Source organism: Protopterus annectens, chromosome 4.part0 (genome assembly GCF_019279795.1).
Source record: "Protopterus annectens isolate FY-2018-M chromosome 4.part0, PAN1.0, whole genome shotgun sequence".
In the NCBI taxonomy this organism is placed as follows: Eukaryota; Metazoa; Chordata; order Ceratodontiformes; family Protopteridae; genus Protopterus; species Protopterus annectens.
This window is the reverse complement of record NC_056733.1, coordinates 1,742,034,829-1,742,179,007: the sequence shown is the minus strand read 5'-3', so window position 1 is coordinate 1,742,179,007 and position 144,179 is coordinate 1,742,034,829.

The window sequence follows — 144,179 nt, the reverse complement described above, 5'->3', positions numbered from 1 at the left end:
AAAGGGCTATCTTCTGTGACCTACTATACAGAGGCACAGTCAACTAATCTAAAAGGGTGGCGAAAGCCAAACACACTCTGGCTAGGCTTATAAATGCCCTAGGGCCAATAGCCTAGTATCATTCCTATGAACCTATGAACCTATAGTCCAAATGATGGACTGGTTGGTGCTGACACGTGTTGTCAGGGATGTGTGTCTCTCCCTGTAGCACAGTCTTCAATGACTGCCTCAAGCTTTGTAGGGCTTGGGGACAACCATAGGGATGTGTACAGGTAGCCATAGACATCATATGTGCTGCCTCGTCTGGCCAGGACTAGCCCTGTCTTTGTCTGCAAACCAACAAGTGTGCAGGTTCATCATAGAAGATCAGGCTAGCAACACCTTAGTCTTTGCAGAGATGATCCATGTATTGCAGGGTATGAATAATGACCTACGGGAGTGCACATCCTGTATGTATGACATTCTTGACATGTTCCATCCTCTACTGGTACTATGTAAGCCCACCTTTGCTCACAGAATTCATGCATGATGTAGCTGATCCACCTCTGGCTCTAGTGCAGGTGGCTGTGAGAAGTCTAAGTCACAGTCATACAGTACCACTACTTCCACGGGAGCATCTACTTTGGAAGTATATAACTGCATACAAACAGGCGAGGGCATCCCTGATGGTGTGATGCTCTCATAGCAAATGTACTTTTAAGCCATGATCTTGTTACTACCTATGGGACTCCTGGGATAAGCAGTTCTAATAGACAGGGATGTGTATGGGATGCACATATATCTTCCATTGGTGCCTAGACAAGTTTGCAAGACAAAGCCCCAGTGCCACACCACCTGGTGAGGCTGTGTCCCAGTATTCCCCACACAAAAAAGCACTTCAGTCCCTAGTTTGCATACACACACACACACACACACACACACACACACACACACACACACACACACACACACATAGTGGCCTTTGCCAGAAGATTTTGTAGGAGTTCCTTCCAATCTGACATCACACCCACACTGCACAATGTTGTTTTCAGTTTCAAAAACAATGACACGTTTCCCTGTGGAACACACCACAGACTTATGTTTCCTTCCTCACCTATGCAAATTATTATAACTGTGCCATGATCTTTGCATTTTGTTACTTGGATTGTCTATTTCTGATGTGCAGTGTGGCCAGTCTATGCATGTCAAGCACAGTCTAATTATGGGTTTGCATGCATCATGCTTACTGTTGTGTATATAATTACATTTGGCCCAAAGCTATGTGCTACTTGCTGCCTCTTGGCCAGTTCCACAGTCTTCTGCGCTATCTCCATCTAGCATGGTCCACCTCTGCTCCTAGTTCCTCTACTGACTTCTCTTCTGGCTTACCCAGTACTGCTTGATGTGGTGGAAGACATTCCTACTGCATACAGCCTCCCTGCTGAATTGCATCTTTAATATTATGTTGTGTAACATTGCACATACTGACACCATGTTAGCACATGTGCTGGAGTCATACTGCAGGACACCACATGATACATTCAGGCAGTGAAATGTGCCTTTAGCAGCCCTAACACATTCCATGATAATATGGGTTTGTGATAGGGTATAGTTGTATCTACTGTCTGTCACAGTCTGTGAATTCTGATAGGAGTTATCAACCAGAGCTTCAGGGCATATACAACATTGCCAATAAGAAGGAAGAAGGCCAGCACAGTGGTGTAGAGGGATAAAGCCCTGACTACAGCCTGGTTGACCTGGGTTTGATTAGCAACCTGGGCATGTGAAACATTGGTAGGGTGGGATGAATGTGCCCATCCCAGGGAATTGGGCATTTGTCTAGATATTTCCTGTGGGGAGGCATGGTCTAGAGAGGGGAGTAATACTTGAATATAAACAAGGGAATGCAGGGGAGAAGAACCATGGAATAGGTCATAATGGGAAAAAAATCACCTAGTGGAAGCAGTCAATGGCATCACCCCCCCCCTGCAGAATGCCCTGGGTCCCATCTTTAGAATGAAGATTGTCCAGGAGCATAGGAGAGGCTGCTAGACCTAGTGATGGATGGGGGCACAAGGGTAAGTTAGAAAAAATGAAGTAGAAAGGGAGCAAAAAAAAAGGATACATCTGAGAAAAGTAACACTTTACAAACCGTTGGTATATGTCACCTGTGTGCCATATATGGGAAGCATGGTGGCTACCTATGTAGCAGCTGACTACCTGGCAGTTAATAGAGTGATAACCTTTACAGTTCACATGCCTTCTGGCCAGCTCACCTGATGGGGCCTTTGTTTCAATACAGGTATAGTCAATGGCACCTGGTACCTCAGGGAAAAAGGCTATATCATAAAATAATGTATGGTGTTGGCTCTCTTTTCTGTGGTATGATGAAACCACGTATGTTCCCTATATGATGTGATGTGATGTGCTGTCGCACTGAGGAACTGGTGGAGTATTTTTTGAGCCAGATGCCTGGGATACCCCTACTATGTCCTCTGTCGATCTCTGAAAGGTCCCTGTAGCCAATATTTTTAAAGCCTCACACATTTTAATATCCATTGGGATAGCCTGCAGATGAGGGTGAGGCATGTCTACCAGCTAGTGTATGATGTCTCTATCTACACAGTACTGCTTTATGATGTCAGTGTCATGAAATGTTAAGAGTGGCTGGGTGACAGTACCTCAAAAGGCAACAACATACACCACCATGACTACTAGCTGAGTGCAACCTGTAGCATATACACATTTGATAAAGATGCGCCAGCCTCTAATCTAGTTCTGGTTCTCCCCTGCATTATCACTGGGATTTTGCTGCAGTTAAACTCAATGGTGGAGGTGCTTTATGTCACACGCTTTATGTATCTGATGTCATATTGGTTTCTCTTAATAGTGTTTCATGTCACAGACTTTATGTTTCTGATGTCATATTGTTTTCTCTTAATAAAGTTGCTCATTTCCTTGTTATTATACTGCCATTAGCATATACCCTGAGCAATCTATTGATTGGCTTCACCTGCTCATGCTTATTGTGTCTTTGAATCACACATACTCTGAGTAGATCCGCTTGTTACTTGTTTTTGGAATTTGTTTGTTACTCACAATTGCTTGACACGATATGGCAAATATTTTTGAATAACATCATTTTTTATGTTAGCCTAGTAATTGTTTAAGTATAAATTTCTTGAATATCATGGAGACCATAGACAGGATTGTAATTGGCAAAAAGATTTGAAGAGTAAAGTTCTGACCCTCTTTATGGATAGGAATTATATAGTATTGATTTCAAATAGGTGGTATACAATTCTCATTTCTAAATCTGTTTGTTGATATTGTTAATGGATATGCTATGCAGCTTGTCTCTATTTAGAGGTACTCACATAGTATATTATGTGGGGCTGTGACTGTTGCTTTTAGCTTCCTGTTTTTTTAATTTGATGCATAGAGACTAGAGTCACAGTTATAATAACTTGATTGTTATCTGAGTTGCTTTATTAGGTTGAATTTTCTGGTTAGTTACCAGTATTTCTGTATGGAGTGTTGTATATTTCAGGGGCCATGTTTTGGGTCTATAATATAGAGGTAACTGTCTGGGTAAAGTGAAAGTTCATTTGACAAGCTATGCTAAATTTCATCTGTTTCAATAAGAGGCTTGATACTGAGTTTTCTTTGATTTATACATTTGTTAATATAGTTTATGTTTTTTTTCAAGCTGGTAGATTGCAGCTGATGATGGTAGTGTTTTCTTTTCTCTTTGTATTTGTGTTTTTTTTACTTTGTTTCTTTGTGTTCTGAAAGTTTGAAAGGATGATACAGTTTGTTGTTTTTTTTTCAAACCCCCCATGTTTTATCTCTTTAAAAACATCATGTATTCAGTTTCCATACTTATCCAGGGTGGGAGTGTGTTTTTGATTTTCCTTTTACATAGTAGTGAAACAGAACAGCTTTTAGAAGTTTGTTTTATGGGGCACCGATTGCATTTTTTTATGTAGAGAGTTAAAGGTAGTATCATCAAAGTGTGTTTTTGATCTAATCTAGTTTATAGGAGGTCATTTTAGTGATTTGCATTTTGTATATTAAATCTGTGGAGTGATGATCACTTAAAGAATCTGGAAAAGTACCTGCTTTACTTGTGAGTTTATTGTAAGAATGTCAGTAATCAGTCTAGGATCCTGCTACTGTTTTTTTTTTTTTTTTTTGTCATTTCCAGTTGGTTGTTATATTGCTTGTGTAAGACCAAATAGGTTAATGGATGATGCATTTGCCTTTGTTGGGTTATGGGGAGAAGTTACGGTCCAGTCTGTATTGACACCTCCAAGAATATGTCTTGCTTATTGCTGAATGTAATCCAAAATTGATGTCTTTTAAAGTGTCTGTATCACCTCAAATCATACTAGGATAGGATATGTGTGTGTGTGTGTGTGGTGGTTATGTGCAATACTTTGCATTTGTTAAGTTTTAAGGCAGTAGTTCAATCTTTTTTAACACCTTTATTGAATTATCACTTGTGACATAGGCAGACTTAAATTTATATAAAAGTAATCAAACCATATTAACAAGTTCACATTTACAAACTTTGTAATTCACACCTGTTGTTATATATTTTATAATTTAAGCAACAGTACATACATTATTCAATTCCTTCATTCTCTTAAACCACATTTCTCCTCCAAAACATTTTTCTGTATATATTATTCCCACAATTTCCATTTTTTCTGTATAATTTACTCCTACCCTTTTCTAAACATCCTGTTTCCTGTTCTTTTATCTCTGTTATAATATTCACTACTTCAAGTGTAGTTGGTTTAGATTTTGATTTTGATTTTCTAAAAATTGTTTTTTTTTTTTTGGCAGCAACGAGAATTATATTTAACAAGGCCTGACTATTTTACATGCCCTACTAATTATCCATTTTAAATAGAAGTTTCTGTTTTAGATTCAATTAAAAAGTCAACCAGTGCAGGTCTTTCATTTAGGATTCTGCTATTCCTTTCTCTGTCTATACTCTGATATCAATCCCTGATAGGGGAGCCAATCACCAGCCTGCAATACAAATTTCTTCTTGGCCTCTTCCCATCTAATTACCTTGCCCTCTCTAATTATTTGTTCCTAATACATTGATTGCTTTGTTAGCTTCCTTCAGTAAAGTCCAGCATCCTATTGCCTATTCTCTGTATCCCTAATTGCACTCATGCCTATCAACAGAATCTCCTTTCTCCATTATTGTGTTCATTTAGGTTCTTAGTATACTTTCTGCTACTTTATGAATATAATATTCTGTATGACTGTTGTTAGTCTCCTTAAGGATCTGTGTCCAAAATCCCATTCTTTCTTATTTCTTGAATTACCCCACCTTCATAATTATCCCTTTCCACTTTCAATTGTAGCTTTCTGCTTGTGCTATGTATAACAGCCTTAACTCTATAACTTTAAAATATCCATTCAAATCAGGTAATCCTAAACTTTCTTGTTCGATCTGTAGGATGAACCTATCCCAATTGATTCTTGCCCTAATCCCCTCCCAAGTAAAATCCTTCAACTGTTTACTAATTACTATCCACAACTTCTCCTCTAGTGGATAAAAATATACCTGACCTGTGTCAGGTATATCATGTGTTCAGTTTCCATACTTATCCAGGGTGGGAGTGTGTTTTTAATTTTCCTTTTACATAGTAGTGAAACAGAACAGCTTTTAGAAGTTCATAAGTTCATTTTGGGGTGGGGGGCACCGGCTGCATTTTTGATGTAGAGAGTTAAAGGTAGTATTATCAAAGCAGGTTTTTGATCTAATATAGTTTATAGTAAGTCATTTTAGTAATTTGCATTTTATATATTAAATCCAGGGACTGATGATCACTTAAAGAATCTGGAAGAGTTCCTGCTTTACTTGTGAGTTTATTGTAAGAATGTCAGCAGTCAGTCTAGGATGCTGCTATTGTTTTTTTTTTCTTTGTTTTTGTCATTTCTAGTTGGTGGTTATATTGGTTATGCAAGTCCAAATGGTTAATGGATTATGCTTTGACCTTTGTTGGGTTTTGGGGAGAAGTTACAGTCCAGTCTAGATTGACACCTCCAAGAATATGTCTTGCTTAATGCTGAATGTGATATAAACCTGATGTCTTTGAAAGTGTCTGTATCAGCTCACATACTAGGAGAAATATATGTGGTGGTTATGTACAGTACTTTGCATTTGTTAAGTTTTAAGGCAGTAGTTCAGTCTTTTTAACACTTTTATTGAATTATCACTTGTGACATAGGCAAACTTAAATTTATGTAAAAGTAATCAAACCATATTAACAAGTTCATATTTACAAACATTATAATTTACATCTACTGTTATATATCTTATAATTTAAGCACAGTACATGCATTATTCAGTTCCTTCATTATCTTAAACCTCATCCCTCCTCCAAAACATTTTATTGCATGTATTGTTGCCACAATTTCTGTTTTTTTTTTCTATATAATTTACTCCTACCCTTTTCTAAATATCCCATTTCCTGTTCTTTTATCCTTGTTATAATATTCACTACTTCAAGTACAGTCGGTTTAGATTTTTATTTTGATTTTCTAAAAATTGATTTTTTTAGTAGCCACCATAAGTAAACTTAACAAGGCCTTACTATGTTTGGACAATTCAGATCCTGCATCCCAGCTCAAAAAAATAATTTCCTTAGTTATACTCATTTGCTTGTTCAGTATTCCTGACAGAATATTCCATAGAGAATTTTTAAAGTCTGCAAACACATTACACTCACAAAAAGCATGTTCCCAGTTACCTCTTTCTTCACCATGACACTTCCAACATTTGCCATCTACCTGAGGAAAACCTCTTTGAGTCCGCTTATGGTATAAACGTATATATACAAATACTTCCAGGAATAAAATCCCATTCTTCTAGATTGTGTTGCATATTTGAGAGTCATAAATATGTTCTCCTTTTGTTTATTTGTGAATTACATATCAAATCTCTCTTCAAAACTCTTTGACCTCTTTTGATAAATTCTTATAGTTATTACCAATTATCTATTTTAACAGCAGTTTCTGTTCTAGATTCAATTAAAAACTCAACCAGTGCAGGTCCATCATTTAGTATTACCATATTCCTTTCTTTTTGACTATACTCTGATATCAGTCCCTGATAGGGAAGGCAATCACTAGCCTGCAATACAAATTTCTTCTTGGCCTCTTCCCATCTAATTATCTTTCCGTCATAATTATTTGTTCCAAATACATCAGCTCCTTTGTCAGCTTCCTTCAATAAATGCCAGTCCCCTCTGCCTATTCTCTGTACTCCTAATTGCACTCATGCCTAGCAACAGAATCTCCTTTCTCCATTACAGCGTTCACTTAGGTTCTTAGTATACTTTCTGCTACTTTATGAATATAATATTCTGTATGACTGTTGTTAGCCTCCTTAAGTATCTATGTCCAAAATCCCATTTTTTATTTCTTGAATTACCCCCCATCTTCATCATTATCCCTTTCCACTTTCAATTGTAGCTTATGTATAACAGCCTTAACTCTATAGCTTTAAAATATCCATTCAAATCAGGTAATCCTAAACCTCCTTGTTCTATCTGGAGGATCAACTTATCCCAATTGATTCTTGCCCTAATCCCTTCCCAAGTAAAATCCTTCAACTCTTTACCAATTACTAGCCACAACTTCTCCTCTGGTAGATAAAAATATACCTGACCTGTATATAAAACTATGGGCACTAAAAACATTTTACTGCTTATATCTTGCTATCTGTATCCATAGATAAGAGCTTCCTGTTTCTCAGTTGTTGCATTATGTTTAGTTTAGTCTTTTCCCATATATCCTTAGCTGCCATAACAAAATTCTTTTTAACCAGTACTCCTAAATACTTAATTTAATCATGTCCTCACAGATATGGGTATTGCATGAACAAGTCATACGTGGGTACATATTTTATAGCTATAGCCATTGTTTTATTTTCAATAATTTATTATCCCAAAAAATCAGGGAACAATCTCAGACTATTCCACAACACTGAGACGTCCTTTTCTGCTTCCATCAGGTGCAAAGTAATATCATCTGCAAAAACAGCCAAATTTCTTGAACACCATACCAATTATATCCTTACATTTCTGAGTCCTTTGTTTTCTGTGCCAATGATTCTAAATATAACACAAATAACAAAGGGGGAAAAGACACCCCTGCCTCATTCCTGTGTTCAGAAACAACTTATCAGTGAGATATCCTTCCACTATGTTTCTTGCCTCTGATTCATCATATATCCTTCTAATAAACATTATTATTGTATCAGGAACAACATATGCCTCCATTGCCAAACTCATAAAATCCCATCTTACTCTGTCAAATGTTTTCTCTGCATCAAGAACCAACAACAACGATGATATTTTTTTTACATTCTGTTTTTGTCTGGAATATCATCATTGTTCTGCTAATGTTATCAAATGCTTGCCTCCACTGCAAAAAAACAAATTGGTCCATATCTATCAATTTTGGCATCAACGTTGACATTCTTTTAGCCATTGTAGACATAAACACTTTATAATCACAGCTTAGGATTGAAATGGGCCTGTATGAAGCTGGATCTGATGGGTCTTGATCCTCATTAGGTATTACAGCCATCGCCGCTTTCTTCCAGGATGTTGGTGCTTCTCCTCTTTTTAAAATACTGTTAACAAAACTTTCCAGATCTTTATCATTTTTTACCCTTTTAGCTTCCAGACTTGCCCAGGAATATCATCTATTCCTGGGGACTTTCCTGTAGATTGACTATACATCACCATTTTTATCTTATCTCCTCCTAACCTGATTGTTAGTAATTGAGCCTCATCTACCTCTAACCTTGACATATTAAATTCTTTCATAAACATTTCCATTTGTACCTTTTTTATTTATATATGTCTCTGCTTTATACAGACTTTCATAACATTTCTGAAATATTTATTGTACCTCTACAGGATCTCGTTATCTTATTTGTTATAGGCTCCCTAAGCTTGTTGACAAGCCTTTGTACTTTCTGTTCCCTGAGAAGTTGTGCTAAAAGTTTTTGTTCTCTGGAATTATTATCAAAAAACATTTGCTAACAGCAATCTTTCTACATTCATGCACATTATTGAGGTAATCCCTTATTTCTGCAGTTGCTCCTCTTCTTGTTCTGTGGGATTCCCCCTATTTTGCAATACTTTAATATTTATCAGACCCTCTAAATAATTCTTGTTACTTCTAAACCATATCTCTCTTTCTTTTATTTCCACCCTATTTTTAAACTCCACTTTAATTTTATCCCACCCCATAGCTATATTTTCAGAAGATATATCTTTTTTAATAACTACCAAAAAAATTCCACTACCCATTACTTAAATTCCTCACTTTCCAACAGATAGATGGGAAAGCTAATGTTATCAAATGTTTGCCTCCCCTACACAAAACTACACTGGTCCACATTGGTCCATATCTATCAATTTTGGCATCACCGTTGGCATTCTTTTAGCCATTATAAACATAGACACTTATAATCATGTTTTAAAATGGAAATGGGCCTATATGAAGCTGGATCAGATAGGTCTTTACTCTAGTTAGGTATTACAACCACTCCAGCATTTTTCCAGGATGTTGCTGCATCTCCTCCTTTTAAAATACTGCTAAAGAAAACCTTGCAGATCTTTATAATTTATTCCCTCCTAGCTTCCATACTTCCACCAGAATATCATCTGTTCCTGGAGACTTTCCTGCACATTGCTTATACATCACCATTTTTATCTCATCTCCTCCTATCTTAACTGTTTGTTGTTGAGCCTCATTTACCTCTAACTTTGCCATACTTAACTCTTCCATAAATATTTCCATTTGTGCTTTTTCTTGATTTCCACGTGATTCTGTTTTATACAAACTTTCATAACATTTCTGAACTATCTCTAATACCTCTACATGGTCTCTGGTTATTTTTCTTGTTGTAGGTACCCTGTGTTAAGCAACAACCCTTTCTGCTTTCTGATGCGTAAGTTGTTGTGCTAAAAGTTTTTGTGCTGTGGAATTATTATCAAAAACAATTGCTTAACAGCAATCTTTTCTAAATTAATGCATATTACTGAGCCACTACCTTATTTTCTCTTTAGCAATAAGCATTTATGCCTCTTCTTGTTCTTTGAGATCCCACTTATTCTACAATACTTTAACCTTTGTGAGCCCCTCTAAATAATTCTTATTTCTTAATTATATCTCTTTTTCCTTTATTTCTACTCTGATTCTTAACTCTGCTTTCATTTTATTCCACTCACTAGCTATAACTTCATGAAGAAATTTCTATCTTCCCTAACAATTCTCAAATAATTTCCACTACCCATTCCTTAAATTCATATTTTTTAACAGGTAGGTGGGGAAGCAGCAGTATATCATTTGTACTTCATTACCCTGTATGTTTATCTTAGTTGTTACTGGCCTATGATCTGAAATAGTTTTTGGGTATGTGTCAAAACTTTTATTTAAATACACATGTTCCTGTGAAATATAATTTCTGTCTAGTCTAGCTCAGTTATTGCACCTTGGGGAATAATATGTAAATTCACTCAGAGTTACTACTGAATTTGTATCTTCCATATGAACTATTTAACACATTTCTTCAGAAGTCTACCCTCTTTTCTTATATTTTTCCTTCTAGGTCCCCCAGATGCATCCTCATTTTTGTAAATCAAGTTCCAGTCCCCACCCATAAGTAATATTCTCTGTTGAAAGCTGCTTATTTCTCCCAAGATTCTCTTAAGCTCCAATATAATGCTTTTTATGTGGAATAGAAATATATGCTACTGTAATCCTCCTCCCTTGTCAGTAGCCCCTTACTACCACAAATCTGCCATTACTATATTGTCCCCTCTTCTATCACTATTGAACTCCTCTAACAATTAGTAAAAGTAATCCCCTTTTCTTTTATCTCTGATATTCTGCTGAATATTCATTCTGAAATCCTTTATTTATCAAATCCACATGCTCATTTCTTTCCAAATGTGTCTCCTATAGCATTACTATATTCACTCTGCATTTTTTAATATAATTCAGTACTCTTACTTTTTTGTCTATACCTGTGAGACCATCCACATTCCAAAATAATATGTTTGGTGTAGTCATTATAATAAGAAGTTATTACTCTCACCTATTATATATGACAGCTTTTTCAAATGTTTATTTACAGGTTTTGTGTTGCATGCACCCACTAATGTTTGGCAGGTTGATCCTGTATGCAGTTATTTCTTGTCACTCCATTTGTACCTGTGTCACATTTTACAAGGTTTGTTTTAATGAAAACTCTCAAACAAAAAACGAACATCTCCTAGAACACATATAACCTACTAACTTAAAACAAATGGGTCTATGACATATTGTCGAATGGCTATTTAGTGAATACCCATTAGTCAAATACCTATTTATTAAAGCTGCTCTTAAGTGAACAGCAGATTTTAAGTAGAGCAAATCAGCAGTTGGCCACTGTATAGAATTTGCCCTTTTCCCCACTGTAGTACAATCTCAGAGTTGGTATATTTAGTTAGTGGGGGTGTGGGGGTATAGCCCCCCACATTGGCAGGTTTTAAATTTTTTGGGGGGTCACTCAGTTGGCCAACTATTTGTGTGCCTAGTTAAAATCCACCATTTACTGATGTGTGGCTTTGATAAATAGGTATTTGACAAACAGGTATTCTCTGAATAGCCATTTGGCAAAATGTCATAGACCCAAAACAAACATACAAAACTATGCACATCTTCAAGTAATGAAGTTTAAACCTCCTGATAGGAAAAATTGTCCTAAATTGACAGTTACACCCAAAGGTATTAATTAAGTGATAATTAAGGTTATTTAGTTAAGATGCATATTATAGTCTGTGTTCCTATTTACACTAATTGCTGTCTGTTCTTATCCTATCTTTATTCACTTTCCAGATGTGAAAAACAACCTATATGTTTTTACAGAACACATTAACTTTTAGCCTTAAGAAAAAATGCACTGGCCATCTTAAAAGCAAAACTAAAATATATACTGTTGTAGTAAACTAATTCAAGTATTTAGTTGCCAGAAAAGCAATCATCTCTTATTCACTTACAATAATTTGAAACTTTATTTCTTACTGAACTGCTTGCCCTTGTACTTCTTAATTATATATTTCACTCAGTAAGCAATGTCCAATCATCTCAGTTTATTGCCTTCAACTTTAGTCAGCTTGTTTCCATGGAAACTTAAGAACAAAATGTAGAGCTGCTGTAAGCTCCAGATTTCTCAACTGGCATGGAACATTTATTTGTTTAAAGAAAACTATTTATTATATTGTGGTCTCTCATTTTTTAAAACCCACATACATTCATAAAAAAACTGTCATTAAATTAAGCCATGGGCATTAATTGTAACATTCATCAATGCAAAAGTAAAAGAAAACATTTCAGTTCTATATGTATTATTAACCAGTGCACTTTTACACCCATTCCTCACCCCAACAGCCTAAGAATACAACCTTTTATTTATTTATTTATTTATTTTACATTTGTTAACCGGGCTAGTCTAGCTGGATACATATCCGTTTTCAGTAGAGGCCCGAGGAGAAAAGCTCCAAACAAACAAATTGATCAGTACATGTTCAAATTAGATACAAAATAATGTTACAAAAAAGGGAATACAAATAACATTTACAAAATGAAAAAGATTACATAGATGTTATATAGGACAAAGATCATGCTGGAGTTTGTACATAGGATTAATTTCACATAGCAATGGAAAGTAGACTGGATCAGGTATAATCCTCATTGTTATTAGGAATGAGAGACTTTAGAGATCTGGATAAGAGAAATGGGCTAGGAAGATGTGGGACTCGTGGGGTAGGAGATATGTAGTTAGTCAGGTGGACGACATGGGCATAACCATTGTGTTGTGAGATATTCTTTAAGGTTGTTTTTGAATTGAGTGCATGAGGTTGCAAGTCTTAAGTAGTTTGGCAGGGAGTTCCACGGCTTGCCGATGGAGTTAGCGTAGAGGGCATCCCCACCTGAGTTCTTAGCTTTAATGGTTAGGATCTGGGTACTGTTAGATGATCGAAGACTATTGAGGTTAGAGTACTGAGTCAGAATGCTGCACAGTGAGGGAGTTTTATCAGGATGGTTGATTATTTTGTAAGCTTCGGTGAGTTGGTTAAGTTTGAGGAGATTAGGCAGTTCCAGCCAGCCAAGGTTCCTCAAGTTAAGACAATGGTGGGTTCGATAAGGGGAACCTGTTATAAATCTAGCAATGTGGTTGTAGGCAAGAGAGAGCATGTTTAGTTCACGTTTATTGAGGAAAGAGGACCGGGGAAGCGTAGAGGAGGGAAGAGAGGAGATGGGTACGGGCAATAGTTAATTTGGTAGAAGGAGTTAAGAAATTTTTAATTCTATACATGGATCCTAGTTTTTTGTTAACAGACTTTATGGTTTGAGTAATGTGTATGCCGAATTTGAGCTTATGATCAATGGTAACTCCAAGTAATTTGGTACTGGTGACAGGGGTTATGAGGGTCCCATTATTGGATTTAACATGGAAGGTTATATTGTTAGTGTTTGGGAGTTCCTTACCAAGGGATGAGAAAGCGTTGGGGAAGAATAGTAATAATTTCATTTTAGTTGGGTTAAGTAGGAGTTTCAAGTCGGTGAACCATTTTTCAACTAGAGAAAAACATTGTTGAGTGATGGTTTGGAGATTCAAGATGGAGACGTCTGAGCAGATTAGGGTGGAGTCGTCGGCATATTGGATGCAGGTGGATTTAGGGATGACTGACTGAAGGTCATTTATGAAGATGGAAAACAGAAGTGGGCCCAGTATAGAGCCCTGAGGAACACCTATGGTATTTGGGAGTAGTCCTGATATACAGTTTTGCCACAGGACAGCTTGTTGCCTATTATCCTATTAACCTATTATCTATATGTGATTTTCTTGTTTTAGCATATGTAATCTTAATTTTAGGTTAACAATGCCTGTAGGTGCAGCCTCATTCCTGTCTGGAGAGTTAAACTTCAAGTTTTGTAGATGTACATAGTTTTGTGAGTTTGTTCCAAGTTAATAGGGGATGGGGTGTTTTGTTTGAGGGTTTTCTATAAACAAAAAGTCTTGAAAAATGTAACATAGGTTCAAATGGAGATGAGAAGAAGAAACTGTATAAAAGATCAGCCTGTCAAACATTAGTATATGCATGTAACACAAAAGCTGGAAATGCACATTCGAAAAAACTGTTATGTATAATAGATTGGAACAATAGCTTTTTATCATGATGGCTATGCTGCCATATTATCCTGGAACATGAACAGCCTTACAGGTACAGATAAAAAGAGATGAGAATTGAATTATATTAAGAAATGAAGAGTCCAAATACCAAGGCTGCAGAAGACACATTTAGAAATAAATAAGCATGTGGATTTGACAAAGAGAGGATTTCATAGTGGATATTCAGCAGAATATCAAGGACAGAGGAAAACAGGAGTAATTATACTAATTGCTAGAGGGGCTCCAATGGTGATAGATGAAGGAAAAAAAAAGATAGATTTGTGGTAGTAAGGGCCTGATGGCAAGGAAGGAGAATTACAATGGCTTGTATTTATATTGCACTGTAAACTGCTATTATGGAGCTTAAGAAAAATTTGAGAGAAATAATCAGGTTTCAGCAGGGAATATTATTCATAAGATTTTGATTTGCAATAGTGAGGATATATCAGGGGGCCTAGAAGGGATAATATAACAAAACAGGGTAGATTTCTAAAGAAATTTCTGAAAATACATGCTTAGTAAGATGTGAATTCAGTGGTGAGAACTTGGACATAATTTAGATATTATTCCCCCAAGATACAATAGCTGGGCTAGACTAGATAGAAAATATATTTCACATAAACATGTGCATTTAATTGAAAGCTTTGACACACATCCAATAACTATTTCTGATCATGCATAAATAAAAACTGAAATAAAATTGCAGAGTAATGAAGTAAAAATAAGGCACTCTTGTTTCCCACCTATCTATTAAAAAGAGTGGAATTTTAAGGAATGGGTAGTGGAAAGTACTTGAGAGTTATCAGCAAATATAGAAATATCTTCAGAAGTTATAGCTAGTGACTGGGATAAAATGAAAATTTAATTTAAAAATAAGGTTGAAATAAAAGAGATAGACATATGATTAAGAAGTAATTGAAATTACGTAGCGGGAGTGACAAAGGTTAAAGTATTGCAGAATAAAGAGAATCTCACAGAACAAGAGGAGGAACAAATGCAGAGTGCTAAAGACAAAATAAAGGAGTATCTAGATGATATGCATGATTTTAGACATATTGCAGTTAAGCAACTATTTTTTGATAACTCCAGAGCACAAAAACTTTTAACAGAATGAATTAGGCAAGAGAACATTGAAAGAGTTGTTGCCAGACGTAGGGAACCTATAACAAGAAAAATAACCAAAGATCATGTAGAGGTTTTAGAGAGCTGGAAATTTTATGAACATTTGTAGAAAGCAGAGAAATGTGGAAATCAAGAAATAGTACAAATGGAAATATTTATGGAAGACTAAATTATACCAAGGTTAGAGGTAGACAAGGTTCAACAACTAACAGTTAAGTTAGAAAGTGATCAGATAAAAACAATGACATATAATCAGTCTTCAGGAAATCTCCAGGAACAGATGGTATTCCTGGGGAAGTTTGGAAATTAAGATGTAAGAAAGTGATAAAGATCTGGAAGATTTTGTTTAACTGTCCATGTTGGTGTGAATAACGTACCTCCCTGGACTACATGAAAAGAGACATGGAGGACCTCTCTGGTCTTGTAGCCCAGGCAGGTATGACCGTAGCCCTGAGTAGCATCCTGCCATCACCCAGAATGATACCACAGTACAAGGACAAAATGATTGACTTCAACAATTGGCTAAGCTTCTGGTGTCATTCTAAGGGGATCCAGTATCTGTCTGCCTGGGATGACATGATCGACAGACCATGATGCTTTGCCAGAGATGGCCTGCACCTGTCACCCTTGGGATTCTGGATATTGGCTAAGGCTCTTACAACCCCTATAGTGCCTTTTTTAGGCAAGGTTCAAATGACAAATTCACTACCATAACAGGTACAAGTAAGCAAATTCTGAGGGTAATGCTGCTCAGTGCTAGACATCTAAACATCAAAATGCATTCACTCGAGGCACTCCTTAAAATGGAGAACACTGACAACTGTGCAGTGACAGAGACCTGGTTCAAGGCTCCAGAGAGCACCCCTGCATTACCAGGCTATAATTTATACCATACCTTTCGGCCACCTAACCTGGACTGAAACAGTGGAGGCGTGTCCATATTCATTAAGAATATCCACACCTTCAGGCTAGTTGCTCAGCATAATGCATCCGAGATTATCCAAGTGCAACTAACTCTGGGCAAGACTGCAATCCAAATTGTAACTTGCTACAGATCCCCCACCATGCCCCAGGATTCCCACCCCTGATTTCTTGATATACTGGAAAATATTAGGGTACAACCCAACACCCTAAAATGGGTGATTTCAACTACCCCACCATTAACTAGGAAAAGTACCAACTCTTGTGCTCAATGTTTTCTGGAATTCATAAATTCCAATGCCTTGGATCAACTTATCCACACCCCCACCAGGGGCAGCAATATCCTAGACCTGATCATTACCAACATGGGCGACCGTTGTTCCACACCAGAAGTCAATTCCTCGTTGGTCAGATCCGACCACAAGCTAATCAGCCCAGACATCCACATCCCGCCCCCACCCCCCATTAGGGAAACCACCGCAAAAAAATTTCTCCAAAGCCAACTTCACGCTTCTTAAGACAGAAGTGGAAAACTTCACGACACCCATGCAGATGGACAATACAGGTATGACTGCTGAATCCTACACAAATGCACTTTATAAGCACTTACACAAGTGCATGGATCGTGCTAGCCCTAATAGAATCAGGATGCTATCCTCCAAAAAAAGGAAGCCAATCGGTTGTTCCCCTGCCATAAACAAACTCTACAACAGAAGAAAGAAAGTGTTGCAAAAAAGAGTAAAATCCCATGACTGGAAAAACTCTCTGGTTAGCCTCAGTAAAAAGCTGAGATCCCTCCTAAAATCCTCGAAAGCTAGTTATGAAAACAAAATCTCCACTGATTCTAAAGGCAGCCACAAAGTATTCTATAGCCATGTCAAGAATCTCAATGACAACACTCAGATCTGCTCTGAGTTACAGCACAATGGCACTAAATATACAGAACCAACTGACATTGCCAACATCCTGGCGGATAGGTTCAGTGCTAACTTTACCCCCTCTCACCACCTAAAGGGCCCATCTCTATACCAGAAGAATGCAAAGTTCCTGTAATCACGGCTGCACAGGTAAAAAACACACTCTCCAAAGCCAAGAACACAGCATCCATGGGACCTGACAACATCCCAGGCTGCGTTCTACATGAACTACAGAAAGAACTGGCATCCCACCTAAGCACAATGTTCAATCATAGCCTCACCTCAGGCTTTGTGAACACTAAATGGCACACAGTGATGGTTATCCCACTCCACAAAGGGGGAGCCACCATGGACCCCAGGAACTACTGCCCCATTAGCCTAACGAGCCTGGTCTGCAAGGCCATGGAATGTATCATCATGGAACTTATAAACAAAGACATTGGTAATCTCCAAACTCTGGACCCCACCCAGTTCGGGTTTGTAAAAGGCAGATCATGTCTTCTAAACTTGATAGACTTCTTTGAAGAAGTCACCAAAGCCATAGACGAGGGTAAGGTGGTTCATACAACCTATCTAGATCTCGCCAAGGCTTTTGACACCATCCCTCACTCTGGAATTATAGATAAACTCACTAAACTATGTATAAATCCCTATGTCACAAGATGTGTTGCCAGCTGGCTCACTGACAGAACCCACAATGTGAAAGTAGCAGACTCCAAATATGACTTCAGACCAGTGACAAGTGGAGTACCACAGTATTCAGTCCTGGGTCCTCTCCTGTTTGGTATCTACTTTTCTGAAGTACAGGCTAACACAGAAGGTCTTTGGCTAATGAAGTTTGCAGATGACTGCAAACTAGGAGCCATAATTGAAACTCCTAACGATGTGGACATTCTACAAAAGGGCCTCACTGAGACAGATGCCTGGTGTCAAAGCCATGGCCTCAAGCTCAATGCCAAAAAGTGTATTGTCATCCCCTTTGGTAAAAACTCTGTACCCATGAGCTACCATATTTCTACGTGGCACACCTCATCACAAAAGGTTTTTCATCCAGGAAAAGAGAGGTCATTATTCCCCTCTACTCATCACTCATTAGACCCATTATAGAGTACAACACCCCTTTTGGTATGTACCTCACAAGACATCTACAACAACTGGAAAGGCCGCAGAAATACCTCACAAAGAGGATTACTGGCCTCAAACAGATGCCCTATGCAGACCATCTAAAAAAACACCAGCTTTACTCCATCACATATCGCCTACTCAGAGGCGATCTCTGCCTAACATACAAAGCTATGTCAAACCCAGAGCTGTTGGACATGCTCCACTTAAAAAAATCCCAATCCCTCCGAGATACATGCTCTAGGGACTTAAACCTTGTCACCACAATAAACAGAACATGCTGAAGGGATAGATTCCTATCCCAGAGACTTTCCATACTCTGGAACGAAGTACCTATCTATATCAAGCAAAGCTCCTTATTAGCACTCTTCAAGAAAAATCTTGATGATTGGATGGGAAATAGGAAATTCACCCTGGGGATCACCTATGTGGCTCTGCTTGACAGGGGAACAGGAATATAATTTTCTTGGGTGGCGAAAGCCAGGGTACCTTTTTGGCTAGGCTTGTATAGACCCTAGGCCGATATCCTAGTATCTACCTATGAACCTATGAACAGTATTTAAAAGCAGGAGAAGCACCAAAATCTTGGAAGAAAGCTGTGGTGGTTGTGTTACCCAAAGATGACCTTTCAGACACAGCTTCATATAGACCCATTTCAATTTTAAACCATGATTATAAAATGTTTAAAATGTGTATGTCTATACTAAGAAAAGAATGGCAATGATGTTGCCAAAATTGATAGATATGAGTCAGTGTAGTTTGTGGAAGGAAGGCAAACATTTGACAACATTAATAGAACAATGATGTTCCAGAGGGAAGCAAAATATAAGAAAATACCTCTCTTTTTCCTGAGTCTTGATGCAGAAAAAACATTTGACAGAGTAAGCTTGGATTTTATAACTAGGGCATTGGAAGCATTTGCATTCCCTGATACAATAATAAGGTTAATTAGAAAGATATATGAAGGGTCAGAGGTAGGATTTAAAGTGGAGAGCTCCTCTCAGATAAGATGTGTTTAAACAGAGGAACCAGGCAGAGTTATCCTCTTTCCCCTTTGTTATTTGCTTCATATTTACAGCTACTGGCAAAGAAAATAAAAGACTCGTAAATACAAGGATATAATTGGTATTAGTGAAGAAAAGTTGGCTTTATTTGGAGATGATATTATTTTGCACCTGATAAATCCAGAAAAGGACATCTCAGTGTTATGGAACATTTTGAGCCAGTTTCAAGTCTTTTTTGAGATATAAAATTTATGAAGGTAAAACAAAGACTATAGCCGTAAATTATGTACCCACATACAAACTGGTTCAGCAATACCTATATTCATGGGGACATGATAAGTTGAAGAATTTAGGTGTATGGATTAAAATTACTGCTGTTATGGCAGTTAATGATATGTGGGAATAGACTAAACAAAAGATAATACAAAAACTGAGAACCTGGAAACTCTTATTTATGTATATGGATAGTAAGATACAAGCAGAGAAAACATTTTTAGTGCCTTAAGTCTTGTATACAGATCAGGCATGCTTTATCAACCTGAAGAGAAGTTGTGGACAATAATTAATAAAGAATTGAAAACATTTATCTGGAAGGGAAAAGGGGCAAGAGTTAAGTGGGATAGGTTGATCCTTCTAACAGAACAAGGTGGTTTAGGTTTGCCTGATTTGAATGGATATTTTAGTTCTTAACAGTTAAGGCTACTATACATAACACAAGCAGAAGGTTATAATTTAAAGTTCAAAGGGATGATTATGAAGCAAGGAGGAAGTTCAAGAAATAGAGAGAGAGTGGGATTTTGAATGCATCCTTAAGAAAAATAACAACCATGTAGAATATTATATTCATAAAGTAGCAGAAAGTATTCTAAGAACTAAGCCAATGCGAGAATGGAGAAAGGAGATTTTGCCAGTAGGGATGACTGCAAATAGGGGTACAGAAAATTGGCAAGGGGGGGTTTACTGGAGAAACCTCGCAAAGGACCCCAGATATTGGGAGCAAATAACTCAATCAGGAAATGTAATAGAGTGGGATGAGGCCAAGAAGACATTTGGATTGCAGTCTAGAGACTGCCTTCTCTACCAGGGCTTAATCTCAGTGTATAGACAAAGAGAAAGGGATAGGAGAATGTTAAGTAAAAGACCTACTCTGGTAGAGTGTTTGGTTGAATCTAGAACAGACGCAGCTGTTAAAAAGGGATAATTAGTGTGAATATAAAGTTTTCCATGATAAATAAAAGAACTGAACAATCACAAGAAGTTAGAAAAGATTAGGAAGACAGACTGGAAAAGCAATTTATAACAAAACAATGGGAAGACATATGTGTAGCTCCCAAGTATGCAACCAAGTCCAGAAGGCTTAGTACCTTTGCTTAGAAGTGTTTGCATAGGTACTTTATACCCCAAGCAGACTTCAAAGAATTTTTCCTCAGATAGATAGCAAATGTTCGAGGTGTAATGGAGAAGAAAGAGGTACCTGGAAACATATATTTTGTGAGTATAATGAGGTGGCAGATTTTAAAAATTTCCTACACAGTGCTCTATCAGAAATATTGGGTAAGCAAATGGTTGTAAGTAAGGAAATGATTCTTCTGAGCTGGGATACAGGATCTGAATTTTCTAGACATAGTAAGGCCTTATTACAATCATAGGATCATAACAGTTTACTAGGCTATGACCAGGACATCATTTAAATCCTAGCCATTTCATTCCAATGTAATACCATACATATGCCAGTCAATACCCAAAATTGCATTTAGTAATAACTGCCCATGTTCAGGAAGGTGTGGGTGCTATCCCCATTAAGACGTTATGGTGCCCCATCCAGTCATCTAGGTGTTGAACAGTGTCATACAGGTGCTCTGTTTCACATGAATTGGTAGCTTATTGCAAAGATGGAGCAGTCACTGGGAGACAAATCTGTCCCTCCAGCATGTCCTATTTAAGTTGCAGGCCATATTTGGATCCCTGGAGCAGATAGCTCTATTCCTGTTTAATTTATGGATGTGCAGCAAGTTCATTAGGTTTGGGTCTGAGATTGCTCTGTAAGCCAGGCATAAGTCAACCTTAAGAAGTCTATATGATACAGAGTATAGTGACCAGGACTTTAGTCAGTCTGTATAAGGCACATGCTGGAGTCCCTTGATCTCCTTTGTTAGAAACCTGTGAGGGATTTCCAATTGTTGTAGGTGCTTTGTACAGTACATGCCAAATGGGGTGTTATATTCAATTATGGCCCTGATTAGTGCCAAGTATAGAGGGGTTATAACCTCCCTTCCTCTCAAGGAGATGCCTTTACTAATTAAGTGTGCTACATAGAAAGTCTTCCTCACTGCAGTAAACACATGGTGGTCAAAGTTAATGTCACAGTCAGCTTGTGATCCCAGATCCCTTACCACATCTTGGGTACTTAGGGTATTGTTGTTGATTTGATAGTGTGAAGGGACATTGTTTTTGCCAAAGGGAGTGATGATGCATTTCTTTGCATTCAGTTTGAGACTGTGACTAAGACACCAATTGTTGGTCTGCGTAAGACCCTCCTGGAGTATACTGACATCATTTGTGGATTAAATAATTGCACCTAGGTGGCAGTCATCTGCAAATTTGGTCAGCCACAACCCCTTAGTTTTGGCCAAAACTTCTAAGACATACATGCCACACAGTAGGGGGCCCAGCACTGAGCCTTGTGGCTCCTTCTGGTGACAGGCATGCTGGTTAATATGGAGTCACCCACTTCGATAGTGCGTGTCCAGTTTGTGAGCCAGTTGGCAACCCATCTTACAACAAAGGGGTTTACATTCAGTTTGCTAAGTTTATCGGTAATGCCCAAGTGCGGGATTGTGTCAAAAGCCTTTGCCAAGTTAAGGTATGTTGCGTGCACAGATTTGTCCTCACCAAAGGCCCTGGTCACATTTTTGAAGAAATCCATCAGATTTAACAGGCAGGATTTGCCCTTCATGAAGCTGAATTGGGTTGGTTCCAAGGTTTGCAGGTCACCTATGTGTTTATTTATGAGGTCCATAATGATTCATTCCATGGCCTTACAGATGAGGCTGGTCAGACTTATGGGTCTATTTTTACCTGGGTCTGTTGCTAGGCCACCTTTGTGGAGGGGAATAACTGTTGCTGTTTTCCATTCCATAAGAACAAAGCCTGTGGCTAGGCTGTGATTGAAAAGAGTACTTAATGGTGATGCTGGTTCATGTTTTAGCCTGTTTAGAAGACAGCCTGGGATGTCATCTGGTCTCACAGAGGCTGTGATTTTTGCCTTGGACTAGGCTTTAATGACCTGCTCTTCAGATATGTAGGGTGGGGGGAGGTTGGGGCAAGGTTTGTGATAAGTTTGGAGGGGATGAGGGAGTAAACTGTTTGCTAAACCTATCCACTAGTAGGTTTGCTATCTCAGTGGGGTTAGTGTGTGTGATACCATTAGTCACTAGTTCAGCAAATTCTTGGGTCCTGCCATTTAGGCTAAGTACATATCTGTAAAAGACCTTATGGTTATCTTTGGCTGTGCTTGCTAAGTTTTTCTCAAAGATGCCCTTAAAGGATTTGACATGTTGTCTTATTTGCTTGTTGAGGCTGAGGAGGGTGCTTTTCCATAGTTGAGGCCTTGATTTTGTTTCCTTGGACAGCAACATTTTGTGTTTGTTGTAAAGTTTGTTGATATTGTTGGCTGCTAAAAAGCAATTACTAGAAAATGGAAATCAAAGTCCATACCAACTGTATTTGAGGTATTGCGTGTTATAAAAGAAATAAAAGAACTGGAAGAGGGATCTTTAGAAAAGGGAAAGAGCAAATTACATAGAAGTAAATGGAAATTGTGGGAACAATGCATACATAATAATGTTCAGGAAGATGAGGAGCATGGTTTAAGGGAAGGCAGGAATTCAGCAATTTTTTGTAATGTTGGACTGATTATAGTAGCAAAAGAAATATATGATTTTTTTGTATTTAAATAGAAAAAAATGTTAAAATGGTTTATTTTCATTTCTGTTGATGTATGTTTGCCTATGTCTTAAGTGATAATTTTACAAAGGTGTTAAAAATAATTGTATTTTTCTCCAGTATTTCTTCTCTTTTTACATTGTAATGTCTGCATTTCTTAAAACTAAGAGAGAGAGAGAGAGATTGAGAAAAGCACCTGTTTGCTATAGTATCTTTATCACACACAACAATCACAAATAAATACTTTAGTATATAACATGCAATTTATATTATAAAATGTTTTATATAAATACTGTTAAGAACAAATATTGTTTTACTTGCAGCTATTTTTCTGCTTTTCTCCCTCTTTCTTTCCTTTTAGCCTCCCAAATATTAATGACATATGCCTGCATATGCTTTCACTCCCCCAAGTTTAATAATAATCCAATCTTTCTCAGCCACTTTTTCTTGTAAATCCATATTTCTCAAATGTGATTGATGCTTTATAGTCTCACATTTATTAACTTATTTTAGTGTTGCTGGTCTTCCTGTTCTACATCTCCCAACCCCAGACTCCTGTTGCAGTCCGAGGTACTCCTGATTCTTCTAGACAACTCCTGTGCTTTTTTCTGCCTCTCAAGCATTTTTCTGTGGAAGATTGGAAAAAGATTTCAGAAGCAAAGTCTCTATATGACCTTATCATCGTAAGAATGAGAAGCAGAGTCCCCTTCAGTTTGATGGCTCAACCTTTGGTGGACAAACTTTTGTATTTCCCCATTCCCCTATGTCAAAAAAATTATTTTGATCCTCCAGGAAAAATATTTTGAAGACAGTTGGATACAGTAGCTTGAATCTCACTCCTGCCTTTCAATATTCCTTGATTGCTGGGATAAAGTTGCTTTTCTTCTGTCTAGTGTACAGTGAATAATCATTTTCTGTAAACATTCTACCATCACCAGTTTTAATATTTTGCCCTTCTGCCACAGTTTTTTCAGATCATATTTCTTTTGGTATCATTGCATCTTTACCAATAGAGGTCTTGGCTGATTTCTTATGGCCAGGTTTGGAGCTAACACATGATATGCCCTATCAAGTAACAAATCCTGCTATCGAATACCAGTCCAGTTACTTATTTAGGTTTTCATAAAATTGATACCGTTTGTTCCTTCCAGTATCTCTAGTACAACAGAAAATCTCAGGTTTTCTCTGTATGCTGTGTCCTCTAACTCTACCATTTTTTGAAAGAGCTCTTCTTGAGCAGTCTCATAGTTAACCAGTTTTTTCTTCATTTCGATCTGTGATTTTTCCAGTTTTATCAGTTGATATGAATAGCTTCTTCCATTTTCTAGGCTTTTGTTATTTGAGTTGATATACTCCTTCAATGTTTCATTTATTTTAATCAACTCTGAGCACATTTGAATTTTTTCTCTAACTTACTGGAATCCATCTCTTGTACCAACACTGGAGCTTGAACTGCTTTTTGCTGAACAGCTGGAGAATTCTTCCCAGTCTGTTTTCTCTTCACATTTTCTACTTGATGTTCTTTCAGGCTCTCCAAGTTTCTTCTTTGCTGGCATCCAGGCAGTGTATATACTAGTCAGTAACTGAATTTTACTAAAATAGGCAGAATTACTGGTCCTTATCTAGTATTTTCTTTTTTCACACTGAGAGAGCTGAAATTAAGCAGTTGAGCAATATGCAGCCATCTTGGAAAGCTGTAGTGCATATTTTCTTAAAGCTAAAATGTAATTTTTACTAAAAGTGTGCAAGTTGTTTTTATGTCTGAGAAGGGAATATAGATAAGAATAGATAACATTCTGTATAAGTGGGAACACAATTTGTAACATGTGCAATAGCATAGTTAGCATTAACTTTAGAGCAGATAATGCCTATGGGTACATCCATCAATTTGGGACAACTGTTCCTGTTTAGACAGACTTCTTTTTCAGATAGTGTATATAGTTTTGATGTGAGCTAAAGTGGTATTATTATTATTATTATCATTATTATTATTTTGAAAATTTATTTATATTTTTGTTCCTTGAGTGCTTTTATTGACGCAAAATGTATGAGAAAGGGTGACATGAGTTCAAATAGACATGAGAAAAAACAGCTACATACAAGAGTAGCATGACAAACATTAATGTGCATGTAAGCTGCAAGACGGATATGTATTTAAAAGAACTGTTATGTATAATATGAGGGAATAATGGCACTTTTTAGGATGACTGTTTTGTTAATAATAATAACATGGAATGTGAATGGCCTTATGGGTATATACAAAACGCAAACAGTATTAAATTATATTAAGACGTTTAGTGTGTGAACCAAGTAAGGATGTCCTCCTTCCACTTTGTTATTAGTATTATATTTAGAGCCACTGGCAAAGAAAATAAGAGACTCAGAAATTCAAGGATATATTTGGCATGGTAGTCAGAATAGTTGGCTTTATTTCCAGATAATACTATTTTTGTACCTGATAAAACCAGAAAAGGACATCTCAGTGTTGAAGAACATTATAAGGCACTTTCAAGTCTTTTCAGGATATAAAACTAATGAAGATAAAACAAAGGCTATATCTATAACTATGTACCCACATACACATTGGATCAGCCATACCCATATTTATGAGGATAACATAAAATTAAGCTCTCAGAAGTATGGATTAGAAAGGATTCTACTAGGCTAGCTAAGGATATGTAGGAAGTGTCTAAACAAAAGATAAAAAAAACTGAGAAACTGGAAGTTCTTGTTTATGGATATGGCTAGTAAACTATAAGCAGGGAAAATACTTTTTTAGCCCATTTAGTTTTATATACAAGCCAGGCAAATGTTTATCAACCAGAAGAGAAATTGTGGGCAGTAATTAATAAAGAGTTGGAGAATTTTATCTGAGAAGGGAAGAGAGCAATGCTGAATTGAGGTAGGTTGATCCTTCTGCTAGAACAAGATAGCTTAGGTTTACCTAATTTGCAGGGATATTTTAGTTTTACACAGCTAATGCTCATATACATAATGCAAGCAAAAAGCTATAATTAAAAGTGGAAAAGGATGATGATGAAGCAGAAGGGAGTTCAAGAAATAAGGAGAGAGTAGGATTTTGGATGCAGATCCTTAAGAATAACAACAGCCATACGGAATAATATATTCATTAAATAGCTGAAAGTATTCTAAGACCTAAGCCAAGACAAGAATGAAGAAAGGAGATTTTGCCAATAGAGATGACTGCAATTAGGAGTACCGAGAATAGGTAAAAAGGGTCTGGAATTTACTAGAGAAAACTGACAAATGAATCAAGGTATTGGGAGCAAATAACTAGAGAGGGAAAGGTCATAGAATAGGAAGAGGCCAAGAAGAATTTGGACTGCAGGCGAGAGAGTGCCTTCCATATCAGAGTACAAACAAATAAAAAGGGATAGGGGAATCTGAATTGAAAGACTTGCTTTGGTAGAGTTTTTAGCTGAATCTAGAACAGAAGCTGCTGTTAAAAAGATAATTATTAGGGCATATAAATATTGCACTATAACTATAGGAATCCATCAGAAAAAGTTAGTAAAGACTGGGAAGAAAGATTGGATAAGCAATTCACAAAGAAACAATGAGAGGACATTTGTATGGTTCCCATATATTTAACAAAGTCTTGGAGGTTTAGGATTTTTGCTTGGAATTCTTTGTATAGATATTTTTATACTCTAAGTTGGCTGCAAAGGATATAACTGGGAAAATATATATTGGGAGTGTAATGAATTGGCCGACTTTAAAATTTCCCTGCAGAGTATTCTGTAAGAAATATCGGGTGAGCAAATTGGTGTAACTAAGGAAGTGATTTTTTTAAGCTGGGATATAGGATCTGAATTGCCTAAACATAGTAAAACCTTTTTAAATTTAATCTGGTGACTCCCAGAAAAAGCAATTACTAGAAAATGGAAATCAAAGTCTAAACCAGCTGTATACAAAGTATTAAATATTGTAACAGAGATAAAAGAACTGGCAGTGGGATCTTTAGAAAAGGGTAGGAGCAAATTGTATATAAAAACTGAAACTGTGGGAGCAATGCATGCATAATAATGTTTTGGAGGAGGAAGGATATTTGAGGGAAAGCAGGAAGTGACACTCCTTAAAACAGGTGTAATTCATACAATACCATTTACCAAGAGCCAAATAAAAAATTACATGGCCTCCAGCACACAGGCATTCCAGAACAAAGAATGTTTATTAAAAGTAACAAAAATTAATACAGTTAATCACTTTCATCCATCAACTTGGACTTCTTCAGAACTCAAATCAGTTAAAACAATCACTCTTTTTAAATCATTCATATGCTAATTAGCAAGCCAATTACAAGTATCCAACTCCATTTAAAGGAATATTTTTTAAAAAAAACAAATTTCCCTTGTAAAATACACAGTTCTTTAAAATAAGCATAACTCAAAATCAAAAAATCTATACATTCAAACCTCAAAGAACATTGTCTGTTATACTAGATCAGCAAAAAGGAACTGGCTGCTCTAAAAAATCTGAGCAGAGATAAGACTCGCAGGATCATGAAGGTGGATAAGAGGGGAGGCATCTTAGTTACAGATACAGCTGCTTATAACTTCAAGATTGAGGCCATGCTTGACAATAACGGGTTTTAGAGTAAGTGTGATTTTAACACTGTGAATGTTGCTTATAATAATTTAAGAGATCATCTAAGAATGCTACGTAAGGATAATTTACTAGATGCCAAACTTTTTGGTCATCCCCCACCCAGAAATACTAAGTTTCTTTAGGATCCCAAAACCCCATAAGAATATATATGATCCTCCCTACAGACCAGTAATGGCAAGTGGTGGTTCCATAACTGAGACAATATCCATCTACCTTGATGCCCTGATAAAACCAATGGCAGAGGCCAACAAATCTTTTATTTTAGAGACTCTGGATTTTTTTTTAACTTCTTTATTCAATTATCACTTGTGATATAGGCAAACTTACATTTATACAAAAAAAATCAAACCATATTAACAAGTTCATGTGTACAAATATTATACACTAAATATATCGTTATATATCATATAATCAAAGCAACATTATATAACATTTTCAATTTCTGGCTTCTCTTAAACTTTATTCTTCCTTCAAAACATTTATCTGCATATATTGTTCCCAGAATTTCCATTTTTAATGTAATGTATTCCTTCCCTTTTCTAAAGATCTGACTATCATACATTTATATAAATGAAAACAATGCATATTGACAATCTCAGCTGCAAGCTTTTTATGTCATAAACCATACTGACATGATCCTATTTGCAAGCATTTTACATCACAAACTATACTGACATAATCCTAGTTGCAAACATTATACATCACTTATATTCTATCCAGTCATTGTCAGTCAGATATTACATAGCTCATTCAAGTCTGGTCTTCTTTTAAACCTTATTCCTCCTCTCTGTGTATTGTTCCCACCATTCCCATTTTCCTATGTTATTTGCTCCTAAACTTTTTATAGACCCACTTACAGTTACCATATTCACTACTTCCAGTCCAGTTTCTTTAGTCTTTGATTTCCATTTGGGGAGGTTGGCATAATGGGTAAGGTAATTACCTTACAAACACAAGGTGCAGGGTTTGATTCTCACATGGGGTAATTGGCTAGGCTTAAAATGGCCTACAAGAGCAGTTAAACCTAGTACTAATCTATGAACCTATTTTTAGTAGTTGCTTTTTGGCAGCCACCATAATTAGACAAGGCAAGGCCTTACTGTGTCTAGGCAATTCCGATTTTGTATCATAGCTCAGAAAAATAATTTCCCTTATTACACCAATTTGCTCACTCAGTATCTCCAACAGAGTAGTGTGCAGGGAATCTTTAAAGTCTGACAACTCATTACACTCCCAGAAAATATGTTCCCAGTTATTTCTTTCTTCCCCTTCACACCTCCCAACATTTGCTGTCTACCTGAGGAAAAACTCTCTGGAGTCTACTTTATGTATAAAAATATCTATGTAAACATCTCCAAGCAAAAATCCTAAATCTATTAGATTTTGTTGCATATTTGAAAGTCATACATATATCCCCCCATTGTTTCTTTGTGAATTGCTTATCCAGTCTCTCTTCCCAATCCTTTCTAATCTCCTCTGATTGATTCTTATAGTTATCATGCAATATTTTATATGTTCTAATAATTATTCATTTTTTAACAGCAGCTTCTGTTCTAGATTCACTAAAAACTCTAACAGTGCTGGTCTTTCATTTAGGACCCCCTATTTCTTTCTATTTGCCAATACTCTGATAGCAATACTGGATAGGAAAGGCAATCTCTAAACTGCAGTCCAAATAAATTCTTGGTGTCTTCCCATTCTATTACCTTTCCCTCTTTAGTTATTTTCTCCCAATACCTTGGTTCTTTTGCCAGTTTTCTCCAATAAATTACAGCCCACTCTTTCCTATTGTCTGAATCCTTAATTGCAGTCATCTCCTTTCTCCATTCCCATGTTGATTTAGTTGTTAGAATACTTTATGAAGATAATATTCTGTATGATTATTGTTATTCTCCTTAAAGATTTGCATCCAAAATTCCAGTCTCTCCTTGTTTCTTGAGCCCCCGCCACATTTCATCATCATCCGTTTCCATTTTGAATCTTTGAATTATAGGCTTCTGCTGGTGCTTATGTATAGGAGCCTTAACTGTGTGGCTCTGAAATACCCTTTCAAATTGGGTAATTGCAATCTGCCTTGTCCTATTGGAATAATCAGCTTATCTCACTTGCCTCTTACTGTTTTCCCCTCTCAGATAAAATCCTTCAGCTCTTTATTAATTGCTATCCACAACTTCTCCTCTGGTTGATAAAAATATGCCTGACCAGTATATAAGACTAAAGAGACTAAAACATTTTAACTGCTTGTATCTTACTATCCATATCCATATAACAGAGCTTCCAATTTCTCAGTTTTTGTATTATCTTTTTAGTCTGTTCTCATATATCCTTAGCTGCCACACCAGAATCATTTTAATCCATACTCCTAAATACTTAATTTTATCAGGTCTATATTATGAGTGCAAAAATACTATTAAGCGAATACTAAAACCCCGACACCTATTGCGCGAACCACGGATATCTCAAATGCACTAAACCGCAAAATTTTAAATGTCGAACTGTCATACTCAGTCAACCCCACCACCCGCTACATACTACCTACCCAAACAAAATAAATAAAGCACATACATACACTAACCAAACCCTACTTCTAACCCTAAAGTAAAGCACAAACACCCTACTTCTAACCCAACACTAAATCCCACTTACACAACTATCTATGCACTATCCTTAACCCCTCCCTAACCCTAAGGTCCGTAACTACCGCACACTTCCCCTATGAAAATATACACAAACAAAATAAATAATCCACATACATACATTTAACAAAACCATACTTTTAACCCTACACTAATTCTAACATACATAACCTATCTATGTACTTACCTTAACCCGCACCCTAACCCTAAAGTCGATAACTATTCAACACTTACCTTATACAGCTATTCCATAGACAGGCCAACCATGGTAATTCAACATTTCTGAAATTGCGGTTTTGCACTTTCACTCTAAGTCCATTTTGCACAATACGTGTCGACGTTTACGTATTTGCGTAAACGGACTTTTGCTCAACTAATATAGACCCCATTTTATTATATTCCCATAAATATGGATGCTGCTGAACCAATTATGCATGGGTACATAATTTACTGCTATTGCCTTGTTTTAGCTTCATTAATTGTGTATCCTGAAAAGATGTGAAGCTGTCTCAAAATGTTCCACAACACTGTAATGTGCTTTTCTGGTTTTGTCAGGTATAAAATAATGTCATCTGCAAACAGAAACAGCTTTTTTTGACTACCATATCAATTATATCCTTGAATTTCTGAGTCCCTTATTTTCTTTGCCACTGGTTATAAATATAATGCAAATTACAAAGGGGAAAGAGGACATCCCTGCCTGGCTCATTTTTCAAGCAGAAGTTATCAGGGAGGACCCCCACCCACTTTAATTTTTGCCTCTGATCCCTCATATATCCTCCTAATCAACTTTATGATTTTATCAGGGAATGTAAATGCTTCGATCGCCCTGCTCATAAAGTCCCAGCTTACTCTGTCAAATGCTTTCTCTGCATCAAGACCTACAAACAACAGTGGTATTTTCTTACATTCTGCTTCCCTCTGGATCATCAATGTTCTGTTAATGTTGTCAAATGTTTGCCTCCCCTCCACAAAACCACACCGATCCACATCTATCAATTTTGGCATCACTTTTGCCATTATTTTTGCCATTATAAACATAAACATTTTGTAATCATGGTTTCATATTGAAATGGGCCTGTATGAAGCTGGAGCTGATGGAACTTTACCCTCTTTAGGTATTACAGCTACCACCGCTTTCTTCTACAATGTTGATACTTCTCCTCCTCTTAAAATACTGTTAAACAAAATCTTCCATATATTTATCAGTTCTTCCTCCTAGCTTACAAACTTCCACAGGAATACCATCTATTCCTAAGGACTTTTCTGTAGATTGGTTATACATCACCATTTTTATCTCATCTCCTCTTGACTGTTAGTAATTGAGCCTCATCTACCTCTAATCTTGGGATATTTAATTCTTCCATAAACATTTCCATTTGTACGGTTTCTTGATTTCTATATTTCTCTGCTTTATACAGACTTTCATAGAGTTTCTGGAATATTTCTAATACCTCTACCGGATCTCGTGTTACCTTCCTTGTTATAGGCTTTCTAAGCTTGGCGATAGCCCTTTCTATTTTCTGTTGCCTGGGTTGTTGTGCTAAAAGTTTTTTGAGTTATTATCAAAAAATAGTTGCCTAACAGAAATCTTTCTAAACTCATGCACATTATCAAGGTAATCCCTTATTTTCTGTTTAGCATTCTGCAGTTGCACCTCTTTCTTTTCTGTGAGATTCTACCTATTCTGCAACACTTTAACATTTGTCAGTCGCTCTAAATAATTCTTGTTACTTCTTAACCATATCTCCCTTTTTTATTTTCACTGTATTTTTAAACTCCAGTTTAATTTTATTCCACTCCCTAGCTATATTTTCACAAGACATTTATATCTTCTGTAATAGCTCCTGAATAATTTCCACTGCCCATTTCTTATATTCTTTTCTTTTTAAAAGATAGGTGGGAAAGCTCCAGTGTCTCATTTTTATTTCATTCCCCTGTATTTTTTAGTTATTATTGGTGCATGATCTGAAATAGTTATTGGGTGTGTATCAAGACCTTCAATTAAATGCACATATTCCTGTGAAATGTAAATTCTGTCTAGCCTAGCCCAGTTTTTGTATCTTGGGGAATAATATTTAAGTTCACTCTGAACTCCTAGTACTGAATTCACATCTTCCATGCCAAATATTTTCACTTTCCCTTCTGGGTCCCCCAGACACGTTTCACTGCTGCAAATCAAATTCTAGTCCCTACTTATAAGTAATATTCCTTGCTGGAGGTTGATTATCTCTCCCAGAATTTTCTTAAGCTGCATTATAGCAGTTAGGTGGAATATAAATACAGGCCAATGTAATCCTCCTCCCTTGCCAGTAGCCCCTTAGTACTACAAAGCAACCATTATTATATTTTATCCTCTTCTATCACTATTGGAGCTTCTCTTGGAATTAATATAAGTACTCCTCTTTTCCTTTGTCTAAGGTATTCCACTGAATAACCATCATGAAAGCCTTTCTTTATTAAATTCACATGTTCACTTCTTTCCAAGTGTGTCTCCTGTAGCATGGCTCTTTGCACTCTATATTTTTAATGTAGTTCATTGCTCTTTCTTTTTTTATTTTTCTGTGAGACCATTGACATTTAAAGACATTACAGAAAGCATAATTTTATTAAAGGTTAGTATTCCCACCTTTTATGTATAACAGCTTTTTGTTAAATATCTAGTTCCAGCTTTTATGTTACATGCATACACTGTTTGGCAAGTTGAACAGTTGTTTATTATCATATCCAGTTGAGCCTATGTCACATTTACAAAGCTTTTTGTTTTATTGAAAGCCCTCAGATGAAAAATAAATGCACCGCAATACCCCCTAAAACCTATTAACTTAATACTAACACACAAAATGATGTACCTCTTTAAATATTGAAGTTTTACCCTCGTAATAGGAACAAATGTCCCAAACTGACAGCTACACTTACAGACTTGAGTTAACCTAAAAGAAAGGTTATCCATGCTTAGACCCATAGTGCAGCCTGTGCTTCTACTAAGTCCTGCATGGTTTTTGTCTTATCTTTATAGTTCTCCTAGCTGGAAAAACACCTGAATGCTTTCACAGAACCTTATCCTAGCCAATTTAATTTTTTTATCCAATTTCTTTTTATCAGATTATCTCCATGGAGACATGAGGATCAGATACAGAACTGCTCCTAAGTACACATTTATTTGCTAGAAAAAAGCCTTATAAATTCAATATTCGTTTTCATTTACTTGCTTTCTTTTAAAAAGTGTTACTAGATCAATCTAAGGGCCTTAATCCAGTCATTCCCCCATGCAAGAATGAGACAAAGCACATTATTTATCTTTTTTTCTGCTCTTTAACCAGATTTTATTTTTTGCATTGCAGTGCCCACATTTCTTAAAACTGAATGAGGAAAAAGTGAGATGAAGGGAGAAAGAAAAAAAGAAAAAAGAAAAAAAAAACAGGAGCACCAATTTGCAGAAGTATCCCCATTACAATTAAAACAACTGAGAAAATTTTACTTTATAGCATGCAAAGAAAATCATACACTGTAAAAATAGTACTATTAAGAAACAAAATGTACTTACAGTTAACTTTCTCCCTCCTCTTCCCCACCCCTAAGTATTTTTGTGAACATTAATGACATGAAGTACGGCATATGCTTTAGAGTTCCACACAAGTCCAACAAAGTCCAAGAAAGACCAACATTTCTAGATTTTCTTGTTTTGTCATATTTTACAAATATAATTATTGCCCTGTAATCCCACATTTGTCAGTTTCCATTTTACTGTTTTATTCCTGTTCATTTCCATCTCTCAAATCCTGTCTCTGCTTCATTTCCAATGTACTCTCAATTCTTCTAGTCAATTCTCATGCTCCCCTTTTCTCTCCAGCATTTTGCATTGAAACACTGGAAAAGGTTTCACTGGCACAGTCTCTCTGTGGTCTTTATTACCAGAAGAACAAGAAGCAAAATCTCTTTCTGTTTCACAGTTCACTTTTTGCTGGACAAACTTTTGTATTTCTTCCTTAGCATGTACTTCATCAAAATATTATTTTGTCCTGCCAGGGAAGAATTTTTTTAAGATAGCTGTGTACAGCAGTTTGAATCTCATGGAAGCATCTCAACATTCCCTGAATAGTGGAATAAATGTATTCCTCTTCTGCCTGGTGTACAATAAGTAATAATTTTCCACAAACACTCTGCTGTCTCCTACATTTAGTATTGTCCTTCTGCCACAATTTTGTCAGAATCAACTCTTTCTACTGGTAGGATTACATCTTTACTATTAAAGGTCTAGGTTGATTTCTCATAGCCAGGTTTGGAGACTACATGTGATGTGCCCTTTCAGTTAGCAACTCCTGCTGTGGAATACCAGTCCAGTTGCTTATTTGTGCTTTCATAAAATTAATACAGTCCGTTCCTTCCAGCTTCTCTGGTACAGCTGGAAATCTCATGTTTCCCTACATGCTGTGCTCTGTAATTGTATTTTTTTAAACATCTCTTCTTGAGCAGGCTCATATTCATCCAGCCTTTTCTTCACTGCACCCTCTGATTTTTGCAGTTTTATCACCTCATCTGAATATCTGTTTAAAGCTTCTTCCAATTTTTCCAGCATTTTGTTGTTGGAGTCGATATTTTAACCAGGTCTGCGCGCAGTTGCCTTATGCTTTCCTCTAGGTTGCTGGAAGTCACGTCTGAAGCTTGCACTGCTTTTGCTTCAGTACTTTTGTTAGTCAGTGTTTTTCTTCTCATCTTTTGTAGCTGATTTTTCAGGTCCTCTGTATTTGTTTTTCCCTGGCATCCAAACAGTGCACTTACTAGCCAGTTACTCAAATTTACCTAGAATCACAAAAGTCTACTGGCCCTCTCTGCTGAGTTTCTGTTTTCACACTGGGAGAGCTAGAATTAAGTTGTTACTCAATGTGCAGCCATCTTGGAAGTTGGTCTCTGGATTTTCTTGGTAAAATTAGAGATATTTCAGTTAACAATTCCATTTCCCTAGTCACAGTAGATGTGGAAGCACTTTATACAGTGCTTCCACAAAGCTACTGTATTCAAGCTGTAACACAGGCATATAAAAAGGACAGAACCACAACTACTTCACGGAATAGCTATGGGGCAGCCATGGCCCCAAGCCTGGCTATTGTGCTTCTGGGAAAATGGGAGGAGAAGACAGTGTACCAAAGTCCCTGTTTTGCAAAGATGAAATGTTATCTCTGTTTCATTGATGACATATTTACATCTGGGAAGGGGATGAAGCCCAAAGGACTTTTACAGTTATATCCATAATTCCACTAGCTTTCTGAGATTCACAACTGGCCACAGCAAGATCTCCATCAACTTTTTAGACATAACCACATCCAAGGACACTAAAAACTAATGCCTCTCTAACAACCTGTTCAGAAAACCAACCAGAGTTACTATGCTGCTGTACAGTAAAAGCATGCATCCCCAGATCAAAAAGAAAAATGTTACAAAATCTCAGGGGATGAGAATTGCCTGTGTCTCCAAAGAGCTTAGAGATTTCATCACTAATATAATCAGCCTACACTAAGACTTCCTGGCTAGGGGGTACAGCAATAGACAACTAAATCCCATCCTTAACCCCATCAGAACTTTAAAAGAGGCAGAGGACCCCATTTTGAGGGACCTCACCAGGAGATTCCTAGGGCTCAACTGAAATCAACACCAGGATCTACAGGAAGACAAAAGAAAAATAAGGACTAATTTTTACAGTAGATTATAAAACAATCAGAAAGATCATGACTGACAACTGGTAATGATTACAGACAATAAACTGGAAAATCTTCTAGGACCTCATCCTTGTGTTGTTTTTTAAGAGAGCCAGGAATATTAGTTGACTGGGTAGAGTGCAAATTCAGATTGTAGGAGGACAAGAGAGGAACTTAACCCTGTGCCCCCCTCTATTTTGCACTTACTGCAAATACATGAGTAACAAGGAATACTTCTTTTGTCCAGTACTCAAGAGAAAAATCAACAGCACTTGTTCTGGTAATTGCAACACTGCTTTTGTGATATACCATGCAGTGTAATGGCCACAGTTGTTTCTACATAGGGAAAACCGTGAACAAATTCAAAATCAGGGTAGCACACCACCAGCCTGACATCAGACTACAGATCATCAAAAAACAACTAGTGAAACACTGCCATGATTTGCAAGACCACGGAGGTTTCCACTTCCATATCCTGGACAAGCTCACTATGGGTCCACTCAAAAGAAACAAAAATGCGATCCTTGATAAAATGGAGTTAAGCTGGCAGATCAGGCTGGATGCCCTGGTCCAAACTCAAGCATTTCCCTTAAAAGTGTACTAAACCATAAATTGTACATCTAAAACACCTAACCAAGGATTTGAACATAAACTATTAATTAACCCCAATTGCTGCTGTTAATATGAAAAAGTCAGTCAAGTAATTACATTTTCTAAATGCATTTACATTAGCATGGTTTATCTGGTGAATTAGTGACATGGAAAACAAGCCACATTTTTTATGATCTCTAAATGTGCACAAATCTAAAAAGTAACTGGCATGGGTTTGAAAGTGTTTTTACCTCATGATGTGCACAAACATAAACAGCAACTTTCAGTTAATTGAAATGTTTTTTTCCTACTAATTTGGGACTTAGTCTTTCCTTTTCATGCTAAGAGTGAGAAAAGGTGGCCAAACTCTAGCCTCCCAGTTTGATTGACAGCCCACTCCCATACTAATTACATCAGCCTCTTACATCATCTAACCCCACCCCAGACCCCATGGCACCACTGCCTTTCTCGGGAGATTGGTTAACTGCCCTTCCACCTGATCCTTCCCAGTTTCCAAACCTTTATCTAGACAGGCACAGAGCTATCCAGCACTCTTCTGGACTAACTTTACCACCTGGAACCTGAAGAGGGGAAGAATCTGAACAGAAAAGTCCTAAATTCACCACCTGAAACCTGGAAAGAGGAAGAATCTGAACCAAAGAGCACTCAGTAAATCCTAGAGTTAGAAAGAAGCTTGACAGCAAAGACCCCAGACTGAAGTATCATAAAACCATGGTCTGTGACCAAGAGCATTCCACCTCTCACTGCAGCTACCCCAGAGCAACTAGGAATAGATATTGTAGCCACTGGGCCTTCATTTAACAAAATGTCTTTAATCTGCAGGACAATGAAAATTGTTGCTCCAGGGCACCACTCCACACTGCTTTATTCTTTACATCATATGCACAATTTGCCTATGCTCAAAGAAGATCTGAGTTTCTTATGTTTATTAAAAGTTTTTGTATACTCTGCAGTTCACCATTTGGTGGATTCTTATTTCATTCAGAAAGCCTACACAAAAGGTTCTGAGATCTCACACTTTACTTACTTTTTTCCTTCTGCTTCTGCATATCCATGAGTTCTGTAAAAATGAGCACTGTTACTTGTTTTCCACTGTATGCTATTCCTCTGGATGTACGCATTGTTAAAAAAATGGGAATCACCCAGTGTAGCTTTAAGTGACTAACTCCCCCGCATATAAAAAAGGTCTGTCTTCATCAAGAGGAAGAAGAATGGGGACTGGTCATGTTAATCATGTATATGAGCCTCTTATAAGCAGCCACTGCAAACCTTTTTTGTTATACAAGAGAATAGCCTTCTGTATTATATGTCAGGAGATAATGAGCCCCATAAAAGTGGACACAGCCTCTCATATTACATGTCATAGACTGGAAAAGTTCTGTAATAAAGCTTTTGTACTTGGATCCAAAGAATATCAGCCCCACTGATGCAGACACAGCCTGTCATTTTACATGTGTTACAAAACAGACTAATAAAGTCTGGTGATAGCTTCATAAAGGCAGGCATTTTCAATGATCAAAGTGTAAACCAATCTATTAGATGGACCTGATGAAGCTCAGGCAAAAGAGTTAGTTAAATATAGTTCTGTTGTTATAGCTCATAGTGTGTTGTCATGTTTTGTTTGTTAGAAGTTAAACATAGGTCGTTCTCACTAAGAATGAGGTTCCACAGGTTGCTAGTAAATGGTGTATATTAGATCAACAAACATGTAAATGTTCGAATCTGTAAAGGTCGACCGTTATAGATCGAACATTTACGTGTTCAAAAATCTTTAAAAAAAAAACCTAAGTAATAAATACATAAACCAAAGACTGTAGGCAGGGGGGGCAAGCCCCCTACACCCCCACACCCCCTACTTTAATATACCAACTCCAAGATCGCGCTACAGTGTAGTGAAGGGAAATTTTCCAATTTCTGCACTGTAGTGCACTGATGTGTGATCTCGGAGTTGGTATATTTAAGTAGCGGGGGTGTGGGGGGTGAAGGGGGGCTTGCCCCCCTGCTAAAACCCTTTTCTTAATTTTTGTTTTCTGTATTTTGTTTTTATTACATTTTTGAACATTTAAATGTTCAATCTCTAATGGTCAACCTTTAGAGATTTGAATATTTAAATGTTCTTTGATGTAATATAGACCCGCTAGTAAACCCTCACTAGTCTTTCAGAAATATTTAAGTAAGGGACTAACCTCTAAGCTTTGAGGTTGACTCTTTATCCATCTCCCAGATTTTCCTCCAATCATCTCCCTTGGACCCTCTCACCATTGTCAGTAACTGCCTTTAAGTAACTGACCTGTTGAATGTAATGTATTAGAACAAGAACACTCATTTATATACCTCCTTAACTGAATAAACTACTGGAAACTTCCACAAGGTGTCTTTATTCCTCCCACAGGGAGGGTATTAGAGAGACAGTTTCCTAGATCGGCTAGCTAAAGTGATTTTATCTGAACTTATCCTTTATACTCTGTTTCTTGTTAGTTCTGTCACCCTCTGGGTAACAGGTGGGATACCAGACTTCACTCAAGCCCTCTGGATTACCTCTCTTTTTCCCTTTTTCCCAAAGACATACAGTATATGAATTGGCACCCTCCAACTTGCCCTTAGGTGTGATCATTCGGATCCCTATCACATGGTCGACAGGCCATATTATCGACTTTCATTTGGTCGACAGTTCATTTGGTCGACAAGCAGTTTTATGTGGGGGGCTTTGCCCCCCACACCCCCCTAACTATATATATCAACTCCAGGGTTACACAACATTGGGGAGGTAGGCAAATCTGCCTGTCGACCAAATGAATTGTCGAACAAATGAAAGTCGATCAAATGGCTTGTCGACCATCTCAGGTAGACCCGATCATTCATGTGTGTATGTGTGTATGCTTGAGGGAAAGAAAGTGAGAAAAAGTGTGCATGCATGTGTTTGTGTGCACATTCTGCAATAACCTGCTGCTCTGTCAGGAATGGTTTCAGTGTCTTGAACCCACTGACTGCAGGAACAGTCTCCTTTAAAAGTCTCCATGGCTCTGTAAATGATAATGTGGGTTATCAGAAAATGGTTGGTTAGATGTAATAATGAAGAAGCATCATTACTAGAGTTAAGAGATAAAATTGTAAATAGAATAAATGAGGAATGCCTAGTAAGGAGGTTATTATCAGAAAGCAACTTGACATTTGAAAACTTAAGCATTTCCTTAGCAGTGGAGGCAGGAAATATGAATGCACAAAATTTTCAAGCAGCACAAGGAAGGGAACACTATAGTAGGCAACATGGTTCAGAGTAGAAGATGCAGCAAAAATAAATAAATAATAAATAAACAAAATAAATAACTAATTAAAATAAATTAAAATAGTACAGGCTAAAGCAAAACAAGTGGAATCTCTTTCAATATGAGTAAACAGTACAGTTTTCAATGCAAATAATGCAAATTTAAGTGAAAAAATAAATGTGTTAAAACTGATCACATATCTAGAATGTGTATGATCATTAAAAGATATTTACCAAACCAATGTGAAAAGATGACAACAGAGCACAGTTGCAGCATCATAATCATCATTCTCTAGTTTGTTTAATGTCGGGATGCCTTCTGTATAGAGCATGCATGTCAACCATATGCTTGTGTGTGCAATTGCAAATGAATTGACAAATTGCTTGAAGGAGTTTGTGAGTGTGTGTGTGTGTGTGTGTGTGTGTGTGTGTGTGTGTGTGTGTGTGTGTGTGTGTGTGTGTGTGTGGCTTTGTATCCTATGACTGATCGTGTCTAACCCAGGATTAATTTTTCTGACTTGTACTCTCTGAGTGCTGAAATAGATTCCAGCTCCCTCGTGACACTGAAATGGATAAGTCAGTTATCAAGCGGTGAATAGATGGTGATAAATAGCTGTGAACAGATGGTGATAAATAGTTGAATGGAAACTTAGTAGTGATTGTTTTCATGTTTTCCCCAGAGATGAAAGGACAGAATGTTCAAAGTATGCAGATGAGCATTGAGTAACAGCACTTTCCCTCTGCTCTGTCTTTACAGAATATTTATGACAGGATTTTTTGAGTATATCTATCCTAATTTTTTTTACATATTAGGAATCTATTAATCATTCTTTAGAATAGTATATAAACATTTTGGCATTTTTTTTTATTTTTTCCTGTCAAAAGGTACTAGAGAAACTATTTGGACTTCAAACTACAGATGAGCTGTTCCAAATCTACACTTCAAGAAACAACTGTTAAGAAAGAACTTCAGTCACTATTAACTAACATTCAAGAACTGACAGCAAAGATTGATAGAAAGGATGTGAAACTGGATAACTTCAAAGAAAAATGTTCCCAACAAATGGAAACATTACACGAAGACCTTAAGAAGCAAAAGAGACAGATTACTGGTATAGAGACTTCACTAAATGATATAAACACTAGAATTCAAGAAGGTGAGCACAATATAGCCTTTCTTTTAAAACATAATACTCTTTTACAAACAAAAATTGATGATCTAGAGAATAGATCAAGAAGAAATTATATTAGACTTTTTGGTCTGCCTGATAATGTTGAAGAAGGTAATATGGAAAAATTCTTAACATCTTGGCTTCCTGATTTACTACAGCTACCCGAAGCTCTCTCATATGGTATAGAAAGAGCACACAGGTCCTTGGCTACTGCAAAAAAAGGTAAATCCAATTCTACTAAATCTGTTATAGTGAAGTTTTTATCTTCCCATGACAAGGAGCTAGTGTTAAAGACTGCTTGGGCTAAATCTCCTATCAAATATAAAGAAAATGTCATACACTTTGATAATGATTATTCATCTTCTGTAATTGCCAAAAGAAAGCTTTTTTGCCAATGCTAAAAAGAACTAAAGAAAGCCCAAATAAAGACTCACCTATTATTTCCTGCCAGATTAAACATATTTCTTCAAAATGGTCCAAAATATTTGATGACATAGACTCTGCCATTACCTTTGTCAAAACAAGAAAACTGCTTGATAAAATAGAGGACATGGAGTGGGCAAATGCCAGCCTTAAAAGAAATGCTGATAACAGTTCCTGGAAGGTCTTTGAACATAAAAAGAAACTCAAGAATAAGTGATTAGTTACGCTATTTTACTATGGCTTTTATTTACCCAAGTCTTAAAAACTAACCCAGAAGTTGGGGAAATGGAAATGGTTCAATAGGTGAGTCTTTGTTGTTTAAATGTCTTTTTATGGTACATAGTTGTTTTAATGGTATTTTATGGTCTGTTATCATTAAATCTAGTTTATTCTAGTTCAATTTCTATAGCAAGTAAAAGCTATTTATTTATTCATTTATTTATTATCTTTAAATAGTGGTTGTTGTTTGTTATAATAAATGCTCTGTATGTTTGGGACTGAAATTTATGATATTTTGGGAACTATAGTAGATGCGGAGACTTATAGATGAGAAAATGAGAGTATTTGTTACAATAAAATCTATTTCATTTGTTTTTAACTGTTTGCCATTTTATTTCCCTGTATCTCTGTGAAGAGAGACTCTTCATTGATATTGTTGCCATAATGCTGCTTTAATAATTATGTTTCCCACCCCTTGTTTTGCTGCTGGAATGTGATGCTATTTGTGGTAATAGATGTATGAAAAGTTCATGTTTTCTCCCTTTCAGTGACCTGATATGTTTTGAAGTAATCCATTTGATATTTGTCTTTAAAAATGTAAATATTTATGAAGAGGCTTTAATTTATTTCTTTTATTTTGCTCTCTGTTTCCTCTTTGCTGTTGGTTCTGAAAGAATAGAGGATTTTCTATGGATTGATAGTGGTGGTCCAGTGGTTTGCTGGGTTTGGGAGATGGAGTTTGTTGGTTTCTTTAACGTTTTATATTGCTCTCTTCCTCCCTTATGTCTTTCTTATTGCTCGTTTTTATGTTTCCTGCTTTTCTCATGAGCTAATCAATAGCTTTCTCAGTGAAAAGCTGTAAATGCTTTCCCTACTCAAGCTCATGCATATGATCTGTTAAATAACTCTGGTTTGTCCTTGCATTGCAGCTGCAACAATGGAGAGTAAGAAAAAAACATTGTTTCCATGGAAACATTAACAGACTGAACCCTGTACTGAGAAGCTTCGCAAAACCTGAATAATAGCTAGAATAGATGGTTTCTAATACCATCTACAGCCCAATTGAAAAACTGCACCTAAATAACCTATATAATATGTCTGCTATATCTAAACATTTATGAATGTTCATAAACAAAGCTCTTTTGACACATTTGAACCCTTACAAGTTTATATACTTGTCTTCATAATCTTATTATATTTATGTAAATTTTATATTAATTGGTATAACAAGCATATAGCATACATAGCAATATTATTAAAATGGAGGGTTTAATATGGATTAATGTGTTCGTGGTGGTCTAGTGGTTTGCTGGGTTTGAGAGATGGAGTTTCTTGCCTTTGTGCTATTTTGTATTGGCTTTCTTCCTCCTATTGCCTTTTTGTTTTGTCTGGTTTTGTGTTTCCTGGTCTTGCCACGAGATAGTCTATAGTTTTCAAAAAAAGAAGAAAGTAGCTGCAAATGTTTTCCCTCCTTAATCTCGTGCATCTGAACTGCTGAACAATTCTGGTACCTGTTCATACTGCGACTGTCTCAACAGAAAGCAAGAAAAAAGTGTCATTTCCATGGAACTATTTACAGACTGAACTCTTTGCTGAGAACCTTCACAGAGGTGGATAATAGCTTGAATAGACAGTCTCTGATGCCATCTACAGGTCAGATAAAAGAACTGCAGCTAAGTAACCTGTATAATATAACTGTTATATTAAAAGCATTTATGAGGTGAAGCCGCGGTGGTACAGCAGTAGCGTTGTTGCCTCACAGCAAGAGGTTCTCCTGTTCGATTCATGGCTGGAGTGCCTTTTGTGTGGAGTCTGCATGTCCTCCCCATGGTCGAGTGGCCTCTGAAAGACATGCTTGAATGGGTGTGCCTTTGCTGAAGGTTGGGCATCAGGCTGGCAACTCGGCACCATAAAAAAAATCTACTGCCAATCATTAGCGGACTGGAGTTCCGCTGTGGCGACCCCTAACAGGGAAAAGACGAAATGACAAACAAACAAACAAAAAATAATTTATGTACTCACCATAACATTCCATCTGAGTAGGTAACTTCATTTGTTAGCAACCTGTGGGTATTGGATCTGACTGCAGATCCGAGCCAGCAGCTTTCCAAGCTAAAGATCTGAGCTCTCAGCTCCTCCCCTTACCCATAATACCCTGCTACCTCCCTCCAGTCCTCAGATCAAGTTTGCCAAATTATCCACCAACAACAGTCAAACATACTCGAAAGAGAAACGCAAACCTGATGCATGACAGAAGGAAAAACATTCTGTCATGAATATGACCACAAAACAGGCCAGGGTGAAGGAGGGGAGGTCGGTTGCTGACAAATGAAGTTACCTACTCAGATGGAATGTTATGGTGAGTACATAACTTCTTTATCTGAAGTAGTTAACTTCATTTGATTAGCAACCTGTGGGACAGAGTCCCCAGCTACCAAAAACCTGGGAGGTCCTCAAGGAAGGATATTCCGGTGCACTGCGAAGCCAAAGGCTGCCCTACCTCTGGATATCAGATCCAGCTTATAATGAGAAATGAAGGTATGAGAAGAGGCCCAAGTAGCCGCTGAACAGATGTCATCTAAGGGAACTCTTGACCAAAATGCTGCAGAGGTAGCCATAGAACGGGTAGAGTTAGCATGGACCCCCAAGGGTTCTGGCCGACCGGAAGCTGTATATGCGTGTAAGATGCAGTGGGATATCCATCTAGCTAAGGTAACTTTTGTAATAGGCTCGCCTAAGGACGGCTTAGTGAAAAACATGAAAAGCTGCTCCAATTTGTGAGAAGCAGCTGTCCTGTGCAAGTAAAATCGCAATTGTCTATGCACATCCAACAAGTGCAGTCTGTATTCCCCTTTGTTCTGAAAGTTGGGGAAGAAAACAGGCAAATTGATGGTTTGATTGATATTGGTCTAGGAGGCTACCTTAGGCAAGAATGAAGGATTAGTCCTGAGAGATACTCTGTCCTTATGGAAGACCAGGTACGGAGGTTTTGTACAAAGGGCTTGAAGTTCAGATACCCTTCTAGCTGAAGTAATTGCAATCAGGAAAGCAGTTTTCCAAGATAAGAATTTTAAATCAACGGAAGCTGCAGGTTCAAAGGGTGGACCAGTTAGTGCCTGAAGAACTAAGGTTAAGTCCCATGGGGGAACCACATTCTTGACCGGAGGTCTTAACAGAAAGGTGCCTTTCAAAAAAGGTCTTGCATATCTTAGCGGAAGCTAAAGGACCAAGGTTGTCCCCGATGTGGAAATGAGAAATAGCAGCCATCTGAACCTTGACAGTAGAAGCACTGGCCCCTTGGTGGAAAATGTGAGACAGAAATTCAAGAACTGTTGGAATGGGAGCCGTAAAAGGGTCCAAATCCCTATGTTTGGCCCAGATGGAAAAACGCTTCCATTTACTCTTGTAGATCTTCCTGGTAGAAGGTTTATGTGCCGCTACCAGAATAGATTTTATGAAAGACAAGATACTGGGAGTCCTAGCCACTAGTGGAACTGGATCAACCAAGCCGTGAGCTTGAGGTCATCCAGGTTCAGAGTTTGCAATCCCGAAGAATGAGAGATCAGATCAGGAATGGGATCTAAGACCCAAGGAGGAGCTATGATGTGAGACTGCAGGTACATGAACCAGATCTGGTGAGGCCAGAATGGGGCTATGAGGATTATTTTGCTCCCCAACCGATGAGCTTTCTGCAGAAATTTCATCATTAGCGGAAGAGGAGGATAAGCATAAAGAAGACCGGGCAGCCAATCATGAACCAGAGCATCTCTGGGACTCTCCCCTGGTGGGGGAATTAGAGCGAAAAATTTGCTGCATTTTGCATTTGAAGGAGACGCGAAGAGATCGCAGCAAGGCTGACCCCATCTGAGGAAGATCTGTTTCGCTACTAAGGGGTTTAGAGACCACTCATAAGGTGTGAGGATAGAACAACTCAGCTTGTCCGCCAGGATGTTGGACCGACCCGGAATTGCGTTGCTATCAGAAAGCGGTTGGTGGAAATCGCCCATTCCCAAACTCTCATAGCCTCTCGACAAAGAGGGTAAGACCTGGTTCCTCCCTGTTTGTTGATGTACCAGACTACCACCATGTTGTCTGTCTGAATTGCAATAGTCCCCAGAGGAAGAAGGTCTTGAAGGGCTTGCAACGCTAAAAGCACCACCCTCATCTCCGGAACATTGATATGCAGAACGGTCTCTACAGGGGTCCATGTGCCTTGGACGGTTCTGCCCATGCAATGCCCCCCCACCCAAGGCTAGAAGCATCCGTGGTCAGCGTGGTTTGGGGTTGAGGCATCACGAATGGTCTCCCTTCCCGAAGCTCTCAGGAATGGAGCCACCAAAGAAGGGAGTTCCTGCAAACCCTGCTTAGGGGAATCGGTGAATCCAATGGGTGAAGGAGGAGGGACCATTTGACCTGAAGGGTCCATTGAAGGACTCTCATATGTAACCGAGCAAGAGGTGAAAGGCTGATGGCTGCCGCCATGGATCCTAGGGCTCTCAGGACTAATTCTGCGGGTGGGGCTGGGGACTGTAGAAGCACTATTACATGGAGTGACAAGGTGCATAACCTGTCCGCTGTCAGAAAGGCCCTGGACTGAAGCGTGTTTATCCTAGGATGAAGAGACGACTTCCTGAAATTTATGGTAATGCCTAGATGATGGGCCAAGAGTAAGGAATAATCCCTGGCAGAACATAGTAGATGCCTGGTGGGGGCGGTGAGGAGCCAGTCGTCTAGGTACGGAAAGACCTGAATTCCCTGAAGTCTCAGGTGGGCTGCCACAACTGCCATGACCTTAATGAACACCCTGGGGGCTGTGGTGAGGCTGAATGGAAGAACCCTGAACTGATAATGACTGACCCCTAGCCAAAAGCGGAGAAACCTCCTGGATCGTCTGTCCATGAGAATGTGGTAGTACGCATCCTTGAGGTCTATGGAGCACATCCAGTCATTCTCCTGCAGAAGGGGGAGAATAGATTGTAGAGTCACCATCCAGAATTTCTCTTTGGCAGTGAACAGGTTCAGCGTTGACAGGTCGAGAATTGGCCTTAAGTCCCTCATCTTTTTTTGGCACCAAAAAGAACCTGGAGTATTTGCCCAACCCAGACTGCTCTGGGAGGACATGCTGGATGACCCTTTTTTCTAGTAACTTCTTTATTTCTGAAGCCACAGCCTCCCTCTGATTGGGTGGGACATCGGGGAGGCACTTCGCTAGCGGGGGAAGATTCAGGAAGGGGATAGAGTAACCTCTGGATATTATTCGGAGCACCCCAGCAATCTGTAGTAATGGACTCCCAACTTGCTAGATGCTCTGAAAAATGCCCCCCGACTGCCTCCAGAGATGGACAGTCGGGCAACCCCTCAGGGCTGCTGCACAGGTCAGTCAGAGAAGGGTTCTCTCGACCCGAAATTCTTCGGCCCCCCTCTGCCTCTGGGCCAGTGTCCACCTTGTCCTCCTCTGCCTCTGAAGGATGAAGGGTCCGGAGCGGGATGGGACTGCTGAGACTTCCAGAACCACATCTTCTTTTGTCCTCTCTGGTTCCTTGAGAAGGACCTTTGAGGAGCAGAGAACCGGATTCCGATGGCAGACAGCGTCTTCCCATCTTTCTCGCTCTGGAGTAACGTGTCGCAGATGGTTTTGCCGAATAGTGTAGAACCATCAAAGGGAGCATTCACGAAGGATGCCTTGAAGGGTTCAGCAAAGTCGCAAAGATGGAGCCAGGTGTGGCGCCACAAGGCGACCCCTGCTCCACTGGCTCTAGCCACCCCCTCCATGGCATGGGAGAGAAGCCGCATAGAAGTGTTAGATATTGACTATAGAGTGGCCATGCGAGCCGAGAAGGTTCATTTGTCCTCGGCCACCATGGACTCTGGGGGAGATCCAGCGAACTCTTTTATCAGATCCCGCTGCAGCCTAATGACGTGTGCCAGATAATTTAACTCCCTTATAGAAAAGGTAGCTGAAGCAAACATCCACTTTCTAATACGGTCCATCGTCCGAGACTCCTTATCAGGAGGATGGACTGAGGAACTTTCTTGTGCCAGTTCCTTCTTGGTGCCAGCCGCCACCACCATGGCATCTACCAGGGAACCTTTATTCCACACCAGCTTGTCAGAAGGGGGACTAAGAATTTTATCCTGTCTCCTAGGGATTGGCTCCACAGCGTCCGGCTCCTTCCAAGCCCTGGTAGTAATCAAGTCTACCAGGGGGTCGGTCGGGGGGGGACACCCAAGAGGTAGACAGGCCTGTGTCGAACGCCTCCGGAAACACAGACTCATCCGAGGAAGGTTTCTGGGCTGACCACCCCCCTCTTATGTGCAGCATCTTTATGATGTCTCCAAAGGAGATGTCCTCTGGGGGTGACCTGGGGGAACCTTCCCCTTCCTCTAAGTCTGTGTCCTCCGTGAGGGACTTGGGGGAGTCCAAGTGCATCCTCTTACACTTTCGTTTGTGAGGGACCTCCTCGGTGGGGCTGTCAAAGGAGGACTCCTCAATGGGGTCCTGTTCCTCTACGGGAACTAACTGGGGCACAGACACAGGCTGTTCCTGGGGCTGGACGATGGAAGACAGGCCCATATGCGAGGGAGTGAAGGGTGGATCCATAGCACAGACTGGGGACTTCGAACTCCTTGACAGCACCCTCTCCACCACGTCGAAGGCCGAAGGTGAACCACTCTCCCCTGGCTTCGAGAGTAGTCCCCTCAGCTCCGACGTGAGGACCAGTGTTGGAGCCGACACAATCGGACCCAAAAGGGAAGTGTGTTCCGACAGCATTGGAGCCGAAGACACACAAACCCCTGCGGATCGGAAGCTCGGCTCTCGGCCCCGAGAGCTCGGATCCAAAAGATGACCCAATAAACTTGAGGGTAAGGCCGGCGTCGAAGTAGCAACTACTAACGGTGCCGACTCCCCGGCTCCAAGATGACTCGGATCCGACGGCTCTGAAACCCGATAGTGGATCGGGGCAGGAGCAATGGGTGCAAAGAAAGGGGCCGAGCTCCCTCCCGGGGGGGGGCAGGAGCACTCCCATCTGCATCTGGGCCTGCAGGAATCGATGCATCATCTGGTCCATATCTGCATCGGACAGACTCCTGGTAGACCTGGAATCAGTCATCGAGGCAGGCCGGGAAGGCCATCTAGATGACCTCGAAGGTGACGGGGACTCCTCCTCCGGCTCCGGAGAGAAGCATGGAGAATGGAGCCAAGAGGGGGAAGACCTGGAAACCCTCACGGGGGAACAAGTCAATTTAGCCGGCGCAGCCAAAGGGACTGATTCGGCCTATCACTTATGGCTCTTGTGCCTATCCCTCTCCTTCTCTCTATGTCTCTTCTCTTTACTAGAAGAGTCCCCTTCTTCCTGGGAAGCAGTGGGAGGTTGAGTCCCAGCCAGGGGAGGGGGAGCTGAAGGCTGGACAGTCGCAGCCACGACTGGCCCCACTGAGGGAGAGGAGGAAGAAGAATCTGGGGGCAAGAGTCCCACCAGGATTAGCTTGTTTCCCCTGTCCCTCAGAGCCCAGGGGTTAAAGGCCACACAAATCTGGCAGCCTGATGTTAAGTGGGCTACCCCCAGGCAAAGAACGCACTGAGTGTGGCCATCCGCTGGGGACAGCTTATGACCACACTCAGCACATTTTGAAAAAATGGCCTTCGGGCCCTCAGCCATCACACACACAGCACACGCCCTAACACAAACAGTAAGGGTAAGGGAAAAAAACACTAATTTACTACTAAATACAACTAAAAAATGGTTTAACTAAACTATGGGTCTACTATATACACACACACACACACACACACACACACACCGAAATCGCTATTTTTCTAACAAGAATACTCCTAAATTCCTCACACCTAAAATGCTAAGAGCTCATCCCTTATGCTTCAGAAGCCACAGCAAACGAGAGCTGAGGACTGGAGGGAGGTAGCAGGGTATTATGGGTAAGGGGGAGGAGCTGAGAACTCGGATCTTTAGCTTGGAAAGCTGCCGGCTCGGATCCGGGGTTGGATCCGATACCCACAGGTTGCTGATCAAATGAAGTTAACTACTTCAGATCAAACATTAAAAGCATTTATGAGTGTTTATAAACAGAGCACTTTTGATACATTTATACCCATATGTTTCTACACTTGTATTTATAATTCTATTTTATTTAAGCCTCTTTTGATTGACACAACAAACACATCGCATATATAACAACATCATTAAAGTATTTATAAAAGAAAAAAATATATAAATCTTTACATGATATAAATCATGAAGTGCAGTGGATTAGCAAGGAGGAAGTAAGGATAGCTATGAAGAGGATGAAGAATGGAAAGGCTGTTTGTCCAGATGACATACCTGTGGAAGCATGGAGGTGTTTAGGTGAAATGGCAGTGGAGTTTTTGACTAGATTGTTTAATGAAATCTTGGAAAGTGAGAGGATGCCTGAGGAATGGAGAAAAAGTGTTTTGGTACCAATTATTAAGAATAAGGGTGATGTGCAGAGCTGTAGTAACTACAGAGGGATTAAACTGATCAGTCTCAGCATGAAGTTATGGGAAAGAGTAGTGGAAGCTAGGTTAAGAAGGGACATGATGATTAGTGATCAGCAGTATGGTTTCATGCCAGGAAAGAGCACTACAGATGCAATGTTTGCTCTGAGAGTGCTGATGGAGAAGTACAGAGAAGGTCAGAAGGAGTTGCATTGTGTATTTGTGGACTTAGAGAAAGCATATGAAAGGGTGCCTAGAGAGGAGTTGTGGTATTGTATGAGGAAGTCGGGAGTGTCAGAGAAGTATGTAAGAGTGGTACAGGATGTGTACAAGGGTAGTGTAACAGCGGTGAGGTCTGCAGTGGGAGTGACAGATGCATTTAAGGTGGAGGTGGGATTACATCAAGGATCAGCTCTGAGCCCTTTCTTATTTGCAATGATGATGGACAGGTTGACAGACAAGATCAGACAAGAGTCCCCATGGACTATGACGTTTGCAGATGACATTGTGATCTGTAGTGAGAGTAGGGAACAGGTGGAAGAGACCCTGGAGAGGTGGAGATATGCTCTAGAGAGAAGAGGAATGAAGGTCAGCAGGACTAAGACAGAATATATGAGTGTGAATGAGAGGGAGGATAGAAGAATGGTGAAGATGCAGGGAGTAGAGGTGGCAAAGGTGGATGAGTTTAAATACTTGGGATCAACAGTTCAGAGTAATGGTGAGTGTGGAAGAGAGGTGAAGAAGAGAGTACAAGCAGGATGGAGTGGTTGGAGAAGCGTGTCAGGAGTGATTTGTGACAGACGAGTACCAGTAAGAGTGAAAGGGAAGGTCTACAAGAGGGTAGTGAGACCAGCTATGTTATATGGGTTGGAGACAGTGGCACTGACAAAAAGGCAGGAGTCAGAGCTTGATGTGGCAGAGTTGAAGATGTTAAGATTTGCACTGGGTGTGATGAGGATGGACAGGATTAGGAATAAGTATATTAGAGGGTCAGCCCAGATTGGAAGGTTTGGAGACAAAGCCAGAGAGGCAAGATTATGTTGGTTTGGACATGTGCTGAGGAGTGATGCAGAGTATATTGGGAAAAAGATGCTAAGGATGGAGCTGCCAGGTAACAGGAAAAGAGGAAGGCCTAAGATAAGGTTTATGGATGTGGTGAGAGAGGACATGCAGGTGGTTGGTGTGACAGAGCAAGATGCAGAGGACAGGAAGAAATGGAAACAGGAGAAGCTGAAAGCAGAAGAAGAAGACATGAGACCTAAGCAGAAGTTAATATTCTTTTACAAGACATAAAAGTCAGAAATAAGAATAATTCTAGTACAGATAGAAAATAAACAAATAATGATTGAAACATAATATATTTTCTATGACTAAAGCTTGCCGCATACAGTATAGTCCCAGATGCAGATGTTTACCATATAAACTAGTATTTTGACATATTCTGACAAATCTAGAAGTTCTCCTAGATTACTAAAGGTCTTAAAGGAAAGAAAGGGAATACATTCCTTCTTAGAAAATACTGAGCACTTTTATTTGGTATCCCATACTATACTGGGAAATTAAATTGTAATGTTTTCTATGCTTTTGTTTTCAGATACATGGAGATGGGAAAATAGTGTTATTAGATATTGGCACAATACATAAAGAGACAAGGGATTATTTTCCTTATTGATTATTATAGAAGTTCATTACATATAAATTAGTTATGACTTTTGTATTATTATATAATACATGACTGGTATTTATGATATGCTGAATTCATTTGACAAAAGTTAAAATGAAACAGTTACATTTGATTTACTTTAATTTGTTTCTTGAATTGGTACATACAATTCTAATGGGTGTTTGTTAAATTATGCAACAACATATATATTTAGACAGGGAGGAGATGAGTGTTGTTGCTAGCTTGATGGTCAATTTGGGTGACAGATGTCACTTAAATTAGGAGTTTTTAACTCCAGGGGGGTTTGGGGAGTCTATGTTATTAGTAAATGTTATAAGTTTCTGTTAATAGTTATTATGATGTTCACCAAGTCTTACAAAATTAAATTTGATATAAACATATTCCATTGATAAAAGTTGTATATGTTTTATGTGTAAATTATAATTGTATTCCTAATAGTCAATTTCTATTCACTTATAAAACATGGGAAAAAAGGAGAGTTATTCAACAACAGATATTCAGAACATTGTTTCATGACGTCATTAAAGTGTATATCATTAAACATCGATGGATTAAATAATCCTAATAAGAGAAGATCTTTGAACAAACATCTTAATTTGCATAATTCTCAATTAATATTTGTCCAAGAAACTCATTTACTAACTGAAGATGTTACAAAATTGGAATCCAAATCTTACAAACTTTTGATTAGCTCAGAACATACAAAAAAAGGAGGCGGCCATACTATGGAAAAATACATCACCTATGCCTAAAATAATTGATACCTACAAAGACAACAAGGTGATGTTATCTTCAGTTATTATAGAATTTAATAAGAAAATTTTGACATTAATAAATATGTATTGGATTCCTGGCATTGGACCTACAACAGTGAAACAACATATAGAACATATAGTTCAGTTTTCTAAGGGTAGTATTATTCTTGCTGGGGATTTTAATTGTATTTCTGACATAAAAGACTCTAGTACCAATGATAAAAGGAAAATTCCAACTATAGCTAAATTATTGAATGAATTTTCAGATTCATATATGATGAAAGATATTAACAACTTTACTGATGCTAAGTCACTGTTCTATACATTCTACTCACATAGGCATAATTCATATTCAAGAAAAGATAGGGTATTAATTTCCAATAACTTAACTGATTTCTTATCAAACCCAAAAGTGATTTCTTGTCCCCTTTTGGACCATAACTCCATAACATTTGATTTTATACTAAACTCCACATTTAATGTTCAAATTAAAAGGATACCAGCCTACATAATTAAACTGAAAGATTTTATTGATTTCTTCACTGCAGAAGTACAAAATATACAGGGAACTTTTGAAGTATACATTTGGGATGCTCTAAAAGCTTACCTATATGGTAAAATTATTGATTGGTATAAAAAGAAAAAAATGTCATGGGATAAAGACCTTCAAGATATACAAACAAAGTTAGATACTTTAAGGCTTGATGCTTCAAGGAATCCAGATAAGAAAGATAGAATGAACAAAATAAATACTTTAAACAATAAATATATGGAAGTTTTAAACCATAAAGTCATGATAAATCTTGAAAAATATAAACTTATAACTTTTTCTATAAATCCTAGATCCATGAATATACTAGCTAACAAGACTAAAAGATTAAATAAACTTCACCATATTAAAAAAAATCGATTCTCCAACAAAAAAAATGGTATCTGATTAACCAAATATATTAAGTGAATTTAGAGATTTTTTTTAATTAAACCAACCCAATGATAGCATTAATAGTATAAAAGATATAAAATCTTTTATAATAATATAAAGAGGTTCTATATTAGAACATCGAAGTTTCAAAACTTCGAATGTTCTAATATCAACCCCTATTCAATGAAAGCTGAAAATATCGAAGCAACAGAAAACCAAATATTTTCCTAGGGAAAGAATTCGGTTGTCTGTTTCTGTTGCTTCTGTATTTTCAGCGCTGTGGTGGAAAGTTACGGGTCAGGTTCAGATAAGTGTGCGATTGAGTGCAGGTTAGGTTAGTTAGGGTTAGGGTGCGGGTTAGGTATGTGTGTGATTGAGTGGACGTGAGGGTTAGGGTGGATTAGCTGAGTTAGGTTTAGGGCACAGATTAGGTATGTGTGCGATTGTGTGGACATGAGGGTTAGGTGAGTTAGGGTTAGGGCATGGGTCAGGTAAGTGTGCGATTGTGTGGACATGAGGGTTAGGGCGGGGTAAGTGAGTTAGAGTTAGGGCGATGGTGAGGTGAGTGTGCGATAGAGGCAGACCTTAGGGTTAGGGTTTGGGTTAAGGTAAGTGGATAGTTAGTGGTGTGTGTATAGTTTAGTGTAGGGTTAGGTGTAAGATTTTAGGTGTATGTGTGTGGATTGCTTGTTTGTTTGGTGTGCTTGTGTTGTATGTATGTGTTTTGGAACAGCAATTTTTTTCCCTAGGAAAAAATTCGCTGTTCTGTATGTTCGATGTTTTCAGCTTTCGCTGAATAGGGGTCGATATTAGAACATTCAAAGTTTTGAAACTTTGATGTTCTAATATAGACCCTATAAAGAACAGACTATCTGAAGCACAAATAAAATGAATAGATAAATAAATATCTTTTAAAGAAGTAAAAGATCAAATAATGAAACTTAAGCAAAATAAAGCTCCTGGTAACGATGGTATCATTTCTGAAATCTACAAGGTTTTGCCTGCTAAAGTGTTAACTCTATTACATACAGTATTTAATATAGCTCAAAATAACATTATACCTCCCTCTTGGAAGTACACATTTATTTCCCCATACTAAAGTCTGATATAAATTCTGTAAAATGTGCTTCATATAGGCCCATTTCATTATTAAACACAGACTATAAAATGTTCATGTCTATTTATGCTGATAGACAAACATTTTTTATCATACCTGGTAGATATGGATCAAACAAGTTTTATAATTAATAGAACTTCTTATGATAACATCAAAAGAACAATAACTTTAATTGAATCAGTAAAAGCCTTAAATAATAATTTGACTATTGTTAGTTTAGATAATAACTGTGCTTTCAACTCAGTTAATTGGAACTATCTTTTCATCTTATTGAAGGACTTAAACTTTTCTAATAGTTTTATTACCCTTATAACTCAATTATATAATGAAAGTCAAGCCTACATAAAAATAGGTACAAGTATATCCCAGAACATACCCATTGTAAAGGAACTAGACAAGGTTGCCCTCTATCTCCACTTTTATTCACATTAATTATGGAACCTTGGGTTAACCTAATAAGGGATAACAATACTATACAAGGATATAGGTTAAATTGCAATGAAACATCAAAAATCCAAATGTTTGCTGATGATGTATTAATCACTCTTGGTGGTACTAACCCTACCTTACAAGAATTGTTTAAAAATATGGATATATTTCAAAAAAGTTCTGGTCTTAATTTTAATAACTCTAAAACACAGATTCTTCTAATTGGTTCCAAAAATTATAATATACATGACCAATATAAAAATATATACCTCAGTCCCAACAAATAACATATTTAGGTATAATTATAGCAACCAATATTAAAGACATCTTACACCTAAATTATAGTAAAAGTATAACAATAACAGAGACTCTAATTAGTAAGTGGAATAAGATTTTATTTACAATGGATGAAAAACTTTCCATTATAAAGATGATCTTGCTTCCAAAGATCTTATACGTAATGCAATCTATTTCTATTCCCCCTACAGGCTCTTTTAATAAAAAATTTAACACACTGATTAAGAACTTTTTATGGCATCCGATAAAACCTAGAATTGCATTGTCCTATCATATGTATAGCTGGGAAAATGGAGGTATATCTTTACCAAATCTAGAACTTTATATTCAATTTTGTCAGTTATTAAAACAATTGTTTATCTTATAGATGGAGAGTATTTTGCAAAATGGAAATAAATTATGTTAAATTTATCCCAAAATACCAAAAACACAGATAAACATCTAGCACAGTTAATAAATAATTCATTTATATGGAATTTGAAAGAGTATTTTTCCAATCATTCCATTCAAATGCTTAACTCTATTTATGTAATTTTAATTCTAAGGGCCTTTAAAAACTATATATTTGGGTTTAGAATCTGTGAAAATTGGCTGTTCCTCATCTTCCCTATTGCCTATACACAAGGCATAATTCTATCTGCAGATCATTCTAAAATGTATTTAAACAAAAACAATCTTTTGGCATCAAATGTTAAATAAAAATTAGGCAAAATCTATTAATGCTCTTATAGATGTATATCATATATTTATAAAGCAATTAAGCAAGATCTAGATGTATATTCAGATAATTCTTCAGTCAGCCAGCAAAACCACTTCCTCCATTAAATGGAGATTCTTCACATGGAGATTTTTACATAAATCTTTCATCACACCTCAGAAAATGAGTAAGATAACTAAACAAGATATTGTTTGCTGGAGATGTAATGCAGTAACAAATGTTTATTGGAATCATATATTTTATGACTGTGTACTATTAAAGAAATTTTGGGAAGAAGTTAACACTTTTTTACAGGCAATTTTTACAGACAATTTTCTGCTTACAAAGTCACATGTATTATTCAATACACCTGTCCCAGACTGTATAAATAAAAACAAATATTCTTTGCTCTGGTCTATACTATCCATTGCCATGAAAATAATTAAAAGAAATTGGAATTCCTCATCAGCTCCCTCATTTAATGAGTTTAAAGGTATTCTCTTAGAAATATCTAAGTTAGAAATGTTAACTATCAAATCTAAATCTACAAGGAATACAAAATTATATTACAAATGGGAAAATGTACATGAATTATTAGTTAAAGTACTGGATAAATGAGTAGTGCAGTAATATTTCCTTTTTTTAACCTTTTATTCTTTGTTTTCAGTTTTTCTCTGCCAAACCTAAATTAATTGATCTTGTTATTCGATATATGGTGAACATCATTTTACATAGTTTATTGTGCTATTATAGTTATTGTATTATTTTTTCTTTTTAAATATTGTAATTTTAAAAATTCAACTTATTCAATGTTTTTCAAAATATCTGTTCATTATATTAATGTTTTCAATAAAGCTGTTTAAAAAAAAAAGAAATGAATGTTCAAAGGAAATAGCTTTTTATAGCACCTTTATTAAATTATCACTAAAGACATAGACACACAAACATTAAGAGTAAAGAAAACAAACACACTGACATTTATCATTCATACACTATACATTACATATATGTTTTTTAAACATTCATTTATTACAGTGAATGAGGACATAAGAGCAGAAGCCAAAGTAGCTCCAATTGCAGAAAATATCAATGAGAACAACTTACAGTGGTTCAGGCACATTTGCAGAAAAGCAGAAGACAATCCGATGAAGAAGATTAGGAAAGACAGGAAGAAGGTAAGAGAAAATGAGGGTAACCAGCAAAGAGGTGTGAGAGAGGATCTGTGACAGTCAGGCATGAGTGTTGAAGAAGGCAGGAGTGTGGCATTGAATCGAGAGAGATGACTCCATGTAGAAAATGGGAAAAAGGAGGTTGATGATGATTCATTAATTTCAAGTTTACATAAATTACTCATTTCCTGCCTTCCCTTAAACCTCACTCCTTCCCTTGAACATTATTCTGCATATATTGTCCCTACAAGTTCCATTTATTTCTGTATAATTTGCACCTTTCCTTTTCTAATTATCCCACCTCTAGCTGTTTAACATACTTTACAATATTCAGCTCTTCAGTTACAGTTGTTTTAGATTTTGATTTCTATAGTGTAGTAATTGCTTTTAGGCAGCCAATAGCATTACATTTAGTAAAGCCTTACTTTGTATAGGCAATACAGATCATGTGTCCCAGCTCAGTAGAATAAGTTCCTTGGTTACAGCCATTTGCTCCCCCAACATTTCTGACGGAGAACTCTGTAAAGAATTTTTAAAAGCTGACAACTCATTACTCCCCCCCACAAAAAAAAATGTTCACAATTACCTCTCTCTTTTCCACCACACACTAAGCATTTCCTATCTACCTAAGAAGGGTATAAAATAGCTATCCAAATACTTCCAAGCAAAATTCTAAATCTTCTGGACTTTGTCCACACTTGGGAGTCATACAGATGTCCTTCAGTTGCTCTTTTGTAAATTGCCTTTCTAGTCTGTCTTCCCAATTTTTAACATCCTCTGATTAATTCTTAAAGTATGCAATATTTTAATGCCTTGCTAATTTCACCCTTGTAAACAACAGCTTCCATTTTAGATTCAACTAAAAAGTCTACCTGAGCTGGTCTTTCACTTAGCATTCCTATGTCCCTTTGTCTTTGCCTGTACTCTGATATCAATATCTGTTAGGGAAGGCACTCTCTAAACTGCAGTTCAAGCATCTACTTTGTCACAACCCACTTTATTACCTTTCACTCTCAAGTTATTTACTCCCAATAACTTGGTTCCCTTGACAGTTTTCTCCAGTAAATTCTAGCCCCTTCTTGTCTGTTTTCTATATGCTCACTTGCAGTTACCCAACTGGAAAAATCTCCTGTCTTCATCCCTATGCTACTTTTGTTCTTAGAATGCTTTCCACAACTTTATGAATATAATATTCTGTATGTTGTTATTTTCCTTAACGATATGCATCCAAAATCCTATTCTCTACTTATTTCTTGAATCTCTGCCTCATTTCATTGTCATCCCTTTTCACTTTGATTCATAACCTTCTGCTTGCATATTTTACACACACACACATACATACATATATATATATATATATATATATATATATCGGCCTTAACTGCTTAGCTCTAAAGTATCCAATCAGATCTGTCAACATAAACCACCTTGTTCTGTCAGGAGAATCAGTTTATCCCGGTTTACCTTCATAAGTGCGTTATTCACACAAACGAATCTACTTTGTGCGAAAGGAGGTTTTCAAATTGGCAAAACCTCAAAAAAAATTGTCCGAATGTGCAGTGGGCGAATGCACATTGGCATTTGCTCATTGCAGATTCGACATTTTGGGTGCGGATTTCACTATAGCGGGGATCGGGAAATTATCCCTTTCCCCACTGTAGTGCAATCTCGGAGTTAGTATATTAAAGTAGGGGGGTGTGGGGGACACAGGCGGGCTTGCCACCCCTGCATTACGATGTGTCTTCGACATTTTAGTTTGAAAATCAGTGAATCTGCTGTTCGATTTGCTGATTTTCAAACTACTGAGAATGCCGAAGTTTAAAATTCCTGCATTTGGTTTGCCCAAATGAATGATCAATGTAATTTCCGACAATATGAAGGTAAACCATTTATCCCACATAACTCTTGACCTCTTCACCTCTTAAATAAATTCTTTCAACTCATTATTAATTATTGTTCACAATTTCTTGTATGGCTGATAAAAATATGACTGAGCTGTATGTAAAACTAAAGGGACTAAAAACATTTCCACTGCTTGTATCTTACTATCCATATCTTGTTACATCCTGTTTATAGCTTAAGTCTGCAGGATGTTGACCTGTTCCTGGTATAAGTTCAGACAGAAGACAAGCCTGCAAATTTTGAATTAGATACTGAAGTATAATAACCTTGATAGCTGAACAGAACTTTGGAATAATTGCTAAAGGATTTTGCAAACTGCTGATCTTGCATGAAAAACATCTGCATGCCACCGTATACAATAGAAGGAATTTGTGATGTAATGGGGCTTATAAAGAACATAAGCTAGGATTATCTTTGATAAAAAAACTGAGGCACTTGCATCAGCCTACTTAACAGGGATCAGATAAATAAAATAAATTGACTTGTGAAAAGTTTGTCTCTTACATTTCAAAAATGAAGTTTTAGAAAAGGTGCTTATGAAACATGAAATTGCATTTAAAGAAGAAATGAGAATGTTAAATGGAATTACAGCTAGTTTTCATGTTCCAGCAGAGAAAAGTCTATATTCCTTAAGCCTGGAAGGTATTAAGCTAATGCTAATGCACTGAGTTTAGTTATCTGTTAAAACAAATACAGATTTGGATAATTTCTAATTATGTAGATGGTATGGGCAGTATTCCAATACATACTGAGCAAATTAAACACTGGACTTACTGGGATGTAACTGGGTCATAAGTGCATTAATATATTTTGAAGTGATGGCCTAACATATCTGAGGCAAATTTTATGGCATATTATTCCGAAGACTAGCATTAAATGAGAAAGATAATGATGTGTTAAGGGGGCCCAAAGTTATAATCCATCTATCCACATATTTAATCTAATATTGAAAAAGATACATTTAAATTATCTTGGAATGCCTAGAATAAACAAGTGAAGCCAAATTACATGTGTGGCGTGGATCAGGATGTGGAAAAGAAGAAGATATATGTAATGAATACAAGCCAATAATAAATCACCATTGTATTTACCTTTACAACCATGGACATAGTCTGAGAAGCCATGGACTACATGTGGACTATACTCATCTGTTCTTTGTAAAGATGCTTGTCAGCTTGATAGATGCTCATTCAGCATAGATAAACAAACATATGTGTTATAATCTCCGCTGTTTCTCGTTCATTTATTTGATAATAGTTTTATCATACATGGTATTCTACATGTATGGCAATAGAAGTGTCTGGCTTGTGAGTTAGTAAGACAGAGACATAAAATGCATGTGTTGTAACCTTATGTTGAGTTGTAGTTGTATAGTCTAAATGCTCAGAGATTAAACTGTGAGAGAAAGTGTACCAGTGTACTCATGTCATGCAATGTCATGAGGTTAGCTCATAGAGGTTTGGTATAAAACCCCAAAATTCAGGGTTTGTTTCTTACATTGGGAAGGGAAGTTGGCCAGTCTTAAAATGGCACACGAATGCAGCTAGCCTAGTACTTACATATGAACCTATTAGCACTAAAACTTTGTTTTCCATATAATATCTATATGTCTAGCTATATAGCTATCCATCTATATATAAATGTATGTATTTATGCATGTATATACATATAATATATATATATATATATATATATATATATATATATATATATGTGTGTGTGTGTGTGTGTTGTGTGCGTGCATGTGTGGCAGGGAGCAATATATATATATATATATATATATATATATATATATACACAATGGATATAAAAAAATTACACACACACCTATTAAAATGCCAGGGTTTTGTGATATGAAAAAAATGAGACCACGATAAATCATTTCAAAACTTTTCCCACCTTTAATGTGACCTATAACCTGTACAATTCATTTGAAAAACAAACAAATCTGTTAGGGGGAAAATATAAAAAATAAAAAAACATACAATAAGCTGGTTGCATAAGTGTGCACACCCTTAAACTAATATTTTGTTGAAGCACCTTTTGATTTAATTACAGCATTCAGTCTTCTTGGGTACGCACCTGCCATTAATTAAAGAGACTCTGATTAACCCCAAATAAAGTTCAGCTGTCCTAGTAGGATTTTCATGGCATTTACTCAGTTGCCTGCTACAGCAAAAGCCATGGTTTGCAAAGAGCTTACAAAGCATCAAAGGGATTTCATTGTTGAAAGGTATCAGTCAGGAGAAGGGTACAAAAAAAATTCCACAGCATTGGATATACCATGGAATGGAACACAGTGAAGACAGTCATCAAAAAGCGGAGGAAATATGGGACAATAGTGACATTGCAAAGAACTGGATGTGCTTCCAAAATTGATGAAAAGACAAGACAAAAACTGGTCAGGTAGACTGCCAAGAGACCTACAGCAACATTGAAGGAGCTGCAGGAATTTCTTGGAAATACTGGTTGTGTGCCACATGTGACAACAATCTCCCATATTCTCCATAAGTCTGGACTATGGGGTAGGGTTGCAAGATGGAAGCCTTTTCTTACACAGAAAAACATCCAGGCCCAGCTAAAATTTGCAAAACAATACATCAAGTCTCCCAAAAATATGTGTTGAAAATGTGTTATGGTCTGATGAGACCAAGGTTGAACTTTTTGGCCACAATTCCAAAAGGTATGTTTGCCGCAAAAACAGCACTTTGCATCACCAAAAGAATACCATCCCAACGGTGAAGCATGGTGGTGGCAGTATCATGCTTTGGGGTTGCTTTTTTTCAGCTGGAACTGGGGCGTTAGTCACGGTGGAAGGAATTATGAACAGTTCCAAATACCAGTCACTTTTGGCCCAAAACCTTCAGGCGTCTGCTAGAAAGCTGAAGCTGAAGAGGAATTTCACCTTTCACAATGACCCCAAACATACATCCAAATCAACAAAAGAATGGCTTCACTAGAAGAAAATTAAAGTTTTGGAAAGGCCCAGCCAGAGCCCAGACCTAAATCCAATAGAAAATCTGTGGGGTGATCTGAAGAGCGCTGAGCACAAGAGATGCCCTCACAATCTGACAGATTTGGAGTGCTTTTGCAAGGAAGAGTGGGCAAATATTGCCAAGTCAAGATGTGCCATGCTGATAGACTCCTACCCAAGAAGACTGAATGCTGTAATTAAATCAAAAGGTGCTTCAACAAAGTATTAGTTTGAGGGTGTGCACACTTATGCAACCAGCATATTCTATATTTTTTATTTTTTATATTTTTTCCCTAACAGATGTTTGTTTTTCAGTTGAATTGTACAGGTTATAGGTCACATTAAAGGTGGGAAAATTTTTTTAAATGATTTATTGTGGTCTCATTTTTTTATATTACAAAAACATGGCATTTTAACAGGGGTGTGAAAACTTTTTATATTTACTGTGTTTGTGTATATATATATATATATATATATATATATATATATATATATATATATATATGTATATATATATATATATATATATATCTATATATATATATATATATATATATATATATATATATATATAAATATATATATCGATATATGGTTCCCCTTCAAAACATCTAAAACCCATAACATCTAAAATCAAAACATCAAGACCATAACATCTAAAATCCATAACATCTAAAATGTATAATATGTAATAGTATATCATCAAACACGTAAATGTTATAGTTTAATCTGTTAATCTTTTGATATCACTATGAGATGTAGTTTTTATGTCTATAGTTATTATTTATATAGTGTAGGAATTTATAATATTTATTTAGTGTTTATTTTGCCACTCTGTATGTGTTTTTTTGGCCATACAGGTAAGTGATATAGACATTATGTGTACATTCTTTATGGTGATTGTGATACAGTGGGGTTAGGAAATTAACTTTTTCCAACTGTAGTGCTATCTCAGAGTTGGTTTATTTAATTTACGGGGGGGTGCAGGGGGGCTTGCCCCCCCTGCAGAAACGTCGGAAAAAGTGTATTTGTTAGTCTGATGTCATTATATATGGATGGGGATGTTATTTTTATGTGATTTGTTTCGATGTTGTGATGCATTTTAGATGTTATGAAATTCAATGTTATAGGTTTTAGATATTTGGGGTTTTAGATGTTATGGTTTCGATGTTATGATTTTAGATGTTATGGGTTTTAAAAGGGAACTATATATATATATATAAATATATATATATATATATATATATATATATATATATATATATACATCTATCAACATCACTCTTAGAAAATTACTTTATTATACAAACACATAAAAATGCAGGTTCATACCAAAATAAAATGTGTTATTGCTTAGTACCTTCAACCCAGTCCCATACAGCTGGGTTACAGTTTCAAGCAGTGTGTGTGTGTGTGTGTGTGTGTGTGTGTGTGTGTGTGTGTGTGTGTGTGTGTGTGTGGAAGATAGAGCTACTGAGAGGTTTGGGGGATACTCCCGGGTATTCCCCGAACCTCTCAGTAGCTCCATCTTCTGGATTCCTATAACAGGAATGATGTTCAGCTCCCTCACAGTCCTTGCAGTGTCTTTTTCAAGGTTTTCCTTCACTTCTGCTGTCTCTTTTTCAGACTATTGCTCAGGACTTCAAATCCTTTCAAGAAGTGCAGCTACACACTGCAGGAGTTCTCTTCAGTCCCCCATTCATACACCTTTAATTGTTTCATTAAGTAAATCTCCTCTGGTTAATACAATAGAGTTTCTCTCTGCTCTTAAAGATACATGCCCTCTATGGTAACTAAGCATTCTTAGCTAAAGTAACAGTGTTTCATTCACATCAAATTTGAAGAGTCATAGATATACAAAGTCCAATGAGTTTTATGACCATTTATGTCCTGCCAGTACCCACCCCCTCCTTCAGGTCGCACGTCCTTTATCTTACAGTGTTATAGCAGTTAAGCCCAAAATAAATGTGTGACTAACCAACCAGTCATCTAGGTTGTGTTTAAAAGTAGTGAGTCGCAATGCTTAACATGCAGGGGAAGTGTATTCCAGAGGTCTGGGAAATGCTAGGTTATAAACTTGTCCTTCCACCAAGTTTTATTTATCTGTTGGTAAAGACTTAGGTCCTTTTTTAGATATCGGTGGAGCCACTGGACTTGAGGAGATACAGGATGTCAAGGACCAATGGGTCTTTAATGACACAGTAATTGAGAGAGAGATCTCTCCTCAAAAGTCTATAAGATACTGAATAAATGGACTGAGCTTGATAGCTTATGGACTTTAGGCCTGTGATCCTTTTAGTTAGGAATATTTAGTGTCTTCTAACCATTTGATATGTTTAGTGAGATACATCCTCAAGGAAGATTTGTACTTTATAATTGGTCTGATCAATGCTGAGTTAGTATAAGGGAATGATTACCTCTTTAAAACTCAAAGGTATTCTTTCTGCAACTAGCTGTGCTAAATAAAAGGGTTATGTGACAACCGTTTCCATATGATGGTCAAAAGAGATTGTATTATCAACTCATATTCCTAGGTCCCTGAGTATATTTTCATTTTGTAGTAGTATGTTGTCTATTCAGTATTGTGAGGGGAAGAATTGTCCGCAAAAAGTGATGATAGCACACATTTTAGCATTTAGTTTGAGACCATTTTAGTACACCAAGAGTTTACTATGTTGAGTTCATTCTGGAAGGCCAGGATATCACTGGATGGCTTAACAATAACCCCAGTTTGCAGTCACCTGCAAACTTTGCTAAACAGAGGTCTTGGCTATCTGATTGGAAATCTGAGAAGGATAAAACAGAGAGGTCTGAGCACTAAGCCCTGAAAGACACAGCTGTCCATCATGTTTCCTTCTTTCAGATGAAGTGCCTGCACTCATACTTCATGGGTTCTGTCCTTCAGCCAGTATGCTATCCACTGCAGCAGTTCTATATACACTGTTTACATTCAGCTAGTTTACTATCCACTACAACAGTTCTATATACACTATTTATATTCAGACAGCTTGCTATCCACTACAACAGTCCTATATACACTATTTACAATCAGCCAGTCTGCTATCCACTACAACAGTTCTATATACACTATTAATTTACAGCCAGTTTACTGTTCACTACAACAGTTTTATATACACTATTTACATTCAAACAGTTTGCTACCATATTTACAAACTTTTGGGTTACTTGTACTTTAATATTTTATATCTGCTGTGTACTATGTTACCTTGAACCCCAGCTTGAAATAACAAATTTCATGCCCTCAAAAGACTTTGCAGATTGTAGCTGGACAAATCAAGCTGGTGTTGTACTTCAGACAGCTGTAGCCTATTTCTTGCAGTTCTTGCCTCCTGCAGTATAATCAGTATTTCCTCAAAATGAGGCACAGGTAAAATGTCTAAGTCTGAAATGCTACTCAGCCTCCTCAAATCACTGCAAACATTCCTTGTTTCATTAAGTTTTAGGGCTAATGCTGTGGTGGATGCATTAATTTTTAGACTCCTCTATTATCTCTTTTTTAAAAGAGTTATTTACTGCTTCCTGCATGTCTATTCTTTGTAACTCTTGCATTTAGTAAGACTTCAAGTTAACCTTTTCTCTTGGAAATGCTTTGAATATTGTGTTGAATCATTTTTTTTTACGTCAGCTAGCACTGAAAACACATGCTTGCTTCTTAACAAAATGTTTTTTCTGTGCTTAGATGATGTATAATCTACTTGAACTTCAGGCATAAAAGCTTTCTTTCTTCTCTTGAGTTACTGCTTTCTGCTGCTAAACAAACTACACATTTGTGCTTTCTTTAAACCATTAATATGGGGTATCCGTTCTGGTCTTCTCTTATCAGTATGCCTAACCCTAGGTAGTTTACCTCATTTTACTTTTCTGTTGTTTCATAGGTTCATAAGTTCATAGGTTGGTACTAAGCTATCGGCCCTAGGGCCTATACAAGCCTAGCCATAACAATTTCCTAGCTATTTCTTCACACAATATTTACTTCCTTAGACCCCTTTCTAGCAGGGCGACTGACATGATCCCCGGGGTGAATTTCCTATGTCCCATCCAATCGTCAAGGTTCCTTTTGAAGAGGGCCGAAGAGGCGCTCTGCTTAACATGTATGGGCAGTCTGTTCCAGAGTCTGGGGAGTCTCTGGGTCAGGAATCTATCCCTCCAGCATGTTTTGTTCATTGTGATGACCAGGTTTAGATCCCTGGAGTGTGTGGCTCTGAGAAACTGGTATTTCTTTAAGTGTAGCATGTCCAATAGCTCTGGGTTTGACATGGCCTTGTATGTTAAGCAGAGATCGCCTCTGAGTAGACAATATGTGACAGAGTATAGCTGGAGTTTTTTAGACGGTCAGCATAGGGCATCTGATTTAGGCCTGTGATTCTTTTAGTCAGGTATTTCTGCGGCCTTTCCAGTTGCTGCAGATGTCTTGAGAGGTACGTATCAAATGAGGCATTGTATTCTATAATGGGTCTAATGAGGGATGAGTACAGTGGGACAATGACCTCCTTTTTTCTGGATGAAAAGCCCTTAGTGATGAGGTGTGCCACATAAAAGGATTTCCTGACTGTTGTGGCGATGTGGTTATCGAAGTTGAGACCACTGTCCACCTGTGTCCCTAAGTCTCTTATCACACTTTCGGTGTTTAGTGTACTGCCACCTATATGGTAATTCACGGATACATGTTTTTTCCCAAAGGGGATAACTATATATTTCTTGGTATTCAGCTTGAGCCCATGTCTCTGGCACCAAGCATCTGTTTCTGTAAGGCCCTTTTGTAGAATATCCACATCATTTTGGGATTCACTAATGGCTCTCACTTTGCAGTCATCTGCGAACTTTCTTAGCCAGAGTCCCTTAGTGTTAGCCTGTACTTCAGAGAAGTAGATGACAAACAAGAGCAGTCCCAGGACTGAACCCTGAGGTACTCCACTTGTCACTTGTCTGGAGGTGGATTTGTAGTCGCCTACTTTTACAGTGTGGGTTCTGTCAGTAAGCCAGTTGGCAACCCATCAAGTGACATAGGGATTAATGCCCAGCTTAGTAAGGTTATCTATGATTACAGAGTGGGGGATGGTGTTGAAGGCCTTGGAAAGGTCCAGATAGGCTGTGTAGACTGCCTTACCCTCATCCACAGCTCTGCAGACTGATTCAAAGAAGTCAATCAGGTTCAGGAAACAAGATCAGCCCTTCACAAACCCAAACTGGGTGGGGTCCAGTGTTTGAAGGTTGCCAATGTCTTTGTTTATAAGTTACATGATAATACATTCCGTGGTCTTGCAGATCAGGCTCATCAGACTGATGGGGCGGTAGTTCCCAGGATCCAAGGTGGATCCTCTCTTGTGGAGTGGGATAACTGTAGCTGTGTGCCACTCAGTGGGCACGAAGCCTGAGGTGAGACTATGATTAAACATGACACTTAGGTGAGGTGCCAGTTCATTTTGTAGTTCATGTAGTACACAGCCTGAGATGTCGTCTGGTCCCATGGATGCTGTATTCTTAGCTTTGGAGAGTGCAGTTTTTACCTGTGTGGCCATTATTACCAAATTTGGCAGTCTTTTGGAATTGAGATTGATTTCAAATAATCCTTACAATTTAGCCAATATTTTGTTTTCTGTTGATGGTACCAAAAACAACATCCAATTTCTAGCTTTAAATTCCTTATGTTTTCCCATACATGGGGCATCCCCACTTTTAGCCTACCTTGTACGTTGTTATAATATTCTATGACATTTTGAAATTAGATTTTCTCTTCTTCTTCCTAAGTTCCTCTGGTAATATCTAACAGTCCACGAAGGTGCCCGCAATACAATAACTCAAAAGGACCAATCCTCTGTCAGTTAGTAGAGAGAATTAAGGCTCTGAATTGATAATGAACTGTTTCCTGTAACTACCAAGTACAGGAATAGATTCCTTCCACCTCTATTTGCTACTGTGAAACTTTGAGTGTCACTAAACCAGACAATGCTTGGAATCATCCCCGAAAAGGGGAACATCTGTCTACTGGGCTTACTTCATTAAGAAATATGTATTAAAAAAACACTGAAGCTTGTGACAACCCGCGGTGGTGGTGCTGCAGTAGCGTTGTCGCCTCACAGTAAGACGCTGTCCGGTTCGATTCTCAGCTAGAGCGTCTTCTGCATGGAGACATGCGTGAATGGGCGTACCTTCATTGAAGGTTGTGCGTCAGGGCTGGTAACTCAGCACATAAAAATCAACTACCAATCATTAGCGGACCGGAGTTCCGCTGTGGCGACCCCTAACCGGGAAAAGCCGAAAGACACAAACAACAACTGAAGCTTGTGACACTTCTCTAATGGCAACAAGAGGTATGGCATTAATTGATTTCAGTCTTTGTAAGCCTCTTCAACATCTTTTTTCAGCCTAAACAATTGCATTTAAATGTGCCTTAGTAGCAGATTGCCAGCACCAGATAAATAGTTTAACCTGGAGTCTGAACAAAGGCAGGACTTTCATTCTTAGTTTTCAGATACAAATGTGTTTTCTTTTAATCAGACTGTTCAACAAATATAAAGAAAATACGTTCATCAGAGTCTTCTTACTTTGTCAGTATTTGAGTTTGCATTGTTTTCTAAACTGTATTTTTTGTAAAAGTGCATGTTTCTTCTGGTGTTTCTGGTGTTTTGTTACAGCATACAGTGTTTTGTTGAGACAAGTCAGTGAGATGGGGAAAGAAGATTAACACTGAAGACTTTAATTCTAGTTACAATATTTAAAACTCTATGCAACACAAATGATCTCAGCCCAGGTAACAGCTATTAATTACCGGAGTCATTTCTCACACTTGAACACTGAACTACAATTGTTACTTTGAAAAGAACAATTAATTCAGCTACATTTTCAAGCCTGTCATTCAAGCATCCCTTAAAATGTTGTTAAATAGATGGCCAGTAATAGAAATCAAAGGAAGCAAAGTAATTAAAAATGTGTATCGATGCTGACAGTGAAGAGTAGGCAGTCACAGCAATGCTGTCAACTGATGAGAGAAAACCACAGTAAATCATCCCTCATCATAAGGATTTCTTTCTGTCCCTCTGAAATGACATCAATTGGACTTTCCCGGTAAACAAATGTTAAATAAATAAAATTACTCTGGACAAAGAAAGTAACTGAAAACATAGCTTTTATTCAGCTCATAAGTTGCTCTATTCCAGGTTGTAAAACAATATCAACAGGAAAATTTCCAGGTACAGATTTTCCACTGTTTAATAAAAAAGTCCAGATAGAAAGTCAACTTCTTATCCAGCCAAGCTGTATCTGTTTATGATTCCAAATGCATATGTTACCCCTAAAACATCCATTTCCAGGCTCACAATTACACAGTTCCTCTACAGCTTCCCAATATAGGCAGTTGTAGACCAATGATATGTGGACTATAACAGCTCATTTGGGGATAACCTGTGGAGTGTGCATTGTGCAAGTATGTACATGTTTATTCAGCTAAAAGCTGGACCTTTCTGTCTTCAGCTTTCATTACTTTAAAAATCAGCCAGTATCTGGGAGGGTCTGTGTAGACTGAACATTGTTAGTGAGAAGTAACCAAAGGGTCCTGAGTTGGACTGCGTGCATTACTGAATAAACCTGTGCTGTATATAACTTCTGATTCACTGTCCCCTTGAACTTACATGAGTGGTATTTTGATGACACTGGACAAAGTAATAGAAAATACAGTTTAATTCAGCTTTAAATGCCTTTAATAAATTATCACTAAAGACACAGGCAAACATGCATTATTATAAAAAAAAAAAAAAACATATTAACATGTTTCCAGTTACATACTTTATACATCACATAACAGCCTATCTTGACCTCGCTAAGGCTTTTGACACCATCCCCCATTCTGAAATTAAAGCTAAACTCACTAAACTAGGTATAAATCCCTACATCACAAGATGGGTTGCCAACTGGCTCACTGACAGAACCCACTCTGTAAAAGTTGCAGACTCCAAATCTGACCTCAAAGCAGTGACAAGTGGAGTACCACAGGGTTCCATCCTGGGACCTCTCCTGTTTGGTATCTACTTCTCTGAAGTACAGGCTAACACAGAAGGCCTCTGGCTAATGAAGTTCACAGATGACTGCAAACTAGGAGTCATAGTCAAGTCCCCAAATGATGTGGACATCCTACAGAAGGGCCTCGCTGAGACAGATGCCTGGTGTCAGAGCCATGGCCTCAAGGTCAATGCCAAAAATTGCAGTGTCATCCCCTTTGGTAAAAACTCTGTGCCCATGAACTACCACATAGGCAGCAATCTACTTAACACCGAATGCGTGATAAGAGACCTTGGGACCCAGGTGGACAGTAGTCTCTCCTTTGATAGTCACATTGCCACAGTAGTTAGGAAGTCCTTCTACGTGGCACACCTCATCATAAAAGGGTTCTCATCCAGGAATAAAGAAGTCATTGTTCCCCTCTACTCGACACTCATTAGACCCATCATAGAGTACAATGCCCCTTTTGGAATGTACCTCACAAGACATCTGCAGCAGCTGGAAAGGCCACAGAAGTACCTCACAAAGAGGATTACTAGCCTCAAACAAATGCCCTACACTGACCGCCTCAAAAAACTCCAGCTTTACTCCGTAATATATCACCTACTCCGAGGTGATCTCTGCCTAACATATAAAGCTATGTCAAACCCAAAGCTGTTGGACATGCTGCACCTAAAGAAATCCCAATCCCTCTGAGCTACACACTCTAGGGACCTAAACCTTGTCACCACAATTAACAGGACATGCTGGGGGGATAGTTTCCTGTCCCAGAGACTTTCCATACTCTGGAACAGGCTACCCATCTATGTCAAGCAAAGTTCTTCATTAGCACTCTTCAAGAAAAATCTTGATGAGTGGATGGAAAATAGGAAATACACCCCGGGGATCACTTCTGTGTCCCTGCTTGACAGTGGCACAGGAAAATAACTTTCTTGGGTGGCGTAAGCCAGGGAACCTTGTTGGCTAGGCTTACATAGGCCCTTGGGCCGATAGCCTAGTACCTACCTATGAACCTATAGTCATTCTTTATAACTATTCCCAGTACATTACATAAATCACTCAATTCCTGCCTTCCCTTAAACTTCACTCCTCCTTCAGAACATTATTTTGCATGTATTGTTCCCACAACTTCCATTTATTTCTATGTAATTTGCTCATTCCCTTTTCTAAATATCTTGTTTCCATTTCTTTTATCTATATTACAATATTCAATACTTCAAAAACAGTTGGTTTACACTTTGATTTCCATTTTCTAGTAGTTACTTTTTCCAGCCAACAGAATTAAACTTAACAATGACTCATTATGTCTAGGCACTCCAGATCCTGTGACCCAGCTGAAAAGAATCATTTCCTTAGTTACATCCATTTGCTCACCTAGTATTGACAGAGTTCTCTGTAGGGAATTTATAAAGTCTATAATGCAAGAAAAATCCATAGACTAGAAAAACGCAAACATGAATGCTTCATAATCACAGCAGTTTCAGCAATACAGCACTTTATTGAACCCGTTACATGATTAAACATTATAAGGCTTCTTCACATTCCCTGCAAAACGTTCATACATCCGTTTAAAAATTCTAAAATAACCACATTATCCATTGGTGCCTAAATAATTAAAGTCAATATGTAAAAAAAATCCATAAATACATTAAAAAGATACAATGTTAATAATGTTTATAGTCTAATAATTAAATACTAAAATAATTTCATTAAAAACTGCCCATGTAGTGTAAACTATTTCTAAAAACAACACTATCGGCATTGATACAATTTTAATTTTAAAAGACAAGCAATGGATAGTGCCCCATTAAGCCCTGGAGGGTTGTGTGCATTGAGACGTAATTGCCACAGCAACTCTTTCTTTCCTCTAAATATAACTACCCCCCAGGGATCCCCTCTGTGGTTTAAATCTAGATGTTCCAAAATAATAAAATTGAAACTTGTGCTCTGGATTTACACTCAAATGCTTAAAAAGAGCGTTGGTGCGTTTTTATTCTGGATCACATACAAATGCTCATATATGCTATCCCTCAGCATACACTCAGTTTTTCCTATGTAGAAAGCTGAGCAATCCTGACACAGGCGAGCATAAACAGTACCTTTTGACAAGCAATTGTATTTACCATTAATATACACTATTGCCCCTTTTATAGAAACTCAGTCTGTACATAAAATGTCTTTACAATAATTACATGTACCACATTTAATTATACCTTTCTCTTCTCCATCCCTCTTGTCCTTAGTAAGAAGATTCAAACATACTTTTTAAACTAATATCCCTCCTATAAAAAACTATTGGTTTGTCATCAAAAACCGTCCTTAAATCGGTGTTATCATGCACTATAGACCAGTTCTTATTCAAGACCCACCTAATAAAATCAGAATCCAATGAAAAAGGTAGTTATAAAACTACAATCATATGACGGCGCATCACTAATTACCTAAGTTTGACTAGTGCCATGACTAATAACTTCAACCTGTGTTTGTGCAATGGTATCTAGTAAAATTGGTTTGTAAAAACTTGTCTTCCTTTTACATACTACCTCATTCATTGAATCATTAATAAAGGCTTCTGGATACCCTCTCCTTAAAATCATATTCTTAAGCATATCACATTCTTCCAAAAAGTCTTCAGAAACCATAGACATTTGTGCTGCCCTATCAAACTGCCCTTTAATAACTGCTTTCTTCTGGTAAATGGGGTGGGAGCTAGAATAGTGAAGGAATGAGTTTGAGTAGGTTAGTTTCCGATAAATCCTAGCCATAATCCTTTTATTGATGTAATCCTTCATTAAATTCACATCCAGATATGAAATGGAATTCTTGCCTACATCATTGATAAACTGTATAAAATCGGTAGTTCCGATAAATCCTAGCCATAATCCTTTTATTGATGTAATCCTTCATTAAATTCACATCCAGATATGAAATGGAATTCTTGCCTACATCATTGATAAACTGTATAAAATCGGTAGTACCGTAGTCAGTTATGGCTTTTATGCTTTGCCAGAGACGTCTGGAGTCCCTTTGGTCAGAGAAGTGTCTCTGAATTTTACATCTCTAGGTCCTCTTAGCCTCCTTTATACCTCTACTTAGATTTGCTCTGGCCTCTCTTAGGGCATCCATGTCTTTTGATTTAAATGCAGCATCATGTGCCTTTGGGAGCTCATATACTTCACCAGATAGACAGGATTTCTGGTTAGCATGGATGGTGATACATTTAATGACTGTTATGTCATCAACATATTTTGAAATATAGGCCATTACAGATTCGATATACTGGACTGCAGTGGTGGTGCTGCGGTATTGTTGTTGCCTCACAGTTCGACGTTGCCCATTTGATTCTCAGTTAGAGCGTCTTCTGTGTGGTGACATGCGTGAATGGGCGTTCCTTCATTGAAGGTTGTGCATTAGGCCCGGCAAGCCAGCACGTAAAAATCTACTGCCAATCATTAGCGGACCAGAGTTCAGCTGTGGCGACCCCTAACCGGGGAAAGCCGAAAGACACAAACAAACAGATTCAGTATACTCCTCCAGGTCAGTATGGTGGTTCTTTACAGTTGCCTCTCTAAACACCGACCAGTTCGTAAATTTGAAGCAGTCCTGTAGTGCCAAGATTGCTCCCTCAGGCCATATGCTTACTTGTTTGGTTGTAGGTTTGCCCCTTTTCAACAGTGGTGTGTATGCAGGAAGCAACATGATGGCCAGATGGTCTGAGTTGCCCACATGTGGATAAGGTACTGCTTTGTAGGCCAGTTTTATGTGTGTGTACATCTTATCCAGAGTGTTCTCCCCTCTTGTTGCAAAGTTCACATGTTGATGGTAATGGGGTAATACGTATTTCAAGTCAGCTTCATTGAAATCACCTGCAATTATATGGGCAAACTCAAGGTTCATATTCTGGAGATCATTTGACAGATACAGAATGTTCAATGCCACATTGGTATTTGTACAAGGGGGATGTAAACAGCTTTTATGCTCACCCCACTGAATTCTCTAGGCAAGTAGAAGGGTCTGCATTTTAGTGACATGAATTTAATGTTCTCTGAGCAGTGAGAGGAGATTATTTCACAGTTTGTATACCAGTGTTGTTGATATACATAACCCCCCCCCCATGAGATTGATTTCTGTCAGCATGAAATAATGACATCCCCTCCACATATATTATACTATCATTTATATTTGAGTTCAGCCAAGTTTCAGTGAACACAGGTAAACTATTTCACACTTTAGATTGTGTGGAAAGATCCATCATTAAATAGTCCATTTTGCTCTCCAGTGAGCATACATTTGCCAGCAGCATGGAAGGAAGTGCAGGCCTGTGCAGATTTCTTTTCAGTCTGGCCTTAATTCCTTCTATAGAGTCTCTCTTTTTTGATCTTTCACATCTTTTCCTTTTAATATGCTTCCCATGTCTGATTGTCAACTGGTTAGACGTTTCTGCAGTTTTTACCATGTTCCAGTAAGATTCCAAGCTGCAGGAGTTCCTGGAGTACATTTGAGTTTACAGGCCTCTCTGCTAGCAGTTCATCAAGCATGCAGCACAGCAAGATATGAGATCAGATTTCCAGAAGATTCTCAGCATTGTAGTTAATCATACCTTTATTTGTAGTAAACTAGTCGTACTACTTGTAGTAGTTGTTAATAAAGTAGTTGCACTACTTATAGCAAACTAGTTGTAGTAAACAACTACAACTAGTCACCAGAAACAACTACACATATCACAAAAACATGTTCATTCAGTGATCATATAGGTAACACACAAACAAAGAAAAAATAAATCTCTATACTAAGTCTTTTGCATGGAGGAATATCTCCTGTGCTACTTATACATACGAACTCCAAGACTGTACAAACACAAAAATAAGGAAAACAACTGGTAGTATGTACAAAAAAAAAAAAAAAAAAGATAGTATGTAATACTGTTCCCTTTCTCTGTGTTTGTATGATCTCTAAGTCACCCAACTAGGGGAGAAATAGTTTCGCTCCTTGATTGCAACTTGGCATCATTAGCCACACATAACAAGATGGGAACTTGATGATTTGTACACAGTGAACTATCACATGCCCATTGGGTCCACAATCAGGTGTCCTGTTTCCATGCCACAATATATGGAGCCCAGTGTGATAAAATGAAACATTTGATGCCACAGGATTTTGGAACCAAGTTTTTATACCTTCCAGTGCCAAGTATTGAATTTATCATACCCTAGTCTTTCATGTATGCTATTTATTCACTTTTGATATTTTATGTAAATTACTTCTCCTGTATATTTCAATAGAGTGTGGTTCTATACTTTTTGCTGTAGTAGTACTTTTGTAGTTGTGTTCTTGGGTTTTTTCAAAAATTTTTTTTTTTTTGTTCATTAATACAACTTTTTTTTCTATTTTTGTGTATTTTTAATTGGTTGAAGGGAGTGGGTTTAGGAGATATTTGATTTAGTTTAGGTGTTATACCTGCCATTAATGCATAAGTCTGAAGTAACAGTTTCTGTATTCCTACTGAGGTCATATTTTGAATATCTGTAGATATTTGAATGTTTATTGACTTGTTTGTGGCATATTATTGTATTTTATGTGTTCTTTTATATGTTATTAATGCAACTTCTTTACTACCATTGATTTTTGTTAGCATTCTTAGTTTAATTTCCAAGTATTATTTTTTTCTTGATGTTTAGCAAGTTTTGTGGTTGCTTTAAGTGGCAAATGACTTTTTGAGTGTTGTTATTGTGTATTTTGTGTTGTCATAGGTTTGATTAGTTTCATTTTCCTCACAAAATGAATGGCAAATAGTATTTATTTGTGTTTTTGCTCTGTTAGATTTATGTGAATGATTTTTTTGTAGTGTATTTAATGTATTATCGTGTTGTTACATTTTTTTATATATCTTTTTCAATATTTGTATGCGTAATTTCAATTTGCAGGGAATCTTTATAATTACATTTTTTTCAAGATGGTATATGGTTTTCCCCCTCACAGATGTCAAAAGGAAAAGCAGATCCAGCTACCTTCATCCTACAGATGAACATTTTTGGTGATATCCTCAACCTGTTAATATTTTTAAAAATCATAATTTCATAGTTATACACTAGGCTAAAGACCACCAGGGCTTTTATAAGCCTAGCCATGCAATCCAACCCAATTGTGTCCCTATGTATCATCTTTTATTGGGAGGGGGTATATTAGTTAGGAAGTTTCTATAGGTTATGTGGGTGAGGGGGTAATGTTAGTTTGGGCATTACTGTCTGCCTCTGTCTCTCAGAGACACAGGTGCCAGACTTGGGGTGAATTTCTGATTTCCCATCCATTGGTTAAAGCTACTCTTAAATAGGGTTAGGGATGGACTCTGCTTCACACAGATGGGGAGCCTGCTCCAGAGCATGGGAATCTTCTGAGCCACATATCTGTATTGCCAACAATTCTTATTTATATCACAAGCAAATTTTAATTCCATAGCTCTAATGGTTCTGATGCTGTTCAATTTTTTGGGTATGCAAAAGGTCCATCAGAACTGGATCTGAAGATGCCTTGTATGCCTGGCATAGATAGCCCCTCAGTAATCTATAGGAGTCAGAGAATAGAGATAGGGCTTTAAGGTGATTTGTATATGACAGTTTGCTTATTCCCTGGATTTTCCTGGTAAGGGCCATTTGTGGGCATTCCAGCTGTTGCATTTGTCTGATCAGGTACATGCCAAATGGGGCATTATACTTAATGATGGGTTTGATAAGGGCTGCATAAATTGGCACCATGACTTCTTTGGAACCTGGATGCCATGCCCTTACATATAAGTTGGGTGATAAATGAAAAAAAAACTCCCTCCTCAGAACGCCAAACAACTTTTTCTTTATTAAAACAATAAAAATGCAAAGCTTTTGGGTAACAAATGACAGAAATATGTTTGTACTATCTTGACCACATGTTGGTGAAAGGCCAGATTACTGTCTACATATGCTTCCAGATCCCTGACTACCAGGTCAACTCTTAAGGCTATCTTATCAATGGCATAATTAGCCTGAGTTGTAGTTTTCCCAAAACCCACAATTTACTTCTTGGCATCGAATTTTAATCTACGTCATTGATACCAGTCATTTGCCTGTGTTAGAACCTCTTGTAAGATGTTTTTGTCATGGGAGAAATCCATGATAGCTCTCAATTAGCAGTCATTTGTGAACTTAGTCAACCAAAGGCCCTTTATATTAGCCTTTACTTCCAAGAAAACAATGCTAAATTGGAACAGTCCCAGCAGGGAGACTTGAGGAACCCCAGAGAGGTCCTGTCTGTGAACCAGCTGGCAATCCAATGAGTCATCTAGGGGTTTATGCCCAGTTTGATGAGTTTGTCAACTATACCCTAGTGGGATAGTGTATCAAACACCTTAGCCAGGTCCAGATAGGCAGTATATATAGTTTTCCACTCACCCATTGCCATGGTGACCTTCTCAAAGCCATCCAATAGGTTTAGTAGGTATGACCTTCCCTTGCCAAAAATAAACTGGGTTGCATGTTTTAAAATGCCCTCATATGGTGACAGTTTTCCTGAGCTAAAATGCTGGCAAGAATTAAATTTGCAGCTTAGTTTCAATTACATGCATCTACTGAATGAGTATTTTCATCCGGAGTAGGAATCCCTTTCCAGGGAAGTCAAAGAAAGGTTTGCTGAGCTGAGGGATACACACAAAGGAGAAATATATATATATATATATATATATATATATATATATATATATATATATATATATATAAATATATATATATATATATATATATAGAGAGAGAGAGAGAGAGAGCTCATGGAAGAACTACTCTGTAATATTTCACTCTATGAGCAGAGATTACAGAGTGAAAAGCTTAAGAAACTGAAAAGGGACTCACTGGACTTTCAAAGAGGCTATGTTTTTCCATGGCCCAGAGAGAACATATGCCGGTGGATCCAACAGCCTAAACCAACCCACAGGAACAATGCCTAGTCAGGGAGGGAGTTGCTAGAAGGAAGAACATCACAGGAAAGATATTCTGACCCCAGGATGTGGAAATGTGGATGCATCAGCCTCAGGGAGTGCTCTAGCAGCCACAGAGCTTGTTTCTGATGTTAGTCTCCTTGAACAACATGTAATGTCAGTTGAGTACTGGAAAAGGTACTGTATTGCCTTCAACCAGCATATTGAGTAGCTTTATTCCAAGGAATCAACAGGCTCTGATCATTAAACCAAAAACTCGACCTGTGGTTAACTCTAATGAAGCTTTGAACAGTGCTTCGGCTCTTACCACATCTCAGTCACTGAACTCTGTTTTTTAGAGAAAGCTTTGCCTATGCGGCAGGAGAAATGGAAGGAGCATTCACAGAGCCAGCAACACAGGCTGAGGACAGTGTCAGACAGTTCAGCAAAACAGAGGAAACCAGACAGAAGAGGATGGCAGCAGGTGATCTAGTTTTTAATTTATCATCATTCGAACTAACTAAAGAACAGGTTGCTGTACTGAATAAAGGACTTTCCTTTATTCCAGCAGTTAAAACAGATTTAACAGATGTCTTTTTGGACTTGAAGATGTTTGCTAGAAATGTAATGTTAAATGTGATATTTCCAGACAAAGTTCAGTCGCATGACTTATTTAAGAAATCAAGTGTTTTTACTCCTGGATTTAAACCAGCCTTAGAGGCTTTTTTGAATGTATGTGAGAATGACCTAAGGAATTGTTTAGCAAATAAGTGTAATGGCGCAACTTTTTATAATTTGACCTCCAAAGAAATGGAAGCTTTGCATGATTTAACTAAGGCACAGCATTTAATGATTAGACCAGCTGACAAGGGTGGAGGGATAGTGGTCCTAGACAAAAGTAGTTACATTGAAACGATGTCTAGTATGTTAAATGATGAAGAGGTTTATATGAAGTTGCAAAAATCAACTTTTATTTATATGATTTGCTGATAATGAATCAGACTGATTACAGTTTATATACCTACTTCACAGTCAACCATCCCAGAATACCCATTATTTATGGATTACCAAAAATGCATAAAGATGCTGTCAACCCCTTCTCAGACCTATAGTTTTGGGGAGAGGGTGGCTGACTGAGCCCATCAGTATATATGTCGAAAAGCAACTTAGATTGATTCTTGACATTATTACAACTGTGTTGAAGGATACCAAGCAATTCCTACAGGACCTATATCAATGGTCAATAAATCTGGATGATTTGAATGACATTTTGTTTGTAACATTAGATGTTGATTCACTTTTTACGGTCATTCCAAATGATGTAGGAATAGATAGTGTAAGGCTTTTTTGACATCTGACAGGGTTTTTTCTAACTCTAAGGTACATCTATTGTGTGCACTACTGGATCTAATACTAGAAAATAATGTTTTCCTCTTTGAATCGGAATATTTTCTGCAAAAACTGGGGGTTGCAATGGGCACGGCATGTGCCAACTCTTATGTCAACATTGTCTAGGCATATTGGGAAAAGCCATCAGTTTTTGCAGATGTTGGTTTAGTTCACATGTGAAATTTTATAAACGATTTATGGATGATGTCTTTTTTGTTTGCCAAGGACCAACCAATTTATTATTGGAGTTTGTAGATTATCTACAAAATACAACTACCTTTCTTTCATTTACTATCTATTACTCTGCTGAGGATATAGACTTTCTTGACACTGTAGTTAAGAAGGATGAGCTGGGCAGCATTTGCACGAGTATGTATAGGAAACCCTGTAGGAAGAACAATATCCTACACAACAACAGCATGCACCCCAGGCACATTCCAAGGAATGTGGTTAAAAACCAAGTGCTCAGAGTAATGAGACTGCACACAAATGAAACTAAGCTAGAAGGAGCACTGGATACCTTATGTATGGAACTGTTAGAGCGTGGTTACAAAATAAGGGTCATTGAAAGGGCTATTAATGAGGTTAGATCTGCCACTGGGAATGAGATTAGACCATATTTCTCTGACCATCTGGACCAACGAGCTAAGGAGAAACGTTTACCTGAAGGCAATGTAAATAGGGTAACGTTAACGTATTCAAGTAATATTAATGTCATTTGTGATGTGGTGAAAAAGAACTGGCCAATACTTATGATGGACCCAAATGTAGGTAATGTGGTTGGACCCCATCCACAATTCTCTTTTAAAAACAATAAAACCCTGAAGCAACGTCTATGATATAGATAGAACTATATAGACAGGGTACATTCTGAAAGGAGAGGTACGTATGCATGTAGATTGTGTAGTGCCTGTAGGCATGTGTGGATGGTTACTTCTGTTACACATCCTAGAACTATGAGAAAGATTGAGTTTAGTTTTTATGCTGACTGCACAGATAAGAACATAGTGTATTGGGCACAGTGCACTGTATGTGAAGGGTTCTATATTGGGAAAACCAATCGAATGCTGAAAGAAAGAGTAATTGAGCATAATAATAATAAATGCATTAGGAAAGAAAGCAATGCAGTAGCCAAACATGTGATGGAAACTGATAATACCCATCATTTTAAGTTTTTAGTTCTGCATAAAGTTGGTACTAATATAAGAGGAGGTGATATAGCTAATGAAACAGAATATATTGAGTTAAGATGGATTCTTGGCCTGAGGGCTACTGTATTCCCAGGTCTGAATAATGCTGTGTCTTTAAAACCTGCTCTGAAGAGGAGAGGATTGCATCATTAATTGCAACATGTGACTTGACATCTCTTAATTGTGTGGCTGGTTATCTGTATATAAGGTTTTAAGTGTTTTATCATTTTTATGGTCTGAAGAAGTGGGTAAGCCACGAAAGCGCTCACCAGTTGGTTTTGTGTACATTTATTACTTGTGGCGACCCCTAACTGGGGAAAAAGCCGAAATAAGAAGAATTAAAACTGTTTTTACTCAACTTCAGCCTTTTGAATGTCTGTTTTTTTGGAATATTATTGTGCTTGGACTGTCTGGGTTCCTACTCAGCTTTCCTTATAACCATAAACTGGGTTCTGTCCAGTGTCAGAACGTTGCCTATGACATTGCTGATCATTTCCATGACAATTTGTTCCATTGCTTTGCATATCAGGCTAGAGCTCCTATCATTATGTGAGTTCCTCTTCCTAATTTTAGCTATTACCTTTCTCCTTTTGTTATATACCCTATTAAGGTTAGGATCCCACCAGTGTGGTTTGTTTTTAGAGTGTTCTGGGTGTACTTCTAGTAAGTACAGCAGCCTCTGTATAGCCATTTACATAGTTGTACAAGGTCTCTGAGGATAATTCTGTATAGGTTGCTGTGAACTTGGGACTGGGAGAGGCACTGAATTTTGACAAACTATCACTTAATAGGATGTAGTTTGCTTTGGAATAGTTCCTAACTGTTACAGGGTTTGCTGTGGTTACTCAGTGATTTTTATTTTGAAAGAAACATCTTTGTGGTCTAACTGGTGAGGGGTGGTATATTGCTGTCCCATATTGGTGAGTTCTGGGTCCAATATGTTTGAACCTCTGGTGGGTGTGAGCACTATATTGTCATGGGGTTTGTGTTAATAAAATCCAGGAATCTTTGTTCCTGTAAGCATGAGGCAATGTATGTTTCCCAGTCTATACAGAGGTAGTTAAAGTCTCCCATGAATAGACTATTTGGTTTAACGGTGAGTGTCTCCAGTAGGTCTAGGTATAAGCTATGGGATTCTATGAGCATAGAGGGTGATCTATAGCTATGGATACGGTATGGGGCTTTGTCTATAGTGACTTGCACATGGGTAAATTCTAGGACATCAACCTGTTTAACCAATGTAGAATCATGCTTGTAGAATGGAATTTACTATGATTAATATTGTTTTGTTTTAATTGCTATGCCACTAATCCCCCTGAAAACATTAAGATCAACTCAATATCAGACCACGAACTACCAATACTGAAAATGTTAATGAAATACCTGCCAAATGTTTTTGCAATGAGTGAGACCCCCTACATCCCTTATCTTTCTATTATATATATGTAAATACACTAATGTTGAGGTTATACAGCTAACTGAGAGAAAAGTAAAAAATGTAAAACAACATAAAACTATTTTTTCTGTCTTCTCTGAGTCTTGCAAAATCAGATCAAAGACACACCATCTGCAGCATGGTCATTTCTGATGTACTAAAAAGTAAGCTGGGAGAACTTGTAGTTTTTTTTTCCTGTGATGTTTTGTGATTTGATGAAACATAACATGATTAACTGTAGTGCTTCTTGTACAATGTATCATATCTGTATTTTATCACACCAAATATTGGGTATCTCTGCTTGTCTATATCTTCTGTGTGTGTGACTAAGAGTAAAATATTTTGTTTTATGTTCTTAACAGCACAAATTAAATTTAGGTTAATTAGTGCACCCTGCTAGGAATTTTCTTTAAAACCTATAAACTATAACTGTAAGGATTACTTTTCATTTATAAAGTTAAACATAACCTTAGGAGGGTAAAAACTTTGTACATTATATACATAATTTGTCTTCTCATATGACTGATGTAATTCTTTAGTAGTTTGTTAACAGACTTCACTGGTTTCATTTCGCTTATTGTTGCCCATGCCATGATTCATCCAAATCCTTCCTAGTGAGAGTATTATGTTGTTGTCTTCCTCTTGCGTCATATTTCATATTACACACCCCATTTGCTTCATCTGAATGCAATCCAGTCTCTGGCTCAGATTTCACATATTCAGGTCATTAGTCATAAATCAAATACGGTCATATTTCACTGCAAGAAAGAAATATTTTATTCATAAAATAATTTGAAGCAAAATTGTTTTTGTTGCAATTTCTAAAAGCATCGGCAAAATTGATAGCATATGAACAAACTGCTTCTATCAAATATCACATTATCCTGAAAATTATGTGATTTTATGCCTGGGTATTAAAACTGCATAAAGTAATTGAGTCATGCACACAGTTTTCATACATTACAGTTATAACATGAACAAACTTTTTTATTTATTCAGCAGAGAACAATGACTGTCTGAAAAAACTACTTTTGTCTCATATCACTCTTGACTAAATAATAACTTGCGTTTAAATTCCTCAGTATTTCCTTCCTAACCTAACTCTTTTATGCTTCATAAATTCTAATCAGATTTTTCTATGAAAATCTACTTATGGTTAGTCTCATTAGAGATATGTAAGAAAAGTGAATCAAGACTCCTATATGCAATTCATATGAATATCCATTAGAACTTTGCTCTTGAATTTCTACTACACCTGGTATCTAACTGACTTGTAGTGTATGGAGTGCAGTGATTACACTCTGAAATCCAGAAAAAGACAAATCAGTTAAGTGCTTCTATAGCAAAAGACCCAAATAACAACTGTTAAGCACCTCTGCTTCATTTGTTACGTTTGTGTGTCATACCATGCAGTTAAACCTGCCAGCAAATGACAGCAACAGAACTAAAAACAACTTTCTTTCTGCCTGCTCTCTCTGTCAGTAATCTGTCCCTGACTTGCTTTTTAAAATAAGAAAATCTGTTCAGCTGTCTTTCTAGAGCATTGTCCTGTTTAACCAATGTAGAGTTATGCTTGAAGAATGGAAGTGCTTTATGGCTTTGAAAGATGGCAAAACACCTAAACATTTTTTTTCTGTAACTAGCAGTACATGGATCACACAAAGCTCGATGCACAACAAAGAAGTATGATCGGGACTCTGACCATAACCCATTATTATTTGTTCTTGACATGGATGCTGACATTCAGCTTTCAAGCTTCGCTCTCAAGATGAATTTATTGGCATCCATGTCTTAACACATAATAAGCCAGTTATGATCACTGACAGTCATAATCCTCTATGTTATGTTGTTTTAAGCCTGGTTATAAACATTCACTTGTTATGCCATTTAGACTTTGCAACAGTTATGTTTCTGTTTGTGGTTTTAAATTTCTATTAGACATTACTGTAAATTTTAAGGAGTTTTTCCCCAGGCCTCCACTGAAAAGAGAAACTTCTCTAGTTGGACTACTATCCCAATCAATATCCAAAATAAATTAATTAAAATAAAATATATGGTGCCTAATACATATATTAGTTCTTTGACAGCATGACCAACAGAAATCTTATTCTAGCATGACACTTCAGTTATAGATTTCCAAGCAGTCCCATTGGGAATTGCCATTGGCATACCAAGGCTGGGGCAGAAAATGTTGGAGGACATGACTGAGAAGTGCATTAGTGTGCTTCCTTTACATTATTTTGTATTCCCAGCATTTTCCTTTTTGCTCTTCACTTGAAGAGCTGAGGGGACATAGGTCAGCTGTATGAAGCTGACTGGTAGGAAGATACCAACTGGCTTGCTACAAAGTAAGCCAAAATCCATTTGTGTGTGTGCATGCACTTATGGAGTGGGTTGTGGATTGGCTGTATGGAGTAAGAATTCAATTTGCACAAATGTACCAATTAGCCCTTAGCTACTGTTTAAGTCAAAGTGCTTTGTTTGCTCTTCCCTGAAGAGCTGAAGGGGGTGGGGATTGTCTTAGGAAGTAGGAAGCCATTTGGTATAAATGTACCAATGTATAAATCCAATAAATCCATTTGCTACTGTGCAAAACAAGGTGTTTTTTTTTTACTTTTGTTCTTCGCTGAAGAGCTGCAGGGGTGTGCATCTGCCATAGAAAGGCAGTTGCTACAAAGGTGCCATCAGCTTGCTTACAGAGTAAGCTGAAGTACCTTTTTTTGGTAAGCACGTAAGAGCTGAGGGTGTGGGGAGTTACATTGGGATTAATGCACTGGACGCAATATCAGGCAGCTGCTGCTCTTGGAATTGCTCCCTATTTGTAAAGTTCTCCTTTCTTCATCACATGTAGTTTATAATAAAAAAAAACTCTCTCTTCTTCCTGAGGCATTTTTTGAAGGGACTCGATCATCCTTTTTCAGAGGATTTTAGGACAAATATATAAAAAACTTTGCAAGATTTTGATTGATATGAAAAATAATTTTATAATAAAGGAAGTAGCAAATGCTTTTATACATAAAATTAGATAATGTAATACAGTAGACTCCCTCGTATCCAGACTCACTGGGACTGAACCTTAGGCTGGATAAACAAATGGCTGGTTAATCAGAAAAAGCATACAAAATAATATTTATAGGTTATACATCAGCTAGAATAACAACATTTGTGTTAGTATGCATTTTTCTAATGAACATGAAGTGTAAAACTCAAATGTCTGTGATTATTTAGCCCAGAGGAGGCAAAGGTATTGTTCTTCTCTGTTGTCTTTTGATAGGGCTAGGGCAGAAATGTGATGGCTGGTTAAAGATAGGGTGAATAAGACAAAGCCTACTGCAGGTGAAATCAATAAAAGTTAAAAGCATAATGATGGAAATTATCACACAATCTACAGAAAAGATAAGTGCATAGGAAATGAAAGATGATTAACTAAGTTAGGAACGATTTTATGTTAAATTGAAAACATTTTTATGATTGAAACAACCAGTGGTTTGCAACAGTTATGCTTCTATTTGTGGTTGTAAATTTATATTAGACAAACTAGCAGACTTGACACAATGGGTCAGATGTCAAAAGAGTTGCTCTCAGTGTTAAATAACTTACTTCAGTGTAAGGCCTATGTATAAACAGGCATACACCAAAGTACAAGATTCCAAAAGACCTGCTCACAGTGTAAGTGGTCACTTACGCTGAGTTGTTCTTCTTCTTTCGGCTTCTCCCGGTTAGGGGTCGCCACAGCGGAACTCTGGTCCGCAAATGATTGGCAGTAGATTTTTACGGTGCCGAGGTGCCAGCTCGATGACCAACCTTCAACAAAGGAACACCCATTCTACGCATGTCTTTTGAATGCCACTCGACCACGGGGAGGACATGCATACTCCACACAGAATGCGCTCCAGCCGAGAATCGAACGGGAGAACCTTTTGTTGTGAGGGGACAATGCTACCGCTGCACCACCATGGCTTACTGGTCACTTATGCTGAGTAAAAGTCTTTTGAAATTGGGCCCAATAAAGTAATTTGAACTGACATGACAATTTTTAAAGAGCTAGGGGGTTGGAGTCAGAAAAGGACCTGAACGGATGTCTCAAAAATCTAGTTAAATTATGACCAAATGCAAATATCAAGTCTTTTTAGGAGGGATTTTTTTTTCATAAACTGAAGGAATACAATAAGCAGTTATCTGATAAGAAAGGTTAATGAGAAGAAATTCATAACTCCAAATGACTGAGTCTTCTCAAAAGAAGCAAACCAGTCAGTATAATGCAGGGCAACACCTCAGAAAGAGGACATTTACTAAAATGTACAGAATATAAACCATCCATTCATTCATTTTCAGTATTCCTATCCAGTTCAACACATACCTAGGGAAAATTTGGATCACCACTTCATGTACCTATATGTCTTTAAAATGTAGAAAGAAACCAAAGACACTGGTACAGACACAGAGATGATGTCCAAATTCCATACAGAAAGTAATCCAGACCTGGAACTGAACCAGACAGCAATATACTGATATGCAGCAATATTAGCTTACTGTACTAGAGCGACCCGCATTAAAAAAAAACGGAATTAATAAGTGCAAAAATGGACTGGTAGTATATGAAAATGAAATAAAAATTGACAAAATTTAGTAAGCATTACATCACTAACAAAATATACTGCCTTCAAATGGCTGGGGCAATAAATGCAGACCACTGTTTAATTACACTGTATAATTATCTCAAATAAAGTTATAACATCTGGGCAACAAACTAAACATAAAACTTGCAACATAACTTCAAACAAGCAATTCCAGTCAGTCAAACCTCATTCAAATAGTACAACAAATTGTGTTAAAGTTTTGTATTTTATTACACAGCTAGCTTCCAATGTATGTAAAACATTTTCTTTGTTTCTATAATGTGCCATTTTCTTTTGTGTTTTAGGATAGCCCATCACTTTACATTTAAAATGATTGGAAATGCCTCCATACTATTCATTATAATGAAATGCCACTGTGCTATGCTGATGTGTAGTGTTTGCCCCTTATATGTTCTTGCATTTTCAGTTTAATTGCTCTTTGTCTATACTGTGTACCACAGCAAATGTGAACTTGTAACATAAAAACTTAATTTATGTTCTATTTACTACCATTCAACAGGGTGATTATTACAGGGAAAGCTTCCCACTCTGATAATGCTTGTTTTCTTACTTTTCAGTAAAAAAGCTGGGAGATAAGGTGTCTGTGCTTGTAAGACATGGCTGAGGTGTGCACTTGTCTTTCTGTCTCCTTCTAAGGTAGTATACACACATACTAGGGCTATCTTCCTTAATACATTTTGCCCCTTTGCTATTTCATTTTTTGTGCATATTGTGTGTGTGTGTAAGTACAGTTCTCCTTGAAGACATGGTGGTTGTGGTGTCAAGTGTTACAGAATAAAGCCTTGGATTTTTTTTTTCTGTCATTTTGTATCACTTTTTCATACAAGTACAGTATACACCTGTCAGATCTAATCTAAAATGCTTCCGAATGGTATCAACCTTAGGTCTTTTTTATTGTGACACAGATTGCATCCACTTTATTTCCATTAAAATAAGTAGTAGAATTTGCTCTGGCAGCAGAGAGCAGTATATATTCTACAGAAGTTATTTGCCAGCCTGTACACAGAAAAAGGCAATGCAACCAGGCAGCTCAAAAGAAAGGGACTGCTGTTGCAACAGTCACCTCTCTAGGCACTGAAAAAGAAACAAGAGAGGATAACAAATAGCCCTGATGACCTAGCTTTTGACAGTTCAGCAGAGACCTAACTAGCTGGGGGAGTATTTCTCCCGAGATAACATACATAGGAGAGTAGAACAGTAAACTCATGGTCAGACTTAAGGTGAAATGAAATTACTTTTGGAAGATTGTAGGTTATGTAGAGCAACCATCATAACAGTGCAGTCTAAATGTCATCAGTCAGTAGGTGAAAAAGTAGTGCGTATTCACAATTAGTTCAACTCTCACAGTGACGCCTATCTCATTCTGGCATACTAAAAATAATATGCCAGTTTACAAAAAAGGAAGGGGTGTTTACTCTCTTCTCAGATTTGTTCTGCAGGCATTCCCAAGTCATGACTAAAGAGCAGGAAACATGAAAAGGAAAACAGTAGAGTAGGAACATACAGACTGACTGCAAGTAGTCTTAAAACAAAGACATACTACAAAACAAAAATATGCTACAGAACTTTCCTGTGACTTTGCAGCAATCTCAGACAGCAGAGCAGAGAATATAACAGTGTTCACAGCATTTTTGTTAGGAAAGCAGAAACTAAATTCTGAACCAACAATTACAAGGCCTAGAGATTGATAAACTGACAGATTATTACAGGAAAAATGGAAGCACTCAAAATAGGAAAACAGTTGGAAAACCTGCACACAACACCCTATATAGAACATGTATGTGCATGAGAGTTCTATTAATGCCCAATCGTCTACTGGATACTGCATCTAGGCTATAACTCCTGTTAAAGGTGTGGATTTAAAACAATGTTATGCTAAAGAGATTTATATGTCTATTAGAAATTAATAGGTCCAGTCTGCCTATATGAACCACCTTATACACCAAATCCCCATGGACATTTGACTGTGGTGAGGTAATGAAATACCATGGCATATTTACCAGTGATTTTTTATGCAGGGAGTTGCTCTTTCTGTATACCCTTAAAAATGGTCGGTGTGCCTCTAATCCCCTTGATATCTAAATATACCACATCTGAGGTCATACCATCTCATTCAAAGGTGACATATAATTCAGTCCCCCCCCCCCCCAAGGTGATATGATCTCCAAGGCTGTACATTTACAGACTAGGGGTGTGGGGGTGGTCTGGGTGAGCAGCCCCCTGCTAAACAATTATATTGCAAGCAATACTTTAGTACCTTACTGCAGTAAATGAGCTGCTGGATTTTGGTCTACTGGGTGCTGCCTGCAGGTAAACAATCCACAGAAGATTAAAGCAGAAAAAGAACTGCAACTTAAAGGATTTCATGAAACAAATGACTACAAACCGAGGAATCAAAACCACTCCACCCAAAATACAATCTTCCACCAATGAATAGCTTGACAAAAAAAAAAACAGTTTATTCAGCACAAACCACACAAATAAAAAATATGCTTAAAAAAGTTAAGCACACATGAATAAAATTTCAATTTTCTTTTGTCCCCGTACAAAGTAAGACTTAATCAGAATTTGAGTTGAATTACAAATGAAACAGATTTCATAACAAAGTTAATTAAGTCAAGACCAAATGTAATCAAGTTGTTTAAATGCATTAACACCATAGTACACAACAAAGCGGGTAGGTGGAGAAAAATATATACATGTAGATATATTATATATAGATACATTATATGCAGACCAACAACAAATAACCTTAAACAAAATACATTATAGGTTCATAGGTATAACTTATTTAAAACCTGTTTCACCTATTAATTGCAATATATATATATATATGTCTGTGTGTGTGTATATTGTGTTTTAAAACCAAAATTAATTTTAATAAGTTTACATTATAAATATGCTTAAAATACAAAATACATAAAAAAAGTACTAATTAAAACCTAAAAACACTGAATAACCTAAGATGAAAGTAATAATTAAAACTTAAATAAAAAAATAATTTAAAACAATCACAGGATGTTGAATATAGGACATTGCTTGTATTCTGATGTTTTATATCATAAAGACTTTCATAAATGTGTTTCTTTAATAGTCTCTCCTTCCTCCCAATGTTTCTATATAAATGAGACCACTGCTATTACAATTACCATGTTTTAAAATTAATTTATTATTTTTTTTTTAATGTGTTGATCAGGAAATTCCAACTTGGACAGAGCCTATTTTCAGTGGAGGCCTGGGGAGAAATGCTCCAGACACATGTCTTAAGAATGTTGGATGAAACCAGAGTACCCAGTGGAAACCCACACAAATGCAGGGAGGACATGCAGACTCTGCATGTAAGGCACCCCAGCCAAGAATCAAACCGGAGAACCTCCTGTTGTGAGGTGACAACGTTAACTGCTGCACCATCCATTTATGTTCACTAATGTCATTTAAATGTATTTCTGAATCTTCCAATATGTATTTACATTGCCTGCATGTTCCACATTTTTGTGTACCCTTCTTTTCACTATTTCCACTGTTTAAATAATTACCTGTCCTTTCCAAAATAGCTTTAAGGTTAAACAGAGTTTTATACACAAAATGGGGCAAGTCACCACAAATTTGTAAAGGTCATTAGCCATAAAAATCATCCAGTTTTTCTCTGTTACATTCCTAACCTTTTTCCCTATGCTATATGGAAGGACAAAATCCCTTTCAAAGTCACTATGGCTTGGAGTGTTTACATCCACACTCATATTGTCTAAGGAATGTTCTCAAAGGGATATGTATTTCATCGCCCACCCTTGGATCACCTCCAATTTAATGGGCCTAACAAGAACCCCTTTTGAAAAACATGTTCTCTAAAACATTGGCCTCATTAATAAACTACTCCTTTTTGGAGGTCATCTTAGCCACTCTAATAATTTGGTCCTTTACCAATTTTTTTCTTGTAGTGTGGAGGGTGAAAGCTATCAAAATGAAGCTGTGCATTTGAAAATGTGGATTTCTTAATAATGATGGACTCAAACTTACCCTCATCAATGAAAACAGTCATATCAAAATAATTAATATTATTAGAATGATAAGTGTAAGTAAACCTTAAAAATCCATAGTGTTGTTTATATAATCAACAAATTCATGTATAAAATCTAAAGTATCAGTCCAGAGTATAAAAATATCATAAAGACATCTCTATCTCAAACAAAATTCTAAAAAAGGGATAATATTTTGAGGAAAATAAAATTTGTCTCCCAAGACCACATAATCAAATTTGCATAACAGGATGCACAGGAGGCTCCTATAGCAACACCTTGGACTTGTTATAGGTTTTCACCTTTAAAATATATAAAATTATTAGATAATACTAAGTCCAATAAATTAATCAGTAATGAAATTTGGCCACTGTCTAGCACTGAAAATTTAATAAGTGCATCATTAAACAATTTTAACTCCTGGTCCTTAGGAATGCAAGTAAATAAATCCACCTCATCAATTGTAAGAAAGAAAAAAGGTTTATCCCCAACTCTAAATGGATACGACTTAAAAACCCATGTATCTTTTGCAATATGTTTAGTATGCTTAAGAAAAGGTTTCAATAATCTTTCAATATACATCCTTAAGGGGCAAGTCTTTGAATCCTAGGCTGACACTATTGGTCTTAAAGGGGAAGCATAAATATCCTGTGAACTCATGTACTGATTTTGAAATAGTGCCCTGAAATAATCTTTGTGAACTCATGTACTGATTTTGAAATAGTCCCCTGAAATAAACAATCTGAAAACAAATCAGTTCCCCGACTGCAATATTAACTTCATTACATGAATCCACACGATAAACATCATTTTGTAAAATATTATACATTTGTCCAATATAGTCAATAGTACTAAACAGAACGACTCCACCTCCCTTATCAGGTTTCATAATTCGTATTTCTCAATTTGTCACACGGGTGTCCTAAAGTTTTTTCTCTTCCTGATTCAAATTCTGAATACATCTATGAGGTCCCATGATTAGGACCTTATGAATATCAACTTCACAAGCTTTCTCAAAGGGCTACAATGAAGGAGTGTGACAGTGGGTTATATGTACTTTTTCTTCTTAAAATTATAAGAGGACATTGTTTCCCATCAAACTGGATGGCTAAATTTAATTTTCTAGTGAAAACTTTGAGCTCTACTAAAAGGTCCACTGTATTCATTCTCTTACTGGGAATAAAGTTGAAACCTTTTTTTTTTAAAGTTGAAAATGCTTAGGGGTGATTTGACTAACACTATTAATTAAAAAAAAAACTTTAAAATGATAAAACTGGTAGCACCAACCCTATCTAATTCCATTTTTTTCTTTCCCTGACCCCAATGCATATGGTAAGATCTCTAGGGGGTTTCCCAACCAGAATGGGTGGATGTCCTGTTCCAGGGGATACTGTAATAGGTCTTCCTCACTATTCCTTCTGACCTCCTGAGGGGGGGATATTCCAAGGATCTGAAGTACAAGTTACATTATCAGATGCAATACTAGCCTCTGAAATACTGGTCACTTCTACCATCAAAATTAATATCAGTGTTACCATTGTAATAAAGGTTGATAAAGCTGGACCTTATCCCTTTCTTAGTGGTTAATAAACAGGCTGTGTTTTCATGATAATCTCTAGCATCCCTTTTTTTTTAGTTTTCCTATTTTTATATTATCCACTTGCCTATCAATATTAGTAAAAATACAATCTTATTTCATTTTCAACACAGGAAATAGTTGATCCTTCTGTATATAATTATTCAGCTCATTAACCTGAGTATATATTTATATATTTTTCTGATTTATAGGTGAAACAGGTTTTAAATAAGTTTTAATATATGCATTTGAATTAAAGTTATTTGTTGTTGGTCTCTATATATTTCTCCACCTGCCCTCTTTGCTGCCTACTGTGGTGTTAATGTACTTAAATAACTTAATTACATTTCATCATGTGACTTAATTAACTTTGTTATAAAATCTGATTTCTTTGTAATTCAGTTCAGGTTCTGATAAAGTCCCATTTTGCATGAGGACGAAAGCACATTTAAATTTTATTCATGTGTGCTTAACTTTTTTATACATATTTTTTACTTGTGTAGATTGTGCTGAATAAACTGTTTTTTTTTTTTTTTGTCATATTTTGCGAGGACTGATTTGGATTCCTTGGTTTGTGGCTATGAGTCTAGCAGACCCAGTTATCAAGGCATACAAGGGCTGTGGTAGAATGTGAAAATCATTTGGAGAATGAGGCTTTACATTCCTTCATATGGATTTCAGAAAAAAAAATATTTTCTTCCTGCACAGCAAAAGAGAAGTGCATGTAGATGGCTACACTGTAGTACCTATGGAACTTATAGAAGTGTTGCATATAATTATTCTGTGAACAATCATGTAGCTGAACTCTTTGGTTTTGTGACATTAGGAAAACAGGATGGCAAATGAACTGCCTTAGTCAAAGGAATTCCAGAATGGTTTTAGACTAATGGAGATCATAGTCCTCTCTGCCCTTGTGAAAATGCAATGTACTCCTCAAGGCAGTCTCCACATTTCTGAAATTTCACATGCAACAAATGTAGCATTAAGAACATTTGTATGAGTACATGAAATGTATAAGGATTACCCAAATTTAATGACTGCAACAGTGAAACACGAAAAATATTGTATAATTCGCACCACACTCCTGTGAATGATTTTAAAGGCTCTCCAATTCATATTTTGGCATGTATTTGAGGTGTAGGAGGAGAGTGGGTGGTTGAGGTAAAAAAACAAGAGGATTGTTCATATTCCACACATAAGAGACAGCACCTATAAAATGAACTGAGGAACCAAGCAGTGTGAGGCAGCAATACTACATATTGTCTCTGTTTAGCCCAAGGTCAGATACCCAAAACAAATTCAATGCACATACAGTAATGTAGTCTCAATGTGGGCTTTAGATTCATTTCAAATTAGCCTTTACATAACATATGACATCTACCTAGGCTATTATTTCACCTTTCAGCAATTCAAGGAAAGACAGTGTCTGAAATGTGGATATTTCAAGATCATCTATGACAAAGGGAAATGCTTCAAGATTACAATCTTGCTGGCTTGTGAATGGATCAGTCTGACAGATAGTAGCCATAAACCAATTTTTTTATATTGGTTTATTGACTAGATTATGATTTCATGCAAACCAAATGACCCAGGTATCTCTCTGAATTAACCAAAATCTGACCACTACAATGCATTACTTGCACTAGCATGCCTTCCTCCTTGATCAATAAACACTTAACTGAGCAGAGAAACACAGAAGGTACTGGAATGGCATAAAATGGTACATACCACATTATTTTTAATTCAAGATGTTCCCATAGTAGATAATAACTGGAGTATATATATTATAGCCCTTCCTCTTTCTCCATTTGTTCATTCATTTATTCCACTTTGACAAAATTACCTTTAATGGGCAATACCCATATTGAGAGGGAACTCTGGAAGATTGTTGCAGTAAAGTCCACTTACAGAGCCCAGGATATTGAATCTTCAAGTCTTCTAAATAATGGCTTAATGATCCTGATTCTTGGTAGACCTTCACTGAACCTCGGTGATCTTGATAGCCACCATCCAATCTAAAATTTTCCAAAATATTCCAGAAAGTGTTGTATATGCAGTTGATTCTTATCTTAAGAAAGATGATTCTTTTTATTTCAGTCCATTTTGTAGACTTCACACTGCACTTAGATTCACAAGAGTTTTTTTAAAAATCTGCTCATTGCATGTGATCAGAATCAAAGGGTACCAAAAATATGGAATTTCCCAAAAAAAAAAAGAACACATTGAGGATTCTAAATAGAGTAGATTCATAGAGCAGTAATAAAAATATAAATCCATAATGTTAAGGAGTCAAACCTAGATGGCCTAGGAGTCACAACACTGGTGGTATGTCAATATATTATTCTTTGTCCTCCCTTGATCATATGGCAACTTCTTACATATTAATTATGGGATCATTTTGGAACTGGTATGAAATTACTGTGCTGCTGTTATAGTTGTGTTAGAATGACTTGCCATTTATCTCTCTGGATGGTGACAGAGGGTCATTTTGGAATTAGTTCTTTATCATCTTACCCCCTGCTCTGTGCAGTATCACAGGGTTCTACCCTTGACCCGGTTCCTTTTCACCATGCATCTAACCAACTGTGTGGGATTTTATCACAAAGATATGCCTTCAATACCATTGCTATACTGATGACATGCAGCTCTTCTTCTCTCCGAATTCTTTGTCACTTCTAAAATTCTTAGCAGACCATATCAAATGTATTCTTCAATAAGTTCCTTAAGAAGGACCAACTCAGCAGGGTAAAGATATTTGCTATGGCAATGAAAATCCATTCTCAAGGACTCAAATCTCCATCTCTTGAACCCTTGTGTTATCAAAGGGGGAGGTAGACCTGAATTAATAAGCATTATCCTTGATACCAGTCAGACAATAAAAGGACCAAGTTACACATCATTAATTTCTTGTGCATTTACCTAAGTAACATTGCCTGATCTAGCACCAATTTCCTTCTGATGCCCTGCCTGTACTTGTAGACCCCCTGTTTTTTCTGCCCTTGACTAATATAGCTGCCTGTATCTGGGGCTTCTAGACTGTGAAAGCGATTGCTTGTGGCTACCAAAAAGCTCAGTTCCTTGGTTATAGATAGTATTGTTAGATTAGGGTTTTTTATTGTATAGTAATTAGACAGACTAAAGAATAAAATAGGCCTAGAAATGGTGCTTCATTTATGCATACATTTTAGAAAAGCAGAAACAAAGAATGTTCCACTGAATGTTGACCTTGCTGAGATAACAGTTTCTCAAGGGAAGATTGCAGACAGTTCTTGTTCTGTTCCTTTCTCAAGGGAAGAAGAAGAGAAGTTAACAGCCAGGCACCTGTGAGGCTACAAAACATGACGTAGCCTGAGAACCAAGCTTAGGGGTTTGAATGCAGTCTATAGAGGAGAATTACTGGGCTGAAAGGATATAATATGTGGAGTACAGGATGGGAGGCAGTCTATTCTGATGCAAGACTTGTTCACATGTAAGTTTGGTTTAGATAAAGTTATGATATTCGTGCTTACAGTTGTGCTATGTGTATCTCTGGTTATACTGATTTGAATATCCTCCTATAATTTGCTTATTGGATGTTACACACTAAAATAAAACTCTTTAGAAAAAGCAAAAACTCTGATTTTTTTTTTTTTTTTTTTACAATGATGCCTGAACTAACCTGCTATCTGGGGAAAAATATATAATTTTTGTACCCAGCACACAGTTACTCTAGACAAAAGAAACATCAGTGCCAGTTGTAGTATGTAACTTTTTCACCTCCAGTTTCCAGTGCAGCATATCTTTTCTTAAGTTCACAGTGGCTGTTTCCAAGTAAATACAGCAGAAGTACTAAGGACATTTCAACAATGCTCGGGAGATTTTTTTCAGCTGAGAGGCCCCAGTAAAATTAATACACAGTGCTACAGACCACCCTTTCAGTTAAGGTATTTTTCATTTCCAGACTTGGTCACACTGGTATTTTTCCAAACGGGGGAAGTATACCCATACCTCTACAAAAGATTTCAGCAACTCCGGCTCTCATCTCTTCAGACAACAGTCACTATCGACAGCGTTTCAATCTCCTTACAGAAGTATAACTTTTGCTAACATGGATTTTAAGTCTGCTAGTAAATGTTCTGCTAATTTAGACATCTCTACAATTGAATCGCCTGCTGTTGTATGGTCAAAAATTATGAATTGAGTTATGCAACAATGTGATGACAATTGTTTAAGCATACTGCTAAATTTCAAATTCTTGCTAAAGCTGTGCTAGGCATGCTTAAGTATATATTGTATCAATTCCAGTACTCGGCAAAAATGTTAGTGTTATTCAGACAGCTGTACTACCAGTGCATGCCATGACAATTAATAATTTGCATACTTCACTTAGCAAACTTGATGCGGCAAGTAAACAGAATAAGTTAGTTCAGGAATATATATAAAAAAAAAAAGGCTTGCAGGCCAGAATAAGTGCATTACTACCTTTAGACAGGATGCAGAGGAACTTAATGGACTAAAGGACTTTAAGACTAATAAGCAGTCCTTAAAACCAGCTACAAAAGGCATGTCAGATCAAGGGCACTCTTCCTTTTAGTCCAAATCTTTGGCTGAAGATGTAGTGGGTGTAACCACCACTCTAGCATTGCATCATACATCAAAACTGTTACAGTTACTCACTAAATGGAATGACAGGAAGGAATTATTTCAGAATCTTATGGTTTTAAAGACTGGTGCAGTAATACTGAGGTTACTCGGGGTCAGGAATTGTCAAAATGTTTTAATTAAGGCTTTTCTTCTTAAAACTCTTAAGACTTATGTTAAAATATATGACTTACCACTTAATACCCTTTGTGCCCAGCTAAATGCAGCTTTGCAAGATCTGACACAGAAAACATGGTTTGACCCCAAGTTGTTAAATCAATTCAGAATTACTAAAATGGACAATATTATAAAAACTGCAGCATTGTTTTCTTTAGCATATGCCATAGTGCACAATTACTCTAACAGACAAAGAATAATGTGCAAAAACAAATGATTAAAGCTTTTTTTGTAAAGAGTTCAGGGACTTGATACAGCTATCAAGTTAAATGCAACTGCTACAGCCAAGACCTTAGAGGATGCTATCCATTTAGTGGTAAGACAGAAACAGATTTTGCAAGCATCAGATGTCAGTAATAACATGTTTCTGTAGATATTGATATTGCAGCAGTAAAGCAGACTTCACCAGTCTCAGCAGTTAAATTTTTTTTTCTTTGTAAAAAGCCTGGGCATGTCAAAAAACAGTGTCCTAAATACTGGGCATAAAAATAAAAGTGTGTAAAAGCTGGTATTGATAACTCACTTTCAGTTGTTTCTAATAAAGCTAGACAGGTTAAAAAATCTGAGTGGGGCAGTGAGTAAGGTTACTGACAAACCACTTCATTATTCACAGTATGATTCAGTATATCCTTGTCTGGATGGTTTAAAATCTAAACCATATACCACACCAATAGTTCCTAGAGCTCTTGCTCCTAGTGATATTAAGACTGATTTATTGCTTTCTGAGGGGGGTGCACATAGTGTATGGCTAGAGGCAGACAATTCTGTTACTTTTTCAAATACAAGGCAGCCTGCTAGGTTTAATGACTGGGCAGATAATGTGATGTACAAAGTTCAAGCCCAAAAAATGATCAAAAGCATGCCATAGCTCAAATAATGCTGCCAGTGATATACCAGATTTTCAGAATGTATATGCAGACGGTAATAGTTCATCACCAAATCAAGTTGGTGTATTTGACTTCATTCCAGGTTGGAAAGGATGGCAGACCATATATTTCCTTATTCATGGGAAAGAAATTGTGGCACAATGTGTTACTTGATACAGGGGCTTCAGTTTCAGTTACAAACAGATCTCTGCCAGAGGATTCAAGTGCAGTTCTTATACTATCAGGGTTTAGAAGGTCAAAGGTAGCTGGAGTCAGCAGCAAACCCTTGGAGATTACATTTTTAAATAATGTCAATCAGCCTGAAAAAAAAGATAACAGCAAAATTCTTGTTACATCCCCAGTGTGACAGTACCATTTTAAAAATGGACATCATGTCAAAATTGGGTGTCATGTTACATTTTAATAAGATATTGTGGAGGAATAAAGATGCTATTATATGTACAGTAGTACATGAAGAAGAGACATTCAAAATGCTGTGTGCAGTAGACTGCACAGAACAGGGGCAGGATTTAAAATATCAATGCAAGAATTTCCAGAATTATGGGCTAAAGATAAAACAGACTGTGGACTGGTTGCCAATTCCACTGTAAGGGCAGAGGGGCCTACAGACAGGTTACCACCTTATCAAAAACAATACCCCATTCCACAGGAAGCAGTGAAGGATATTTGTAAATGCATTACAGACTGGGGAAGAAAAGGTATTATAGTCTGAGAATCTAGCCCATGTGGCCAGTAAAGAAAGACGGTAGTTACAGATTGATTTGAGGCTAGTGAATAAGTTCACAACTCCAGCAGCACATGTTGTGCCTGGTACACCTGAAATGGCTGTTAAACTAGATCCACAGAGTAAATGGTTTACAGTTATTGATTTAGCAAATGGATTCTTTGCTATACCTCTAAGTTGGATCTTCACAGAAGCAGTTTGCTTTTACCTTTGAGGATACACAGTATTTAATGACATGCCTACCAATGGGTTTTGTAAATTCCCCAGTGCTGTTTCATTAGACACTGACACGGGTACTGTGGGCACTGAAGTATGGCAATAAAGTGTTGCAATATAGAGATGATATTCTGATACAGACAGAGGAGGAACATTTGCAGATACTATGTGATGTCTTACTGGCTTTGCAGAAAGTTGGGTTCAAAGTCAATGCCACCAAGATGCAGTTAAAACAACAGGTCAAATTCTTGGGGGGTAACTGTACAGCCCCAGGTTCAGTCCCCTTGCAGGGAAAGAGAGCAATCTATCCTGAGTATGCCTTTACCTACTACCATTCAGGATTTACAAACATTTTTGGGAATCATGAATTATAATAGGGAATTTATAGAAGATTATGCAGTCTTGGCAGACCCTTTGTATAAAATGATTCATGTCAAAATGCCCAATACTAAAATTATGGTATACTTGGAAGAGGAAAAGAAGTCACTGAAAATACTGAAGCAAAAGATGGCAGTAGTCACCAAATTAATTATACTAGCAGCAGAAGATCCCTTTTATTTGCAAACAGCAGCAGGAAATGACAGCATCTCTGCAGTCCTGCTACAAAGCTACTCATGTACTTACAGCAGGGAATTCAGACCAGGCCATCAGCTATTACCTTTTTTAGCAGAATGTTGACATCAGTGGAGAAGGGTTATCACCCTTGTGTAAAGTCTTTGTTAGCTATATATTGGGGAATTCAACAATCAGAATTTATAACACAGTTCTCTCCAATAATAGTGCAAACACCACACCATGCAGTCAAGACCCTATTCTATTCAGACAGATGCAGAGATGTGAATCAGGCCACATTATCTAAGTGGATTATAGCTTTAGAGCAGAAGAATATTTCAATAGAAGTTAGGGGGAAATATTACCTTGTCTCAACAGTTGATTTATGAAGGGACTCGATTTTTGTGAGGAACAGATGAACAAGGTTCCTAATTCACCTTTTTCACTCCAATTTAATAAGGTCAGGTGTGTGTATGTGGATGGTTCAAGATTTTATGAGGAAGGCACATATTATACAGGATTTGCAGTTTACATTAACACTGCACAGCCAGAGACTCATATCTGTCAACCCGAGTAGAGTTGGAGTCTGTGCTATATGAGATAAAGCAGTATGGAGACAGTCAGTTAAACATTATTAGTGACAACGCCTATGTGGTAACAGTCCTTACCATATATTTGGAAATTTGGGTTAGGAGGAGATTTGTGGGCAGCAAATGTAAATCTTTATAGCATGCAGCAGTTCTGAAGGAGTTAAATGACTTAGGGTGGAAACATATAAATAAATAGAGCATCTACAAGGTAAAGCCACATCAAGTAAGATACAGTAATCTTCACATTATTGGAAATTCCATAGAAGATGCAGCAACAAAAAGAGCTGCCAAGGAGGGGATTCCACTATATCCTATGCAGTGGGAAAAGATTAAGGTGAAAGGTATGACAGAGGTGATTCAAGTGGGCTCAACAGTTGAGGCAGATCTGGCAAAGATCCAAGACAAGCAGGTGGATGTTCATGAAAGGGCACAATGTGAAGTTGCCAGTCCAGTCCCTGGAGTAAGGTTGTATGTGTATAAAACAGAACAAGGGGAACTTTTGCCCTACATGCCAAAATTATTGACTAAGCAGCTAATCAAGTGCAACCATCAGCTACTAGGTCATGTAGATTTTCAGAAAATTTGGTCTGTCATAAAGTATAAGTTTTGGAAACCTCAGCTGAAAAAACTACGTAAAGAAATTCAGGAGTGTATCATATGTCTGCAGACTAACCCTACGTTGAAATAAACCCAGTTGCACAGAGTACCAGCTTCAGAGGGAGCATGGTACAGTATACAGATACATTTTGCAGGACCTCTTCCTCCAGCAAAAGAGGGTTACTGATACTTGGTAGTGGTAGACACTTTTACCAAGTGAGTGGAAGTTATTCCCACCAAGGACATGACAGCAAAAACTACAGCATCTGCATTAAGGAATAACATTTTCTCTCACTGGGGATGGCCACAAATCATTGAATCTGACAATGGTACTTACAGTTCACAAGTCAGGTTATGAAAGAAGTGTGTAACCTGTTAGGGATACAGCAGAGATTCCAGGTTCCAGATCACCCACAGTCTAATGAAGTAGTAGAATGAATGAATAGGACCATTAAGGTGAGACTTACTACAGCTTGTATGGAAAAGGGACCTAACTGGGTCATGCATCTGCCAGCTATTTTGCTGGGAATAAGAGCATCACCTAATGCTAAGTCAGGAATTTCACCTTTTGAGTTAATGACAGGAAGAAGAATGCCATTGAATTTTCCTTTTGACCCATCTCTCGGTTCACAACCTTCTTATTGTACAGTGACATCATCAGGACTGGTTACAAGCTTTGCAGGAATCTATCAACAACATGAGTCTATTTCATGCAGACAGGCTGTACAAAATGTTAGGAGATCCAGCTAACATTGTTCAACTGAAACAGGGCCAACAGGTCATGTTAAAGCAATTTGTGTCCAGAGGCTGTTTTGCTTCAAATTGGGAAGGACAATCCCCTATAGTCAAACAGGTAGGGTCTCTAGTGTATCAAATCATGAGGAGTGATAAGAACCATAGAGACAGGAAAAGTAAAATTGCACACATGAATCAGTTAAAGCTCGTTAAAAATGCAGATGCAAATCCAGGAAAACTATACTGCTTTTTGTGCTTTACAGGTCGTGATACAAGAACATATTGCCTGATTTGGATTTTTGAATATAGTCTTTTGAAATGGCCATCTATCAACAGCAGCCATCCAGCCTTGCACAAGAGATGGGTTAGGGTGGATTGAAAGGCCTAACTGTACAAGGGACACAGCAAAGGACATTGGAACTGTAGGGAGGCCTTTCTAAAACCTCAGCAGTGACTTGGGACAATGGAATGTAGGGCTTACCTTGGTGTTGTTGCTTGGCTTGATTGTATACTTTGCAAGGTCTAGGATCCTTCATTCATCTAGTGCAACTGAAGTACAGTTGTGTACACTTACCATAAATGTAGATGTTCAAGTGTATTCACTGTTGCAGTCATTACATTTGGGTAATCTGCTGGCAGGTTGCCCTCAGTTGGCTTGAATTCCAAAGTCTTGGGTCCTGCGTCAGTTGCTGTCTCTTCTTCCATGACGTCAGGTCATCAGGGGTATAAAACAGGGAGCCGACGCCATTTTCTTTAGTTTTTCTTGCCCCAGATGTCAGGTGTCCCAAAAATGGGGAGCAAAAATATATATAAACTATATATACATGCAACGACATAAACTTTACCTTCATCTAAAAGCAAATACACCACAAAGGCTGTAGAATATAATGAAGGAAAGAGAGACTCCACAATAAAAACGGGGATGGCGGGCGGGTAACCTGGACTGCAACAGTGAATACACTTGAACATCTACATTTATATTAAGTGTATACAACTGTACTATGTTCTTCGTGTTTCACTGTTGCAATCATTACATTTGGGTAGAATCCCAAAGCTATGGATGGGAGGCTGGAGCTAAACAGTATTAGGGGTGGCTATAAGGCCCTGCAGAACTGCAGTGGCAAATCCCGCCCTGGACTTAGAGAAGAGAGACAAATGATAATGCTTTGTAAAAGTATGAACAGAACTCCAAGTAGCAGCTTCTATAATGTCTTTATTTGGTATCCCTCCAAGAAAAACTGCTGATGTAGCTGCAGCCCTGGTGGAATGAGACCTAATGCCCTTGGGCACTGGTTTACCATGATGTAAGTAGCAGAAACGAATGCAGTGGCTTATCCACTTTGAAATAGTCTGCTTTGAAATAGCCTTTCCCTCTGATCCTGCAGCAAATGCCACCAGTAGCTGCTCAGTTTTTCTTAGAGCTTTAATCCTGCTCAAGTAAAATCTTAGTTGTTTGTGTACGTCCAAGGAATGCAGAATCTGCTCCCCCTTGTTCTGCGGATTTGGATAAAAAGTTGGCAGATGAATAGTTTGGTTAAGAGCCACACTGGAAACCACCTTAGGCATAAAGGAAGGATTGGTCCTGAGGGACACCCTGTCTGGGTAAAATATAATAAAAGGCTCCACAGCCATGAGGGCCTGTAGCTGTGAAACCCTTCTTGCTGAAGTAATTGCTAGGAGCAAAGCTGTTTTCCATGATAAAAACTTTATATCTGCAGTAGCAGCTGGTTCAAATGGAGGCAGGGTGAGCTTTTCCAACACAAAATTGAGGTCCCATGCAGGAATTGGCAATCTTCTGGGAGGCCTTAAATTTTTGGCCCCTCTAAGATACTGTTTTAGCAAAGGGTGAGAAAAGATTGGTGGCTCTGTGTTGTAATGAGCTGAGATGGCAGATGCATGGATTTTTATTGATGAAAAAGGTAGGCCTTTGTCAAGCATCTCAGTCAAGTATTGTAAAATCTGAGGAATATTTGGCTCTGCTGTGTCAGTTCCTTGTGCTTGGTTCCAAGCACAGAATCTCTTCTATTTATCAGCATAGGATTTTCTAGTACTAGGCCTCCTGGCTTCCAAAATGACATCCATCACAGATTTACTGAGAGGTGTTGTTTGAATAACTACATGATCAGCCATGCTGCCAGGTTCATTGTTTGGAGCTGATTGTGCAGGATCTGATTGTTTTGCTGAGACAGTAAGTGAGGTATTTGAGGCAAGTACCAAGCTGGGAATTGAGACATATTCCTTAAGATTGGATACCAGTGCTGGTGGGGCCAGTCTGGGGCAATTAGTATCATTTTTTTTTTTTTTTTTTTTTGTCTGACCTTTCATAGGACCTTGGGAAGAAGAGGTAGAGGAGGAAAGGCGTAAACTGATAGTTTTTTCCAACTGAAGGATAGGGCATCCACTTTCCATGCTTGTCTGTGATAAGTCCTTATGCAGAATTTGTCCAGTTGATAATTTCAAGGAGAGGCAAAAAGGTCCATGTCCGGGCTCCCCCATTTCTTTATCACGCTGAAGACTTGTGGATCCAGTTTCCACTCATGAGGGTCCATAAGGTTTCTGCTGAAATTGTCTGCCAGAGTATTTTGCTTTCCTAGCAGGAATTGAACTTGAAGAGGTACTTGGTAAGTCAAGGCTGTGTCCCACAATGCCATGGCTAGTCTGCAAAGGGGGTATGAGTGTGTACCCCCCCTGCTTGTTTATGTACCACATAACCGTGGTGTTGTCCGTCTTTATCAGTAGTTGTCCTGGATGAATTAAGTCCTTGAAGGCTGTCAGGGCATTTTGAACTGCTAACATCTCTTTTTGGTTGATATGCAGATGCATTTGTTTTGGGGTCCATATGCCCTGAATGCATCTTCCTGTCAGGTGGGCCCCTCATGCATAGTCTGATGCATCTGTAGTTAAGGTTTGGCTGGCAGGGGGTAGAGTGAAGGACTGTGCCATGTTTTGGTGACATGCCTCTGCCCACCAAAGAAACTCCTGTTATAGGCAGGGAATGAGAGGAATCATTGTTTCCAGACTGTGACAATGTTGACTCCATAAACTATTTGGGAACCACTGTAGTTTCCTCATATGCAGTCTTGCATATGGAATCAGTAGAATGCAGGATGCCATCAACCCCAAATCCTGCAGAATTTGTCTTGCGGATAACTGGGTTTTGTTGCCATCTGTTTGAAGTAAATAGTCAGTTGCCTTTGTTTGTCTGGCATGAGGAAAGCCATCTGGGAAGTTGTATTCAAGCTTGCACCCAGGAATGTTATCTTTTGAGAGGGTACCAGTTGTGATTTATTTTCATTTATTGTGTACCCTAGGCATGTTAGAAGCCTTTTCACAAATGCCAGATGCTGAAGAAGAATGTCTTTGTTCTCTGCTTGGATGAGACAGTCGTCCAACTAAGGGTAGATTTGTATACCTCTTTGTCTGCAAAATGCAATTACTGGTACCAGGCACTTTGTAAAGACCCTGGGTGCAGTAGATAAGCCAAAGGGCAGTGCAGAGAATTGGTAATGCATAAAGCTAGCCTTGAAAAGTACAGTTCTGTACCTACCATAAATGTAGATGTTCGAGTGTATTCACTGTTGCAGTCATTACTCTTGGGTTATCCTGCTGGCAGGCTACCTGCAGTCGGCCAGAATTCCAAAGTCTAGGTCCGGCGTCGGTTGCTGTCGCCTCTTCCCTGACGTCAGTGCACCAGGGGTATAAAAGATGCAGCTGACGCCATTTTCTTCAGTTTTTCTTGCCCCAGATGTCAGGTGTCCCAAATAGGTAGGCTGAAAAATATATCAATAAGAAATGCATACACAAAAATAACATTTCCTTCATTTACAAGCAAATACACCAAAAAGGTTGTATAGGATAGAGAAGTGCAGATAAGTCCCAGCAAAGAGAAGGGGGATGGTGGGTGGGTAACCTGGACTGCAACAGTGAATACACTCGAACATCTACATTTATGGTAGGTACACAACTGTACTATATTCCTCATGTTTCACTGTTGCAGTCATTACTCTTGGGTTGAATCCCAAAGCTGAAGAAGGGTGACTGGGCTAAATAGGATTAGGAGAGGCTATGAGGCCCTGCAGAACTGCAGTGGTGAAGCCTGCTCTGGACTTAGCGTAGAAAGGCAAGTGGTAGTGCTTTGTAAAGGTGTGCACTGAACTCCAAGTTGCCGCCTCTAAGATTTCTTTGGTTGGTACTCCCCTGAGGAAGGCTGCTGAAGTGGCTGCTGCTCTGGTGGAATGAGGTCTAATGCCCTTAGGCACTGATTTGCCATGTTGAGAATAGCAGAAATGGATGCAAAGGCCTATCCATTTAGAAATAGTCTGTTTTGAGATAGCCTTTCCTTGTGATCCTGCAGCATATGACACAAAGTTGCTCAGTCTTTCTGAAAGCTTTAGTTCTGTCCAAGTAGAAGTGTAACTGCCTGTGTACATCCAAAGAATGCAGAATTTTCTCACCCTTGTTCTGTGGATTTGGATAAAAGGTAGGCAAGTGAATGGTTTGATTGAGGGCCACACTGGACACCACCTTAGGCATAAAAGTAGGGTTTGTCCTTAGAGAAACCCAGTCTGGATGAAAAATGATGAAAGGTTCCATAGCCATGAGTGCTTGTAACTCCAAGACTCGCCTTGCAGAGGTAATGGCTAGGAGCAGAGCTGTTTTCCAGGATAAGAATTTAATATCCGCTGTTGATGCTGGCTCGAAAGGAGGCAGGGTGAGTTTTTCAAAAACAAAATTGAGGTCCCAGGCCAGAATTGGTGCTCTCCTTGGAGGCCTAATGTTTTTGGCCCCTCTGAGATACTGCCTTATTAAATGATGAGAAAAGATAGGTGGTTATGTATTGTAATGTGCAGAAATGGCAGAGGCATGAATCTTAATTGATGAGAAAGAAAAGCCTTTGTTTAGCATCTCAGTCAGGTATTGTAAAATCTGAGGAATGTTTGGTACAGACGTGTCAATGCCTTGTTCCTGATTCCAAGCACAGAATCTCTCCCATTTTTCTGTATAAGATTTTCTGGTACCGGGCCTCCTGGCCTCCAAGATAACATCCATAACAGCTTTTGAAAGAGGAGTGTTCTGAATGGCTACATTATCCACCATGCTGCCAGATTTAAGGTCCTGAGTTGGCTGTGCAGGATCTGATTGTTTTGTTGGGTCAGGAAGTGAGAAGTTTGAGGCAATATCCATGCTGGACCTTGAGACAAGCTCTTTAGGATTGGGTACCAGTGCTGGCGTGGCCAGTCTGGTGCAATCAGAATAATTTTTGGCTTCTCTTGTCTGACCTTTAGGAGTACTCTGGGAAGGAGAGGTAGTGGGGGAAAAGCATATACTGTTAGATTTTTCCAGCTGAATGATAGGGCGTCCACTTTCCATGCTTGATTGTGGTAAATCCTTGGGCAAAATCTCTGCAATTGACAGTTGTGAGGGGAGGCAAATAGATCTATGTCTGGGCATCCCCATTTCCTTATTATCACCCTGAAGACTTGTGGATCCAGTTTCCATTCGTGGGGATCCATGAGGTTTCTGCTTAGTTCGGCTGCCAGAGTATTTGTTTTTCCTGGCAGGAATTGTGCTTACAGGTGAACTTGAAAGGCCAATGCTGTGTCCCATAAGGTCATTGCTTGTCTGCAGAGGGGGTAGGAATGAGTACCTCCCTGCTTGTTTATGTACCACATGACCATAGTGTTGTCTGTCTTTATCAGTAATTGTCCTGGATGAAGCAGGTCCTTGAAAGCTGTCAGGGCATTTTGAACAGCTAGCATTTCTTTTTGATTGATGTGAAGATGCGTCTGGTTTGCAGGCCATGTGCCCTGAATACATTTTCCTGCCATATGGGCCCCCAGGCATAATCTGATACATCCATTGTTAGTGTCTGTCTGGCTGTGGGTAAACTGAATGGCAGACCCTTGTTGTGGTGACAGGCTTCTGCCCACCATCGAAACTCCTGTTGTAGGCAGGGAATGAGTGCAATTACTGTCTCCAGGCTGTGGCAATGCTGAGTCCAAACTCTTTTCAGATACCATTGTAGTTTCCTCATATGCAGTCTGGCATATGGAATTAGTAGAATGCAGGATGCCATGAAACCCAAGGCCTGCAGGATTTTCCTTGCAGATAAGTGGATTTTTGTTGCCAATTTCTTGAAGTAGTCAGTTGTTTTTGCTTGTCTGGCATGAGATAAGCCATCTGGGCAGTTGTATTTAAGCTTGCACCCAGGAATATTATCTCTTGAGAGGGCACTAGTTTTGATTTATTTTCGTTTACTGTGTACCCTAGGCCAATTAGTAATCTTTTTACAAATGCCAGATGCTTTAGAAGAGTGTCTTTGTTCTCTGCTTGAATTAGGCAGTCATCCAAGTAGGGATATATTTGAATTCCTTTTTGTCTGCAAAACGCCTGGCGCAGTAGATAAGCCAAAGGGCAGTGCAGAGAATTGGTAATGCATTGAGCCAGCTATGAATCTGAGGTATCTTCTGCAGGATTGTCTGACTGGGACATGCAGGTATGCCTCTTTTAGGTCCAAAGTTACTAGCCAAGCCGCAGTATCTGCTCAAGAGTCAACATCTTGAATTTTAGAACTTCCAGAAACTTTAGTATAGACAGGTCCATAATTGGTCTCCAGGTTTTGTCCTTCCTGGGTACTAGGAAAAGTCTGGAGTAAAATCCTTGCCCCTGCTCTTGTTGTGGTACTTGCTGAATGGCCCTCATATCCATGAGGGCTGTAATTTGTTTTTGTGCCTCTGCCCATTGATTGTGTGGCAGGTTTGGCATGCCCTTTGACCTTGGTAGAGTGTGAAAATGGAACCTGTAGCCTTGGAACACTATGTTCAGAACCCATTTGTCTTGGGTAACCATTTGCCAATCTGATGAAAAAAGTGCTAGTTTTCCCCCTAAGGGGGCTGTCAAAAGAAAACTGCTTGGAACTGGTAGAGGAAAGTCATTGGGACTGTTTCCTGTAAGGCTGTGATCTATCTTCTCCGCTTTTGGAGGTAGGAGCACCCTATTGTTTAGGCCTGTATGAGCCTTGGGGCTGAGATCTGCCTCTGGGACACCTGTATCTGCCTCTTGTGGTCTGTCTGAGACTGGAAAGGACCAATTTTTAGAAGGCCAGTCCCTGCTAAACCTGGGTGGCTGTACCTGTAAGAAATCCTTGGCTGTCTGCATGTATTTTGCTTTATAACCTCCATTTTTTTCAACACCTATTCTGTTTTAGTACCAAACAAAGTATCATGCTGTAATGGTGCATCTAATAATTTTGCTTTAACATCATCAGGCAGATTTTGTTCCTTTAACCAAGCATGCCTTCTAATAACTGTACCTGTAACAGCGGCCCTGCAAGAGGCCTCCAGTGAATCATAACCACATTGCAAAGTATGCTTTCCCACATGTTCAGTTGCATGCAATAAATCCTGCAATTCCTTGTTCTCTGAACATTCAGTATTTGTCAACATTTTCTGTTTAAGTAGTGACATTTTCATATGCTTAAATATCAGCAATATTTATTGACAATTTAAAGCCCTTACAGCCAGGGTGGCAGAAGTGTATACTTTTTTCCCCCATCTGTCTAGAGCCCTAGAATCCCTATCAGAGGGGACAGGGCTTTTTGCAGTGGAAGCTTTAACCCCCCTTGGGAACCTGAGATATAGTTTCTGGGTCAACAGCGAGGTTTTTATATAGGAATTTATGAGAATCCGGGACCCTGTAGTAACTGTCTAGCTTAGCAGGTGCAGGGGGTAAAGAGTCAGGGGACAGTCCGGACTCTGAAAATACATCATCTACAATGTCTAGAACAGGTGGAATGGCAAGGGGTCTGTGCTGGGGAAGAAGCAGGAAGTCTCTGAGCCTTTTCTTAGACTCAGAATATTCTTGGCTCTCCCAGTGGAAATGCTCCCTCATAGTATGCAGCGTTTCCCCAAAAGAATAGTCCTCAGGAGAGGCTGAAGGAATGGATTCTTCAGCATCAGAATCCTCATAGGTAAGCATGGAGTAATCCTGTTCAGAAGAGGAATCAGAGGAAATAGATACCTGATCAGAAGAATCATACTCTGTCTCTTGCCTAGGCCTCATCAGCGGGGAGATGGGAGCCCCTGATCAAAGTAATTAGGTCTTCAGCCATTTTGAGCATCTGTTTTTTAGGCATGGAAGTCTGAATAGGACAATGCTGTACTTGTTTCTTTGTCTTTAGAGCTGCTTTAGTCTTTGAAGCTGAGGATGGCTTAATATATAGTTGTGTAGGTCTCAAGACACCCTCAGAAGCCGATGCCTGCTCAGCGGCTCCGGACCCATCTGAGGGATTGATTTCCGAGTGTCCAATACCTTGAGTTTCCATAGGCCCGGTTGGCTCCAAGTGGGAGCCGGTAGCGGCCTGTAGCTCTGAGGTAGCAGGTGCCAGAGGCTGTGAAAGCGCCTCACTGAGAACCGGCGACTAGCCTAGAAGAGGTTTCGTCATCGGTTTTGGACCTCGGATGCCTATCCTTGTCCTTGTGTTTTTTGTAAACTCCGGTTGTCGGCTGTTCCACCGGCATTATATAATTAAATCTTTGGCCAAAAGTAATGAAATGCAAAATCGAACCGACGCTTGATAGTGCATTGGTTGAATCTAGCACACAACTGACAGCTAGCAACGTTGTGATCAGGGCCTAGGCAAGGAATACAGTTAGAGTGAAAATCCTTATGAGGTATTTGCTTCCCACAAGAAATACAATTGTTAACTTTTTCTGACATCGGTCTGGAGCAAGAAAAAAGTTTCCCCAACGGGGTACTTAGCTTTAATGAAGACTTCAGTTCTGAAATTCAATTTTGAAAATCTCAGGAGTCGGACGAACTGCTTTTGCTTCAGGCACTGCACGGCAAGAAAGACTGAAGAAAATGGCGTTGGCTGCATCTTTTATACCCCTGGCACACTGACGTCAGGGAAGAGGTGACAGCAACCGATGCCGGACCTAGACTTTGAAATTCTGTCTGACTGCGGGTAGCCTGCCAACAGGATAACCCGAGAGTAATGACTACAACAGTGAAACATGAGGAACATTGGAGGTATCTTCTGCATGATTCCCTTATTGGGCTATGCCTCTTTTAAGTCTAAAGCGTTCTTGCCCAGCATGGGCAGAAGCTGCTGCAAAGTTAGGATTTTGAATTTTGGAATGTCCAGGAATGTGTTCAAAATTGATAAATCCAGTATTGGGTGCCAGGCCTTGTCTTTTCTGGGTACCAACAACAGTCTTCCATAAAACCCTTGTCCTTTTTCCTGTTCTGGCACAGGCTGAATAGCCCCTACATCCATGAGGGACATAACTTGTTTCTGGTGCCTCTGCCCACTGATTTTTTGGCAGATCTAGCCAACCGTTTGGAATTGGCAGAGTGTGGAAGTGGAATCTGTATCCCTGGGATACTATGTTTAATACCCACTTGTCCTGGGTTATTAACTGCCAATTTTGAGCATAAAGTGCTAATTTTCCCCCTAAGGGTGCTGCCAAAAGATAAGTGCTTGGTGATGGCAGAGGGAAGTCACTGAGACTGTTTACTGCAGGGTTGCACTTTATTTCCTCCAGATTTGGAGGTAGAGACACCCCATTGCTTTGACCTGTAAGAATCATGTGACTGGTATCTAGATCCTGTAGGGCACCAGGGTTTTCCCCTTGGAGCCCTGTCGGACACAGGAAAGGACCAATTTTTTGTAGGCCAGTGTCTACTGAATATTGGTGGCTGCACTTGTAAGAAGTCTTTTACAGTTTGCATAGACTTAGCTTTGTCTTCCATTTTCTTTAAAACCTCTTCTGCCTCAATACCAAACAGAGTATCATGCTGTAAAGGTGCATCCAGCAATTTAGCTTTAACATGATCAGGCAAATTTTGCTGTTTTAGCCAGGCATGCCTTCTAATCATGGATCCAGTAACTGCGGCCCTGCAGGAGGCCTCTAAGGAATCAAAACCACATTGCAAAGTATGCTTTCCAACTTGTTCTGCTGCATGCAATAATTCCTGCAATTCTTTATTTTCTACACATTCAGAAATCATCATTTTCTGTTTCAGTAATCCCATAACATGCTGTTGATACTTGAGCATATGAAACTGGAAGTTTAAGGCCCTAATTGCCAAGGTTGCAAATGTATAAACCTTCTTTCCCCATCTATCCAGTGCCCTGGAATCTCTATCAGAGGGAGTAGGATTTTTTGATGTTGAGGCCTTTACACCTTTTGGACTCTGTGAAATAGTTCCAGGGTCAGCAGCAGGGTTTTTAAATAAATGTGTGTGTGAGTCAGGAACCCTGTAATATCTGTCTGGCTTGCTAGGAGCCGGAGGTAAGGAGTCTGGAGTCAAGCTTGACTCTGAAAACACATCATCCACAATGTCTAAAACAGGAGGTATGGCTAAAGGCCTAATGCTGAGGGAGAAGAAGGAAATCCCTAAGCCTCTTTTTTGATTCTGAGAAATCTTGACTCTCCCAGTGAAAGTGCTCCCCCAAAGTATGCAAGGTTTCTCCAAAGGAATAACCTTCAGGAGGAGATGCAGATGGGATAGATTCCTCTGCATCAGAATCCTCATAGGGTGGTATAGAAAATTCCTGATCAGAAGAGGAATCAGAAGAGATAGAAACCTGATCTGAAGATACATAATCAGTGTCTTGCCTAGGCCTCTTATCAGGAGGGGATTGGGAACCCATGATCAAGGTAATTAGGTCTTCAGCCATTTTGATCATCTGCTTTTTGGGCATAGAGGCCTGAGCATGTGGCTCATGCGTCATTTTTTTAGCTTTAGAAGTTGCTTTTGTCTTTGATTTTGAAGCTGGTGTTGGTTTTATATAGAAATGCTGAGGCCTGAAGACACCCTCAGAAGCCGGTGCCTGCTCAGCGGCTCCGGACCCATCCGAGGGAGAGACATCTCTGGGTACAATACTTTGAGAATCTTGAGGTTTGCCGGACTCCACATGGGTCTCGGTAGAGGCCTGCGACTCAAAAGTAGCGGGTATCGGGCTGCGAAAGCACCTCACTGAGTACCAGCGAATTGGCGACTGCCTTAAGAGAAGCTTTGTCATCGGTTTTGGATCTCGACGGTCTGTCTCTGTCCTTTTCTTTGCATTTTTTGAATTCCAGTAGTCAGATTGCTATCAGACGACATTTCAGGATAGTTAAATCTGTTTCCAAAATATTTTGAGGCAAAGCTATACCAACGTTCAATAGTGAGTTGGTTAAATCTAGCACAAAACCGACAGCTAGGCACGTTATGATCAGGGCCTAGGCAAGGAATACAATACAAATGGAAATCCTTATGAGGTATTTTCTTCCCACAAGTAATGTAATTATTAACTTTAACTGACATCGGTATGGAACAAGAAAAGGTTTCCCCAACGGGGTACTTAGCTTTAGTGAAGACTTCAGTTCTGAAACTCGAATTTGAAAATTTCAGGAGTTGGCTGACCGGCACTTGTGAACTGCTTCTGCTTCGGGCACCGCGCGGCAAGAAAGACTGAAGTAAATGGTGTCAGCTGCCGGTTTTATACCCCTGACGTCATGGAAGAAGAGACAGCAACCGATGCAGGACCCAAGACTTTGGAATTCAGGCCAACTGAGGGCAACCTGCCAGCAGATTACCCAAATGTAATGACTGCAACAGTGAAACATGAAGATCATCTACACCTGAAGATGACAAGTGACTGTAAAACAGTTTATTTGCCAGAGAATTAAACTTTTACAACTTATTGTTTTTTGGACGCTTCTTGTAATAGAGTATCAGTGGTACAGAAAAAATAACACTTTGCATGGGATGTTATAAATGTTACAGACTTTTTAGTAGGCATACAGCTTGCCAGTAGAATGTACACTGATTTGTCTCAAACTTATGAAGGCATATTTTCTTTAGGACTGACAAGTGTACAAGTCAGATGCAGGTTTGTATTCATGCAAGGTAGTGACATTACAATATCAAGTTTTACAAGCCGAGTTTTGGGTTCAGGTTATATCTTCAGAGCATCAAAGGGCAAAGAGGGAAGTCCTAAAATGGGAAGCCTGATGCCCACCTTATAATACATTTACTAAGCTTCAGTTTACCTATGCACATGCTTTCAGTTTATCCCAATGTTGGATTTATGTGCATATGCCAGTGGCAGGGAAAGGTATCACTCTAGTACCAGTTTCAATTACTTTTCAGGAAATAGCCATCATGCCAGACAGGCTAGAGAGGGGAATCATGGTACAATGATGTACCAGCTCCTAAGGTAGAAAACATAGGCAATAGTCAATTTAGAGATGGGGAAGGAAAATATGCAGGATTAACAGTTTATACTTTGTCTAACTTGACTGAAAACTCACAGAAACAGGTTGAAACAGTATATGGCATTTTTCCATGCTACTTCTGGAACAACAGGGTTGGCATTCTAACTGCATTAAGGCACATGTATCGTGTGTGTGGAAACAGAGCCTAAAAATGGCTAACTCCAAGTTGGTATGTTTCGTGTTATATGGGATATGTAATACCATCCATAAGACATTTAAAAGAACTACCTGGTTGAATAAGTTTCAGAAATCACAAAGTCAAGAGACCTGGATACTGACTTTCAGGATAAGGTACATATACATCAGAATCTGAATTTAATGACTCTAAAAGCTAGATCTAGGTGATGGGGTAATAGCTGGAACAGGCATAGTTCCTGCATATGGAGCTGTTAAAGCCATTTGGAAACTGCGCAAGTTAGCCAAGTTGCTGGAGGTTTTGGCCAATGGTACTTTTAAAAGCATAAAGGACATCACTTTGGAAATGACCATGAGATGTGTATGGTGGTCCTCCAAAACTGTATGGCCCTTGATTATCAGCTGGCATCCCAGCATGGGATGTGTGGGTTAACTGGAATGGAATGCTGCAGTTATACACCAGATAAAAGTAAATCTATTTGGATACATTTGCAGATTATGACTGAGGTAATGACTAAGGTACAAAGTATTGGTGAAACCTCATGGACGGAGTGGTTTGCAAGCCTATTGCTTTGTAAAGGTGTGCACTGAAGTCCAAGTTGCAGCCTCCAAAATATCATTGGTTGCTACTCCTCTGAGGAAGGCTACTGAGGTGGCTGCTGCCCAGGTCGAATGTGGTCTAATGTCCTTAGGCACTGATTTGCCATGTTGTGAATAGCAGAAACGAATGCAGTGTCCTATCCATTTTGAAATAGTCTGCTTTGAGATAGCTTTTCCATGTGATCCTGCAGCATATGCCACTAAACGTTGCTCAGTCTTTCTGAAAGCTTTAGTTTCGTCCAAGTAAAAGCGTAGCTGCCTGTGTATGTCCAAAGAATACAGAAGTCTTTCCCCTTCATTCTGTGGGTTTGGGTAAAAAGTAGGCAAATGTATGGTTTGGTTAAGAGCCACACTTGACACTACCTTAGGCATAAATGTTAGGCTTGTCCTTAGAGAAACCCTGTCCAGATGGAAGATAATAAAAGGTTCCACAGCCATTAATGCCTGTAACTCTGAGACTCTTCTTGCTGAAGTTATTGCTAGGAGCAGAGCTGTTTTCCATGATGAGAATTTTATCTCAGCTGTATTGGCTGGCTCAAAAGGAGGCAGTGAGAGTTTTTCCAAGACAAAATTGAGGTCCCATGCAGGTATTGGTGCTCTCCTTGGAGGTCTTATGTTTTTGGCCCCTCTGAGGTACTGCCTAAGCAATGGATGTGAAAAAATAGGTGAGTCCGTATTGTAATGAGCTGAAATGGCAGAGGCATGGGTCTTAATTGATGAGAAGGATAGGCCTTTGTCCAGCATCTCAGTTAGGTATTGTAAAATCTGAGGAATACTTGGTACAAGCGTGTCAATTCCTTGTGCCTGGTTCCAAGCACAGAATCTCTTCCATTTCTCTGCATAAGATTTTCTTGTGCTGGACCTCCTGGCCTCCAAAATAACATCCATAACCGCTTTAGAGAGAGGTGTATTCTGAATGGTTACACTATCCACCATGCAGCTAGATTTAGGGTTCTGAGTTGGCTGTGCAGGATCTGATTGTTTTGTTGGGTCAGTAAATGAGGAATTTGAGGCAATGTCCAGGCTGGGCCTTGTGACAAGCTCCTTAGGATTGGGTACCAGTGCTGGCGTGGCCAATCCGGGGCAATCAGTATCATTTGTGGCTTCTCTTGTCTGACCTTTAGGAGTACCTTGGGGTGGAGAGGCAGTGGAGGAAAGGCATATACTGTAAGGTTGTTCCAGCTGAATGACAAAGCATCCACTTTCCATGCTTATTTGTGATAAGTCCTTGTGCAGAATCTCTGTATTTGGTAGTTGTGAGGGGAGGCAAATAGATCTATGTCTGGGCATCCCCATTTCCTTGTTATGTTGAAGATTTGTGGATCTAGTTTCCACTCGTGAGGATCCATGAGGTTTCTGCTTAGTTCGTCTGCCAGAGCATTTGTTTTTCCTGGCAGGAATTGTGCTTGCAGGTGTACTTGGTAAGTCAATGCTGTGTTCCACAAAATCATGGCTGGTCTGCAGAGGGGCTAAGAATGTGTGCCTCCCTGCTTGTTTATGTACCACATGACTGTAGTATTGTCCGTCTTTATCAGCAGCTGTCCTGGATGAAGTAGGTCCTTGAAGGCTGTCGGGGCATTTTGTACAGCTAGCATCTCTCTTTGATTGATGTAAAGATGCCTTTGGCTTGCGGGCCATGTGCCCTGAATACATTTTCCTGCCATGTGGGCCCCCCAGGCATAATCTGATGCATCTGTTTTTAGTGTTTGCCTGGCTGTGGGTAAAGTGAATGGCTGTCCCTTATTGTGGTGACAGGCCTGTGCCCACCATCGAAACTCCTGCTGAAGGCAGGGAATGAGTGAAATTAATGATTCCAGGCTGTGGCAATGTTGAGTCCAAACACTTTTTAGATACCATTGTAGCTTCCTCATATGCAGTCTTGCATATGGAATTAGCAGAATGCAGGATGCCATGTAGCCCAGAGCCTGCAGACTTTTTCTTGCAGATAACTGGCTCTTTGTTGCCATGCTTTCAAAGTAGAAGTCAGTTGCTTTTGTTTGTCTGGCGTGAGATAAGCCATCTGGGCAGTTGTATTTAAGCTTGCACCCAGGAATATTATCTCTTGAGAGGGCACTAGTTTTGATTTATTTTCGTTTGCTCTGTACCCTAGGCAAATTAGTAATCTTTTTACAAACGCCAGATGCTTTAGTAGAATGTCTTTGGTCTCTGCTTGAATAAGGCAGTCGTCCAAGTAGGGGTATATTTGAATTCTTCTTTGTCTGAAAAATGCAATTACTGGTGCCAGGTATTTTGTGAAGACCCTGGGCACAATAGATAAGCCAAAGGGCAGTGCAGAGAATTGGTAGTGCATTGAGCCAGCTATGAATCTGAGGTATCTTCTGCAAGACTGTCTGATTGGGACATGCAGGTATGCCTCTTTGAGGTCCAAATTTACAAGCCAAGCCTTCTTGCCCAGCATGGGCAGAAGCTGTTGCAGTCAACATTTTGAATTTTGGAACGTCCAGAAAAGTATTTAGAATAGACAGGTCCAGAATTGGTCTCCAGGCTTTGTCCTTTCTTGGTACTAAGAAAAGTCTTGAGTAAAATCCTTGTTCCTGCTCTTGTTGTGGTACTGGCTGAATAGCCCTCATGTCCATGGGAGATGAAACTTGTTTTTGTGCCTCTGCCCATTGATTGTGTCAGGTCTGGCATACCTTTTGACTTTGGAAGTGTGTGAAAGTGGAACCTGTTGCCCTGAGAGGCTATATTTAAGACCCATTTGTCCTGGGTGATCATGTGCCAATTTTGTGAAAAAAGTGCTAGCTTTCCCCCTAAGGGTGCTGCCAAAAGATAAGTGTTTGGCACTGGCAGAGGGAAGTCATTGGGACTGTTTCCTCTATGGCTGTGATTTGTCTTCTCCGCTTTTGGAGGTAGAAGTACCCCATTGTTTGGACCTGTATGAGCCCTGGGGCTGTTGCCTACCTCTAGGGCATCTGTATCTGCCTCTTTGTGGCCTGTCTGACACTGGAAAGGACCAATTCTTAGAAGGCCAGTTCCTGCTAAATCTGGGTGGCTGTACCTGTAAGAAATCCTTTACTGTCTGCATAGATTTAGCTTCATCTTCCATTTTCTTCAACACCTCTTCTGCCTTAACACCAAACAAAGTATCATGCTGTAATGGAGCATCCAATAATTTTGCTTTAACATGATCAGGCAGATTCTGTTCCTTTAACCAAGCATGCCTTCTAATGACAGAACCTGTAACAGCGGCCCTGCAAGTGGCCTCCAGTGAATCAAAACCACATTGCAAAGTATGCTTTCCCACTTGTTCAGCTGCATGCAATAAATCCTGCATTTCCTTGTTCTCAGAACATTCAGAATTTGTCAACATTTTCTGTTTTAGCAGTGACATTAAGTATTGCTGATATTTAAGCATATGAAACTGACAATTTAAAGCCCTTACAGCCAAGGTAGCAGAAATGTAAACTTTTTTCCCTCATCTGTCCAGTGCCCTTGAATCCCTATCTGAGGGGACAGGGTTTTTTACAGTAGAGGCGTTGACCCCTTTGGGACCCTGAGATATAGTTTCTGGGTCAGCAGCAGGGTTTTTATATAGAAATTTATGAAAATCTAGAACCCTGTAGTATCTGTCTGGCTTAATAGGTGCAGGAGGTAAAGAGTCGGGAGACAGTCCGGACTCTGAAAATACATCATGTACAATGTCTAGAACAGGTGGAATAGCAAGAGGTCTGTGCTGAGGTAGTAGAAGAAAGTCTCTAAGCCTTTTCTTAGATTCTGAGTAATCTTGGCTCTCCCAGTGGAAATGCTCCCTTCATGGTATGTAGGGTTTACCCAAAGGAATAATCCTCAGGAGGAGAAGCTGAAGGAATGGATTCTTCAGCATCAGAATCCTCACAGGGAGGAAGAGAGTATCCCTGTTCTGAAGAGGAGTCAGAGGAAATGGAAAACTGATCAGAGGAATTATATTCAGTGTCTTGCCTAGGCCTCTTATCAGGAGGGGAATGGGAACCCCTGATCAAAGTAATTAGGCCTTCGGCCATTTTGAGCATCTGTTTCTTAGGCATGGAAGTCTGTCCTGGAGAATGCTGTACTTGTTTCCTTGTCTTTAAAGCTGTTTTAGTCTTTGTCTTGGATGCTGAAGTTGGCTTGATATAAAGCTGTGTAGGTCTGAAAACACCCTCAGAAGCCGATGCCTGCTCAGCGGCTCCAGACCCATCTGAGGGATTAGTTTCCGAAGGCCCAATACTTTGAGTATCCAGAGGCCCAGTTGTCTCCACGTGGGAGTCGGAGGTGACCTGTGGCACTGAGGTAGCGGGTGTCAGGGGCTGCGAAAGTGCCTCAGTGAGAACCAGCAACTGGCCTAGAAGAGGCTTTGTCGTCGGTTTTGGAACTCAGATGCCTGTCCTTTTCTTTTTCTTTGCGTTTTTTATGAACTCCAGTCGTTAGCTGTTCTGACGGCATTATATAGTTAAACCTTCGGCCAAAGTAATGAAATGCAAAATCGTACCAACGCTTAATAGTGCGTTGGTTAAATCTAGCACAAAACTGACAACTAGCAATGTCGTGGTCAGGGTCTAAGCAAGGAATACAGTAAGAATGAAAATCCTTATGAGGTATTTGCTTCCCCACAAGAAATACAATTGTTAACTTTTTCTGACATCGGTCTGGAGCAAGAAAAAAGTTTCCTCAACCGAGTACTTAGCTTTATTGAAGACTTTGGATCTGAAATTCAATTTCAAAAATCTCAGGAGTCGGCCGACCGGCACTTGCGAACTGCTTTTGCTTCGGGCACCATGCGGCAAGAAAGACTGAAGAAAATGGCGTCGGCTGCATCTTATATACCCCACGCGCACTGACGTCAGGGAAGAGGCGACGGCAACCGACGCTGGACCAGGACTTTGGAATTCAGGCCAACTGCGGGTAGCATGCCAACAGGATAACCCAAGTGTAATGACTGCAACAGTGAAACACGATGAACATCCTATCCCCCAGGGGATAAGATCTCATTCCACCAGGGCTGCATCTACTTCTACAGCCTTTCTCAGAGGTGTTCCTACCAGGGATATTCTAGAAGCTGCTACCTGGAGTTCAGTTCATACTTTAACCAAGCAAAACAATTTTCTCTAAATCTAGAGCTGGCTTTGCCACTGCTGTTTTGCAGGGCCTTATAGCTGGTCCTAATGCTGTATAAATCCATCCTCCCAACCATAGCTTTGGGAATCTACCCAAATGTAATGACTGCAACAGTGAATACACTCGAACATCTACATTTATGGTAAGTGTACACAACTGTACTTTATACAAACACATTAAGGAATCAATATTTTTCTTAATCTTGCTGTATAATAGCAATAATTCACTTGTGTGGTTATACAAGGATTTTACCCACATATGGCTTTGTTAATCACTCTGGTTTCACACTAGTAATCATATTACATCAACTCTGGATAAATCCTGATATACTCACATGCAGTCATGGATTTTTACATAGACAATGATTAAGGATCATGCTGTGACAGGAACACAGGACCCAATGAAAGAGTGGGAAGGCATAAAGAAAGATGATATGGGGAGGAGTGGAATGTGGTGACATGAAGTAGGAAGAAAACACAGTTGGCTAGTAGTAGCCAGGAAGAGGCAAGAAGGGATGCAGGAGGATGAGGACTGCAGACACAGCCTATCACTAGGGGGAAGGGTGGTTAAGCAAGACCAGAGAGCTATTATCAGGGGTGTAGAAAAGAAACTCAATCAGTGGTTTAGTCATTAAGGGAATCGTATCTGAGAATGGGGAACAGGACGGGTTCAACTGTATTGAAGATAGTGCAAGGAAGGACCCTGGACAGGATAGCAGAAGAGGTAAATATAAAAAGAAAAGTATGACTAGGCCCTGTGTTATAGTTCATGCCAGGATATCTGGCAGCATTGGTAGTGGAGGAAGAGACCAGGAGGACAAGGAAGGTACTCCAAGGATGTCAGCAGCTTGGATGCATGGTGGCTCTCTCATATTTTCTAATCATGCCTGTATTCAGCACAGCACCGCGAGGAAGCAGAGAAAAAGGAATTACAATCTATGGCTGCAGCAATAGGAAAGAGAATGTGGATATGGGTATGTGGGTAAGCAGGGAGAGGGATGATCTAGGGAAAGGCTTTGTGTGAGGGTTGACAGAAGGTACTTCCTGTACATCAAGGCAGGTCCTCTCACATGATCTGATAAAGAAAGAACTCACTTCTCATTAAGGGCACATCTTAATGAGTCCCCTGCTGTGTTAAATTCCAAACAGGAAGGAATCAAAGGATAAAGCAAGGACCAAGGTTAAGAAGGCTGAATCCATAAGTACCAGGGCCCAACACCTGGACTTTTGGCTGAGACAATAATGTTGTATGAGGATGCACAGTGAAGGCTAAGAGGTTGCAGTGCAAATGTCTGCTATGAATATTTCTGAAGCAAGCAGTGGATGCAGCCATTCCCCTAGTAGAATGGATTTTGACCACAGCATTCACTAGTTGAAGGTTTGCTCCTACACAGCAGATGACAAAAAAGCTGTAAGGAATAGGCCTGATGTTTACAGGTCCTCCTCCTCCTCCCTGAACCATATTGGTCATCTTCCTGACTTCATGCAATAAGTTCAGATAACACGAGATGATGGAGGACATCCAGTCTATGAAGGACTCATACTTTCTATCTTCCCTTTCTCGCCTAGTTTCTGCCCAAAACAAGAAACTGAGAAATGAAGGGCTTGGACCAGAAATAATGCAGAAGCCACTTTCAGGAGGAAGCATGAGTGAAGGGCAATCAATCCATGTGATGGACGTAGGATTCTCTACATGTGATCAAGTTCAACTTTACTAAAGTGCTCGAACCCGAACACTATCACAAGTAAACGCAAAAATAATACTGATAACCGGCCAGAGCAAAATGAAACTGTAATTATAGTTAAAAATATATATATTTTTTGTATAACCAAGACGAGCTCTCCATGTTACAAATGAAGAATCCATTATCATTTTTTCCTGTAGAACTGGAAGACCCTTTAAAAATTGTTAGGGACTGTCTACCACTACAACACTTTTTAACAAGTGGTCCGACACCACAGAAAATTCCATGACTTTGTGATGATTCTATAACCATGGACACCTTCTTTTATCAACTGACATCTTGCTGCCCAGTGTAATAACCATATGCTAAGTTGTGCAAATGACACCATGGAGACTAGGGCTACATCAAGTCCAGAAGATCAAAACCCAAAACCCGGGACTGTGTAGTGTATGCTACCCCAGGATACCCAAGCCATTACTTCCTGGGCGCTCTCACAGCATAACTGGAATTGAAAAGTATTGGACTAGTTCTGTAAAGATGAAGGCTCTCCTCTCTTTTGAGCACGAGACAGATGAAGCCCCCCCCCCATTTTATGGTCACCACTAGGAATTGCAGCCAGAGAAGTAAGCATTACAGGACTGGACAGAGCTGCCCAGTGGCCAAACTTAAAGGACAGACAGATCTTGCCAAAAATGGAAGTACAGTTGTGTACACATACCATAAATGTAGATGTTCGAGTGTTTTCACTGTTGCAGTCATCGCACTTGGGTTATCTGCCTGCAGGTAGCACTCAGTCGGCCCGAATACCAGAGACTTAGTATTTCTGTATCGGTTGCTGTTGCTCCAGGACTGATGTCAGGGGTATAAAAACAGGCAGCCAGCGCCAGTACATTTTCTTGCTCTAAATGTCAGGAGCCCCCCAAATAGGAAACTAAATTATGGTGGGGAAACACCACCAGTAAAAAGTAAATACCAATACCCCAGGAAGGGGTGAGTGATAACCAGAGAGGAGAGAGAGAGAAACCAGGGGGCTGGAGGGAGGGAAACCAGGACTGCAACAGTGAATACACTCAAACATCTACATTTATGGTAAGTGTACACAACTGTACGTTGTTCTTTGTGTTTCACTGTTGCAGTCAGCACACTTCAGTTGATTCACAAAGCTGAAGAAGGGTGGAGGCAGTCAAGAAGACTTTGGGCTGGCTAGTATGCCTTGTAGGACTGCAGTTGCAAAACCTGCCCTGGCTTTGGAAAAGATGGGCAGGTGGTAATGCTTGGCGAAGATGTGTACAGAACTCCAGGTAGCAGCTTCCAGGACTGTCCCTGGTAGGGACTCCCCTGAGGAATGCTGTAGAGGTAGATGTTGCCCTAGTAGAATGTGTTCTGACCCCTGGAGGAGTTGGTTTGCCATGGTGCTTGTAGCAGAAATGGATGCAGTGTGCTATCCATTTGGAAATTGTTTATTTTGATATGGCCTTGCCCTCTGCTCCTGTTGTAAAGCTGACTAGTAACTGGTCAGATTTTCTGAAGGGCTTAGTTCTAATCAAGGTGGAATCTGAGCTGTCTGTGCACATCCAAGGAATGCAGGATCCTTTCCCCTTTATTCTGAGGATTAGGGAAGAAAGTTGGCAAATGGATGGATTGGTTAAGAGCCAAACTGGATACCACTTTAGGCATAAAGGAAGGGTTAGTCCTGAAGGAACCATGTCAGCATGGAAAATAATGAAGGGCTCTTCTGCCATAAGTGCTTGAAGCTCGGATACTCTTCTGGCTGACTGATAGCCAGAAGCAATGCTGTTTTCTGAGAGAGGAATTTTAACTCTGCTGACATTGCAGGTTCAAAGGGGGGGGGGGTGAGCTTTTCCAGTACAAAGTTAAGGTCCCAAGCAGGAATTGGTGCTCTCGTTGGTGGCCTTAAGCTGTTTGATAAGGGGGTGTGAGAAGAGAGGTGGCTCAGTGTTGTAATGAGCCGAAACAGCTGAGCCATGTATCTTAATGGTGGAAAAGGGCAGACCTTTGTGTAGTAGATCTGCTAAGTAATCCAGGATTAGAGGCAGGGAGGGCAGAGTGGTGTCCTCTCCTTTAGATTGAATCCAGGAGCAGTACCTTTCCCACTTATCAGCATAGGATTTTCTCGTACTGCGTCTTCTGGCTTCAAGAATGATGTCCAGCACCTGTCTGCTTAGGGTTGCTGGGGAGAATTCATGGAATAAGCCAGGCTGCAAGATTTAGGAATTTCAGTTGCGGATGCAAAATCTTTCCCTCCTGCTGAGAGAGCAGGGTTGGGTTCTGGTGTAGATGCCAGAGTGGCACTGGTGACAGGCTGCACAGGAGTGGTTACCAGTGCTGGTGTGGCCAGTCTGGGGAAATCAGAATTGTTCTTGGTCTGTCCTGTCTTATCTTGAGTAATACTCGAGAGAAGGGGCAGAGGAGGAAAGGCATAGCTATAGAGATTTACCCACTGAAAGGATAGGGCATCTATTTTTCAGGCCCTGCTGTGAGGGTTCCTAGTGCAGAATTTGCTGAGCTTGTGGATGTAGGGGGAAGCAAAGAGATCCACCTCTGGGGTCCCCCATTTCTGAATTAGAAAGCTGAAGATGCTGGGCTCCAATTACCACTCATGTGAGTCTAGGAGATTTCTGCTTAAGCTGTCTGCCAGTAAGTTTTGATTGCCTGGCAGGAATTGAGCTTGCAGATGAACTTGCATGTGCAAGGGAATGTTCCACAGGGCCATGGCTAAGCTGCAGAGTGGGTTCCCCCCACTTGTTGATGTACCACATAACTGTGGTGTTGTTTGTTTTTATTAGTTGTTGTCCTGGAAAGAGTAGGGACCTGAAAGCTGTCTGGGCGTTCAGCACAGCTAGCACCTCTTTTTGATGTGCAGATGAAACTGACTTGGGCTCCAGAATGCATTAGCCGTCCATGTGTGCTCCCCAGGCATAGTCTGATGCCTCTGTGTTTAGGGTCGGGGCAGCTTGGGGTTGAGTAAAGGGCAGTCCCTTGTGGTTGCATGCTTCTGCCCATCACAGGTACTCTGTCCTTAGATAGGAACAGTTAGTTATGTACTCACCATAACGATTGATGTATGTGGTCCATCTTGCCTACATTCCTTACTCACGGGTTCAGAGCCGAGAATCGGCTACAACTCAGCCAAAGTTTTCTAGCACAAAGTCTCTAATTGGCTGGGCTAACCCAGTATCCCAAGATGCACCTCGCCCTAGCCCCAGATATTGTTTGCAAGCATACCAATCATAACCCATACTCAATCAACACTGGAAGAAATTCCAACCAGATAAAGGAACACAATCACTGAACTTGAAGGGTCCACAGAGCCAATAGTCTTCCAAATCCTTTAGGAAGGGGGCAGGTAGGAGGGTACATAGGAATGTAGGTGAGACAGACCACATACATCGATCGTTATGGTGAGTACATAACTAACTGATGTTATGTGGTCCTATCTCGCCTACATTCCTTACTCACGGGACAGCGTCCCCAGCACCTCTATCCTGGGAGGCTCATAGGAAGATACTCCTGAGAACTGTGGAACCAAAGGAAGCCCGGCCCCTAGAAGCCATGTCCAGCTTGTAATTAGTAATAAAAGTGTTGGAAGAGGCCCAAGTGGCCGCAGCACAAATATCATCCAAGGAAAGCCTAGCATAGAAAGCTGTTGATGTAGACATAGCCCTGGTAGAATGAGTCTTGACGGGAAAGGGTAAAGTTCTGCCTGCTTATGATTAGATGAATTCAATACAATCTTTGATCCATTTAGAAATTGTGCACTTGGAAATAGGGCAACCTGCCCTGTTTTCTGAAAAGGACACAAACAGTTGATCAGATTTCCTAACATGCTTAGTCCTATGCAAATAAAATCTCAGTTGCCTGTGCACATCCAACTGATGAAACCTGAATTCTGCTTTATTGGAAAAGTTTGGAAAGAACACTGGTAGCTCAATAGATTGATGGAGATTGACAGTGGATGACACCTTCGGAAGGAAGGAAGGAAGGGTTAAGCCTCAGAGAAACTCTGTCCTTATGAAAGATCAAATACGGAGGTTTAATGGACAAAGCTTGAAGTTCTGATACCCTCCTGGCTGATGTAATTGCTATCAGAAAAAATGTCTTCCAAGATAAGAACTTTAAGTCACAAGTGGCAGCAGGCTCAAAGGGTGATGATGTCATAGCTTGTAGCAAAAGGTTCAGGTCCCATGGCAGTATAGGTTCTGAAACAAGGGGACAAAGTAACCAAGTGCCTTTTAGAAAGGCTTTACAGAGTTTGTGGCCCATAAGAGAGGGCTCATAAGATGTGTGGAAATTGGAAATTGCAGCCAACTGTACTTTAACGGTAGCGGGCATGGAGCCCTGACTAACAACATGGCTAAGAAATCTAAGACCGATGGAATAGGGGCTGTGAAGGGGTCCAAACCTTGGGCCTGAGCCCAAATAGAGAATCTCTTCCATTTGCTGGAATAAATCTTCCTGGTGGAAGACTTATGAGAAGAAGACAAGATGTGCACCACTTCAGGTGAAAAGGAATGTCGTCTTACTAGCGACGGAAGTGGAGCAGCCAGGCTGTCAACCTGAGAGTTCACAGGGATGGATGAAGTTGTCCTGACATGTGAATCAGGAGGTCCGGCACTGGGTCCAGAGTCCACGGACCATCCAGTGCGTACCATTGCAGAAAAGGGAACCATACTTGTCGAGGCCAGTGTGGAGCAATAAGGATCATCCTGCTTCCCAAGGATATGGCTTTCTGTATCACTCTGGAAAACGGAGGGAAAGCATAGACCAGACCGGGGGGCCAATTGTGAGCTAGAGCATCCCTGGGTGACTCCCCCTGTGGGGGGATCAGAGTGAAGTACTTGCTGCATTTGGCATTGAGGGGGCTGGCGAAGAGATCGCAGCAAGGCTGACCCCACCTCTTGAAGATCTGAACCGCCACTCGGTTGTTCAGGGACCACTCGTGGGGCATCAGAATAGCTCTGCTTAGCCTGTCCGCTATCATGTTGGACTTCCCCGGAATGTGCATTGCCACCAGAAACCGTTGGGAAGACACTGCCCACTGCCACACTCGCATGGCCTTTCTGCAGAGGGGATAAGATTTGGTTCCCCCCTGCTTGTTCAGGTACTACACTACGGACATGTTGTCCGAGTGAACTGCGATCGTTCCCTGAGGTAGAGAGTCTTGGAGTGCTCGCAACGCCAGAAACACCGCTCTCATCTCCAGAACATTGATGTGCAAGTGTACCTCGTCATCTTGCCAGGTGCCTTGGACCATCCTGCCTAGATAATGCCCCCCCACCCCATCTGGAGGCGTCCGTGGTCACCATGGCCACTGGAGAGATAGGAATCAAGCTCCTTCCTCTGTCCAGATTGGAGGAGCATAGCCACCAGAGGAGGTCCTGTTTGCATCGTTCCGTGAAAAGTATCAGGTGGGAAAGAGGAAGCTTCTGAAAGGACCACTGAACCGACAGGAGCCACTGTAGGATCTGTATGTGTAACCTGGCCAGAGGTACCAGCATGATGGTGGAGGCCATGGATCCCAAGAGCTGAAGAACTAACCTGGCCTGAACTTTTCTGAGGGGCAACAGTGCGTGGATCTGAGACTGCAACACTCTTGTCCTGTCCTGTGGCAGAAAGGCACGCATTTGAATAGAGTCTAGCTCTGTGCCTATACAAACAACACGCTGTGAGGGCTGCAAGGCAGACTTTTCCCAGTTCAAAGTAATTCCTAGACGTTGGCAAAGTGAGATGGTCATCTCCCTGGCTTGAATGAGCAGATGCCTGGTGGGGGCGGCGAGAAGCCAGTCGTCCAGATACGGAAACACCTGGAATCCTAGACGTCTCAGGTGAGCTGTCACCACTGCCAAACACTTGGTAAACACCCTGGAGGCTGTGGTGAGACCAAAGGGCAGGGCACGGAACTGGAAGTGACTGGCTCCTAACAGGAAGCGTAAATGACTCCTGGATGCCTTCTCCATTTTGATGTGGTAGTAGGCATCCTTGAGATAGATGGAGCACATCCATACTCCTTTTTCCAGCAGTGGAAAAATGGACTGAAGTGTGACCATCCGGAACTTGGACTTCAGAACGTAGTGATTCGGTCGACTGAGATCCAGAATTGGTCTCAGGTCCCCTGTTCTTTTCGGCACCAAAAAGAGTTGCAAGTTCCTTATCTGACATGGTCTGAGGGAACTGGTTGGATGACTCCTTTTTCTAGCAGCTTTGCAACTTCTAGTGCTGCTTGATCCCGTTGACTGGGTGGGACGTCCGGGATCCTTCTGACTGGGGGGGGTGTTGACGCAAAGGGAATAGAGTAACCTCCGGTAACTATTCGAAGCACCCAACAATCCTGGGTGATGCTTTCCCAGGCTTCCGGATGCAATGAAATTCAGCCCCCCACTGGCTCTGGAATAGCACAGTTGGGCAACACCTCAGGAACGCTGGAAGGACGAACCGCGAAAGGAATCACGGTCTCCCGAGTTGCGGGGGCCTTCTCTGCCTCTAGGATGGCAATCTTCCGGAATAATTCCCCCCCCCTCTGCTTCTGCAGGGGGACTCACCCTGAGCTGCAGGAAAGGACCTCTGAGACTTTTTGAACCACATTTCCCTCCTTTCTGAGCCTTGGGATAAGGCCTAGAAGGGAGAGAAAAATAGGCCCCCTATGGCAGATAGGGTCTTTCCCACCTGTTCGCATCTGGTAAGGCTGTCTTTCACTTTGGGTCCGAAGAGAGAGGACCCATCAAAGGGGGCATCAGTGAAGGAAGACTTAAAGGCCTCCTCGAAATGACACAGGCGCATCCTGGCTTGCCTTCTAAGAGCTACGCCTGAGCTAGCTGCCCTACTCTCCCCTTCGGCTGCATAAGATATGAGCCTCATAGATGAGTTGACAATGGAACCTATGGTAGACAGCTGGGCGTTAACAGTCTGCGCTACCGCCTCAGGCATGTTACCCATCAGAGTATCTCCTAGCTTCTTCAGATAATCTCTTTGGAGCAGAGTGAAATCACAGAGGTAATTCAACGACCATAAGGTAAAGGTCGCCGAAGACAGGGTACGCTTCCCATACCGGTCCTGCACTCCTTGTTAGGAGGATGGACTGAAGAAGAAGCCTCTGCAACTTCCTGCTGAGTGGCTGCCGCCACAACCAAGGCATCTACCGAAACCCCTTTGGTAAGGAACTCTTTGCCCGGGGGAGCAGACAGGAACTTGTTTGGATGTCTGGGCACCAGTTCCATGGAATCAGGGTTCTCCCACACCCTTCGACAAATCAAGTCCAGGAGTTCGTTGAATGGTGGAGACACCCAGGAGGCGGAGGGTTGAGCTCCGAAGGCCTTGAGGAATACAGACTCCTCCTCAGAGGGGGGTCTTGGAAGGCCAGTCACCTCTCTGTCTCAAAATCTCCAGGATGTCGGAGAAAGAGACATCATTGGAGGACGACTTGGGGACCCCTCTGATTCCTCGAGGTCGGTATCGGAAGTGAGGGACTCGTCCTGGGAGTCGATGTGCTTCCTCTTGCATGACTTCTTACTGGGAGGCTCCTCAGGCACCGACTCTGAAGGGCCCTCAGAAAGTAGGGGACCGCTCAAGGGGGTATCCCCAGACCTTCGGGCTCCACCATCCATGGAGAGGGGGGTGTCAGAGGTTCTAGCTGGGGTGTAAGGGGACGGAGCAACTGATACCAGTGATGTACCTGACGACCTGGCCAGGGCGCTCCTCATCGCCTCGAAGGCCGGTCCTCCCCGAGTCAGAGGATCGACCAGTCTCTGAGACCATGACCGGAGTCGAGATTCCCCGAACCGAAGCACCGAGAGGGAAGCTCGGAACTGACAGGAGTCCTGAGGTATCCCCCTCGGGTCCGACAGAGGAAACCCGAGTGCCGAAACCAGAGGATGGAGCCAACCTGGTTGGAGCCGAAGCCGGCTCCGATAGACTCACCTGGGGTATCGGAGCCGACATCAGAACATCACTCGGCGTGGAGCACTCCGGCTCCGACGACGCATGGGTGTTCAGAGGAAGCATCATCGGTGCAAGAATGGGAACCGGCTCCGGAGCTGACTGGGTTGGAGCCGAAAACAGTTTTGCTAACCCCGGCGACTGTAGGTGCCTCTGGATCACCCTATCCACATCCAAATCAGACAGCCTAGAGGATTTGGAAGAAATAGAAGGAGATCTGGGTCTCCCAACTGGAGACCCATTCCTGACACTGGGTGACCGGCTCCAACTAGGTTCCAATACTATCGGAACCAAGGTCGACTCCAGTACAACAGCTACCTCCTGCAGCCCCAAGGACAATGGAGCCGAGGAGGTAGTATCCATTTCAGAGTCCTTCTCCTTTGGCCCTGAGGGCAGTGGAACCGAGGAGGAAGTATCCAATCTACAAACCTTCTCCGATGGCTCCGAAGCAGCAGACGGCGCTGGAGATCTTTTCTTGGCCTTAGGAAGCTTAGACTTAGTACTAGAAGACAAAGACGACTCCAAGGCCTCCTCAAAGGAGGGCTTGATCAGACCCTTCAAAATCAGTTTGTTTATATGTTCCTGCAGTACCCTAGGGCTGAAAACATGACAGAAACTGCAGGACTCTTGTAAGTGAATAGCACCAAGACAATACACACAGATAGAGTGCCCATCTGTTATGGACATTTTATAGCCACATTTTGTACACTTTTTAAACCCAGAGGGTTTATGTTCCTTCAGTTCTTTCGACATGGTAAGCAAACCGCGCCACTCACACTGACAAAGATAACACAAGGAAGGTGGGAAGACCAACAACCACTTAAAGGACAAGGAAACTAATTTAAACGCTTCCTAAGAGGGGTTCAACCAACAACACAGCACAAAACTACAAGGGGACACACTGGAGAGGACTAGGTCCTCTAACTTAAATGGGCCTAGCCCACGAAAACAGTAGGGATACCACAAACTCTAAACTGTCAAGACTCACACAAATACTAGTCCGATACAAGGTTAGCCATCAAAATAGCTTTTGTGAAAAAAATAGACTGCTAAGATACTTATAAGTATTCTAAAAAAGGTACTTAGCCACAGCCAAGCGAGATCACGTCCTAACTCTATGAGAGGCAAATGAGATCTGGGGCTAGGGTGAGGTGCATCTTGGGATACCGGGTTAGCCCAGCCAATTAAGAGACTTCGTGCTAGAAAAATTTGGCCGAGTCAGAGCCGATTCTCGGCTCCGAACCCGTGAGTAAGGAATGTAGGTGAGATAGGACCACATAACATTGACTGTTTCCAGGTCCTGAGAATGTTGACACCAAAGACTTACGTACCACTGAAGTTTCCTGATATACAGTCTTGCATATGGAATTAGCAGTATGCATGAGGCCATGAACCCTAGGGCCTGCAATATTTTTCTTGCGGATAGCTTGGTTCTGGTGGCCATTTGTTTGAAGTAGGCTTTCAGACTTGTTTTTCTGAAGTGAGGAATGCCATCTGGGACGTTGTGTCCAAGCTTGCTCCCAGGAATACAATCCTTTGACTGGGTACCAGTTTTGATTGCTTTTCATTGATGGTGTACCCCAAGAACGTTAGGTTTTTCACAAATGTCAGGTGCTGCAATAGCAATTCCTGATTGTCCATCTGAATCAGGCAGTCTGAGTACGGGTAAATTTGGATATTTCTTTGCCTGCAATATGCAATGGCTGGAGCCAGGCATTTTGTGAATACTCTGGGATAAGCCAAAGGGAAGTGCAGAGAACTGATAATGCATAGATCCTGCCCTTAAATGTAGATACTTCCTGCATGACTCCCTTATGGGGATGTGAAGATAAACTTCTTTTAAGTCTAGGGTGACTAACCAGGCATCCTTGGCTAGCATAGGTAGAAGCTGTTGCAGGGTAAGCATTTTGAATTTTGGTACCACCAGGAAGGTGTTGAGAATTGAAAGATCCAGGATTAGGTGCCAAGAGCCCTCTTTTCTGGGTACCAGGAAGACTCTGGAGTAGAATGCTTGACCTATCTGTTCTACTGGAACTGGCTGAATAGCTGATATTGAGCAGGGAAAGAACTTGGCTTTGAGCCTCTGCCCACTGGTTTGGAGGAAGGTCTGGGAACCCTTTTGGGGTTGGCAGTGAGTGGAAATAAAAAAAATTTGTACCCCTGGGATACAATGTTGAGGACCCATCGGTCTTGTGTAATGGACATCAGTTTTTTTTACATGAAGGGCAAGTTTTCCTCCTAGGGGCACAAGCAATTGGGCAGGGCTGGGGAGTGGAGTAAAGAAGTCATTGTGAGTTTTTTCTGTAAGGAGGTGGCTTACCACTCCCTGCTTTGGGGGTGGGGGCACTCCATTGCTTAGATCTCTGCATACCCTGAGACTGCAGTCTGGCTGGCCCGTTTCCCCTGGGCCTGGTTTGAGAAGACCTGGAGGGGCTGGAAAGGACCAATGTTTGGAAGGGCAATGCCTACTGAATCTACGGGGTTGCACTTGTAAGAATTCTTTAACAGTCTGCATGGACTTAGCTTTTTCTTCCATCTTTTTAAGAACCTCTTCTGCTTTGGTGCCAAACAATCAGTCCTTATTTAAAGAAGTGTCTAGTAACTTTGATTTGACATGGTCTGGCAAGGTCTGTTTCTTCAGCCAAGCATGTCTTCTCAGTACAGAGCCAGTGACTGCTGCCCGGCAACATGGTTCTAGAGCATCAAAGCCACACTGCAAAGTATGCTTGCTGACTTGGCTTGCAGAGTGCATAAGCTCCTGCAATTCTTTACTTTCTGCACAGTCTGAAAAGGTAGCCACTTTTTGTTTAATAAGTTCCATAATATGCTGCTGGTACTTCAGCATGTGAAACTGACAATTTACTGCCCTAATAGTAAGTGTTGCAGAGGTATATACCTTCTTACCCCATCTGTCCAAAGCTCTGGAATCCCTGTCCAAAGGGGTGGGACTCTTGGCTGTAGTAGCCTTGATACCTTTAGGCCCCTGGGAAATGATCTCTGGGTCAGCAGTAGGATTCTTGAAAAGAAATTTATGAGTTTCTGGTACTCTAGTCCCTGTCTGGTTTCCTAGGGGCAAGAGGTAATGTGTCAGAAGACTGGATTCCATAAAATCATCATCCACAACTTCCAGGACAGGGACCTGTGCTGAGGCAACTCTAGAAATTCTCTGAGTCTCTTTTTGGACTGAGGGAAGTCTTGGCATTTCCAGTGGAAATGCTCTCTTAAGGTATGCAAGGTTTCACCAAAAGAAAAATCCTCTTGAGGGGAGGCAGAGGGAATGGATTCCTCTGCATATGAATCCTCAGAAGCAGATAAGGGCATGTCTTCATAATCAGAAATGTCAGAGTCATCGGACTCCTGATCTGTAGAAGCTGAAGAGGACTGGGCTCCTTGTCTCTTAGCAGGGGAAGGCTGACTTCCCCTAATCAGCGTAATAAGGTCTTCAGCCATTCTAAATATTTGATTTCATAGCATGGGAACAGGTGCATGTGCTTTGGTCATAGGTTTTCTAAGCGTAGTGAGTACTCTGGGCCTAAGAAACTCAGTAGTTTTGGTTAAAAAAGTCGTCGGTTTAAGTCGAACATCAGTTGAGCGAATAACTGCCTCAGAAGCCGGTGCCTGCTCAGTGGCTCCCGACCCATCCAAGGTAGAGACATCTGCAGGTTCCATAGTCGAAGAGTCTCGTGGCATACCGGACTCCGGGTCTTGGTAGAGGCCTGCAAATCCACTGAAGTGGGCATCAGGGGCTGCAAAAGCACCCGAGTACCAGCAGACTGGTGACTAGCTTAAAAGAAGCGTCGGCAATTTTGGACGTATGTGGTCTGTCTCTGTCTTTATCCTTAAATTTTTTCGGAATATCGGTAGTTGGATGGCTTACCGAAGCCATTTTGGAATACGGAGAACGACAGCGAAAGAATTTAGTGACAGAGACCCCGACAACGAATGGTTTGGGTGTTATACAAGACACAAAATCGACAGCGAGGGCTGGGCATAAACAGCTGATGCAGTAAGAATGAGAATCTCTGTGAGGTGTTTGCTTTCCACAGGCAAGACAATTGTTAACTTTTTCTGACATCGGTTAGAGAAGGAAAAAAGGATCCCCAATGGGGTACTTAGCTTTAGGATTATTCAATTCATAAACTAAATTCAGGTTGAGGCCGACCAGCACTTGCGAACTGCTTCTACTTCCGCCTCCTCTGCAAAAAAGACTGATGTAATGGCATCGGCTGTCTGTTTTTATACCCCTAACGACCTGACGTCAGTCCTGGAGTGACAGCATCCAACACAGAAATACTAAGTCTCTGGTATTCGGGCTGACTGAGGGCTACCTGCAGGCAGACAACCCAAGTATGATGACTGCAACAGTGAAAAATGAACATCTGCACCTATACATGCTGCAGTACACATCCTTTTAATTTACTCTTGCTCCTCCACTGCTACTTCTGAAAACAACTGTGTGCCACTAAAAACTGGTAAAACGTGCAACTCAGATCTCCAACATTTTTCATTATACCTTCACCATTAAAAAGAAGTCATGTACTCACCATGACATTCCATGTTTGTTGTCCTTGATCTCACCTTCCTTCTTGCTGTTTGGGTTCGGAGCCGATCCTCGGCTCTGACTCGGCTGTATACTATAGCTCTAGAGCTTTTACTGACTCAAGGCTAGCCCCTATCCCAGCATGCCTAGTGGTCGTTACCCAGATCTCGTTTGTGATAACCCAACAATAGACCATATAAATAGACAAGAGATACTCTACTCTACATATCCGATGACACCTACATGTGTGTTACCCCTCCACAACAGTAATAGTAGTAGACTGAGACTAACCGTAAGGTATGGTATAAAGGAAATGCAGCCAATAGAACAAGGGATTCCTCTCAGTCCTCCAGGAAGGGGGAAGGAGGGTGGGATGCAAGAAGGAAGGAGAGATCAAGGACAACAAACATGGAATGTTAAGGTGAGTATATAACTTTTTTTGTTATGTTGTCCATATCTCGCCCTCGTTCTTGGTGTTTGGGACAGCAGCCTCAGCACCTGATTCTTGGGTGGCTCACTGTAAAAAACTCTTCATAACTGTGGAACCAAAAGGATGTCCAGTTCTGGGAGGCCACATCTACTTTGTAATAAGTGATAAAGGTATGAGATTAGCCCATGAAGCTGCTGCACAGATCGAATCCAAAGGTAATAGAGGTAGACAAGGCCCTTGTTGAGTGCCCTTTAATCTTCCCTGGAAGTTTTTGTTTATGCAACTTGCAGACATGTTTTGTAGTGTCTGAAAGCCACTTTAATAAAGTCAACTTTGAGACCACAAAACCTCTTTTATTGTCCACAAAGGATATGAACAATTGGTCAGATTTTCTAAAGTCCTTGGTTCTGTGTAAACAGAAACGTAACTGCCTATGAATGTCCAATTGAATTATACTCTGCCTTGTTGCAATGATTAGGGAAGAACACAGGAAGCTCTATGGATATTTTCAAATTTTAGTCAGAACATACCTTGGGTAAGAAAGAGGGGTTGGTTCGGAGAGAAACACGATCTTTATGGAAAATCAAGTACATCGGGCAAATATATAAGGCCTGTAATTCTGAAACCTTCTAGCTGAGGTAATTGCAACCAAGAAAAGGGTCTTCCAAGTCAGAAATTTGAGCTGACAAGTAGCAGATGGTTTGAAGGGAGGAAGAGGTTCTCTTACTGGTCTTAATACCTCTTAAGAATGCCTTGCATAACCTATGGGACAGGATATTGAAACCCATTTCTCCCATATGGAAATTAGAAATGGCAGCTAACTGAAATCAGATAGCTGCAGCTGCTCCTTGGTCAAAGATTTCAGTAAGAAATTCAAGAATCTTTGAAATGGGAGCAGTAAAAGGATCAACCTGATTTTTGCCTGCCCAACAAGAGAACCTCTTCCATTTACTAGCATAAAGTCATCTAGTAGTGGGCTTATGGGAGGAAATCAAAATGTGTTCAACTGCTGGAGAAACTTCAGGAAGCCTGGCTAAGACTGGAAGTGGAGAATCCAAGCTGTGAGCTTGAGTGTGTGAATGTAAGGATGGAGAGCCCCCGACTGATGCCTCAAAAGATCTGGCACTGGGTCCAGGATACAAGGCTCCCATTGTAAGTGAGGCCAAAGGAATGGGAACAATATCTGAAGAGGCCAGTAAGGGGCAATGAGGACTAACTTGCAACCCAATGACTGCGCTTTCTGAAGAATCTTGGGGATCAGGGGAAAAGGTGGTCACTCGAGGCACTCCTTAAAATAGAGAGCATCGATATCTGTGCAGTGACTGAGACCTGGTTCAAGGCTCCAGAGAGCACCCCTGCACTACCAGGCTATAACTCATACCACACTTTTCGGCCATGTAACCTGCACCGAAACACCAAAGGTGGAGGTGTCTCCATATTCATTAAGGATATCCACACCTCCAAGGCCAGTTGCTCAGCATAATGCATCCAAGGTTATCCAAGTGCAACTAACTCTGGGCAAAACTGCAATCCAAATTGTAGCTTGCTACAGATCTTCCACCATGCCCCAGAATTCCCACTCCTCTTTTCTGAATGTACTGGAAAATATTAGGGTTCAACCAAACACCCTAATAATGGGCAACTTCAACTACCCCACCATTAACTGGGAAAACTACCAACTCCTTAGCTCAACGCTTTCTGGAATTCATATGCATAAAGCAGTCCCAGCAGCCAATCGTGAACAAGTGCATCCTTGGGTGAATGTCCCAGTAGTGGGACTAGGGCAAAGTAGCTGCTGCATTTGTTGCTGAAGGGGGTGGCAAACAGATTGCAGCATGGCTGGCCCCATTTGCAAAAAATCAAGTCCGCAACTTCTTGCTTCAGGAAACACTTGGGCATAAGGATAGCCCGACTGAGCTTGTCCGCTATCACGTTGGATTTCCCCAGGATGTGCGTTGCAACCAGAAAGCATTGGGAAGACATCGCCCATTCCCAAACTCGTAGAGCCTCTCAACACAAGAGGTAAGATCTGGTTCCACCCTATTTGTTGATGTACCATACTACTAACATATTGTCCGTCTGGACTGCTATAGTCCCTGTAGGTAGAGAGTCCTTAAGTGCTTGCAAGGCCAGGAGCACCAGGACATTGATGTGCAAGTGGTACTCATGTTCCTGCCAAGTCCCTTGAACAGTCTGTCCTAGATAATGCCCCTCACATCTGGGAAGCATCCATGGTCACTGTGGCTACAGGTTGGGGGGGTAGAAACGGCATGCCTACTGTCACCATAAGGGAGTGAAGCCACCACTTCAGATCCTTTTTGCAGGATTCCATGATCAGAATCGGATGTGACATGGGTAAATCCTAGAATGACCATTGTGCAAATGGAAGCCACTGTAGAATTCCCATGTAGAAGTGAACCATAGGGACCAGAGTGATTGCCGCTGCCATAGAACCCAGGACCTTGAGGACAAATCTTGCTTGAATCCTCTTTTGGGTGAACAGCATGATAACTTGGCGACAGATCATTAATGCTCTTTCTTGAGGCAGCTTTGCTATCATGGCCCTTGTGTCTAAATCTGCCCCTATAAAGGTAATATACTGACAAGGCAACAAGGCAAATTTTTCGTAGTTTATGCTGATCCCAAGTTGAGAACAAGAGCGGATTGTTTATTCCCTTGCCCTGATTAGTTGAATCTCGGTGGTGGCAGTAAAGAGCCAGTCTAGATATGGAAACACCCAGATTCCTTGACGCCTCAGGTGAGCCACAACTACTGCCATGCATTTGGGTAACACCCTGGGGGCTGTTGTGAGACCAAAGGGCAGAGCTCTGAACTGATAGTGACTGGCTCCCAGCCAGAAGCGTAGAGATATCCTTGACCATCTGTCCATTTTTATGTGGTAGTATGCATCCTGGAAATTGACAGTGCACATCCAATTGTCCTGTCCCAGAAGGGGAAGAATGGACTGCAGTGTTACCATCTGGAACTTTGTTTTCTTGACTGACTTGTTCAGCCTGCTGAGATCCAAAATGGGTCTCCAGTCTCGTTTTCTTTGGAGCTGAAAAGAACCTTAAGTAAGTTCTAGATCTGATTTGGTCTGCGGGGACTTCCTGGATGACCCTTTTTCTTAGCAACCTTTAAACCTCTAGGTTTGCTTGATCCTGAAGACTGGGTGGAACATCTGGGATAGAGCATTGTCTTTTTGACAGGGGAAGTAGGGAGAAGGGAATATTGTAACCTCTGGATGTTATAGATAGTACCCTTGTATCTTCTGTGATTGTCTGCCAGGCTTTTGGGTACAAGGATAATCTCCCCCAACTGTCTCTGGAGTTGGACAGTCAGGCCTCCCTTCAGGAGCACTGGAAGGGTCTACCAGACAAGGCATCTCTGTTGCCCTGATTCTGCAGACCCCCCCTGCCATGAGGTTGGCATCTTCCATTATTTCACCCTCTGCCCCTGGGGGAAAATGCTCCACATGTGTCAGGCGAAGCTCCCTGGGATTTCCAGAACCAGATTTCCTGCTCTTCAGGCCTTTAGGATAGGGCCTAGATGGAGCAGAAAAATGTACTCCCACGGCAATATGAGTTTTGCCATTCTGTTCACACCTGGTAAGAGTCTTTTACCAGAGGCCCAAACAGGGATGAGCTGTCAAAGGGGGCATTGGTAAAGGAAGACTTGAAGGGCTCCACAAAATGACAAAGGCGCATCCAGGAGTGTCTACGTAAGGTTACCCCTGTGCCTGCCGCTCTGCATGACCCATTGGCTGCATAAGAAATGAGTCACATGGAGGCATTAACCACTGAAGTCAAGGTTGCAAGCTGAGAAGCCACCTTGTCCAAGGCTCCCGCAGCTGTAGGATCCTGTAAGGTTATCTAACTCCTTGAGGAGATCCCTTTAAAGCCTTGTAAAGTGGGACAAATAGTTCAGCGACCCGAGTGTAAAGCTCGCTGAAGAAAACATATGCTTCCCGTATCTGTCCATTGTACGAGACTATTTGGCAGATGGACAGATGAAGTTTCCACTAATTCCTTCTTGGTGGCTGCTGCCACCACCATAGCATCAACGCAAGCACCTTTAGATAAGAACAGCCTGTCTTCAGGGGCTGTAATGAATTTATTGGGCCTCCGCAGAACTGGTTCCATCGTCTCTGGAGAGCTTCAAGCCTTCCAACTCACTATATGCAATAGTGGGTCGAAAGGAGGAGATACCCAAGAGGTGGAAGTTCGGGAACAGAGTGCATCCAGGTACACTGACTCGTCTTCAGAAGGGGGAAGGGACTTCCAGTCACCCCTCTGTCTAAGGATTTCTAAGATGTCTGAAAAGGAGACATCTTTAGAGGGGGACTGTGGGGACCCTTCTGAGTCATTCAAGGCTGTGATGTCAAGAACTCAGGGGAATCCACATGCTTCCTCTTGCAAGTCCACTTCTGAGGGACCTCTGAGGGATGCTCAGGGGAGGTTTCTGACAAGGTGGGATCACCCAATGGGTTGTCCTGGGGAATGGGTTCCCTACACTTTGGGTGGAGGGGAGGCTTGGAGGCAGACACCAGCACTGTAGGCAAAGGAGCTAATGGAGCTGAGGGTGGAGCTGTCTCAGACAGCACGCTCATCACCTTGAAGGCATCGCGGTCCCGACCCAAAAGAATCTCCAGTTCTGAAGAAGTAGGAGACTTACTCCGAACTAAGGGAGACGACTCCGAGACTGATGTAGGAGCTGAGCTGACCTGCGCCGAAGCTCCGAGAGGGAGAGTAGGGTTGGACAAGGGTCCGATGCCACTCCCCCCCCCCTCAGAGCTGATGAGGGAGCGTAGTCTCCCAGGTCTCCTGACAGAAGGGGTATCAAGGAGATTAGAGTGGTAGTCAGAACCAAAGACCAGAGGAGATTACTGGAACAGACAGTTCCACCACTACGACTTCCATACAACTCCGGCTCTGAACTCAGAGGAGTTGGAGGAGTAATCGAGACAGGTGTTGTTTACACTGTCGGCACCATTTCCATCTGGGATGGGCCCGAAAGTATCTTGGCTAATGCTGGTGTCCTAAAAAGCCTCTTTACCACCCTCTCCACATTATCATCAGAGAGGCTCCTGGATGACCAAGATGAATGAGGAGGAGAGGAATGAGTAGAACACGGTGATTGCCCACCACAGATTGTAATAATGGAGACTGTGGAGCAGACCACACCGGTTCCAAGGCAGGAGACCTGGAACGTTTATGGGACCTTACTGACTCTGACAACACAGATGGAGCCATAGGTGAAGATGTCTTGTCGGAACCTAAAGTCAGGTCCGACTTAGCTTGTGGTTTGCTCTTGTCCTTAGACGGGTCCGAACTTGGAGCCGAAGAGGATGAAGGCTTGACTGGATTTTTTAGCTGGCTGAGTCCCCTTCATGGCAGCATCAAAAGGGCTCTTCAAAAAAACCTCTCAAGATTAACTTGTTTCTTCTCTCCTGTAGGACTCGTGAACTAAAAGCATGGCAGATAGAGCAAGAGTCCTGCAGGTGAACAGGTCCTAAACAATATAAGCAATTTGTGTGCCCTTCTGTAAGAGACATCTTTGGGCAACATGAGTCGCACTTTTTGAAACCTGGAGGTTTTGAATCCTTAGTAGTATCCTTGGACATAACAGAGAAAAAACAGCAGTGTGTCCAAGGCTATAAACCATTAATCAGAAAACTATGCAATATGCCTATTAAATTGCACTATGTAAGCTAGACAAAGAGAAAAAAACTAGGCAATAAGACAAAAATATCCTTTTTTTTTTTTTTTTTTTTTTTTTTTTTAAACAGATGGGAAAAACAGAGACGGGGAGAGCCTCTAAGTTAAATGGCAAACTCCCCACCTAAGGAGAGCATCTAACTTAAATGGCAACTCTTTACAATTAAAGAAAAGGCAATTTAAACGTGTTTGGAAGAGGGGAAAAGGCCAAAGAGAAAAAACGGTTAATCTACACAAAAGTAAGTCACTCAGACAGGATAGGGTTAGATAGAAATACGAAGGACAACTACAGTTAAATTAGATAAAGTAAACTAGAAATTTTGTTGAAAAATATAAAAATACACAAAAACACTAAGCCTGAGCCAGCATCTGCAATCTTGATGCTGCAAGCAGCAAACGAGATCTTGGTAACTACAACTAGGCATGCTGGGAGAGGGGCTAGCCTCGAGCCAGTAAAAGCTCTCGAGCTATAGTATTACAGCCGAGTAGGAGCAGAGGATTGACTCTGAACCCAAACATCAAGAACGAATAGGCGAGATATGGACAACATAACATCCACAGTTAATTGCAGCTGATAATTAAGCATCACAGTGGAGGTATGCTGCCAATAAATAAAACAAAAAGCAAACTATTAACTGTCTGGGATTTTTTTTTTTTTTTAATGAATGAAAGTATCTGATGTACAATGACAATAGGCCATGCACCTCATAGCCCACATGAAACACAGCAGGTATAGTTTAGTTGTGTAAAATCTTACCATAGATGTCCTTCTCTTTCTTGAAGTATTCTGTCGTGTGGGATCCTTAGCCTCCGGCGACCCAAACGTCTGGCTCGTATACCAAAGCTTAAGCCCGGTTGCTGTAAGGTGCATGGAACGTTACACACAGGACCATAAACTGTAGGCCATAAATGTGACATCCGCATGCACAGACTTTAGAACAGACTATCCAGTCGGACAATACTCTAAAGATAAAATAGGGGAAAAGAGAGGCTGCCCAGGGGGTTAGGAAAGAGGGATTGAATACTGCAACATGGAAAAGAAGGACATGTATGGTTATGTTAAGATTTTACACAACATATCTATGTTCTTTTATTCTCATGTTGCAGTATTCTGACATGTGGGAAAGTGCCACAGCTCATGCACAGCAAAGGGTGTAGGAAGAAGTGGCAGTCTCCAGGAATCCATGGAGGATGTCTAACAAATCATGCCCTGGCTCTGGAGATGTCCAATTTGTAATGCTTAGTGAAAGCGTGTACAGAAGACCATGTGCCTGCCTCTAGGGCAGAAGCTCTACCTAGGCCTTTCAGGAAGGCTCCTGAAGTGGCAATAGCTCTAGTGGAGTGGGCCTTGACTGTGTGGAGCAACTCCTTACCATGGAAAGTGTAACAAAGTAGTAGCTCTGCGTATCCATGAGGATATAGCCTGTTTGGATACAGCTTTCTCCAGGGCCCTGGAGTGAAAGGATACATAGAGTTGGTTGGACTTTCTAATACTCTTGGTCCTATCAAGATAAAACCTCGGTTGCCTGTGAACATCAGGGGAATAGAGCACTCTCTCACTGTCATTTTGTGGCGAAGGGAAGAACATGGGTAAGTGGATAGATTGGTTAAGGGACAGTTCATTTATGGTGTGGGGACAGGTAGCCATTAGTATCCCTGAAAATCTCCTAGCCAAGGTAAGGGCTATTAACAAGACAGTTTTCCATGTGCACATCTTTAAAGTGGCCGAGGTTGTCAGTTCAAAGGGGGCAGTGCTAAGTTTCGCAAGTACAAAGTTCAGATCCCAAGGAGGAGGGATAGGTTTCCTTGGTGGTCTGATGTGGAGTACCTCCTTAAGAAACGTTTTACCTCCAATCTAGATAAGGGAGGGATCAATGGGTAAGCAGTCTGAAATAGCTGACAAATGGACTTTCACTGAACTGCATGAAAGTTCTGATTTTAGAAGCTCACACACGTAGGCCAGCACTAGAGGCACATCCACTTGGAAGGGGTCTAGTTGCCTTTGAAGACGCCATTTGGAAAACCTTTCCCAATTTGCTAAATAGGATCTCCTGCTAGTGGGTTTCCTGGCCTCCCTCAAGACAGACAGCATGTCCTCTTAAGTACAGATGTCTGAAAGGGATCAGAAGTTTATCACCCACTGGGTAAGCCTGAGGGTTTCCAGATGAGGGTGGATGAGGGATCCCTTCTGTTGTGTGAGCAGATCCACCTTGTGAGGCAACTTATGGTGACTGCCCTTGGCAAAAGATAGAAGAAGGGGTTGAATGCTGTCTTGGCCAATAGGAAGTCACCAGCAAGATTTTTGGCTTGTCCCTCTGACTCTTCAGAAGCATTTTTTGAATGATGAAAGGGGAGAAAACACATACAGGAACAGCCCCTTCCAGGGAATAGAAAATCCATGCACTTTCCAAGTTAGTGGAAATGGGAGGCTGGAGCAAACCAGCCACAGTTGTTTGCTCTGAGGGGAAGCAAACAGGTCTATTTGTGGAGTGCCTCACTGGTGGACAGTGTCTAGGAAGACATCTCTGCTCAACATCCATTCGTGATTTTGAGACTGTGATTTGCTGACAGCATCTGCTAGATGGCTGCCCTGAGATGGAATATAGACAGCCTGCAAGGTTAACTCGTACTGCACGGTTAATTCCCAAGCTTCTATGGCCAGTCTGCAGAGTAAATAGGATCTGGTCCCCCCCCGCTTGTTGATTTACCACATCACTGTGGTGCTGTCTGTGAAAACTTGTAAGGGACCAGGCTGTAAGAGCAGGAGAAAGGTTTTCAGAGCTAGGAAAAGAGCAGTCATTTTCCTCACACTGATGTGATTTTTCTTGATGGAGTGCTCCCATTTAGCTTGCACTTTGACACCATGCATAGTGGCACCCCATCCAACGTCCGTGGCATCTATGTACATGGTTTGCATTACCTTGGATGGCTGTAGAGGAAGGACTGGATTCTGCAGTATGTGGTGTACCCACCAACCTAACTTTTCAAGAAGGGCAGGAAAAGAACCTGGGAATCCAAAGGATGATTGTGTTGGGACCAGATATTCTTTAGATACCACTGGAACTTCCTCATGTATAACCTGGCAAAAGGTAAACATGGGAAGAGTAGCTGCCATGAAGCCCAGCATGCAGAGAAATTCCCCTAGCTATAATGTGTGAGACTTGGAGGAGGCCTTGGAAATAATTGGTTAGTAAAGTGACCCTGTCTTGAGGGAAGAAAGCCTTAATCAGATCTGCCCTTGTCCTGCAGCCCAAGAAGATCTGGTTTTGGGATGGAGTTAGGGAGGACTTCAGTAGGTTAAGGTTAAAACCCAGACTTCCTAGGAGAGACGTGGTGAATTACAGGTGTGCCTGAAGGGTAGGTATTGTTTCTGCTTGGATGTGGAGGTCATCCAGGTAAGGGAAGACCAGTATGCCTCTTCTCCTGCAGAAGGCTACTGCTGGAGCTAGACACTTTGGGAAGACCCTTTGTGCTGTGGACGAAACAAAGTGCATGGCAGTAAACTGACAAAGACATCTCCTGAAGTCTGGATGGAAGGGACTATGGAAGTATGCCTCTTTCACATCCAGAGTGACCACGAAGGCCTCAGGTGTCAAAAGTGGAAGACGGGTTTGCAGAGTAAGCATGCGGAAGGACAGAAACAAGCAGGAAGGGATTTATAAGGGACAGGTCGAGTATTGGCCTCCAAGGGCCCTCCTTTTTGGGAACTAGTCTGGAGTAAAACTTGACTCTCTTGTCCTGTTGGGACTTTCTCAATGGTGCTTTGAGATAGTAAATCCTGAATAACCTGGGGGATCAGGTGGGACTGTGTTTTGGAGGTAGGGGTATGCCTCTTGGAGTAGGCTTTTCTTGCTAGGTCATAAAATACCCTTTTTACACTACTGACAGAACCCAGTAGTCTGAGGTTGTGTGTTGCCACAGGGGGAAGAGAATGAGACAGGCAGAAAGGGGATGATGGGGGGTATTTTGACAGTCACGCAGTATTTGGTCTGTCTGGAAAGGACTTCCTGGGTGTAGAATACCAGGAGGTACTTCTTGCAAATGGTTTTCTGACCCCTTTCCTATGTTTTGAAGAGGAAGAAAGAAAGAACAGGTGCCTTTCTAACAAAGGTTGGTT